The sequence below is a fragment of the Gouania willdenowi genome, chromosome 11 (assembly GCF_900634775.1).
Source record: "Gouania willdenowi chromosome 11, fGouWil2.1, whole genome shotgun sequence".
Classification (NCBI taxonomy): Eukaryota; Metazoa; Chordata; class Actinopteri; order Blenniiformes; family Gobiesocidae; genus Gouania; species Gouania willdenowi.
In genome coordinates, this window is record NC_041054.1 from 3,582,466 (window position 1) to 3,701,530 (window position 119,065).

At 36.8% G+C, this 119,065-nt stretch overlaps 5 protein-coding genes across 14 annotated transcripts in view; 2 read left to right on the plus strand and 3 right to left on the minus strand.

The window, feature by feature from the left end:
• The window catches only part of LOC114472402 (major histocompatibility complex class I-related gene protein-like), a 7,049-nt gene extending 1,564 nt beyond the window's left edge, over nt 1-5,485 (minus strand). Inside the window, exons 1-6 of the mRNA XM_028461650.1 lie at nt 5,351-5,485; nt 3,691-3,951; nt 2,774-3,052; nt 1,450-1,767; nt 1,273-1,365; nt 1,141-1,158 (exon numbers count right to left, since the gene is read on the minus strand). Of these exons, the coding sequence (XP_028317451.1) occupies nt 1,141-1,158; nt 1,273-1,365; nt 1,450-1,767; nt 2,774-3,052; nt 3,691-3,951; nt 5,351-5,402 (1,021 nt within the window). The 5' untranslated portion in view covers nt 5,403-5,485. The remainder of the gene's footprint in view (nt 1-1,140; nt 1,159-1,272; nt 1,366-1,449; nt 1,768-2,773; nt 3,053-3,690; nt 3,952-5,350) is intronic.
• Nucleotides 5,486-10,947: 5,462 nt separating this feature from the next.
• Nucleotides 10,948-32,813, minus strand: LOC114472399 (major histocompatibility complex class I-related gene protein-like). Of its 3 annotated transcripts, none has more exons than XM_028461645.1 (9): nt 32,679-32,813; nt 30,974-31,234; nt 15,075-15,353; nt 13,771-14,088; nt 13,568-13,666; nt 13,423-13,440; nt 11,614-11,679; nt 11,521-11,549; nt 10,948-11,345 (listed from the first exon to the last, which is right to left on the minus strand). In XM_028461645.1, the coding sequence occupies exons 1-9, from the start codon at nt 32,728-32,730 to the stop codon at nt 11,298-11,300; spliced, it is 1,170 nt and encodes a 389-aa protein (XP_028317446.1). In that variant the 5' UTR covers nt 32,731-32,813; the 3' UTR covers nt 10,948-11,297. The 3 variants fall into 3 exon arrangements, with proteins under 3 accessions (XP_028317446.1, XP_028317447.1, XP_028317445.1); XM_028461646.1 differs by lacking the exons at nt 30,974-31,234; nt 32,679-32,813 and adding exons at nt 15,992-16,252; nt 18,981-19,115; XM_028461644.1 differs by lacking the exons at nt 10,948-11,345; nt 11,521-11,549; nt 11,614-11,679; ... (2 more) ...; nt 13,771-14,088; nt 15,075-15,353 and adding exons at nt 24,377-24,864; nt 24,970-25,068; nt 25,133-25,198; ... (1 more) ...; nt 28,603-29,109; nt 30,057-30,335.
• Nucleotides 32,814-37,673: 4,860 nt separating this feature from the next.
• On the minus strand, nt 37,674-49,331 carry LOC114472400 (major histocompatibility complex class I-related gene protein-like). 4 transcript variants are annotated; one of them, XR_003675092.1, is made up of 9 exons: nt 49,193-49,331; nt 47,516-47,776; nt 46,599-46,877; nt 40,534-40,851; nt 40,342-40,437; nt 40,197-40,214; nt 38,337-38,377; nt 38,055-38,161; nt 37,674-38,016 (listed from the first exon to the last, which is right to left on the minus strand). XR_003675092.1 is itself a non-coding variant. In XM_028461648.1 (8 exons), exons 1-8 carry the CDS (start codon nt 49,242-49,244, stop codon nt 38,114-38,116), a joined length of 1,113 nt encoding a protein of 370 aa, XP_028317449.1. In that variant the 5' UTR covers nt 49,245-49,331; the 3' UTR covers nt 37,674-38,113. The 4 variants fall into 4 exon arrangements, 3 of the variants coding, with proteins under 3 accessions (XP_028317449.1, XP_028317448.1, XP_028317450.1); XM_028461648.1 differs by having other exon boundaries at nt 37,674-38,161; XM_028461647.1 differs by having other exon boundaries at nt 37,674-38,161; nt 38,267-38,377.
• Nucleotides 49,332-49,776: 445 nt separating this feature from the next.
• On the plus strand, nt 49,777-54,731 carry rbm43 (RNA binding motif protein 43). The gene is made up of 2 exons (XM_028461463.1): nt 49,777-49,845; nt 52,128-54,731. The coding sequence occupies exon 2, from the start codon at nt 52,128-52,130 to the stop codon at nt 53,229-53,231; it is 1,104 nt and encodes a 367-aa protein (XP_028317264.1). The 5' UTR covers nt 49,777-49,845; the 3' UTR covers nt 53,232-54,731.
• A 4,488-nt stretch (nt 54,732-59,219) lies between these two features.
• On the plus strand, nt 59,220-107,397 carry myo1g (myosin IG). Of its 5 annotated transcripts, XM_028461807.1 has the most exons (23): nt 59,220-59,472; nt 61,734-61,847; nt 66,294-66,502; nt 68,026-68,119; nt 68,197-68,362; nt 69,403-69,456; nt 69,620-69,715; nt 70,483-70,599; nt 71,857-72,063; nt 72,141-72,286; nt 72,361-72,475; nt 73,138-73,308; nt 74,671-74,741; nt 78,946-79,020; nt 79,115-79,247; nt 81,573-81,739; nt 83,458-83,665; nt 83,750-83,973; nt 84,709-84,853; nt 87,788-87,892; nt 88,363-88,476; nt 93,089-93,246; nt 106,579-107,397. In XM_028461807.1, exons 2-23 carry the CDS (start codon nt 61,753-61,755, stop codon nt 106,739-106,741), a joined length of 3,033 nt encoding a protein of 1,010 aa, XP_028317608.1. In that variant the 5' UTR covers nt 59,220-59,472; nt 61,734-61,752; the 3' UTR covers nt 106,742-107,397. The 5 variants fall into 5 exon arrangements, 4 of the variants coding, with proteins under 4 accessions (XP_028317608.1, XP_028317609.1, XP_028317610.1 ...); XM_028461808.1 differs by lacking the exon at nt 106,579-107,397 and having other exon boundaries at nt 88,371-88,476; nt 93,089-93,244; XM_028461809.1 differs by lacking the exons at nt 81,573-81,739; nt 83,750-83,973; nt 84,709-84,853; ... (2 more) ...; nt 93,089-93,246; nt 106,579-107,397 and having other exon boundaries at nt 83,458-83,513.
• The last annotated feature ends 11,668 nt before the right edge of the window (nt 107,398-119,065 follow it).

Consider the following 119,065-nt stretch of genomic DNA (forward strand, 5'->3'; position numbering starts at 1 on the left):
ACGTGTCCAAATATCATTAAAGGCTTTATAGTGCCTTTATTAGTTTATATTCTCACTGTAATCCTCAGATGTCATGATGTGATCCAGGTTTAAAGAGGACTTCAGAATGAAAAGTCAACACTTCTAAAAAACAAAACATAAAAAAGCTCCAAATCCTGACATTTCTCCACTTTTCCTGTTTCTAACACATCAAACTTTGATTTAAAATTATTAAACTTATTCTGCAAGATAACAGGAAATCAATCCCTTTAAGTTCATGTTGTGTTCTTTTTGAATAATATATTAATGTTTCTTTTATTCAGACAACTTTCTTTCAGAAAATTGACTTTGGTCTACTGAAAAGTTCTGAATGCTAACTGCCAGTCTTCCTCAGAGGCGTCTGCTGAGACCGTGCTACTAGAGACCATCGGACGATAAGGGGTGTGGCCAGCCTGAGAAAACTGCCAAGTTGGCCACGCCCATAAGGAACTTATTTGGACACATTAAAGCAATCAGCACAAGCCTCTGAGGAAGACTGGCAGTTGGCAGCCGAAACCTGTCAGGAGATCAAAGTAAATTTCCTGAAAAAAAAACAGTTAACAGAATAAAATCCTCGTCTTGCTGTGAACTTTGTCCCAGTTTTTCACTTCCCCTAAAGTAACGTTTAGTAAAACACATTTTTATGATCATTGCAGTAACTCAAGAGTTCCATGTTTTAAAAGACAAAGTCATGACAAACACATAAATATCAAACACATGCACTTCAGATGTTTATTCAGACCTTTATGATTAAAAATACTAAAAAACACATGTTAACAAACTCTGATTATGTTTAAAGTTACATTGATTTAAAAAGATGAATTTGTACTTTCATATTTTATTAACAGCAAAGTTTAAAAAGCAAAAGATAAAAACTGGTTTATTAAACCATTGTTTTTATCATCTAAGAGTGATGAGCATCTCCACCCATCATGTCCATCTAGTGGACAAGAGGAAATACTGATTCTTTTCAACACTGAACATATTATAGGAAATGAATCAGTAAAGTTCACTTCAGATGGAAACAAAAGACCAAAGGATTCATAAAAAAATCATTCATATTTACATTAAAAGTCAATCATAAACACACAGAGTAAACATGTAAATATCAGAAGGACTCACTGTTCGTACGTTTGAACCCTGAATGAAACAAAAAAGAGAAAAAGGAAAATTATTGATTAGAATGAGAAGAAAGTTTAAATAAATTGAGATAAAAGTGTTTTAAGATCCATAAAAACAGTTTTCATTTATTACCTGCAGAGCGTTTCCTCCACAGGAAGAATCCAGCGATGGACAACAGCAGAAGAAGAAGAAGAAGACCTCCAACAACAGCACCAGCAACAACACCTAAACAACAACAACAACAACAACAACAGTGTGATGCTGCTTTGTGTGAGTCAGCTCTGAGTGTGAAGTCAGTGAGTCTCTCACCTCCATCAGACTTTCTCCAGTTGCTTAAAATCACACTTTTGTCCAGAGTGACTGTGAGATCTTCCTCCACACCTTTAAGCTGAAACACACAGTCGTACCTGCTCCAGTCTTCAGCTCTGATCAGAGAAATGTTCAGGTCAACGCTCATCTGGAAGCTCCCATCATGGTTGGGGAGCATCTCTCCGTGGTCCACGCCCTCAAACACCTCCTCCTGGTCTTTCCTCCAGAACATCACAGCATAGCGGGGGTAGAAACCTGTAGCGTGGCAGGTGACTGGAGAGGAGGGAGTCCTCTGGAGGAGCTTGATGGAGGGAAGATCTGCAGAGGAAAGAGAAGGAGCACACAGTGAGCTTTAATGATGAAGAGCAGGAGAAGGAAGGAAGGAGGAAGAGTTGATCTGAGAACATCTCAGCCTGAATGTGGTGAAGGAAAGAGTCACTGTGAGCTTTGAACAGCAGCTCATTGAAAGGATGTTCAGTGTGTTACTGCTGCTGTTTGTGCTTTACAGCAAATATCTATGGGACGCCCATTGGAAAGTTGATCATGATGAAATAAACACAAACTTTTAGCAACATTTAGCAACAAACCACATTTAAAAAACATATGAATAATTTATGTTACTTTTGACCAGATTTACAGCAATATTTGTGAAATTTGTGATATTTACTTTTCTTGTAAAAATATAATGTCAATGTTTAATCTAAATGTTAAATATTAAATCTAAATAAATATTAAATCTAAACAATAAATTTAAATGTTAAATTGAAGGCTTGAATCTAAATGTTAAATCTTCAATGCTAAATCTTAAATCTAAATGTTAAAAAAATCTTAAATGTTAAATGTTGAATCTAAATGTTAAATGTTGAATCTAAATTTTGAATATAACTCTAAATGTTAAATTTAAATCAAATTGTTTAATCTTAATGTCATATGTTAATTTTCTCTTACTTTTGACCAAATTTGCAGCAATATTTGTGAAGTTTGTGATATTTACTTTTCTCGTGAAAATATACCGTCAATGGTAAATCTAAGTATTAAATTGTAAATCTAAATGTAAAATATTAAATCTAAATGTCACGGGTGAAACCAAAAGTACCAAAATAAAAGCTCAATCAAAGGACAAACAAAGACCAGAGTTTAAAGTGAAATCAGTGAAATGTGTGAGAGAGAAAGAGAGAAATCAAAGTGTGTTGTTGTGTAGAGAGAGATACAGATACAGGTGATTTACACTCACTGTGATCACACTTTTCATTCTAACAGATAAAGACAGAGGAACATTGTTGTGTTCATGTGTCTGCAGCAAAGGAAGCTCAGGGGAGTTTACCTGTTCTCATCAGGGAGCTCCGCCCAGCGTTCACGTACTTCTTCAGCCACTCAGGACAAAGCTGAGTATGGTAGTATTTAATGTATGACAGCTCAGCTTTGTTACTGTCCCATTTGAGTTTAGTGATGAAAGCCTGTTGTCTGGCAGCGATCCATGTCTCTGACTTCAGGTCCAGAACGATGAAGTCTTCTCCATCATAACCATACTGTCTGTAACCATCAACATCTCCAGTCTCATCATCCCATTCACAGCCATACATATACTGGACAATATGAACACCTGAGAGAGACAGACAGAGAGCACATTAAAGACAAAGTGAGTCACAGACAGTCTGTCATCAACACACACACATTATTGAACATGAATCCACAAATAGATGAAGATTGTTCTAAAAATGTGTCTGATCTGATTGTAAATGTGTTTCTATTGATCATCTGTTTGATTCTTTACCAAATCCTTTCAGCACTGCAGGCCTCCATTCTGACATGGAGCCACTTTAAAGACTTTTGAAGCCTGAATGTGAACAAAGATCTAAAAGTTGGATCCAGTTTTAGGAGCAACACAAAACACAGCTGCATTACTTTATCTCACCAACAGGAGGCGCTACTACATGTGACTGTGGAAACAGAAGAGCTTCAAGTCTCTCACTGACACCTTTAAGGTCATCACATCCACAATACACAACAATGGAGAATCTAGTGACTCTGAGGGACGACAGAGGAAGTGCTGACATCAGCATTTTTCCAGCTTTGGGAATGGTTCCTGCAGCATTCACTTAGTGATGCTGTGCTTTCTATTCAGGGTTTGAAGGAGACGTTTTCAGTGTGTGTCCACACGTCTGTTTACAGCTACACAACAAGCATTAACACACACTGTCACACATCAGCATTAGAAAGAACAAGAGAACTTTAACAAACCTCCAGTTTGGTTGAAACGCTGCTTTGCAATTTCAATGTTGACTTTGAACTGTTGCTGATGATTCATTAAGTTACCAGTCTGTCTCTCCCAGAACTGTTGATCTGTTATGTCTTTCATCCAGTCCTGTTTGGGCACTGCTGTCCTGCTGTTACTGTCGTAGTGAATAATCTGAACATCATCAACATAACCAACAGCCACAAACTCTGGGAAGTTTGGTACGTCAGAGGAAGCCGTGTAGAAGTTTCTCAGAGTGTGCAGCACTGTAAGAAAAAGTCAGAGTCATTAATTCAGACGCACAACTTCATCACACACTGAACAACAACATGAACGTATCCACACAATCACACACATCACAGTGATCTCTGCTGTTACAAACACTAACTGTACCACACATTTTACTATTGTTGGACATGATTCAAAGACTAAAATAACATTATTTCATGCTTTAACTAAACACTGTGTTTTAGATGCTCAGACTATATAAATGATTTATTATTTAGTATTTCTGAATCAGGATTCTAGACATATGTTTATTTAAAACAACAAATGTTCAGAATTTAAATGTATTTTCATCAAACTCAGCAAAATGTGATTGACTTTATAAACTGTGTGTGTGACAGTTTTCTCAGGATTGTTCTGAGTCATTAACAATGTTATTGTAACAATGCAGGAAGCTGATTGGCTTCGTTTGGTGTCAATATCAAAGAGGACAGCGTCACCATAGTAACACTAAAAAGTCATAACTACTGTTTTATTTAATGGAGGAGAAAATTAATAAAATATTCTCTCGTCAAACCTTAGAGAATAAACGTTTTACCACAAACTGAATGATTTTAAGTTTTTATTCATATTTTGTTGGTACAGTTTTGTTTTTGAATATTGGAAATAAAAATATGAATAAAACTGTATTAAACTATTTTTAATTTAAATTTTCTCGTGATTTATTCATTGTTATGACTCAACAAAGATTTTAAAACCAGATGTAAGTCAAATCTATTGTATTTTTTAATGATAACTAGTTTATTATCAGTTCATGAGGTTGAATGATGTTCAGTGACGCACATCGTGTTATAGTTTGATCATGAAAATGAAAGTATTTTTTATTGAAGAGAAACTGACTCTTTAAACAACAATATTCAACAAAAAAGTTAATTCTGCTGCAAATATAAACTTTTAAAAGTTTGATTAAATGAGTTTACATATTAAAAACTAAACATTTTTTTTATGGATTCATAAAAACGTCTAAATCCATAAGTAAATGTTAAATTCTCCTTTTCCTCTAATCTTGGTATTTCTGTGTTTCGGAGTGTGCATTAAACTAAACTTTATTCTCAGTGAATGTGGTTGAATGACGTCACGAGGCGCGCACCTTTGTTGCGCAGGTTAAAAATGAAAAAGTGAAAATGAAAGTGTTCGTCACGGACTCGTTAATAAACGTGTTTGAAAGCGTTTTAATGATAAAATAATAATAAAAATAATAATAAATGATGTGAAAGTGTTGAAAGAGAGCAGATGATAGTGTTGTAGGTGTAAAGTTGTCCCAGTGTGAATAAGTGAGTCTAACTCCAGGCTGTAAAGTGACGTCAGAGAGCGTCAAACAAAGCTTTCCATTCCTCCTCACATAAAGACAGTAAAGTGTGAAAATGAATGTGGACTGACCTGCTGTCACGCCGGGTGTTCCCAGGAGAAACACAAAGATGAAGGTGTTCATGGTGGAGGTGAGCACTGACTTCTTTCCTGTGGATCAACACTGTGCGCTCCCAAAACACACAGAGGCGTCACGTGACCATCAGCCTCCTGTCCAGCCAATGGAGAGGCGTCACGTGACCATCAGCCTCCTGTTCAGCCAATGGGATTTTTTTCCTCACTGTTACTGGGTAGAAGTCACAAACTCAGGTTCTCCAGCACAGCCATTATTAAAAAACTGCTTCATTTGCTCTTGACGCTGATTGTAAAGTTGTACATGATAAAATAAACAACATTTAGCAACAAACCACGTTTAAAAAAATGTATCACTTTGGACCAGATTTACAGCAATATTTGTTAAATTTGTGATATTTATTTTTCTTCTAAAAATATAACATCAATGTTAAATCTAAATGTTAAATCTAAATGTTAAATGTAAATAATAAATGTTAGATCTTAATGTTCAATGTAAATTTAAATGTTTTATCTAAATAATAAATGTTAAATCTAAATGTTCAATGTAAATCAAAATATTAAATGTAAATCATAAATGTGAAATGTAAAAACTAAATCTAAATCCCACAAGTGAAACTAAATATTTAGCTCATATGCAAATTCACAAGTTTTTCCTCACTGTTACTGGGTAAAAGTCACACACTCAGGTTTTCCATCACAGCCATTATTTAAAAAACTGCTCCAACATGCTTGTGATCACTCTGTAAAAATAAAGTTAAATATAGTGAATAATTTATCCTTTACTTAAACTTTCTCAAATATAAATCTAGTTGAAATAAAATGCAGTATAAAATATCTAAGGTGTCACTTTATCACTAATCCTGGCTACTCTGTATCTGTAACACACTTTAATAAACATGATCAAAAGCTAATTGTAGAAAAAAAACATGTCTCTGGGGTCGCTGGACATTTGTGATATTAAAATGGGGTCACGACCCAAAAAAGGTTGAGAACTTCTGGGTTAATGTGAAGAAAAAAAGAAAGATTATCTAATAATGCAAGAATACTAGTATAGTTTCCAGGTGGAAAAAAAATGTACATAACTTACAGTAGGAGCCCAACAAGATGGTTTGTACCCAGGGCCCCAAAATGTGGTGCTACACCCCTGCTTTTAATGTGGCATACACATACATTTTTGTTTAATTATGGTTTTCTTTTTTATTAATATTTTTTTTTATTTCCTCACAGGAGTTGAAAACTAATATTTTCTGGAAAAAAATGTGTGAAATATCTATACATAAAAAATAGAATTAAAAAAATGAACTTTTTAAAATATTTTTGTTTTTTTTATTCGGCCGTACTTATAAACTGCTGTGAAGAAAGACAATTTCTTTTTTTTTTCACAAATATGTTTATTGAAATTTTCAATTTAACGACAACACAATAAAACACACAAATACAAAAAAAAACATGAAAATGAAATAAAATCCCTCCCCCACCCTAAAACCCACCCTTCACTCTATTACAACAAAGTTATTTTCTACAAATCAAAGTGTTTTACAAGGTGTAAAAAGAACAACCAAATGTCTTTAAAGTCCTCTAGTTTTCCTTTGACTAGATATGTCAGTTTCTCCAAATTACTGGACATTAGTTTAATCCACTGTTTCACCCCAGGTCTTTCTGTGTCCTTCCATTTCAAAGCTAGAACATATTTTTCCTGCACCAGGCAACAATTGACAAGTTTCCTGTTCTTTGGATTGTATTTGAAGCTGTTTGGAAAAATGTGCAGTAAACAGAGTTTTACCATCAACGGGCATTTTACACTCAATCAAATCCAAAATGGACGCAACAAATTTGCTTCCAAAAGATTTGAAGTTCCTCACACTGCCACATACAATGATAAAGTGTCTCCTTTTCTTTACCACATGTGATACAGTCATCAGGGATATTAGGGTTGAAATGATGGAGTTTCACTGGTGTGATATAGGTTCTAAACAACCACTTGTACTGTACTAATCACAATCTGGTGTTGATAGTTTGTCTTTGTGCGAGGAGTAACAGGAGTTATTCCACTCCTCTTCTGAAATGTCTGTTTCCATATCATATCTCCAGGCTTGTAAATATGAAAGACGACTTTCTTTTGAGGCTGCAATTAAAATATTGTAAAATTAGGAAAGCAAGCCCCTACTTTGATGATGGTTAACAGCTATATTCTCTATAGTGGACAATGGGGGCTGCACCGTCGACTTCAATAAATTAGTAACAAAACTCCTGACCTGAAGATACTTAAAAAAATGTTTCTTGGACAAATCATATTTGTTTGTCAACTGTTCAGAGGACATTAGAACTCCATGATTGTACAAATCCCCTATTTTACACACTCCTTTATTTATCCACATTTTAAAGCCCATATCAGCGCGTGCAGGTTTAAATGTACCATTGCCCCAAATGGGTGACAGAGTTGAAAGCTTAGACTCCTCCTTCAAAGCTACATGTGCCTGGTGCCAGATAGAAACACTATTTCTGACAATTGGGTTTTTTTGGGTTTTTTAGCAATTGTTTAGTTTCAGCTGAGTAAATATAGGATTGTAATGGCAGTTCTATTGTGTTATTTTCAATTTGTATCCAAGACAGAATATCCTTAGGGGAAAAATAAGAAGTAGCAGCACATAATTGAGCTGCCCAGTAGTACAGCTTCATGTTAGGCATTCCAAGCCCCCCTCGGTCGAAAGGTAAATACAGCAGAGAAAGGCGTAACCTGGGTCGTTTATTATTCCATATAAATTTGGTAAAGTTTTTATGTAATGTTGAGAACAAAGAGGCAGGAATATGTAGGGGAAGAGATTGAAAAAGATAAAGAAACTTTGGAAGAATGGACATTTTTATAATATTAATGTGACCTATCATGGAGATTGGCATCACATCCCATCTTTCTAATGATTCTAAAGACAATTTCAAACAAAATTCATCAGTTGGTTTATTTATTTCATGCCACAGATGTTCTAACTGTTTTGTACTGTTTATTTTCCACTTCTCTGGAATGTTCTGTACTAAGTGCTGTTTTTTTATTTTAATTTTAAAAAGTTTTCCAAAAAATCCAGAAAAACCATGAATTTAACTTTCTTAAAATTCAGATTGTACTTTGTGAACAATGCAATCATAATAATCTTTATTCATATTACACATTATGTTAGCACTCAGTGATGAAAATATTCAACAATTTTGTTGTTTAAACTCATTTATTGTTTTTATTGATTAAGTCATTTACCAAATCTATTTAAATTAGAAAAACGATGTTTCTCGTGTCAAATATTGTTATAGATTAATTAATTACAAAGTCTCTATTTAATTAGATTATTTTATAATTGAGTCTCACCTCTAGTAAAAACACTTCTATGCATCTGTTTTCAGGACTCAACATCCCACAATGCAATGCATGAAATTGTCAACCATGGAGTGTTTAGGGTGGAGATAAAAACACACTTTCAGGTTTAATTTCCACCTTTTCCTCTTTTTGTAGTAAATGATAATGGATTCATTGATCTATGAGGCGTACACTATGATTCTTTTTTTTTTTTTGGACAAATTCACCACAAACAAACAGTACTATTGTTCAATAAAATACTACAATATTGTTGATTTAATGTTTTTACTGCTGATTTTTCTGTTCTTATTGATTTTGAAGCTGTTGAATGTTTTCTGTTGAACTTGTTGATCATATAAAACATATTGAATTTCCTTGTGTATGAAATGCACGAAACAGATAAATTTACGTTGTCTTGTATTTTCTTGTAATTTATTAAAAACATTATTATTTTATGCTGTAGAGGCCATTTATCTGGCCCTTTGGATCATGCAATCCAAAGGGCCAGATTTGGCCCCCGAACCTTGAGTTTGACACACAAACTATTTTTAGAGACCAGTCTGTGTAGTGCATTATTTTAATTTGTTTTCATAAAGCTTCACAACTGAAGATATTTTATTTATTTATAAGTAGTTTTGATGAATTTATGTCATGTTTTAGTCTCAGTTTTTCTGTCTTGGTTGTTTCTAGATCCTGAATGTGATCAAGTCCTTTTAGAACCATCTGCTCTTCCTGGTTAGAAACTCTGATTCTCCCCAAAACTCCTCCCACTCTCCAACACCAAACCAACATGTAAGAAACATTCGTGGGCAGTGCCCCCCCAGCTGACCTACTGTGCCCCCCCCCAACACACACACACACACACTCTTCCCGGCCACTACAGGGGAGCTTTTTATTAATCAAAGATATCTGATTGGCTATCAATTGAATATGTTGTTACGGCAAAATTTGCGGTTGACCTCATTTGAAGACATGATTTATTGCTCTGGTTGAGTGATGGAGTCCAGGTGAAGCATTGATGATTTTATAAAAAAGGTTTATTATAAAACTAAGTAAAAAAAAGTACAAAGATGGACAAAATTAGTGACCGCCCGGGCGGACGTCCAATGATCAAGAGCCGCTCTGTCTAACAGTTTCACAGCTTAAGCTTTTATACAGATAACATAAGTTCCACCCTGAGGTAAGGAGAAGGGGGGAGTCAGCTGTTCAACAGTGGAAACATTTGAGGATGATGAAGACGTGTATATTATGAGGAAGATTGGGCGCCACTCTTATCTATCCTTGATAGTGTGTGCGTTCGTGTATATCTGCATGTGAGTTTGAGTTTTGGCAGAGACTCTGTGTTGCACTGAGTACAATACGATCTGTACTGATTAATTTAACATGATTCAGCTGTTCAAAAGTGCAAAGAGTAATGGAGTCATCGTGTATTAAAACATGACAAATTGTACACATGAACATACATTTGACGATATGATGATGAATATAAAAATTGCCATAACAGTGTCCATTCACTGCCAGCGGACGGGAGTCTGCTCCATAGATATAATATACTGTGGTGTATATTGAACGTACCCTAGAGCTGTTGTAATGTGTATATGTCTATGGCCTGCTCTGTTGATTCACGTGACGTCACTCACATTGCTAGAGCGCTAAATTCAGATGGAGGACAGGAAGCTTGAGAATCGTCCGTCTGAAATCATCAAAATGTCCATATTTTGTGTAGTTTACGGCTGCTCCAATCGTTCTAACCGAGAAAAGGAAAAGAGATTTTATAAAGTACCAAAGATTGTCATTCACAAGGGTGAGAAATGTAAAAAGCTCACAGAACAACGCCGTAAAAAGTAGATTTTAAACCTACGTCTGTGGTCGGGAGGAGCAGAGTCTGCTGATGCTGTAGCGACCACTTCATAACGTATGTTAGCTTAGCGAGCTAACTTTGTATTTGTGGCTGTGTTTATATAGCATTAGGAATCCGTGTACGCTTCATTCTTTGGTTATTCCGTTTTATAACCAAATGAAAATAATAAATAAACAGTTTGGTTATTTTTGTTTTTCAGATTCAAAACCAAAACAGAAATACAGAAAAAACAAAAAACAGATAAACAGTTTTTTTTTTAACTTGTTCTGTTTGTGTGATATTTATGGAGAAATTAGAGCGAGAACTGAAGTCTGCTGCACCTGGTTTCCCTCCCCATGTCCTGGACCAGGTCTCCTCACACAATAGGACTGTTTAGGATTTATTTCAGCAGTTTTCTGGTCCTGCTCATGTTTTCATTCAGTCTGTAGATGTTTTAGCTCATAAAAAGCAGCTCACGCTGTAGTTTTGTTTCGCGGTGTTACGATCCAAATCGTATCTAAATAAACTGGTGACTGGCTATTAACTGGGGAGATGCTACTCGGAACGGAGTGTTTTTGTGCCCCCGCAGTTTTCTTAATGCCCCCCAGTTAATGCTGCCTGGTGCCGACTCTGGACAGGACAGAGCTTTGGAAACACCAACATCCTGAAGTGAGTGAACACAACATCTGGAGGATCAACATCTGCACTTGTGACAGGTTGGACTTGAAGTCAAGTACAAAGTGATGTTTGTTGTGGTGCGTTCAGGAGCTGGGTGGTGTTATCATCCCTCTCTGCTCCTCACTGGTCCCCTGAAGGAGCAAACAGAGAGACACATTATTACACAGCTTTATTATCACATCAATCAGCTTTCTGATCATCAAACATCAATGTCATGTTTAGAACCACACTAACACCTCAGCTCCATCTAAAATCTGGGTTGGAAGACATCATGTGATCACTTTGTCCATTTGATGATGTACTCACAGTTCTCATCTCTGACGCTGAGGAAGACGAAGTGTCAGAGGCTGAAAAACACATCAAATCTAAGTTTAAAGTCAGTTGGACATTTACACATATCAGCCACAACATTATGAGCAGCTGCAGGAAAGGAGACCTTTTTCTGCTCCTGAAACAGCTCTGGCCCTTTAAGACAAGGGTGTCAAACTCATTTTAGTTCAGGGGCCAAATACGGAGCAGTTTGATCTCAAGAGGGCCACAGATTTTATGTTGGAAAACGAGTAATTTCAACATTATTGTGTCCTAGTTTACACTTGTACTTATACATAAAATACATTATATGTAAGAAACAGACAATATCCAAACATTAAGTGATAGATATCAGTCCCAACAGGGTCCTCACTTTAAATTTCATAGATTTGTGACCAATTTCTATCAAATTAAAAAAAGTGTCATGTAATAATTTGAGGAAAATTAGATTAACACTTTAACATTAAAAATGACTGTCATCATGTGATATAAGCACCAGAAAAACTATTCCCTGTAAATATTGAGTTTCATTTACACAATGATTGATGTTTTCTCTGTCATTTTTATTTTCTCCTGTGGGCCAAACTGGATGCTCCAAAGGGCCATATTTGGCCCCCGGACCATGTGTTTGACACACGTGCTTTAAGATCACCTGATATATGAGCCATTATTGATTACATGAAACAGCTGGAAATTCATCTGTCTGTCAACCTGAAATCTATCAATACCTAAGAAGTTTATACGTGTCCAAATATCATTAAAGGCTTTATAGTGCCTTTATTAGTTTATATTCTCACTGTAATCCTCAGATGTCATGATGTGATCCAGGTTTAAAGAGGACTTCAGAATGAAAAGTCAACACTTCTAAAAAACAAAACAAAAAAAAGCTCCAAATCCTGACATTTCTCCACTTTTCCTGTTTCTAACACATCAAACTTTGATTTAAAATTATTAAACTTACTCTGCAAGATAACAGGAAATCAATCCCTTTAAGTTCATGTTGTGTTCTTTTTGAATAATATATTAATGTTTCTTTTATTCAGACAACTTTTTTTCAGAAAATTGACTTTGGTCTACTGAAAAGTTCCGAATGCCAACTGCCAGTCTTCCTCAGAGGCGTCTGCTGAGACCGTGCTTCTAGAGACCATCGGACGATAAGGGGCGTGGCCAACTTGGCAGTTTTCTCAGGCTGAGAAAACTGCCAAGTTGGCCACGCCCAGGAGGAACTCATACAGACACATCAAAGTGATCAGCAGACGCCTCAGAGGAAGACTGGCAGTTGGCAGCCGAAACATGTCAGGAGATCAAAGTAAATTTCCTGAAAAAAAAAACAGTTAACAGAATAAAATCCTCGTCTTGCTGTGAACTTTGTCCCAGTTTTTCACTTCCCCTAAAGTAACGTTTAGTAAAACACATTTTTATGATCATTGCAGTAACTCAAGAGTTCCATGTTTTAAAAGACAAAGTCATGACAAACACATAAATATCAAACACATGCACTTCAGATGTTTGTTCAGACCTTTATGATTAAAAATACTAAAAAACACATGTTAACAAACTCTGATTATGTTTAAAGTTACATTGATTAAAAAAGATGAATTTGTACTTTCATATTTTATTAACAGCAAAGTTTAAAAAGCAAAAGATAAAAACTGGTTTATTAAACCATTGTTTTTATCATCTAAGAGTGATGAGCATCTCCACCCATCATGTCCATCTAGTGGACAAGAGGAAATACTGATTCTTTTCAACACTGAACATATTATAGGAAATGAATCAGTAAAGTTCACTTCAGATGGAAACAAAAGACCAAAGGATTCATAAAAAAATCATTCATATTTACATTAAAAGTCAATCATAAACACACAGAGTAAACATGTAAATATCAGAAGGACTCACTGTTCGTACGTTTGAACCCTGAATGAAACAAAAAAGAGAAAAAGGAAAATTATTGATTAGATTGAGAAGAAAGTTCAAATAAATTCAACAACAAAAGTGAAATAAAAGTGTTTAAAGATCCATAAAAACAGTTTTCATTTATTACCTGCAGAGCGTTTCCTCCACAGGAAGAATCCAGCGATGGACAACAGCAGAAGAAGAAGAAGAAGAAGAAGACCTCCAACAACAGCAGCAGCAACAACACCTACACACAACAACAACAACAACAACAACAACAACAACAACAACAACAGTGTGATGCTGCTTTGTGTGAGTCAGCTCTGAGTGTGAAGTCAGTGAGTCTCTCACCTCCATCAGACTTTCTCCAGTTGCTTAAAATCACACTTTTGTCCAGAGTGACTGTGAGATCTTCCTCCACACCTTTAAGCTGAAACACACAGTCGTACCTGCTCCAGTCTTCAGCTCTGATCAGAGAAATGTTCAGGTCAACGCTCATCTGGAAGCTCCCATCATGGTTGGGGAGCATCTCTCCGTGGTCGACGCCCTCAAACACCTCCTCCTGGTCTTTCCTCCAGAACATCACAGCATAGCGGGGGTAGAAACCTGTAGCGTGGCAGGTGACTGGAGAGGAGGGAGTCCTCTGGAGGAGCTTGATGGAGGGAAGATCTGCAGAGGAAAGAGAAGGAGCACACAGTGAGCTTTAATGATGAAGAGCAGGAGAAGGAAGGAAGGAGGAAGAGTTGATCTGAGAACATCTCAGCCTGAATGTGGTGAAGGAAAGAGTCACTGTGAGCTTTGAACAGCAGCTCATTGAAAGGATGTTCAGTGTGTTACTGCTGCTGTTTGTGCTTTACAGCAAATATCTATGGGACGCCCATTGGAAAGTTGATCATGATGAAATAAACACAAACTTTTAGCAACATTTAGCAACAAACCAGGTTTAAAAAACATGTGAATTTTTTATGTTACTTTTGACCAGATTTGCAGCAATATTTGTGAAATTTGTGATATTTACTTTTCTTGTAAAAATATAATGTCAATGTTTAATCTAAATGTTAAATATTAAATCTAAATAAATATTAATTCTAAACGATAAATTTAAATGTTAAATTGAAGGCTTGAATCTAAATGTTAAGTTTTCAATGCTAAATCTTAAATCTAAATGTTAAAAAAATCTTAAATGTTAAATGTTGAATCTAAATTTTGAATCTAACCCTAAATGTTAAATTTAAATCAAATTGTTTAATGTTAATGTCATATGTTAATTTTCTCTTACTTTTGACCAAATTTGCAGCAATATTTGTGAAGTTTGTGATATTTACTTTTCTCGTGAAAATATACCGTCAATGGTAAATCTAAGTATTAAATTGTAAATCTAAATGTAAAATATTAAATCTAAATGTCACAGGTGAAACCAAAAGTACCAAAATAAAAGCTCAATCAAAGGACAAACAAAGACAAGAGTTTAAAGTGAAATCAGTGAAATGTGTGAGAGAGAAAGAGAGAAATCAAAGTGTGTTGTTGTGTAGAGAGAGATACAGATACAGGTGATTTACACTCACTGTGATCACACTTTTCATTCTAACAGATAAAGACAGACGAACATTGTTGTGTTCATGTGTCTGCAGCAAAGGAAGCTCAGGGGAGTTTACCTGTTCTCATCAGGGAGCTCCGCCCAGCGTTCACGTACTTCTTCAGCCACTCAGGACAATTCTGAGTATGGTAGTGTTTATAGTATGACATTTGAGCTTTGTTACTGTTCCACTTGAGTTTAGTGATGAAAGCCTGTTGTTTGGCAGCAATCCATGTCTCTGACTTCAGGTCCAGAACGAGGAAGTCTTCTCCATCATGACCAAACTGATGAAAACCATCAACATCTCCAGTCTCATCATCCCATTTACAGCCAGACATCACCTGGTAAATATGAACACCTGAGAGAGACAGACAGAGAGCACATTAAAGACAAAGTGAGTCACAGACAGTCTGTCATCAACACACACACATTATTGATCATGAATCCACAAATAGATGAAGATTGTTCTAAAAATGTGTCTGATCTGATTGTAAATGTGTTTCTATTGATCATCTCTTTGATTCTTTACCAAATCCTTTCAGCACTGCAGGCCTCCATTCTGACATGGAGCCACTTTAAAGACTTTTGAATCCTGAATGTGAACAAAGATCTAAAAGTTGGATCCAGTTTTAGGAGCAACACAAAACACAGCTGCATTACTTTATCTCACCAACAGGAGGCGCTACTACATGTGACTGTGGAAACAGAAGAGCTTCAAGTCTCTCACTGACACCTTTAAGGTCATCACATCCACAATACACAACAATGGAGAATCTAGTGACTCTGAGGGACGACAGAGGAAGTGCTGACATCAGCATTTTTCCAGCTTTGGGAATGGTTCCTGCAGCATTCACTTAGTGATGCTGTGCTTTCTATTCAGGGTTTGAAGGAGACGTTTTCAGTGTGTGTCCACACGTCTGTTTACAGCTACACAACAAGCATTAACACACACTGACACACATCAGCATTAGAAAGAACAAGAGAACTTTAACAAACCTCCAGTTTGGTTGAAACGCTGCTTTGCAATTTCAATGTTGACTTTGAACAGCTGCTGATTACCCATTAATTTACTAGTCTGTCTCTCCCAGTACTGTTGATCTGTTATGTCTTTCATCCAGTCCTGTTTGGGCACTGCTGTCCTGCTGTTACTGTCGTAGTGAATAATCTGAACATCATCAACATAACCAACAGAAACAAACTCTGGGAAGTTTGGTACGTCAGAGGAACCCGTGTAGAAATATCTCAGAGTGTGCAGCACTGTAAGAAAAAGTCAGAGTCATTAATTCAGACGCACAACTTCATCACACACTGAACAACAACATGAACGTATCCACACAATCACACACATCACAGTGATCTCTGCTGTTACAAACACTAACTGTACCACACATTTTACTATTGTTGGACATGATTCAAAGACTAAAATAACATTATTTCAATCAATCAATCAATCAATCTTTATTTGTATAGCGCCAAATCATAACCAATGGTATCTCAAGACACTTTACAGTAGAGCAGTCTTTAGGACGGACTCTTCATTTTATGGATACACATATATGCATATATACGTATATACACATACATATGTATCACACACCCAACATGAATTCATCATGGCGGCAAGGAAAACCTTCTGTTAAGCAGCAGGAACCTTGTGTGGATCCCATTCCTATGATGAACAGCCATCCACGTTATGCTGTGTTGGGTGTGTGCAGAGGAAAGGGTGGAGACAGAGTTGCTGAGTCTCTGTAACTCCACACTGAGGATCCCACGGACCTGCAAGACAAAAGCCAGAAGGAGTACAGGAGCAAACACACAAGGGAAGAAGCAGACATAGAGGGAGTGTTTGAAAGAGGAATGGGACCCTCTCCGGTCCCTCTCTAACCTAAATGACCTCTCTCTTAACGCCCTCTCCAACCTCTCTCCAACCGAGCATGCCAGACCCCCCCCCCCCGGCAGTCTATGCCTATTGCATCTTAACTATGAGCTATGAGCTGGTTCCTAACTAAAAGCTTTATCAAAGAGGAATGTTTTGAGCCTAACCTTAAAGGTAGAGAGGGTGTCTGCCCCCCGAACCGTGGTTGGTAGATGGTTCCAGAGAAGTGGGGCCTGATAACTGAAAGCTCTTCCTCCTATACTACTTTTAGAGATGAATGGAACAACGAGTAGTCCAGCATTTTGAGAGCGTAGTGTTCTGGGGGGATTGTATGGCACTACAAGCTCCTTGAGATAGACTGGTGCCTGTCCATTTAGGGCTTTATAAGTGAGAAGAAGAATCTTGAATTCTATTCTATATTTTATGGGAAGCCAATGCAGAGAGGCTAATACAGGAGTAATGTGATCTCTTCTCCTAGTTTAAGTCAGTACACGTGCTGCAGCATTTTGAACCAGCTGAATCGTCTTAAGCGACTTGCTCGGGCAGCCTGCTAAAAGAGAGTTACAATAATCCAGTCTAGAGGTCACAAAAGCATGGACTAGTTTTTCGGCGTCGCCCTGAGACAGGATAGATCTGATTTTAGCAATGTTACGGAGATGAAAGAAGGCAGTTCTTGAAGTTTGTTTTATGTGAGAGTTGAAGGATAAGTCCTGATCAAATAGAACCCCAAGGTTTCTAACAATTGTGCTTTGTGCCAGAGTAATGCCATCTAGGGCAGTTAGGCTAGCATAGGTTTCTCTAAGGTGTCGCGGGCCCAGTACAATGACCTCAGTCTTGTCTGAGCTTTAACTAAACACTGTGTTTTAGATGCTCAGACTATATAAATGATTTATTATTTAGTATTTCTGAATCAGGATTCTAGACATATGTTTATTTAAAACAACAAATGTTCAGAATTTAAATGTATTTTCATCAAACTCAGCAAAATGTGATTGACTTTATAAACTGTGTGTGTGACAGTTTTCTCAGGATTGTTCTGAGTCATTAACAGTGTTATTGTAACAATGCAGGAAGCTGATTGGCTTCGTTTGGTGTCAATATCAAAGAGGACAGCGTCACCATAGTAACACTAAAAAGTCATAACTACTGTTTTATTTAATGGAGGAGAAAATTAATAAATTATTCTCTCGTCAAACCTTAGAGAATAAACTTTTTTACCCCAAACTGAATGATTTTAAGTTTTTAATTCATATTTTGTTGGTTCAGTTTTGTTTTTCTTTGTTTTTGTTTGAATATTGGAAATAAAAATATGAATAAAACTGTATTAAACTATTTTTAATTTAAATTTTCTCGTGATTTATTAATTGTTATGACTCAACAAAGATTTTAAAACCAGATGTAAGTCAAATCTATGGTATTTTTTAATGATAACTAGTTTATTATCAGTTCATGAGGTTGAATGATGTTCAGTGACGCACATCGTGTTATAGTTTGATCATGAAAATGAAAGTATTTTTTATTGAAGAGAAACTGACTCTTTAAACAACAATATTCAACAAAAAAGTTAATTCTGCTGCAAATATAAACTTTTAAAAGTTTGATTAAATGAGTTTACATATTAAAAACTAAACATTAACATGAAAAAAACAATTTTCTTTGTTTAAACATTTTTTTTATGGATTCATAAAAACGTCTAAATCCATAAGTAAATGTTAAATTCTCCTTTTCCTCTAATCTTGGTATTTCTGTGTTTCGGAGTGTGCATTAAACTAAACTTTATTCTCAGTGAATGTGGTTGAATGACGTCACGAGGCGCGCACCTTTGTTGCGCAGGTTAAAAATGAAAAAGTGAAAATGAAAGTGTTCGTCACGGACTCGTTAATAAACGTGTGTTTGAAAGCGTTTTAATAATAAAATAATAATAATAATAATAAATGATGTGAAAGTGTTGAAAGAGAGCAGATGATAGTGTTGTAGGTGTAAAGTTGTCCCAGTGTGAATAAGTGAGTCTAACTCCAGGCTGTAAAGTGACGTCAGAGAGCGTCAAACAAAGCTTTCCATTCCTCCTCACATAAAGACAGTAAAGTGTGAAAATGAATGTGGACTGACCTGCTGTCACGCCGGGTGTTCCCAGGAGAAACACAAAGATGAAGGTGTTCATGGTGGAGGTGAGCACTGACTTCTTTCCTGTGGATCAACACTGTGCGCTCCCAAAACACACAGAGGCGTCACGTGACCATCAGCCTCCTGTTCAGCCAATGGGATTTTTTTCCTCACTGTTACTGGGTAGAAGTCACAAACTCAGGTTCTCCAGCACAGCCATTATTAAAAAACTGCTTAATTTGCTCTTGACGCTGATTGTAAAGTTGTACATGATAAAATAAACAACATTTAGCAACAAACCACGTTTAAAAAAATGTATCACTTTGGACCAGATTTACAGCAATATTTGTTAAATTTGTGATATTTATTTTTCTTCTAAAAATATAACATCAATGTTAAATCTAAATGTTCAATGTAAATCAAAATATTAAATGTAAATCATAAATGTGAAATGTAAAAACTAAATCTAAATGTTAAATCTAAATCCCACAAGTGAAACTAAATATTTAGCTCATATGCAAATTCACAAGTTTTTCCTCACTGTTACTGGGTAAAAGTCACACACTCAGGTTTTCCATCACAGCCATTATTTAAAAAACTGCTCCAACATGCTTGTGATCACTCTGTAAAAATAAAGTTAAATATAGTGAATAATTTATCCTTTACTTAAACTTTCTCAAATATAAATCTAGTTGAAATAAAATGCAGTATAAAATATCTAAGGTGTCACTTTATCACTAATCCTGGCTACTCTGTATCTGTAACACACTTTAATAAACATGATCAAAAACTAATTGTAGAAAAAAAACATGTCTCTGGGGTCGCTGGACATTTGTGATATTAAAATGGGGTCACGACCCAAAAAAGGTTGAGAACTTCTGGGTTAATGTGAAGAAAAAAAGAAAGATTATCTAATAATGCAAGAATACTAGTATAGTTTCCAGGTGGAAAAAAAAATGTACATAACTTACAGTAGGAGCCCAACAAGATGGTTTGTACCCAGGGCCCCAAAATGTGGTGCTACACCCCTGCTTTTAATGTGGCATACACATACATTTTTGTTTAATTATGGTTTTCTTTTTTATTAATATTTTTTTTTATTTCCTCACAGGAGTTGAAAATTAATATTTTCTGAAAAAAAATGTGTGAAATATCTATACATAAAAAATAGAATTAAAAAAATGAACTTTTTAAAATAATCTTTTTTTTATTATTCGGCCGTACTTATAAACTGCTGTGAAGAAAGACAATTTCTTTTTTTTTTTTTTCACAAATATGTTTATTGAAATGATCAATTTAAAGACAACACAATAAAACACACAAATACAAAAAAAACATGAAAATGAAATAAAATCCCTCCCCCACCCTAAAACCCACCCTTCACTCTATTACAACAAAGTTATTTTCTACAAATCAAAGTGTTTTACAAGGTGTAAAAAGAATAACCAAATGTCTTTAAAGTCTCTAGTTTTCCTTTGACTAGATATGTCAGTTTCTCCAAATTACTGGACATTAGTTTAATCCACTGTTTCACCCCAGGTCTTTCTGTGTCCTTCCATTTCAAAGCTAGAACATATTTTTCCTGCACCAGGCAACAATTGACAAGTTTCCTGTTCTTTGGATTGTATTTGAAGCTGTTTGGAAAAATGTGCAGTAAACAGAGTTTTACCATCAACGGGCATTTTACACTCAATCAAATCCAAAATGGACGCAACAAATTTGCTTCCAAAAGATTTGAAGTTCCTCACACTGCCACATACAATGATAAAGTGTCTCCTTTTCTTTACCACATGTGATACAGTCATCAGGGATATTAGGGTTGAAATGATGGAGTTTCACTGGTGTGATATAGGTTCTAAACAACCACTTGTACTGTACTAATCACAATCTGGTGTTGATAGTTTGTTTTTGTGCGAGGAGTAACAGGAGTTATTCCACTCCTCTTCTGAAATGTCTGTTTCCATATCATATCTCCAGGCTTGTAAATATGAAAGACGACTTTCTTTTGAGGCTGCAATTCAAATATTGTAAAATTAGGAAAGCAAGCCCCTACTTTGATGATGGTTAACAGCCATATTCTCTATAGTGGACAATGGGGGCTGCACCGTCGACTTCAATAAATTAGTAACAAAACTCCTGACCTGAAGATACTTAAAAAAATGTTTCTTGGACAAATCATATTTGTTTGTCAACTGTTCAGAGGACATTAGAACTCCATGATTGTACAAATCCCCTATTTTACACACTCCTTTATTTATCCACATTTTAAAGCCCATATCAGCGCGTGCAGGTTTAAATGTACCATTGCCCCAAATGGGTGACAGAGTTGAAAGCTTAGACTCCTCCTTCAAAGCTACATGTGCCTGGTGCCAGATAGAAACACTATTTCTGACAATTGGGTTTTTTAGCAATTGTTTAGTTTCAGCTGAGTAAATATAGGATTGTAATGGCAGTTCTATTGTGTTATTTTCAATTTGTATCCAAGACAGAATATCCTTAGGGGAAAAATAAGAAGTAGCAGCACATAATTGAGCTGCCCAGTAGTACAGCTTCATGTTAGGCATTCCAAGCCCCCCTCGGTCGAAAGGTAAATACAGCAGAGAAAGGCGTAACCTGGGTCATTTATTATTCCATATAAATTTGGTAAAGTTTTTATGTAATGTTGAGAACAAAGAGGCAGGAATATGTAGGGGAAGAGATTGAAAAAGATAAAGAAACTTTGGACGAATGGACATTTTTATAATATTAATGTGACCTATCATGGAGATTGGCATCACATCCCATCTTTCTAATGATTATAAAGACAATTTCAAACAAAATTCATCAGTTGGTTTATTTATTTCATGCCACAGATGTTCTAACTGTTTTGTACTGTTTATTTTCCACTTCTCTGGAATGTTCTGTACTAAGTGCTGTTTTTTTATTTTAATTTTAAAAAGTTTTCCAAAAAATCCAGAAAAACCATGAATATAACTTTCTTAAAATTCAGATTGTACTTTGTGAACAATGCAATCATAATAATCTTTATTCATATTACACATTATGTTAGCACTCAGTGATGAAAATATTCAACAATTTTGTTGTTTAAACTCATTTATTGTTTTTATTGATTCAGTCATTTACCAAATCTATTTAAATTAGAAAAACGATGTTTCTCGTGTCAAATATTGTTATAGATTAATTAATTACAAAGTCTCTATTTAATTAGATTATTTTATAATTGAGTCTCACCTCTAGTAAAAACACTTCTATGCATCTGTTTTCAGGACTCAACATCCCACAATGCAATGCATGAAAATGTCAACCATGGAGTGTTTATGGTGGAGATAAAAACACACTTTTAGGTTTAATATCCACCTTTTTCCTCTTTTTGTAGTAAATGATAATGGATTCATTGATCTATGAGGCGTACACTATGATTCTTTTTTTTTTTTTGGACAAATTCACCACAAACAAACAGTACTATTGTTCAATAAAATACTACAATATTGTTGATTTAATGTTTTTACTGCTGATTTTTCTGTTCTTATTGATTTTGAAGCTGTTGAATGTTTTCTGTTGAACTTGTTGATCATATAAAACATATTGAATTTCCTTGTGTATGAAATGCACGAAACAGATAAATTTACGTTGTTTTGTATTTTCTTGTAATTTATTAAAAACATTATTATTTGATGCTGTAGAGGCCATTTATCTGGCCCTTTGGATTGCATGATCCAAAGGGCCAGATTTGGCCCCCGAACCTTGAGTTTGACACAGAAACTATTTTTAGAGACCAGTCTGTGTAGTGCATTATTTTAATTTGTTTTCATAAAGCTTCACAATTGAAGATATTTTATTTATTTATAAGTAGTTTTGATTAATTTATGTCATGTTTTAGTCTCAGTTTTTCTGTCTTGGTTGTTTCTAGATCCTGAATGTGATCAAGTCCTTTTAGAACCATCTGCTCTTCCTGGTTAGAAACTCTGATTCCCCCCAAAACTCCTCCCACTCTCCAACACCAAACCAACATGTAAGAAACATTCGTGGGCAGTGCCCCCCCAGCTGACCTACTGTGCCCCCCCCCAACACACACACACACACACACACTCTTCCCGGCCACTACAGGGGAGCTTTTTATTAATCAAAGATATCTGACTGGCTATCAATTGAATGTGTTGTTACGGCAAAATTTGCGGTTGACCTCATTTGAAGACATGATTTATTGCTCTGGTTGAGTGATGGAGTCCAGGCGAAGCATTGATGATTTTATAAAAAAGGTTTATTATAAAACTAAGTAAAAAAAGTACAAAGATGGACAAAATTAGTGACCGCCCGGGCGGACGTCCGATGATCAAGAGCCGCTCTGTCGAACAGTTTCACAGCTTAAGCTTTTATACAGATAACATAAGTTCCACCCTGAGGTAAGGAGAAGGGGGAGTCAGCTGTTCAACAGTGGAAACATTTGAGGATGATGAAGACGTGTATATTATGAGGAAGATTGGGCGCCACTCTTATCTATCCTTGATAGTGTGTGCGTTCGTGTATATCTGCATGTGAGTTTGAGTTTTGGCAGAGACTCTGTGTTGCACTGAGTACAATACGATCTGTACTGATTAATCTAACATGATTCAGCTGTTCAAAAGTGCAAAGAGTAATGGAGTCATCATGTATTAAAACATGACAAATTGTACACATGAACATACATTTGACGATATGATGATGAATATAAAAATTGCCATAACAGTGTCCATTCACTGCCAGTGGACGGGAGTCTGCTCCATAGATATAATATACTGTGGTGTAATTGTTGAACATTTGTGCTATTGAACGTACCCTAGAGCTGTTGTAATGTGTATATGTCTATGGCCTGCTCTGTTGATTCACGTGATGTCACTCACATTGCTAGAGCGCTAAATTCAGATGGAGGACAGGAAGCTTGAGAATCGTCCGTCTGAAATCATCAAAATGTCCATATTTTGTGTAGTTTACGGCTGCTCCAATCGTTCTAACCGAGAAAAGGAAAAGAGATTTTATAAAGTACCAAAGATTGTCGTTCACAAGGGTGAGAAATGTAAAAAGCTCACAGAACAACGACGTAAAAAGTAGATTTTAAACCTACGTCTGTGGTCGGGAGGAGCAGAGTCTGCTGATGCTGTAGCGACCACTTCATAAGGTATGTTAGCTTAGCGAGCTAACTTTGTATTTGTGGCTGTGTTTATATAGCATTAGGAATCCATGTACGCTTCGTTCTTTGGTTATTCCGTTTTATAACCAAATGAAAATAATAAATAAACAGTTTGGTTATTTTTGTTTTTCAGATTCAAAACCAAAACAGAAATACAGAAAAAACAAAAAACAGAGAAACAGATTTTTTTTTTAACTTGTTCTGTTTGTGTGATATTTATGGAGAAATTAGAGCGAGAACTGAAGTCTGCTGCACCTGGTTTCCCTCCCCATGTCCTGGACCAGGTCTCCTCACACAATAGGACTGTTTAGGATTTATTTCAGCAGTTTTCTGGTCCTGCTCATGTTTTCATTCAGTCTGTAGATGTTTTAGCTCATAATAAGCAGCTCACACTGTAGTTTTGTTTCGCGGTGTTACGATCCAAATCGTATCTAAATAAACTGGTGACTGGCTATTAACTGGGGAGATGCTACTCGGAACGGAGTGTTTTTGTGCCCCCGCAGTTTTCTTAATGCCCCCCAGTTAATGCTGCCTGGTGCCGACTCTGGACAGGACAGAGCTTTGGAAACACCAACATCCTGAAGTGAGTGAACACAACATCTGGAGGATCAACATCTGCACTTGTGACAGGTTGGACTTGAAGTCAAGTACAAAGTGATGTTTGTTGTGGTGCGTTCAGGAGCTGGGTGGTGTTATCATCCCTCTCTGCTCCTCACTGGTCCCCTGAAGGAGCAAACAGAGAGACACATTATTACACAGCTTTATTATCACATCAATCAGCTTTCTGATCATCAAACATCAATGTCATGTTTAGAACCACACTAACACCTCAGCTCCATCTAAAATCTGGGTTGGAAGACATCATGTGATCACTTTGTCCATTTGATGATGTACTCACAGTTCTCATCTCTGACGCTGAGGAAGACGAAGTGTCAGAGGCTGAAAAACACATCAAATCTAAGTTTAAAGTCAGTTGGACATTTACACATATCAGCCACAACATTATGAGCAGCTGCAGGAAAGGAGACCTTTTTCTGCTCCTGAAACAGCTCTGGCCCTTTAAGACAAGGGTGTCAAACTCATTTTAGTTCAGGGGCCAAATACGGAGCAGTTTGATCTCAAGAGGGCCACAGATTTTATGTTGGAAAACCAGTAATTTCAACATTATTGTGTCTTAGTTTACACTTGTAATTATACATAAAATACAAAATATGTAATAAACAGACAATAACCAAACAATAAGTGATAGATATCAGTCCCAACAGGGTCCTCACTTTAAATTTCATAGATTTGTGACCAATTTCTATCAAATTAAGGAAAGTGTTATGTAATAATTTAAAATTAAAAGATTTTGTCAAAATGTTCTAACACTTTAACATTAAAACTGACTGTCATAAGTAAGTAAGTAAGTAAAGTTTATTTATATAGCGCTTTTTTCAGACCAGGGTCACAAAGTGCTTCACAATTTACAGTTTAAAAAAGGCACAATGCATATAAAAGTCCACTACAATGATGCTACAATGTATAAAAGAGTCCATTCACAAACAGGAGTGTGTCAAGAAAGCCTCCATAAAAAAGTGAGTCTTTAGATGACTTTTAAAAACATCCACAGAGTCCAGCATCCGCAGAGTGTGTGGAAGAGCATTCCAGAGACGAGGAGCTACCGCCTTAAAAGAGTGATCACCTCGTGTTTTAAAGCGGGTGCGAGGGACCATCAGCAGGTTTTGAGAAGAAGACCTCAAGCTCCTGTTTGAAACATAGGGCTGAATCAGACCCTCAATGTATTCAGGCGCCTGGCCATGAAGGGCCCTGAAAGTCAGCACAAGGATTTTAAAATTCATCCTGTAGATGACAGGGAGCCAATGTAGAGTTTTTAAAATAGGAGTGATATGGGCTCTCCTACAGGTACGGGTCAGGAGGCGTGCGGCAGAGTTCTGGACCACTTGAAGACGAGCCAGATCCTTTTTGCTAAGGCATGTAAACAGACTGTTACAATAGTCCAACCGTGAGGAAACAAACGCGTGGATGACCATCTCAAGCTCAGGACCAGAGACTATGTGTCTCAGCTTTGAGATGTTTCTCAGGTGGAAGAAACAGTTCCTGATGAGCTGCTTAGAGTGACGTTCTAGGGACATCCCTTCATCAAAAGTTACTCCAAGGTTCCTTATAGAACTTTTAACAGTGCTACTTAGGGCGCCAAGGTGCTGTTTGATAAGAGGAGCAATAATGTCCGGGGCAACGACTAGGGTTTCCGTTTTACTGGAGTTCAGTTGGAGGCTATTTTCATTCAGCCATTGTTTTACCTTTACCAGACAGTTTGTGAGGGAAAGCACGTTTTGGGGTTCGGAGGGCTTAAAACTGCAGTACAGCTGGAGATCATCTGCGTATAGGTGATAGGAGACATCAGGGCACTGCTGGATCAGCTCACCGAGAGGGAGTAAATAAATCAGGAACAAAAGCGGCCCAAGGACCGAGCCCTGAGGTACACCCCACTTTAAATCCGCAGTTTCTGACATTTCGTTGTTGTAGTACACAGAGAATGTTCTACCGGTCAGGTACGATCTGAACCACTCCAACACAGGGCCCGACAAGCCAACCACATCCCGCAGTCTGCCAACCAGGATATGATGATCCACCGTGTCAAAGGCAGAAGACAGGTCCAACAGGACCAGGACGGAACATTTTTCAGAGTCTGCAGCCATCATGATGTCACTTGACACTTTCAGCAGTGCTGTCTCAGTGGAGTGAAACTTTCTGAAGCCGGACTGGAAAGTATCAAATGTGTTGTTGCTCTCCAAGAATGATGTCAGTTGTTTACAGGCTAGCGTTTCTAGAACTTTAGCCAGGAACGGGATCTTGGAAATTGGCCTGAAATTCTGAAGTTCTGATGGGTCCAAGCTGGGTTTTTTCAGTTGGGGTTCCACCACAGCATGTGATATAAGCACCAGAAAAAATATTCCCTGTAAATATTGAGTTTCATTTACACAATGATTGATGTTTTCTCTGTTATTTTTATTTTCTCCTGTGGGCCAAACTGGATGCTTCAAAGGGCCAGATTTGGCCCCCGGACCACGAGTTTGACACAGATGCTTTAAGATCACCTGATATATGAGCCATTATTGACTACATGAAACAGCTGGAAATTCATCTGTCTGTCAACCTGAAATCTATCAATACCTAAGAAGTTTATACGTGTCCAAATATCATTAAAGGCTTTATAGTGCCTTTATTAGTTTATATTCTCACTGTAATCCTCAGATGTCATGATGTGATCCAGGTTTAAAGAGGACTTCAGAATGAAAAGTCAACACTTCTAAAAAACAAAACATAAAAAAGCTCCAAATCCTGACATTTCTCCACTTTTCCTGTTTCTAACACATCAAACTTTGATTTAAAATTATTAAACTTATTCTGCAAGATAACAGGAAATCAATCCCTTTAAGTTCATGTTGTGTTCTTTTTTAATAATATATTAATGTTTCTTTTATTCAGACAACTTTTTTTCAGAAAATTGACTTTGGTCTACTGAAAAGTTCCGAATGCCAACTGCCAGTCTTCCTCAGAGGCGTCTGCTGAGACCGTGCTTCTAGAGACCATCGGACGATAAGGGGCGTGGCCAGCCTGAGAAAACTGCCAAGTTGGCCACGCCCAGGAGGAACTCATACAGACACATCAAAGTGATCAGCAGACGCCTCAGAGGAAGACTGGCAGTTGGCAGCCGAAACATGTCAGGAGATCAAAGTAAATTTCCTGAAAAAAAAACAGTTAACAGAATAAAATCCTCGTCTTGCTGTGAACTTTGTCCCAGTTTTTCACTTCCCCTAAAGTAACGTTTAGTAAAACACATTTTTATGATCATTGCAGTAACTCAAGAGTTCCATGTTTTAAAAGACAAAGTCATGACAAACACATAAATATCAAACACATGCACTTCAGATGTTTGTTCAGACCTTTATGATTAAAAATACTAAAAAACACATGTTAACAAACTATGATTATGTTTAAAGTTACATTGATTAAAAAAGATGAATTTGTACTTTCATATTTTATTAACAGCAAAGTTTAAAAAGCAAAAGATAAAAACTGGTTTATTAAACCATTGTTTTTATCATCTAAGAGTGATGAGCATCTCCACCCATCATGTCCATCTAGTGGACAAGAGGAAATACTGATTCTTTTCAACACTGAACATATTATAGGAAATGAATCAGTAAAGTTCACTTCAGATGGAAACAAAAGACCAAAGGATTCATGAAAAAATCATTCATATTTACATTAAAGTCAATCATAAACACACAGAGTAAACATGTAAATATCAGAAGGACTCACTGTTCGTACGTTTGAACCCTGAATGAAACAAAAAAGAGAAAAAGGAAAATTATTGATTAGATTGAGAAGAAAGTTTAAATAAAGTGAAATAAAAGTGTTTTAAGATCCATAAAAACAGTTTTCATTTATTACCTGCAGAGCGTTTCCTCCACAGGAAGAATCCAACGATGGACAACAGCAAAAGAAGAAGAAGAAGAAGACCTCCAACAACAGCAGCAGCAACAAGACCTACACAACAACAACAACAACAACAACAACAACAGTGTGATGCTGCTTTGTGTGAGTCAGCTCTGAGTGTGAAGTCAGTGAGTCTCTCACCTCCATCAGACTTTCTCCAGTTGCTTAAAATCACACTTTTGTCCAGAGTGACTGTGAGATCTTCCTCCACACCTTTAAGCTGAAACACACAGTCGTACCTGCTCCAGTCTTCAGCTCTGATCAGAGAAATGTTCAGGTCAACGCTCATCTGGAAGCTCCCATCATGGTTGGGGAGCATCTCTCCGTGGTCCACGCCCTCAAACACCTCCTCCTCCTGGTCTTTCCTCCAGAACATCACAGCATAGCGGGGGTAGAAACCTGTAGCGTGGCAGGTGACTGGAGAGGAGGGAGTCCTCTGGAGGAGCTTGATGGAGGGAAGATCTGCAGAGGAAAGAGAAGGAGCACACAGTGAGCTTTAATGATGAAGAGCAGGAGAAGGAAGGAAGGAGGAAGAGTTGATCTGAGAACATCTCAGCCTGAATGTGGTGAAGGAAAGAGTCACTGTGAGCTTTGAACAGCAGCTCATTGAAAGGATGTTCAGTGTGTTACTGCTGCTGTTTGTGCTTTACAGCAAATATCTATGGGACGCCCATTGGAAAGTTGATCATGATGAAATAAACACAAACTTTTAGCAACATTTAGCAACAAACTACGTTTAAAAAACATGTGAATTTTTTATGTTATTTTTGACAAGATTTACAGCAATATTTGTGAAATTTGTGATATTTACTTTTCTTGTAAAAATATAATGTCAATGTTTAATCTAAATGTTAAATATTAAATCTAAATAAATATTAAATCTAAACGATAAATTTAAATGTTAAATTGAAGGCTTGAATCTAAATGTTAAATCTTCAATGCTAAATCTTAAATCTAATTTTGAATCTAACTCTAAATGTTAAATTTAAATCAAATTGTTTAATCTTAATGTCATATGTTAATTTTCTCTTACTTTTGACCAAATTTGCAGCAATATTTGTGAAGTTTGTGATATTTACTTTTCTCGTGAAAATATACCGTCAATGTTAAATCTAAGTATTAAATTGTAAATCTAAATGTAAAATATTAAATCTAAATATCACGGGTGAAACCAAAAGTACCAAAATAAAAGCTCAATCAAAGGACAAACAAAGACAAGAGTTTAAAGTGAAATCAGTGAAATGTGTGAGAGAGAAAGAGAGAAATCAAAGTGTGTTGTTGTGTAGAGAGAGATACAGATACAGGTGATTTACACTCACTGTGATCACACTTTTCATTCTAACAGATAAAGACAGAGGAACATTGTTGTGTTCATGTGTCTGCAGCAAAGGAAGCTCAGGGGAGTTTACCTGTTCTCATCAGGGAGCTCCGCCCAGCGTTCACGTACTTCTTCAGCCACTCAGGACAAAGCTGAGTATAGTAGTGTTTATCGTATGACAGCTCAGCTTTGTCACTGTCCCTTTTGAGTTTAGTGATGAAAGCCTGTTGTTTGGCAGCGATCCATGTCTCTGACTTCAGGTTCAGACTGAGGAAGTCTTCTCCATCATAACCATACTGATAATAACCATCAACATCTCCAGTCTCATCATCCCATTCACAGCCAGACATACTCTGGACAATATGAACACCTGAGAGAGACAGACAGAGAGCACATTAAAGACAAAGTGAGTCACAGACAGTCTGTCATCAACACACACACATTATTGATCATGAATCCACAAATAGATGAAGATTGTTCTAAAAATGTGTCTGATCTGATTGTAAATGTGTTTCTATTGATCATCTGTTTGATTCTTTACCAAATCCTTTCAGCACTGCAGGCCTCCATTCTGACATGGAGCCACTTTAAAGACTTTTGAAGCCTGAATGTGAACAAAGATCTAAAAGTTGGATCCAGTTTTAGGAGCAACACAAAACACAGCTGCATTACTTTATCTCACCAACAGGAGGCGCTACTACATGTGACTGTGGAAACAGAAGAGCTTCAAGTCTCTCACTGACACCTTTAAGGTCATCACATCCACAATACACAACAATGGAGAATCTAGTGACTCTGAGGGACGACAGAGGAAGTGCTGACATCAGCATTTTTCCAGCTTTGGGAATGGTTCCTGCAGCATTCACTTAGTGATGCTGTGCTTTCTATTCAGGGTTTGAAGGAGACGTTTTCAGTGTGTGTCCACACGTCTGTTTACAGCTACACAACAAGCATTAACACACACTGACACACATCAGCATTAGAAAGAACAAGAGAACTTTAACAAACCTCCAGTTTGGTTGAAACTCTGCTTTAAGGTTTCAATGTTGACTTTGGACGCCTGCTGAGCACCCATGAATTTACCAGTCTCTTCCTCCCAGAACTGTTGATCTGTTGTGTCTTTCATCCAGTCCTGTTTGGGCACTGCTGTCCTGCTGTTACTGTCGTAGTGAATAATCTGAACATCATCAACATAACCAACAGAAACAAACTCTGGGAAGTTTGGTACGTCAGAGGAACTCGTGTAGAAATATCTCAGAGTGTGCAGCACTGTAAGAAAAAGTCAGAGTCATTAATTCAGACGCACAACTTCATCACACACTGAACAACAAAATGAACGTATCCACACAATCACACACATCACAGTGATCTCTGCTGTTACAAACACTAACTGTACCACACATTTTACTATTGTTGGACATGATTCAAAGACTAAAATAACATTATTTCATGCTTTAACTAAACACTGTGTTTTAGATGCTCAGACTATATCAATGATTTATTATTTAGTATTTCTGAATCAGGATTCTAGACATATGTTTATTTAAAACAACAAATGTTCAGAATTTAAATGTATTTTCATCAAACTCAGCAAAATGTGATTGACTTTATAAACTGTGTGTGTGACAGTTTTCTCAGGATTGTTCTGAGTCATTAACAATGTTATTGTAACAATGCAGGAAGCTGATTGGCTTCGTTTGGTGTCAATATCAAAGAGGACAGCGTCACCATAGTAACACTAAAAAGTCATAACTACTGTTTTATTTAATGGAGGAGAAAATTAATAAATTATTCTCTCGTCAAACCTTAGAGAATAAACGTTTTACCACAAACTGAATGATTTTAAGTTTTTATTCATATTTTGTTGGTTCAGTTTTGTTTTGAATTGTTTTTGTTTGAATATTGGAAATAAAAATATGAATAAAACTGTATTAAACTATTTTTAATTTAAATTTTCTCATGATTTATTAATTATGACTCAACAAAGATTTTAAAACCAGATGTAAGTCAAATCTATGGTATTTTTTAATGATAACTAGTTTATTATCAGTTCATGAGGTTGAATGATGTTCAGTGACGCACATCGTGTCATAGTTTGATCATGAAAATGAAAGTATTTTTTATTGAAGAGAAACTGACTCTTTAAACAACAATATTCAACAAAAAAGTTAATTCTGCTGCAAATATAAACTTTTAAAAGTTTGATTAAATGAGTTTACATATTAAAAACTAAACATTAACATGAAAAAAACAATTTTCTTTGTTTAAACATTTTTTTTATGGATTCATAAAAACGTCTAAATCCATAAGTAAATGTTAAATTCTCCTTTTCCTCTAATCTTGGTATTTCTGTGTTTCGGAGTGTGCATTAAACTAAACTTTATTCTCAGTGAATGTGGTTGAATGACGTCACGAGGCGCGCACCTTTGTTGCGCAGGTTAAAAATGAAAAAGTGAAAATGAAAGTGTTCGTCACGGACTCGTTAATAAACGTGTGTTTGAAAGCGTTTTAATAATAAAATAATAATAATAATAATAAATGATGTGAAAGTGTTGAAAGAGAGCAGATGATAGTGTTGTAGGTGTAAAGTTGTCCCAGTGTGAATAAGTGAGTCTAACTCCAGGCTGTAAAGTGACGTCAGAGAGCGTCAAACAAAGCTTTCCATTCCTCCTCACATAAAGACAGTAAAGTGTGAAAATGAATGTGGACTGACCTGCTGTCACGCCGGGTGTTCCCAGGAGAAACACAAAGATGAAGGTGTTCATGGTGGAGGTGAGCACTGACTTCTTTCCTGTGGATCAACACTGTGCGCTCCCAAAACACACAGAGGCGTCACGTGACCATCAGCCTCCTGTTCAGCCAATGGGATTTTTTTCCTCACTGTTACTGGGTAGAAGTCACAAACTCAGGTTCTCCAGCACAGCCATTATTAAAAAACTGCTTCATTTGCTCTTGACGCTGATTGTAAAGTTGTACATGATAAAATAAACAATATTTAGCAACAAACCACGTTTAAAAAAATGTATCACTTTGGACCAGATTTACAGCAATATTTGTTAAATTTGTGATATTTATTTTTCTTCTAAAAATATAACATCAATGTTAAATTTAAATGTTCAATGTAAATTTAAATGTTTTATCTAAATAATATATATTAAAACTAAATGTTCAATGTAAATCAAAATATTAAATGTAAATCATAAATGTGAAATGTAAAACAAAATCTAAATGTTAAATCTAAATGTTCATTGTAAATTTAAATGTTTTATCTAAATAATAATGTTAAATCTAAATGTTCAATGTAAATCAAAATATTAAATGTAAATCATAAATGTGAAATGTAAAAATTAAATCTAAATGTTAAATCTAAATCCCACAAGTGAAACTAAATATTTAGCTCATATGCAAATTCACAAGTTTTTCCTCACTGTTACTGGGTAAAAGTCACACACTCAGGTTTTCCATCACAGCCATTATTTAAAAAACTGCTCCAACATGCTTGTGATCACTCTGTAAAAATAAAGTTAAATATAGTGAATAATTTATCCTTTACTTAAACTTTCTCAAATATAAATCTAGTTGAAATAAAATGCAGTATAAAATATCTAAGGTGTCACTTTATCACTAATCCTGGCTACTCTGTATCTGTAACACACTTTAATAAACATGATCAAAAGCTAATTGTAGAAAAAAAACATGTCTCTGGGGTCGCTGGACATTTGTGATATTAAAATGGGGTCACGACCCAAAAAAGGTTGAGAACTTCTGGGTTAATGTGAAGAAAAAAAGAAAGATTATCTAATAATGCAAGAATACTAGTATAGTTTCCAGGTGGAAAAAAAATGTACATAACTTACAGTAGGAGCCCAGCAAGATGGTTTGTACCCAGGGCCCCAAAATGTGGTGCTACACCCCTGCTTTTAATGTGGCATACACATACATTTTTGTTTAATTGTGGTTTTCTTTTTTATTAATATTTTTTTTTTATTTCCTCACAGGAGTTGAAAACTAATATTTTATGAAAAAAATGTGTGAAATATCTATACATAAAAAATAAAATAAAAAAAATGAACTTTTTAAAATATTTTTTTTTTTTTTAATTCGGCCGTACTTATAAACTGCTGTGAAGAAAGACAATTTCTTTTTTTTTTTTCACAAATATGTTTATTGAAATTTTCAATTTAAAGACAACACAATAAAACACACACAAATACAAAAAAAACATAAAAATGAAATAAAATCCCTCCCCCACCCTAAAACCCACCCTTCACTCTATTACAACAAAGTTATTTTCTACAAATCAAAGTGTTTTACAAGGTGTAAAAAGAACAACCAAATGTCTTTAAAGTCCTCTAGTTTTCCTTTGACTAGATATGTCAGTTTCTCCAAATTACTGGACATTAGTTTAATCCACTGTTTCACCCCAGGTCTTTCTGTGTCCTTCCATTTCAAAGCTAGAACATATTTTTCCTGCACCAGGCAACAATTGACAAGTTTCCTGTTCTTTGGATTGTATTTGAAGCTGTTTGGAAAAATGTGCAGTAAACAGAGTTTTACCATCAACGGGCATTTTACACTCAATCAAATCCAAAATGGACGCAACAAATTTGCTTCCAAAAGATTTGAAGTTCCTCACACTGCCACATACAATGATAAAGTGTCTCCTTTTCTTTACCACATGTGATACAGTCATCAGGGATATTAGGGTTGAAATGATGGAGTTTCACTGGTGTGATATAGGTTCTAAACAACCACTTGTACTGTACTAATCACAATCTGGTGTTGATAGTTTGTTTTTGTGCGAGGAGTAACAGGAGTTATTCCACTCCTCTTCTGAAATGTCTGTTTCCATATCATATCTCCAGGCTTGTAAATATGAAAGACGACTTTCTTTTGAGGCTGCAATTAAAATATTGTAAAATTAGGAAAGCAAGCCCCTACTTTGATGATGGTTAACAGCTATATTCTCTATAGTGGACAATGGGGGCTGCACCGTCGACTTCAATAAATTAGTAACAAAACTCCTGACCTGAAGATACTTAAAAAAATGTTTCTTGGACAAATCATATTTGTTTGTCAACTGTTCAGAGGACATTAGAACTCCATGATTGTACAAATCCCCTATTTTACACACTCCTTTATTTATCCACATTTTAAAGCCCATATCAGCGCGTGCAGGTTTAAATGTACCATTGCCCCAAATGGGTGACAGAGTTGAAAGCTTAGACTCCTCCTTCAAAGCTACATGTGCCTGGTGCCAGATAGAAACACTATTTCTGACAACTGGGTTATTTTTTGTGTTTTTTAGCAATTGTTTAGTTTCAGCTGAGTAAATATAGGATTGTAATGGCAGTTCTATTGTGTTATTTTCAATTTGTATCCAAGACAGAATATCCTTAGGGGAAAAATAAGAAGTAGCAGCACATAATTGAGCTGCCCAGTAGTACAGCTTCATGTTAGGCATTCCAAGCCCCCCTCGGTCGAAAGGTAAATACAGCAGAGAAAGGCGTAACCTGGGTCGTTTATTATTCCATATAAATTTGGTAAAGTTTTTATGTAATGTTGAGAACAAAGAGGCAGGAATATGTAGGGGAAGAGATTGAAAAAGATAAAGAATCTTTGGAAGAATGGACATTTTTATAATATTAATGTGACCTATCATGGAGATTGGCATCACATCCCATCTTTCTAATGATTCTAAAGACAATTTCAAACAAAATTCATCAGTTGGTTTATTTATTTCATGCCACAGATGTTCTAACTGTTTTGTACTGTTTATTTTCCACTTCTCTGGAATGTTCTGTACTAAGTGCTGTTTTTTTATTTTAATTTTAAAAAAAATTCCAAAAAATCCAGAAAAAACATGAATATAACTTTCTTAAAATTCAGATTGTACTTTGTGAACAATGCGATCATAATAATCTTTATTCATATTACACATTATGTTAGCACTCAGTGATGAAAATATTCAACAATTTTGTTGTTTAAACTCATTTATTGTTTTTATTGATTCAGTCATTTACCAAATCTATTTAAATTAGAAAAACCATGTTTCTCGTGTCAAATATTGTTATAGATGAATTAATTACAAAGTCTCTATTTAATTAGATTATTTTATAATTGAGTCTCACCTCTAGTAAAAACACTTCTATGCATCTGTTTTCAGGACTCAACATCCCACAATGCAATGCATGAAAATGTCAACCATGGAGTGTTTATTGTGGAGATAAAAACACACTTTTAGGTTTAATTTCCACCTTTTTCCTCTTTTTGTAGTAAATGATAATGGATTCATTGATCTATGAGGCGTACACTATGATTCTTTTTTTTTTTTTGGACAAATTCACCACAAACAAACATTACTATTGTTCAATAAAATACTACAATATTGTTGATTTAATGTTTTTACTGCTGATTTTTCTGTTCTTATTGATTTTGAAGCTGTTGAATGTTTTCTGTTGAACTTGTTGATCATATAAAACATATTGAATTTCCTTGTGTATGAAATGCACGAAACAGATACATTTACGTTGTCTTGTATTTTCTTGTAATTTATTAAAAACATTATTATTTTATGCTGTAGAAGCCATTTATCTGGCCCTTTGGATTGCATGATCCAAAGGGCCAGATTTGGCCCCCGAACCTTGAGTTTGACACACAAACTATTTTTAGAGACCAGTCTGTGTAGTGCATTATTTTAATTTGTTTTCATAAAGCTTCACAATTGAAGATATTTTATTTATTTATAAGTAGTTTTGATGAATTTATGTCATGTTTTAGTCTCAGTTTTTCTGTCTTGGTTGTTTCTAGATCCTGAATGTGATCAAGTCCTTTTAGAACCATCTGCTCTTCCTGGTTAGAAACTCTGATTCCCCCCAAAACTCCTCCCACTCTCCAACACCAAACCAACATGTAAGAAACATTCGTGGGCGGTGCCCCCCCCAACACACACACACACACACACACTCTTCCCGGCCACTACAGGGGAGCTTTTTATTAATCAAAGATATCTGATTGGCTATCAATTGAATGTGTCCATTCACTGCCAGAGGACGGGAGTCTGCTCCATAGATATAATATACTGTGGTGTAATTGTTGAACATTTGTGCTATTGAACGTACCCTAAAGCTGTTGTAATGTGTATATGTCTATGGCCTGCTCTGTTGATTCACGTGATGTCACTCACATTGCTAGAGCGCTAAATTCAGATGGAGGACAGGAAGCTTGAGAATCGTCCGTCTGAAATCATCAAAATGTCCATATTTTGTGTAGTTTACGGCTGCTCCAATCGTTCTAATCGAGAAAAGGAAAAGAGATTTTATAAAGTACCAAAGATTGTCGTTCACAAGGGTGAGAAATGTAAAAAGCTCACAGAACAACGCCGTAAAAAGTAGATTTTAAACCTAAGTCTGTGGTCGGGAGGAGCAGAGTCTGCTGATGCTGTAGCGACCACTTCATAAGGTATGTTAGCTTAGCGAGCTAACTTTGTATTTGTGGCTGTGTTTATATAGCATTAGGAATCCGTGTACGCTTCATTCTTTGGTTATTCCGTTTTATAACCAAATGAAAATAATAAATAAACAGTTTGGTTATTTTTGTTTTTCAGATTCAAAACCAAAACAGAAATACAGAAAAAACAAAAAACAGATAAACAGATTTTTTTTTTAACTTGTTCTGTTTGTGTGATATTTATGGAGAAATTAGAGCGAGAACTGAAGTCTGCTGCACCTGGTTTCCCTCCCCATGTCCTGGACCAGGTCTCCTCACACAATAGGACTGTTTAGGATTTATTTCAGCAGTTTTCTGGTCCTGCTCATGTTTTCATTCAGTCTGTAGATGTTTTAGCTCATAATAAGCAGCTCACGCTGTAGTTTTGTTTCGCGGTGTTACGATCCAAATCGTATCTAAATAAACTGGTGACTGGCTATTAACTGGGGAGATGCTACTCGGAACGGAGTGTTTTTGTGCCCCCGCAGTTTTCTTAATGCCCCCCAGTTAATGCTGCCTGGTGCCGACTCTGGACAGGACAGAGCTTTGGAAACACCAACATCCTGAAGTGAGTGAACACAACATCTGGAGGATCAACATCTGCACTTGTGACAGGTTGGACTTGAAGTCAAGTACAAAGTGATGTTTGTTGTGGTGCGTTCAGGAGCTGGGTGGTGTTATCATCCCTCTCTGCTCCTCACTGGTCCCCTGAAGGAGCAAACAGAGAGACACATTATTACACAGCTTTATAATCACATCAATCAGTTTTCTGATCATGAAACATCAATGTCATGTTTAGAACCACACTAACACCTCAGCTCCATCTAAAATCTGGGTTGGAAGACATCATGTGATCACTTTGTCCATTTGATGATGTACTCACAGTTCTCATCTCTGACGCTGAGGAAGACGAAGTGTCAGAGGCTGAAAAACACATCAAATCTAAGTTTAAAGTCAGTTGGACATTTACACATATCAGCCACAACATTATGAGCAGCTGCAGGAAAGGAGACCATTTTCTGCTCCTGAAACAGCTCTGGCCCTTTAAGACAAGGGTGTCAAACTCATTTTAGTTCAGGGGCCAAATACGGAGCAGTTTGATCTCAAGAGGGCCACAGATTTTATGTTGGAAAACCAGTAATTTCAACATAATTGTGTCCTGGTTTACACTTGTACTTATACATAAAATACAAAATATGTAATAAACAGACAATATCCAAACAATAAGTGATAGATATCAGTCCCAACAGGGTCCTCACTTTAAATTTCATAGATTTGTGGCCAATTTCTATCAAATTAAAAAAAGCGTGATGTAATAATTTGAGGAAAATTAGATCAACACTTTAACATTAAAAATGACTGTCATCATGTGATATAAGCACCAGAAAAACTATTCCCTGTAAATATTGAGTTTCATTTACACAATGATTGATGTTTTCTCTGTTATTTTTATTTTCTCCTGTGGGCCAAACTGGATGCTTCAAAGAGCCAGATTTGGCCCCCGGACCATGAGTTTGACACATGTGATTTAAGATCACCTGATATATGAGCCATTATTGACTACATGAAACAGCTGGAAATTCATCTGTCTGTCAACCTGAAATCTAACAATACCTAAGAAGTTTATACGTGTCCAAATATCATTAAAGGCTTTATAGTGCCTTTATTAGTTTATATTCTCACTGTAATCCTCAGATGTCATGATGTGATCCAGGTTTAAAGAGGACTTCAGAATGAAAAGTCAACACTTCTAAAAAACAAAACATAAAAAAGCTCCAAATCCTGACATTTCTCCACTTTTCCTGTTTCTAACACATCAAACTTTGAATAAAAAACATGTTCTGTGAATTAATCCCAGCAAATTCATTTTGAATAATATGTGAAAGTTTCTATTATTCAGACAACCTTTTTTCAGGGAATTGACTTTGATCTACTGACATGTTTCGACTGCCAACTGCCAGTCTTCCTCAGAGGCGTCTGCATATCGTCTCTTCTCCTAGAGACCATCGGACGATAAGGGGTGTGGTCAGCCTGAGAGAACTGCCAAGTTGGCCACGCCCATAAGGAACTTATTTGGACACATTAAAGCAATCAGCACAAGCCTCTGAGGAAGACTGGCAGTTGGCAGCCGAAACATGTCAGGAGATCAAAGTAAATTTCCTGTAAAAAAAAAAACAGTTAACAGAATAAAATCCTCGTCTTGCTGTGAACTTTGTCCCAGTTTTTCACTTCCCCTAAAGTAACGTTTAGTAAAACACATTTTTATGATCATTGCAGTAACTCAAGAGTTCCATGTTTTAAAAGACAAAGTCATGACAAACACATAAATATCAAACACATGCACTTCAGACGTTTGTTCAGACCTTTATGATTAAAAATACTAAAAAACACATGTTAACAAACTCTGATTATGTTTAAAGTTACATTGATTAATAAAGATGAATTTGTACTTTCATATTTTATTAACAGCAAAGTTTAAAAAGCAAAAGATAAAAACTGGTTTATTAAACCATTGTTTTTATCATCTAAGAGTGATGAGCATCTCCACCCATCATGTCCATCTAGTGGACAAGAGGAAATACTGATTCTTTTCAACACTGAACATATTATAGGAAATGAATCAGTAAAGTTCACTTCAGATGGAAACAAAAGACCAAAGGATTCATAAAAAAATCATTCATATTTACATTAAAAGTCAATCATAAACACACAGAGTAAACATGTAAATATCAGAAGGACTCACTGTTCGTACGTTTGAACCCTGAATGAAACAAAAAAGAGAAAAAGGAAAATTATTGATTAGATTGAGAAGAAAGTTCAAATAAATTCAACAACAAAAGTGAAATAAAAGTGTTTTAAGATCCATAAAAACAGTTTTCATTTATTACCTGCAGAGCGTTTCCTCCACAGGAAGAATCCAGTGATGGACAACAGCAGAAGAAGAAGAAGAAGAAGACCTCCAACAACAGCAGCAGCAACAACACCTAAACAACAACAACAACAACAACAACAACAACAACAACAGTGTGATGCTGCTTTGTGTGAGTCAGCTCTGAGTGTGAAGTCAGTGAGTCTCTCACCTCCATCAGACTTTCTCCAGTTGCTTAAAATCACACTTTTGTCCAGAGTGACTGTGAGATCTTCCTCCACACCTTTAAGCTGAAACACACAGTCGTACCTGCTCCAGTCTTCAGCTCTGATCAGAGAAATGTTCAGGTCAACGCTCATCTGGAAGCTCCCATCATGGTTGGGGAGCATCTCTCCGTGGTCCACGCCCTCCAACACCTTCTCCTGGTCTTTCCTCCAGAACATCACAGCATAGCGGGGGTAGAAACCTGTAGCGTGGCAGGTGACTGGAGAGGAGGGAGTCCTCTGGAGGAGCTTGATGGAGGGAAGATCTGCAGAGGAAAGAGAAGGAGCACACAGTGAGCTTTAATGATGAAGAGCAGGAGAAGGAAGGAAGGAGGAAGAGTTGATCTGAGAACATCTCAGCCTGAATGTGGTGAAGGAAAGAGTCACTGTGAGCTTTGAACAGCAGCTCATTGAAAGGATGTTCAGTGTGTTACTGCTGCTGTTTGTGCTTTACAGCAAATATCTATGGGACGCCCATTGGAAAGTTGATCATGATGAAATAAACACAAACTTTGAGCAACAATTAGCAACAAACCAGGTTTAAAAAACATGTGAATTTTTTATGTTACTTTTGACCAGATTTACAGCAATATTTGTGAAATTTGTGATATTTACTTTTCTTGTAAAAATATAATGTCAATGTTTAATCTAAATGTTAAATATTAAATCTAAATAAATATTAAATCTAAACGATAAATTTAAATGTTAAATTGAAGGCTTGAATCTAAATGTTAAATCTTCATTGCTGAATCTTAAATCTAAATGTTAAAAAAATCTTAAATGTTAAATGTTGAATCTAAATGTTAAATGTTGAATCTAACTCTAAATGTTAAATTTAAATAAAATTGTTTATTGTTTTATGTTAATTTTCTCTTACTTTTGACCAAATTTGCAGCAATATTTGTGAAGTTTGTGATATTTACTTTTCTCGTGAAAATATCAGAATCAGAATCAGAATCAGAATCAGAAATGTTTTATTTGCCATGTACAGTTTTAAGGACAGTACAAGGAATTTGACTTGGTGGTTGGTGCACAAAACAAGCAACAAAAAGAAATAAAAGAAATAAAAACAAAACAACAAAGAACAACCCAGCAACAATAATAATAATAATAATGATAAATATAAAGGATGAGGGATAAATAAAGGATAGATAGAGAATAAAGGATAAATAGGATAAATATAAATATATATATACAGTGCAGCAGATATCAAGCTGGTGGAGGTGGTGATCGGGTGGGGGGGGGGGGGGGGGTTCAGTGGGTGACTTGGGGTGTGTTCATGTGGATGGTGGCAGAGGGAAAGAAGCTGTTTTTGTGTCTGGAGGTTCTGGTCCTGATGGACCGAAACCTCCTACCAGAAGGGAGAGATTGAAACAGTTTATGACCGGGGTGGGAGGGGTCGGCCACAATCTTTCCTGCACGCCTCAAAATCCTGGAGGCGTACAGGTCCTGGAGGGAGGGCAGATTGCAGCCGATGACCTTCTCTGCAGAGTGGATGATACGCTGCAGTCTGGCCTTGTCCTTGGCCGTAGCTGCAGCGTACCAAATGGTGATGGAGGAGCAGAGGATGGACTGGATGATGGAGCTGTAGAAGTTCACCATCATCTTTGTTGGCAGACTGAACTTCTTCAGCTGCCGCAGAAAGTACATCCTCTGCTGTGCTTTTTTGATAAGGGAGCTGATGTTCAGCTCCCACATGAGGTCCTGAGTGATGATGGTCCCCAGGAAGCAGAAGTACTCTACAGAGCTCACTGTAGAGTCTCCCAGGGTGAGGGGGGTGAGGGGGGCTGGGTTCTTCCTGAAGTCTGCTATCATCTCCACTGTCTTTAACACTAGAAGTCCCAGGGATTTCTATATCCCCCCAGAAGTCCCAGAGCAGGGTCAAATGAACTCTAGGACCAAACTGACGACTCTGATGGCTACAATTTGCATCTATTCATTTGTAAATGAATCAGCTGAGAAATCAGCAGGGGGGAGAGCCTGACTCTAACAATGGAAGTCTGGAATGTTAGGGGGAAGTGCCCTGGAAGCTAAAGTCACAATGCCCCGTTTATTAACTCGTTCTGCTTGATGCTGGGGGAGAACAAACACAGACTACAAACATTGAAAGAAACAGAGTCACCTCTTCCAACACACCTGATTCAAATGATTATCAGGCTTCTGCAGAGCTGGATGATCATTTGAATAAGGTGTGCTGATTAGTGGCCCTCGAGGACCGGAATTGGACACCCCTGGAATACCCTGTTGTCATGCAGCCTTTTGTGCTGTGGGGAATAAATAGCTGGCTGCTTCCACCTGCTGACACTCCACACTTATTCTACTCAAAATGCAGAGAAGATTTACCACTCAAGAAGCGTTGGAATTGATCCTGAACAATGCAAACCCTTGTGACTCAGATGGGGAGGACATAAACCTTCAGCCAAATTCGGATTCGGACTCTGAGCTGTCTTCAGGTTAGATTTCCCAAACATCCTATTTTCATTTCCTGACTTTATTTTTATTTAAAACCGAAGAAAAGAATAATTTGAATTTGTTCACATTGCAGATGACGAGACTGCTCCTCATCTGGAAAAGAGAGCTCGGTTGGAGAGTGAGCCCACAGAGACGGCGAAAGAGGGCACAGTGTGGCATGAAGAACATGTGGGTACAATTCTCCGTTTCACTCCAATGGAACCGTACGCTGCAGATGGAGAGCCAACAGCAAAGGCCAGAAGAAGAATCAGGAGTCGCCTTCAGAGCTTCCTCTGTTGGCATGCTCCGTCCCATTCAAGAATGGACTATTCAGCATGCACGGCAAATGGAGCAGACGGACTGGTTCATGATCCTCCATGAACTAATGGCATTTATTTCTGTTATTATTTTGAGGGGGGTGACCAAGGTTCCATCTCTGCGTGACAGCTGGTCAGCATGCCTGGGAAACCCACTTATCACTGGAATTATGTCACGAAACCGTTTCCAAGACATCATGCGTCACCTACGATTTGATGACATGTTTACGCGCAGTGAGCGAGTGCAGACAGATAAGTTTGCTGCAATTTCGGATGTGTGGGGATCGTTTGTTACCAACTGCATCACATGCTACAACCCTGGTCGACACATCACAATTGATGAACAGCTTTTCCCATCGAAGACTCGCTGCTGTTTCCTGCAGTACATTGCAACAAAACCCGACAAATTTGGCATAAAGTTTTGGGTGGCTTGTGATTTGAAAACAAAGTACATCTGCAATGTCCTCCCATATCTTGGAAAGGACCCCAGTCGTCCCAGTGAGGAGAGACTTTCTGAGAGTGTGGTGATGAAGCTGATGGAACCATTTATGGACAAAGGCAGGACGGTCACCACGGACAATTTCTTTACATCACTGACACTTGCACGACGACTGCTCAGCCGGAAAACCACCATCCTCGGGACAGTCAACAAGATTCGCCGGGAAATTCCTCAGTCAACTAGAAAGATGGACCGCAAGGAATTCACCACTCAGGTATGTTGTTGGTCTTTTTTATTCCATCAACACCTCTGAGTGTGTCATTGTGTTTAAAACCGCTATAATAACAACAATTTCTTCTTTTTTAGGTGTTTTCCACCACTGGTGCCACGCTGACGGTGTATGCGCCCAAACGAAAAAAGACCGTCTACATTCTCAGCAGCATGCACAGCATGGTTGAGACTGAGGAAACCATCAAAAGGAAGCCAAACACCATCACCCAATACAACACCACAAAGTGCGGAGTGGATGTGATGGACCAGATGGTGCGGGAGTACAGTGTGCGCACAGGAACACAGCGATGGCCAGTCGCCGTGTTCTACAACATGATCGACATGGCGGCACTCAATGCACATCTGCTTTATCAAGCATGCACCGGGGTGCAGGAGAGACGGGTGGACTTCCTGGTTCAGCTAGCAAGAGAGTTGGCTAACTCTCATGTGAGTGAAAAGAAGGCACTCAAAGAGCAACTGCGCCAACAACAACCGCCTACACCTGGCCCTGGGAAAAGGGCTAAGTGTCAGATCAACCATTGCTGCAAGAGCAATCGCGCAACTGTGCGATGTGTTCATTGCCACAAATACACATGTGGCAAATGTAGGAGAGAGATACCGTGGCAGTGCCAAGTATGTCACGAGTCTCAATAAGAGGATGAAGGAGATTCTTCTAAATATGTGCACAGTTGCTTTGTTATTATCGTTATTTTTATTTATTTTGTTTGTTTTTTTTTTTTACACAAATAAAAACCATTGAAAACAAATCACAGTTGTTCTTTTGCACATTTCTCACACCACACTGTCATTAAAAATAAATAATTTTTGTGTTCTCTTTGGGTCAAATGACACCTCTCTGGGTTTTATAGGTTAAAAAGTTCATTTGACACCTCTGTGGGACTTCTAGTGTTAAAGCATTGAGCTCCAGGTTGTTCTGGCTGCACCAGGACACCAGCCGGTCTGTCTCCCACCTGTAGTCAGACTCGTCTCCATCAGCGATGAGACCGATGATGGTCGTGTCGTCTGCAAACTTCAGGAGTTTGACCGACTGGTGTGAGGAGGAGCAGCTGTTGGTGTACAGGGAGAAGAGCAGAGGAGAAAGAACACAGCCCTGAGGAGATCCAGTGCTGATGGTCCGGGGAGCAGAGATGGATTTTCCCAGCTTCACGTGCTGCTTCCTGTCAGACAGGAAGTCTGTGATCCACCTGCAGGTGGAGTCTGGCACGTTCAGCTGGGAAAGCTTGTCCTGAAGGAGAGCTGGGATTATTGTATTAAAAGCAGAGCTGAAGTCCACAAACAGGATCCTGGCGTAGGAGCCTGGGGAGTCCAGGTGCTGGAGGATGAAGTGGAGAGCCAGGTTTACAGCATCGTCTACGGACCTGTTTGATCTATAGGCAAACTGCAGGGGGTCCAGGTGGGGGTCGGTGATGTCCTTGATGTGGGAGAGCATGAGGCGTTCAAAGGACTTCATGACCACAGATGTCAGAGCGATGGGTCTGTAGTCATTAAGTCCTGTGATCCTCAGCTTTTTAGGGACAGGAACGATGGTGGAGGCCTTAAAACAGGCTGGTACGGTGCATGTCTCCAGTGAGGTGTTAAAAATGTCTGTGAACACTGGAGACAGCTGATCAGCACAGTGCTTTAAGGTAGAAGGAGAGACAGAGTCCGGTCCACAAGCCTTACGGGGGTTTTGTCTCCTGAAAAGTCTATTCACATCTCTCTCTTTGATGGAGAAAGGTGTCTCTGTAGGAGGGGGGGAGGAGGGGGGGGAAGATAGGGGAGAGAGCCTCTGTAGGCAGCTGGGGTGAAACTGTAGCTTTGATGTGGGGGGTGAAGGTGTTGGAGTGAGGCTGGTCAGAGGTGTGAGGGGGGTTGGAGTCAGGTCTGTCCCATTGTCTGTCAAATCTACAATAGAAGTTATTCAGACTGTTGGCCAAGCAGAGGTCGTTAGCAGCAGCAGGGGCTCTGGGCTTGTAGTTTGTAATTTGCCTGAGCCCTCTCCAGACAGAAGCCGAGTCATTTGCAGATAACTGATGTTGTAACTTCTCTGAGTACGAACGTTTGGCTTTTCTCACCTCCTTTTCAAACGTGTACTTCGACTCTCTGTACCTGGCTCTGTCTCCACTCCTGAAAGCGACCTCTTTGTCTGCCCTCAGCCCTCTGAGCTTAGCTGTGAACCAGGGTTTGTCATTGTTATAACTCACCCTGGTCTTTGATGGATATACCGTCAATGTTAAATCTAAGTATTAAATTGTAAATCTAAATGTAAAATATTAAATCTAAATGTCACGGGTGAAACCAAAAGTACCAAAATAAAAGCTCAATCAAAGGACAAACAAAGACAAGAGTTTAAAGTGAAATCAGTGAAATGTGTGAGAGAGAAAGAGAGAAATCAAAGTGTGCTGTTGTGTAGAGAGAGATACAGATACAGGTGATTTACACTCACTGTGATCACACTTTTCATTCTAACAGATAAAGACAGAGGAACATTGTTGTGTTCATGTGTCTGCAGCAAAGGAAGCTCAGGGGAGTTTACCTGTTCTCATCAGGGAGCTCCGCCCAGCGTTCACGTACTTCTTCAGCCACTCAGGACAAAGCTGAGTATGGTAGTATTTATAGAATGATATCATAGCTTTGTTACTGTCCCACTTGAGTTTAGTGATGAAAGCCTGTTGTTTGGCAGCGACGTATGTCTCTGACTTCAGGTCCAGAACGAGGAAGTCTTCTCCATCATAACCATACTGTCTGTAACCATCAACATCTCCAGTCTCATCATCCCATTCACAACCAGACATAAACTGGACAATATGAACACCTGAGAGAGACAGACAGAGAGCACATTAAAGACAAAGTGAGTCACAGACAGTCTGTCATCAACACACACACATTATTGAACATGAATCCACAAATAGATGAAGATTGTTCTAAAAATGTGTCTGATCTGATTGTAAATGTGTTTCTATTGATCATCTGTTTGATTCTTTACCAAATCCTTTCAGCACTGCAGGCCTCCATTCTGACATGGAGCCACTTTAAAGACTTTTGAAGCCTGAATGTGAACAAAGATCTAAAAGTTGGATCCAGTTTTAGGAGCAACACAAAACACAGCTGCATTACTTTATCTCACCAACAGGAGGCGCTACTACATGTGACTGTGGAAACAGAAGAGCTTCAAGTCTCTCACTGACACCTTTAAGGTCATCACATCCACAATACACAACAATGGAGAATCTAGTGACTCTGAGGGACGACAGAGGAAGTGCTGACATCAGCATTTTTCCAGCTTTGGGAATGGTTCCTGCAGCATTCACTTAGTGATGCTGTGCTTTCTATTCAGGGTTTGAAGGAGACGTTTTCAGTGTGTGTCCACACGTCTGTTTACAGCTACACAACAAGCATTAACACACATTGACACACATCAGCATTAGAAAGAACAAGAGAACTTTAACAAACCTCCAGTTTGGTTGAAACGCTGCTTTGCAGTTTCAATGTTGACTTTGAACGCCTGCTGATCACCCATTAAGTTACTAGTCTGTCCCTCCCAGTACTGTTGATCTGTTATGTCTTTCATCCAGTCCTGTTTGGGCACTGCTGTCCTGCTGTTACTGTCGTAGTGAATAATCTGAACATCATCAACATAACCAACAGCCACAAACTCTGGGAAGTTTGGTACGTCAGAGGAACCCGTGTAGAAATATCTCAGAGTGTGCAGCACTGTAAGAAAAAGTCAGAGTCATTAGTTCAGACGCACAACTTCATCACACACTGAACAACAACATGAACGTATCCACACAATCACACACATCACAGTGATCTCTGCTGTTACAAACACTAACTGTACCACACATTTTACTATTGTTGGACATGATTCAAAGACTAAAATAACATTATTTCATGCTTTAACTAAACACTGTGTTTTAGATGCTCAGACTATATAAATGATTTATTATTTAGTATTTCTGAATCAGGATTCTAGACATATGTTTATTTAAAACAACAAATGTTCAGAATTTAAATGTATTTTCATCAAACTCAGCAAAATGTGATTGACTTTATAAACTGTGTGTGTGACAGTTTTCTCAGGATTGTTCTGAGTCATTAACAATGTTATTGTAACAATGCAGGAAGCTGATTGGCTTCGTTTGGTGTCAATATCAAAGAGGACAGCGTCACCATAGTAACACTAAATAGTCATAACTACTGTTTTATTTAATGGAGGAGAAAATTAATAAATTATTCTCTCGTCAAACCTTAGAGAATAAACTTTTTACCACAAACTGAATGATTTTAAGTTTTTATTCATATTTTGTTGGTTCAGTTTTGTTTTGAATTGTTTTTGTTTGAATGTTGTAAATAAAAATATGAATCAAACTGTATTAAACTATTTTTAATTTAAATTTTCTCGTTATTTATTAATTGTTATGACTCAATAAAGATTTTAAAACCAGATGTAAGTCAAATCTATCATATTTTTTAATGATAACTAGTTTATTATCAGTTCATGAGGTTGAATGATGTTCAGTGACGCACATCGTGTTATAGTTTGATCATAAAAATGAAAGTATTTTTTAATTGAAGAAAAACTGACTCTTTAAACAACAATATTCAACAAAAAAAGTTAATTCTGCTGCAAATATAAACTTTTAAAAGTTTAATTAAATGAGTTTACATATTAAAAACTAAACATTATCATGAAAAAACAATTTTCTTTGTTTAAACATTTTTTTTATGGATTCATAAAAACGTCTAAATCCATAAGTAAATGTTAAATTCTCCTTTTCCTCTAATCTTGGTATTTCTGTGTTTCGGAGTGTGCATTAAACTAAACTTTATTCTCAGTGAATGTGGTTGAATGACGTCACGAGGCGCGCACCTTTGTTGCGCAGGTTAAAATCGTTAATAAACGTGTGTTTGAAAGCGTTTTAATAATAAAATAATAATAATAATAATAATAAATGATGTGAAAGTGTTGAAAGAGAGCAGATGATAGTGTTGTAGGTGTAAAGTTGTCCCAGTGTGAATAAGTGAGTCTAACTCCAGGCTGTAAAGTGACGTCAGAGAGCGTCAAACAAAGCTTTCCATTCCTCCTCACATAAAGACAGTAAAGTGTGAAAATGAATGTGGACTGACCTGCTGTCACGCCGGGTGTTCCCAGGAGAAACACAAAGATGAAGGTGTTCATGGTGGAGGTGAGCACTGACTTCTTTCCTGTGGATCAACACTGTGCGCTCCCAAAACACACAGAGGCGTCACGTGACCATCAGCCTCCTTTTCAGCCAATGGGATTAATGAATTTACAATTAGAATATGATTAAAATGACTTTCATTCAGGAGTTTATAACAAATCGCTAGAAATATTTTTCTAAAGTCGTCACTTTACTTAATTAAAAATCAATAACACTCAAAAAATATAGAACACATGTTATTACTATTCATTATTTATTCAATGTAGTTCATTTCTTTTAGATTGTGACAGTGTTTTTCTCCCCCATAGTGAACAAATGAAGTTAATGAACTCTTTTATTCATTAAATATTGTGGAGTTTCATTAAAATTGTGAACCTCAGATGTCTACAACTGAATTATTTGGTAATTTCTCATTAATATTTTCTCATTTTCTATCTTGTGTGGTCATAAAATATAAAAGTTGAGTGTAATAAACACAGTAGTGAGACTGTTTAAGGTATTTTATTCTGAAATCATTTCTAGCGCTCGAGCAGACGTCACGTGAGCACTGGTAGTTTCACTTTCGCCTCGCGCTGAAGAGTTTAAACGTCTTAAAAGGTGAGTTTTAATCTATTAAACTTGTTTTTGCTACCGAGCTGTACAAAGTTACTATATTTTAAAGTTCACAGTTTCCTTCTGTCGAGTTTATGAGATATTTATTAACAGTTCTCACCAAAAAAAAAAAACAGGTTTTAATCTGAGGAGATCAACACTTTAGACGCTCACAATGACAAACTTAATATTACTATAAATTAATACAGAATAAAATAGACTTGGATTAACATAATTGTCACACTGTAGCCTATACTTTCACTTTCAGGTAGATATTTCTTAATCTTTCAGATAAACTGGCGTTTTGAATAATAAAAAAAGAAGTATTTTAAGGATATATTGTACAATATATGGAGTTAAAGCAGCAAATCACAAAAACAATTGTTGAGTTTGTTTTACACAATAATATTGTCTGATATTATGACTTGTTGATGGGGTGCATCTTTTAATTTTGTCTTGTTTACTTGTGCTTCTCATTGATATTTATTTTTATTTACTGTATCCTTTTTTTAATTTTTTTTAATTAAGATCATATTTAATCTTTCATTTTTCAATATTTTATTTTATTTTATTATTTTTTATTGACAAATACGTACCAGAATTAACAAACATGGCATTTTCCAATCGACAACAAAACACCAAAACTCAATTCATTCACTCAAGAACAAACAGCACCATGATAAACAACCATAGAAAACTAAATAAAAAAAAACAAAAACAGGGAATATTGTCCGTGCATATCTTTAAAAACACACACACACACACACACATTAAAAGTGAAACAACAGTAAGCAAATGTCAATCAAGATATCATTCATTCAGAACAAATAGAAGAGACAAAAAAAAAAAAAAATATATAAAAATACAAAAAATAAATAACAACAGTAATAAAAAAATAAAGTTCAAGACAACCCTGACACAAGGGGAAGTTCAAGTCAATTCTGGCTATCTAGTTCAGATTAGAGTATTATATATATTTGTGCGTTTACATCTTTTAGAGTTTTTAAAGACTTCATTTACAAGTTAAATATGTCCGGTAGTTTTGTTGTCTATTTTTGGGATTTTGGAGGCGTATGGTGTATTTTTAAGTAATTTGATGTCTTTGTTTTGGGGGCCGCACAAAATGAGGCCAAAGCCTGCAACGTGTTTTAGGAGCCACTGCTTTCTTATTATGCGTGTAAACATATGTAATACACCTATACATGTATGGATGCTGTTTTATGAAGTCTTACAACATACAAACCCTATTGTCTTGCACACACAGAATACACACTCTCTTTCCAGGCTGCTTTTATCCTCCGTTTATTCCTTGACAATAAAAGACGAGACTAAGCACTGACTCCCATCATTACTGCTGGTTCTGCTGTCATGACTTCACCCAAAGTAATAATGATTAGGGCTGTTGCTTTTAACACGTTAATTGCGATTAATTAATTCTAGGAAAAACAAAACGCTCTAAAATAATAATGCTGTTAATCGCTTTTTTTTTTTTTTAGCACTCCAAACAGCGTGGAACCTTTCCTTTTTTCCAAGAGTTCCCGGTATACCCATAATAATGATGCATAGGCTACAGTACAAGACGGGAGACTACCCTGGGACTACTGAGCTTCTCAACTTTGTTTGCGTTAATTGTGGCGTATAAAAACACCAGATGTAAAACACAAGCCTAGTTGTGTGCAAATTGAGCTAGAAAGAGTTTGTCAACAACCGGAGCTTTGCAGCCTCTGCTACCACCACAATGCTAAACATGTAGCAGCTAGCTCGGACAGCTAGTGCAGACACTCGGACAGTGTTAACTGCTACATGCTCCGAGCACGCCGTGTTACCAAAATTGGACAAGATGACAGAGTTCAGAGCCAAAATTTATGTTCCATAATATATATATATATATCATATCAATATATCATTTGGAGATTGACTAAAGTACACATCAATATGACACGTAGCCCTTGTCACTAGAAAATACAGTGCAGTGTAAATGTTTATGCCTGCATCTGTTCAAGTCTGTTAAAAACAATAAATTACTTTATAAAGACACTTTGTTATATACCAATCTTTTGATCTGCCACAATAATGTGATTTAAATGAAAATACCTCAAGTTGAGGGCGTTTCTCTGCCATTTTTGGGTGCTATTAAAAAAGAGATTAATTAGATTAATTAATCACAGAGCATAATTAAATAATTGCACCTTTTTTCACTCTCAACAGCAGTAATGATGATGTCAATGTGATCAGTCTTGGGAGGCTGATATCTGGCTGATTTCTCTCTCTTTCTCTCTGTTCCTCAGATGGAAGTGCAAGCAGAGGCCACTCTGCATCTGAACAGTTTCCAGGATGAAAAGAAAGCACGAGAAATCGTCAAATCATCGGGTTTAACCCTGACTGAGCTAGGCGGAGGCCGTGTGCAGGTGCGGGGTTATTATTCGCGGCTCAAAACTGCTAGCGCTCGTTTGAAGGAGCTTCTGGAGGCACCAACAAAGCCAACGCAGCACTTTTCTTGGTCGGATGAAAAAGCTTCATCGCCCTCTGATTCCAGACGTCCAGGACCTCTTTATCGGTCAAAGTCATTACCGAAACAAAAGTCTCCACGTTCGCCGCTTTCACGCACTGTCTTCTCGCAATCTTGGGATCGTCAGACTTCTTTGCAGAACTCTTTTAGGCCGGGAAGTGAGTCTTTTCACATTGACGCAGATCTGTTTAAATACGCGGACCGGCTGAAGAATGAAGAGATCCAAAACATCCTGCGCACATACAGTGTTCAGCTCTATCCAAAGGAATATAGCGACAGCTTTATCCTTACTTTAAAGGGAGCCGACTCCAATAAAGCTGCATTTAACTTGAAGCAATTTTTCATCAATCTCAACGATTCACTGCGCACCCAAGATGTTCCAATGAAGGAAATGGGTCACGATGGAACCGCTCTTTGGAAGCAGATTAAAAAAAGTGGAAATATTTACAACTCAGTGCTGGTGTGTAAGAACAAGGACTCGCTTCACCTGGTTGGCCCTTCAGAGGAAAGCTACATGTTAAAGCAGAAGCTGCTCAATGGTCAGACTCCCCTCACAAAACGCGGAAGCTTCAGATGGAAGAAGCTCACAATACACTCAAAAAACTCCAAGCGCAAAGTCAAAGAAGGCGCGGTCGATTACGACGACCCACCAGTTGGCGGCGCTGTTGGAGGAGATCCGGTCAGAACACACGATCTGTCCAGGCAACAAGGTTCAGGTGGTTTCTTTCAGTTAGGAAGCAAGCGTAAAAAAGAAAATCCTGACAGAACGCACAGGCACCAGAAGGAGACAGAAACCCCTCCCTCAAAATCATCCATCTCTAAATTCCTCTCATGGTTTTCGAAGAAGAGCAACAAGCCAAAGAACAAGAAGGAAGAGAAATAGAGAGTGATTTTTACACGGCTGATGCTGCCATTTACTACAAAGTCACTGTGTTACCTGCTAATGTGCAGGGCTGGCATTGCTGGAACTCTGCAGGGAAAACACGCAGAGATGAAATGATCGAGCACTAATCTGAAAAACTGTTGTAAGAAACATATTTACAGGAAAGTCTTGCATGTTTGTTAAAGTTTGGCTGCAGCGGACACATGCAAACAGCTCATGAGGCCGGTTTAGTGGAACCAGTCGATTTTAAGGCTTTCCATGATTGTTTTGTCCAAAGAGCCTGATTTATGAAGATCTCAAATGTAGAAGTAAAGCAAATAGAATGCACTGTCTGTGAGAAAGTGTTGGGAAAACAAGAAAAACAACAGCTGAACTAAAAAAAAAAGATGGACCGATAGAAAAAGAAGAACAAATCAACCAATAGCTCATAAGAAATGTTTCAAATATTTTTTATTCATTTAGTCCTGAAATGTTGACATTCTCTCCTCCTCCTACAATAACTGCCACCATCTGTGAGTAAAGCTGTGACAGTTAAAATAAATAGATAAACAGCCCTCACAATCAGCTCCAGCTTTGCTATCATTAAAGCTGCTATCTGGAGTTTCTGAGAGGACATCTTGATGTCCCGCCCTCAACAGCTTCACTTCCTCCCCCTGCCTCTGCAATCTACCAGAAGCCACGCCTCTACTTTTCTGCATTGACATAGGTCTGTAGGGTCAGGTTAGAGCCAAAATAAAAGGCGCGGCCTTGTTTTCGTGCACAGTTCCACATTCAGTTTGATTGACAGTCTCAAAAACAGGAAGTCGAAGTCTATTGGCCTGTGCGCACTCGGTGATCGTTTCCATTTGTATAGGGGTCTATAGGACGAAGGAGGGACTTACATACATTAATGTATATGAATGGCCACCGGCAGTAGACCATAGTAAAATACTAGTTAGGTATTTTTTCGCATTTCAAAAGAATCATATATGAAGATAGATTTCTGAGAAACTCCGGATATCAGCTTTAAGGAGAGGTAGAAAATGTGCATTATAAAAAACTGTTAGCATGCTAACTGTAGGTTTTAAAGGAATGTGGGGTTTATTTGTTGTAGATCAATTAAAGTTGTCAACTTATTTGGTTGAACTATTTTTGGGGAGTTTGAATGAATGCTTTTAGCTAAATGACACTATTAACACTACAATCCACACTATAGCAAAGCATTCTGCACTAAAGCTCTTTCATACCTACAGTATGATAATGTGTGCACCTCAATATTTGTAATGTTTGAAATCTAACGTCTGTATTAAGCCGTTGATGTTTGGAGTTGATAACGGTGATTTAGTTTATTCTCTCTTTTACTTTTACTGTAATTCTTTTTTTTTTTTTGAACTGATATTTTTTGCAGTCGAATATACACATTATGTTTGTTTCTGTCTATGGATAGTTTGCACACTTTTGTTCACTCTTTGCACTGTTTCTTAATGTCCATGCGATGACTACTGCTGGGAAACTAAATATTGAACAACGCTAAGTGCCTTTTAAAGCTTTAAATAAGGTTTCTAATGAATGTTGGGGATGTGAAGAATGTGATTGAGTGTGTATAAAAACCTGTACCCTTAAAGTGTCTGTGATATCTGTGGGTCATTAGAATACAGTGAAGTTACTGGTTACTCTGGTTGTTCAAACCATTCAGAGAGACAGAATCAGAGGTTTTGTTTTGCTTGAATCAATCAATCATTTTATTAACAGATTTTATATTAACAAAAATAAATCATCGATAATATCAAGTGAATAAGAAAACAGGCACTCATCTAATACACAGCTGAGGTCTGGAGTAGACCCCCCCACTATGAATGCCAAGATATTTGTCTGAACCAACAGTCCCAGGGTCGGCTGTCTCCACTACCAAATGTAGTTTTTCTCATCATTTTATTTCATTTTTAAAATTTGGCACAGTTTAAAATACAACAAAATATATTAATATCAACCATGGACGGACATTAACATAAATCAATACACTTTAAAGGAATGCCAGGGAAACCTCCCCCCCCCCAAAAAAAACCCTCCAGGGGCTTGGGGAAGAGGGCTCCTGATATAACATTTAACCTTTAACTGAAGAGAAATAAATAAATAATATTATAATAAAGGAACGTCAACGCAGCAAAACTTTGAAACGAAGCCGAAAACAGGAAAAAGAAAAACAACAAAATCAAGCAAAACAACAAAAAACAGCCAATGTTTGATTATTTATTAAGGAGTACGTTTTTAATAGAGTTTTAATAAGCTGTTTGTGTAGGGTATTTATGTATTTCACTGTTGGCTGTAAAATAATTGTTAAAAAATGGTGGGAGTTTTTTATTTAATGAACCATGTATGAATTGAGCAATTTGAAGTTATTTAAACAATTTATCCAGTTGTTGTTTAGCGTCCCTCCTCCCTTTGGCATGGCCCATGGTTTCAGTCATGTGTTTTGTTTTGTTATGTTACGGAAGACATTTCTGATTGTCAGAGTCAAAACTTTAGCTGTCGCACATAAAGACATACACATATTAAAAAGGGATTCAAAAGTTTATATCGAACATTAGTCTTTATAAGATTTTTGACATTTATAAACCAGTTATTGCAATTAATTAAAGGTTATATTTCCTGCTAATTTAAAGCAATCCAGATTACATACAAGATTATTGATTGATCAGTTATTATTTATCATTTAGGAGTCTAAGGTGTATGTTTTTTAAATTTATTTGGTATGTGAGTTGTTTAATGTGTTTAAGTTTAATATTTAAGTTTAGTATTTAAAAAAGAAAGCAGACTTTTTATTTGTTAATTTTTTTATCTTTACTTGGTCTCAAACTGTCTTTAAACGTACTGTACCTGAGGTTGTTTATATCTGACTTGTCTCATCGCTTACATAAAGCTTGTGTTGTTAGATTTAGATTTAGTTCAGATGTTTTTGATGAAACTTTTTGTCCTTCTTCCAAAAAATAGGCCTAGAAAAATACAATATATTTTATTAAAAGAATTATTTAAGACTATGTAATATAAGGACATTTAGTCGAAGGATATATAAATGAATAATATTTCATATCAGCAGGGATCAAATGGGTTAATGTCACACAGACACCAAACATGATTTGAACTCCAGTTGTTTAACAAAATGAGAATTAAGCTGTGACTCATGACAGTAGGTGTAGATTTTGCTTGAGAGGGAAGATGCTGGAGAAGCTTTTTTTAATTCTAAAGAAAGATGTTACAATAAAATACAAAGACGACTCTTTGTTTATCATCAACCAACCAGTTTAACTGGACAGACTTCATTCACCTCAGCTCCTACTTAACGTTAAGCAACAGTAGTAAATATTTCTGGGTTTTACATGTTCTCACAGAGCATTTGTTGGTTTCACCCTCTTAAGTTTTCCTCCGATTGTCTTAAAACCATCATTCAGGAGCCCCTAAAGCACGTGTCAAACTCAAGGACCGGGGGCCAAATCCGGCCCTTTAAAGCATCCAATTCAGCCTGCAGGAGGCAAGGCAAGGCAAATTTATTTGTATAGCACATTTTATACACAAGGCAACTCAATATGCTTTACATGATAAAACATTCAACTGTTTAAAATCAATAAGAACATTTAAAATCATCAACAAACAACAACATCAACAACATGACCAAAAATCTCTCTCTCAATCATATGCAGTAGAGAAAAAAAGTGCCTTTAACTTTGATTTAAAAATGTTCACATGTGATGCTGACTTCAGCTCTGCTGGCAGTTTGTTCCACTTCTTTGCAGCATAACAACTAAAAGCAGCATCACCATGTTTACTGTGAGCTCTGGGCTCCACTATCTGACCTGTGTCCATAGATCTGAGAGACCTGCTGGGTTCATACCTGACTATCATGTCACTGATGTATTCTGGACCAAACCCATTCACAGATTTATAACCAGCAGCAGAACTTTAAAGTCTATTCTGATGCTGACTGGGAGCCAGTGTAAAGACTTTAAAACTGGACTAATGTGCTCTGACCTCTTTGTTCTGGTTAAGACCCGAGCCGAGGAGACAGAAAAAACATGAAAAATTGTGTAAATTCCCAAATAATTCAGTTGTAGATTACTTAAATTAACCAATTTAATGAAACTTTACTGTATTTTTAGGGGCTTGTATTTTTCCTTTGTTTATATCACATGAATGCACTAATTTTTAATTGCAAATGTTGAAAAGAACTCTCAATTTTGCCATAAATCTTGCAATGTCTCCTAAACAATTCCACAAATTTACTCTTAATAACACAAAAAATTGGTAACAAAATCAATCTTTTTTTAAGTTAATTGAACTGATATTGAAAACTATGGAACAATGATGTTAAAATTGTTCTTTTTCTTCCCCTGCATAAAGTCTGCGGCCCATTTGAGATCAAACTGGTCGGTATTTGGCCCCTGAACTAAAATGAGTTTGACTACTCTGCCCTAAAGGCATCACATTACTGTAGGAGTGAATAGGAGTGTGCAGGGGTACATTTTTCAGGCTGTCTTACCAGATGTTTTTAGGACTGTGTCATCCATGATGAGAAGAGGAAACGCCTTGATCTTTACATAATAAAGTCCACATAATGTCTTCAGCAGAAACCTTTAAACATCATTAGACCAAAAAACATGCAACTAAACTGTGTGCAAGCCCATTCAATGCAATTAGAAACTATTAATATAAACAAACAAACAATACAAATGTGAAATATTAAAACAAAACATTTGTAGCAGTGTTAATTTTGAAAAAAAAAATGCAACTTTAGTTTTGCCTTTTTTTTAAAACTGCATTTAATTTAGTAAAAAAGGTTTAAATGCTTAAAATTATGCCGGACACTTATTACATTTGAGCTCAAATGTTACTAAATTACTTCTGTAATCTATTCTGTTATTCAAAGTGTCAAAATATCATTTGGTGCCACTGTCTGTCCATGACTGAAAAACAATCTTTGATATTTTTCTAAATCTATTGACATTTATTTTCTGCCCTATTTTAGTTACATTATAATCATGTGTAACATTTCAAAGTATTTCTATATTTATTTCCATCATAATATGACCACAACATGACCACTAGATGGTGCTACAATCCACAGATTTCCTGTAGAAGGAGCAGAATGTTCTAAATTTCATCTAAAAGTGACTTGCTCCAGGGGTCTTATGTGCACATTTTTTAAATTTTTTTTAATTTAAAATGGACAAAAAAACAAAGGAAGTTTATTCTGTATTTTTTTTTTTTTTTTGTCAATATAAGACAGAAATTACTGCACTTCGTTTACATATGTCCAGTAAATGATCTGTTCTGGAGGAGTATGCAACCCTTTCTGATTAATAATTTGAAAGTTACAGTAAGTCTGACAGCGATATATATATTTATTTTTTATACGAAAACAAAAACAAAAAACAAATAATTTGACAATTTTAATTCCAGAAAACTAACCCCCACTTCACCGCATTCAGCATTGAGTGTAAATATTACAAAAAAATCTATCAAGTTAATCGATAATTTAAAAAAAAAGTCTATCCACACATTCAATTTGATAAATGATTTATTTAAAGATTATAATTCTGACTGCTTTGTAACCTCTTTAACCTGGACTGATTTACCTTATACAAAGCCACTTTATTTTTATTTTTTCCTTTTTATTTTGCTGTTGATCATGATTTCATGTTAAATGCACTTATTTCTGTACTGTTACTGAGAAACACGAATGTACTGTATGCATAACATTTAATAATATATTTTTTTTAAATCAGCACGTAGCTGACGCTGTCACATTTTAATTTACGGTTGTCAGATTGTTTAGTTTTGCGATCAATTATAAAACGTCTGCATTCTTACTGTCATTTTAATGTCAATGCATTATTTTATTTATTTTATTCGTGATATTCGTCCTGTTATTAAAGTTTTTTTTTAGAGTGACGTAATTGTGCGACCGGAAAATTTACCGGAAATGACTCAAACATTTACGCTAACAGTCTATGGTTTCAGCACAGAAAATATACACAGCCGCTGTCCTATTTTGTTCCATTTCGTGAACACGGTGCTTCTTCTCAACAGAAGATAACTTAAATACAGGCTGTCTTCTTCTGTCAGACGGAGCCTTCCTCCAGGGGGCGTCGGAGCGACCCTGCCGCACCTGGTGTGGGTAAAGCGGGGCTGTGCAATGACAACGTGCCGTAAGCGACGCCATCTTGGTACAGATGGTGAAGGCGGTGGACCATAGACATCTGTGGAGGTAAGAGATGCACAACAACCTCAGAGTAGAATTATTCACTGAACTTACAAACGGGTTCGTTAAAGAAACAAACAAACAAAAAAAAAAAACAACCTCCACACATGGTGTAGCTATGTCTCGTTTTTTTGGCCATATTTGGTGTATGTATTTAATACGTCTCCGTATTGTGTATTAAACTTAAGGTGATGGATGACAATTCTTTATCTCAGTTCTATTTCTTTGTGGCTAATTTTCTTGCATTTTTAAGATTTACGAAAGATGGTATTCTAATATTATTTCATATATTTAAAATGAGGGCACACAGTGGCTTAATGGTTAGCACAGGGGTGTCAAACTTATTTTAGTTCAAGGGCCAGAACAGAAAAACCTTGTTTTTGTGAAGGAAAAAAAGCACTAATTTAAACTAAATTTAAAGTTAATCAACTGGTGAAAATTACTTGACTTTGCAACAAACGCTGACTCCACACAACAGCTGATCACTAGTGATTTTCTTTTGCTATCCACACACTCTTGTTATTGTTTTCAGCCAAAAAAACTGTACATTACAGTAAAACACATGGATATTTAAACGGCTATTGTGATTGTGAGTCAGACAAACACTGTTTCAGTATGTGTGTGCGCCGTGCAGCAGCGGAGTCAATCAGCTGAGTCAGCTGCTTCAAACACTCACCGGAGCTGCTACGTCACTTTCTTGTCATCCTCTCCACTATTTATTACAGGAATAGTCCATTCAAGCTGATAGTCCACCATTTTGTCCAACTGCTGCATCGCATTGGCTCAAAACATCAGATCATCTCATAGGTGATACAAGGTGATGTAACGGGTGCTAAAAATGGAACTGCTCCAGGTGCTACACCGTTGCTGCCCACTGCTCCTCAGGGAGGGGTTAAATGCAGAGAACACATTTTGTGTATGTAGCTTTATGTATCTGACAATAACGTATAATTTATATTCTATATTAAACCACAGCGTTTGTTTTACCTGTGAGGTAGTTTGAGAGGGAGGAGCTCACGTTCTTACAGGGTAGGAGGAGCCAGGATTGTCAGGAGGAGGAGTTTCCGCTAGAGGTTGACCGATATGGGATTTTCAAAAGCCGATGCAGATACCGTTTTTTTTTTTTTTTTTTTTTATTCAGCCGATGGCCGATATCTAAAGCCGATTTTTGAGGCCGATATACTTTTTTTTAAAGCACATTGTTTATGAAAGACAATTGAAACACTCATATGATATAAATGTATACATTAGAAATTAAATACACCAATAGAACTCTTATTATTTATTGAACTTTAAATATACCCACACACAACATAGTAAAACAAAAATCCTTATCATATTAAAGACATTATACGATAATGATATTTGATCAGGCACTATTATATTATATCCTTATCCTATTATATCAGCTTTTTATTTGTAGGCCTCTTGGCTTCTACCTCTCCCATGCACATGCTATTATTATTATTATTATTCAAATTTTTGTTGTTGTTGTATATTCATACATCCAAATGGATGTTTTTTTTAATGTTCTTTTTTTTTTTTTTCTTTTAATGGCTAAAGTGCTAAAAAAAATAAAATAATTACTGTATATTCGATATTGAAAAAAGTTCATATATCAGTCGACCTCTAGTTTCCGCTACGTGACGTAGCGAGAAAAATACAACTCGCCCGTTTGGAGCTGACTTTTTACAAAGTGTGGAATAACAAGGGAGGGAGGAAACAGAACATTTTCAACTTTGACCCTCTGAATAAAGCTTATGAATGTATATCACTAGCAAAACCATTATAAAGTGATCTCTTCATAAATTTGCTGTAAAATGTAACCCTGAAAAAGGAGCTAAACATCATTTTTTTCAGCTTTTAGAGCAAACATTTTAACTGCTTCAGTGTGGCTTTCAGTAGATGTGGGTTCCTGTTTTTGGCAAACAACGAAAACCACCTAAAGACAAACCATGTGAGGTCAGAGGACTGGAGCCTTCTTTCACTGAGGGTTTAGAAAGAAAGAAAGAAAAGAAAGAAAGCAGCAGCACTTGTGGCAGGAAGAGAAAGGAGCAGGATGCAGAAGTGCAGTGAGCTTTTAAAGATAGACTCCTACTATTTATACAGATCAGCACGGCTGAGTGACAGCGTGTGACGTGCTGCAGCATGTAGACCGCAACTCTGTGTGTGACTCCACCAAAGATCACACCACGCCCTCACACCACACACGCTGCCTCTATATAACTTCTGCTTCTGAGCCGCTCTCTTCTTCTTCTCTGTGTCAGTGTTTGAGAGCGGGCAGGAATGGCGGAGCTGGAGGGTCTGGAGTTTGGCAAGTCAGACTTTGTTCTTCTGGATGAGGTGACGATGGAGCAGTTTATGGAGAATCTGAAGCTGAGGTGAGACCTGAAATACTGCCACAAAGGAGGAAGGGAGGGCGCGAAGCTGGGAGCTACAAATCATTCATATTAGTGCTGGGCGATATGGACCAAAACTTATATCTCAATATTTTTTCTCAAAATGCCGATATACGAATCCTTTTAACCTTCGTTTTTTTACTTATTCCTTTTTAAAACCAAATCAAAATAAGAAATAAATGGTGTGGTTATTTTGTTTTAGTGACTTAAAACCAAAACTGAAATACAGAAACATCAAACCAGATACATTTAAATTTTCTGTTTGTGTGATAATTGGATATTTAAGGGAAACTATGGAGGAGAACTTCATGTTTTAAGGTCATCACACAGAGGGGTTGTCTGGTTCTAGATTTTTCTGTATTTCTGATTTGGTTTTAAGTCAGTAAAACAAAATAACCACACTGCTTATTTGTTATTTTGATTTGTATTTGATTTGTACACAGATTTATACAATATAATCTCGATAATTTAAACTTAAGTCTTACTAGAAAGACAATTGTGGATTAAATGTGCTGATGCAAAATGCCACACAGTCACATTTAATAACAAACAGCTGCACAATATGAGTTGCTTTTGTCTTTTTCTCCCGTAAGGGACAGCACGTGTGAGTGAGTTGTGTAGTGTGGCTTGTTTAAGTAGTGAAAGCAGCCACTCCTAACACAAGTATTTTAATGCAAAATAAGCTATAAAAATATATAGGAAATATTGTAATTTTCTATATCGCTGAAGTAGAAAACTCGATATATCAAATATGTCAAAAACAAGCTGTGAATTGCTCTTAATTTTCTTAATTTGACCAATCCTTTGAATTCTTAGGACTGTTTAAAATGTAAGATAAGGGTGTGAGCTATCATGACTATCAGTTTATATCAATATCACTCCTAAAAATACTGCTAGGCTGACCAAGAAGGGCTTTGTTGAGGGTTGAAAAAGTCAAATAAGTAAAAAGACAATAATATAAGTTTTCAGTTGACTTTCATACTTTCCCTTTCCTATTATAGAGTGTCAGATTTGTCTAATTCATTCTCACTTCCTCTGTGTCTGACAGCATCTCCTTAAATAGGAGACGGCAAAGAAAACTTGGAATGTCCCGATACAACTTTTTCATTTCCGATATTACAGCCTTGCATATCGGCCGATATTGATCCGGTATCAAAATGAATCATACATACTTTTATTTTATTTTAGTTTTCCTTAAAAAAAAAATAGTAATTACTAATTTTGTAGTGTGGAATGTTAAAAAAAAGGCTTTGATCAAGTGATGTCACTCAAACAGAGAACAGTAGTCAGCAACATGAGGAAAACTGACCCATTTATTATTAACCAATTGATTACATACATTTTAACCTAACATAATATCTACAGTAGTCTACAAATGAATGAAATAAATTAAAAAAATGAATTGGGAAGAGAAAAAAAAAAGGCTGATATCGCACCGATATCCGATATTTGATTGGGACACCCCTAAAGAAAACGTCAGATAGATAAACCCAGGAGTGACTGCTTTAGTAGAATAATCCTACTCTCTCAGAGGAAGGTTGCACAGCCGATAAATGAATGAATGAACATTTTTCTCATACTCGTTATAAACCGGGTGCTATATATTTAATAAAAGGGGAATTTCATCTTAACTTGATATAACCTGCCTGCTGGAAACGCAATAACAAGAATCAGAATCAGAATCAACTTTATTGACCAAGTAATGTATTGAATACACACGAGGAATTTGTCTTGGTGAACTGTGTTCTCTCTGATAGTGTAAACATTAAATAATAACAATCAACTAGAATAAATAAAAATAAATAAAAAAAAGAAGTATAAACATAAATATAAAGAGTAGTTAGACTAATATGTGCAAACTAAATGAAATAACAAGATAATAATAATAGTAATAATAATAATAATGAAATGAAATAAAAATACAATAATAATAATAATAAGATAATAGTGCAGTAGTGCATTGATGAGTAGTGCAGGTGAACATTTAAATGAAAATATTATGTACATGAACATTCTCAGTGACAGGTTGATCCAGGGTTATGTTTAGTTCCATAGTTATTTCACAGTAACAGAAACAGGTCTGACACATTTGGTGTGGGCCATTGTCTCTGTGTGGTCCTCCGTCTTATTTTGTGTGCCCCCAAAACAGATACACAAAGTGATTTCAGAAGCACACAAAATTACACAAAATGACTCCAGACATAAAAAACAACAACAAAAATGTGCAAAGTAATTCCATAAACAGGCAAAATGACAGCAAAATACACACAAGGACTCCAAAAACACAAATATGGCTCTAAAAAAATACACAAAATGGCTACACAAATGTACAAAATTACTCTAAAACCACGCAGGAAAAAAACCCAGCAAATGATAATACTGGTAAGTACACAAAAAAATGCCAAAACTTACAAACACAAAGTTATGCCACAAACATATAAAACAACATCAAAGACATTTGTTATCTCCTGTATTAATGTTCAGACTGATCATTATTCTAAATGCTAATATTCAGTCTAAAAATGTGGCTCTTGGACCAAGTATGAACACACTTTTGTGGCTTCAGCTGTGATAAAAAAAGATGTCCATCTCCGGCCTATTTAACTCCTGTGATGTGCGACTTTGTTGAGCTGCACAAACACACTAAAGGTTACAAAAGGCTCTGACGCCCTTTGAGACAGTTTTCATTTCCTGTCAGTGAACACACACACAGACACTGGTGTCACTTCCTGTTAGCTGTTTAAAAAAAACCCTCAGATTGAGGATTTGAAAATCTTTAAAGTTACCACCACCACCATGTGAACTTTATTCCATGTTGTGTAAGGAATACTTTGTGTTCCAACTAGATAAAGCTGGGTGATATATTCAAGATATATTGAGTTTTCTATTTTGGCAATATAGAAAATTACAATATCGCCTATATCAATATATATATATATATATATATATATATATATATATATTTTATCGCTTACTTTGTTTTAAAATACTTGTTTCACTACTTCTCAGAACAGCATGAAAAAGCAGTTTCACTCTCTCGCGCTGTCCTTTTTAGGAAAAAAAGCAAAAAGTGGCACATTTTGTAAAATTGTTTGTTATTAAATGTGCCTGTGTGGCATTTTGCGTCAGCAAATTTAACCCTGAATCGTCTTTTTTGTCAGACTTCATTTGAATTAAAATGATCACGATTTATATCGTATATCAGTGTTTCTCAAATGGGGGTAAGTGTACCCCTAGGGGATACTTGAGAGAGAGAGAAAGGAAAATTAACAAATAAAGGGTCAGGAGGCACTAAATCAGTGTTTTTCAACCTTGGGGTCGGCACCATATATGGTGTCGCCCGGATTTTAAATAGGGTCGCCTGAAATTTCGGAAAAATTCAAATCGATTTTCGAAATTTTGTAATTATTATGATGTTTTTTAATTTAAAAAACACAATCTTAAACTACTGTATTTCTGTACTTTCACTTAAAAAAGCATATGTTTATAAATCAAGTTCAACTAAGATTTAGTAGTGAAATGTTTCTGGGGTCACCAGAAATTCTTGTTATCAAAATGGGGTCACGATCCAAAAAAGTTTGGGAACCACTGCATCAGATATTGTTTCATTCCACTTATTTACAAAATGAGATTTTTTAAAATGTGTGTTATCACTCGTTCATTCCATCAATTTGCTCTATAGTTGTTTTTAAATAGTTTTCTAAGCAAAATGTAGTCATACAAAGGGGGTACATGAATTCAGAAATAAGAGGAAGGGGTACTTGATCCAAAAAAAGTTTGAGAATCCCTGCTTTATAGGAGTAAAAAGCCAAAAGTAGGGATGTCCCGATACAGTTTTATTCACTTCCGATACGATACCGATATTGCACCCATGATTATTGGTCGATACCGCTATCGATACGATATCAGCCCAAATCATACATACTTTTATTATTTATTTTGTTGTGTGGAATATTAGAAAAGGTTTGATCATGTGATGTTACTCAAACATAGAACAATAGTCAACAACCGTAGGGATGAGAAAAACTGACCCATTTATTATTAACCAATTGGTTACATACATTTTAACCTTCAACATAATATCTACAGTATTGTACAATTAAATAAATATTATATAATATATAGCTGAGATTTTAGATGCAGTTCGATAAAATCCGATATTCGTTTTCTGGTTGATATCGGACCGATACCCGATATCAATATCGGATCGGGACACCCTAGCCAAAAGTGGCACATTTTGTTTTTAATTGTAAATGACGCCATGTTAATAAATGTTTGATGTCTGGTCAGACTTCATTTGAATTAAAATGATCAAGATTTCTATCGTATATATAGCCATTTTGAGAAAAAACATCGAGATATGAGCACTGGTCCATATATCGTCCAGCCCTAGTCCTAATAACATGTGCCTGGCTTCTGTGTGGACAGGTTTGGGAAGGGTCGTATCTACACCTACATTGGGGAGGTGGTGGTGTCTGTTAACCCCTACAGACAGATGGACATTTACGGCAAAGACAGCATTGAAGCGTACCGAGGACGGGAGCTTCACGAGAACCCTCCTCATCTGTACGCCGTGTCCGACGCCGCCTACAAGGATATGAAGAGACGAGCCAAAGACACATGCATTGTCATATCAGGTGTGACTCACACACACTGCTCTGATCTTTAGGACTTCAGGACTTTAAACAGGTCATGTGATCAAATCGCCTACACTCCACACATTTGACCCTCAGTAGAAACTTCTGATGAAACTTTATAGTATTTCTCTCATGTTGATGGTTTTAATGATTCTTTGACATGATGTAACTTTAAAGCTTTTTATAGTGGATGGACCTAAAAAACCTTTTGTTCATCTACTATGTAGGATCATATGAGATAAAACAAGATCACACAAGATTATCTAAAATTAGATAAAATGAGACAAAATAAGATTAGATAAGATGCAATACAATTAGATAAGAGATAACTTGAGATTAGATTAAACAAGATGAGATTTAACAAGATAATCATAAACTTAGGGCTGGGCAGAAAATCTATTTAATCGATTTATCAAATTGGTAGATAAAAATGATTTTTATTTTGCAAATTCAAGTTTAAAAAGAACTAAAAATTAAATTTTTGTTTAATTTAATTTTTTTTAATTAGTTTTTTCTGACTTTTTTGCTTTCCGTCCTTGTGGGTTACCGTAGCACAATGTGAGCCAGCCCCCTCTTTGTTTACATTTATTTACCCTTTGACTAGGCTATATGTGTGCCACAGACATGTTTCATTTTTTATTCACACTATGCTGAGATGCTATGGGAAGAGTTTATTATTTTTTTAATTGTAATGTTATTTAATATCTAGTTATCTGATTCAGTTTTCTGCAGTTCAGGTGTTGAAAAACCTGAACTGCAGAAAAGGAACGCTGCTGAATTTTAATACTAAATGACATAAACAAGGTAATATTAGATAAAACAAAATAAGAAACAGCGTGAACAGCTGTAACACAAGGTAAGATAAGATGAAATATAAGTTAAGTTTAGACAAGATTAGCCAAAAGTTAGATAATACAAGATCAAATAGGATTAAATAAAAAATAACAAACATGGTCAAATAAAAAAATGAAGATTAGATATAAGAGATAAGATTAAACAAGGTAAGATAATATAAAGTATAACAAAGTACGATAAAATAATATAATCCAAGATAAAATAAGTTTAGATATGATAAAATATAACTTGGTAAGATTAGATAAGATAAAACAGAATTAGATAAGACAATATAAGATTAGATAATGTAAAACAAAACAAGATAATATAAGATTAAACAAGGTAGAATAAGATAAGCCAAGACAGGATAAAATATAAGGTAGGATTAGCTAAAATAAAACAAAGTGAGATTGAATAATATAAGATAAAATAAAATTAGATAAGATAAAATAGATTAGATTAGATTTCTTTAGATTATCATGTGTTGCATGCACTTTAATTTGAAAATCCTTGGGCAACATGAATTAAATTTATAGTTTTCCTGTATACATAGACAAACTGACTGTCTATAGAAATACTTCACAGCACCTTGTTCTAAAATGCAGTTTAATTCTAATAAATCCCCTTTAGATTGTGTTTAAGTGTTTAATAAATACTGTACGGCTGCAGTAAATGTTTCTGTGTTCCAGGTGAAAGTGGAGCAGGAAAAACCGAGGCCAGTAAATACATCATGCAGTACATCGCAGCCATCACGGACCCCAGCCAGAGGACAGAGGTGGAGAGGTGAGACACACACACTCCCTCCAACGTGTTCCAATCGAAACGCTGTGATTTCATCTCACGCCGTGTTTCCACCACAGCGTGAAGAACGTGCTGCTGAAGTCCAACTGTGTGCTGGAGGCCTTCGGGAACGCCAAGACCAATCGCAACGACAACTCCAGCCGCTTCGGCAAATACATGGACATCAACTTTAACTTCAACGGAGACCCGACAGGAGGACACATCAACAACTACCTGCTGGAGAAGGTGAGGGTAAAAAAAACTTTCTAAAAAAGGATTAAAGCACGGTTTTATTTAAAATGATCTTTGGGTTATATTCAAATGAACTTGTTTTATCATAGGACTTTAAATTTATTCTTCATTTAAAATAAATATCATTAAAACTAAACACACAAATAAAGTAATAATGAGAAACCTAAAAATGTAGCAGAAATTAAAAGAACATTCAATTATTAGTCTGCATTAGATGGGGAATAAAATGTAACAATGAATAAAAGTGCAAAAATAATGATTTACGTTGGCGTGCTTCACATCGAGTGGAACATTAAACAAACTTTCAATATCTGACTTAAAATAACTATTTTCTTTTTTGTTTTTTTAAGCTTTTTCGCACAGATTGCAAACAATGTATTGTTATTCCCTGTATTTTTGACTACTGCACTTTTACTTTAGTTTTTTTATCCAGGTGATTTGTTTCATTTTTGGTGTACTATGAAATATGATATTCACAGTGGGGAATACCCAAAAAAGTTTGAGAACCACTGGTTTCGTAAGTGGGACGTTTTTTTTTTATATCAGACGTTTCAAGGCTCTCTTTTGAAGGTAAAAAAACTACCACTACTCTGATTTTTATACTTATTTTTCTATGATTAGTCCTTTGTTTTACTATAAAAACCCATTGAATTTGAGAAGAAGACTTAGATCATCCCAGGTTAAATGCAGCACGATGAAAAGTTGTTGACTTTGTTTACTTTAAACATTTTTATCTTATTTTACCTACAAACCTGGGTTTATAATCTCAGTGGAATTGTTGTCACTTATTTTTATTCATTTTTAGGCTTTAACTGTAGACATGTAGACGTGTGTCTGTCAACAATGTTGCCACAGTTGGGACAATCATCAACTTGAACATGGACTTTAAAAGCAGAACAATAATGACAACATTAACAAACACAACAGACACACAACACAACAGAAAGGCTGTTCACATACAGTATGTCGATAAGTTTAAACAGATGTGCTAACCTTGTGGGTCAATATTTGGTTTAATCCGTTTCTCATTAAAGTCCAGAGTTGTCCAACATCATCAGGGAGAGAGGAACTTCCACTCATTTTACCAGGTAAACCCCAAACATGAACACCAATGTTTATTACACAGAAATAAAAAAACACACACACACGTCTAAGTAGAAATTGTGTTGATAAGTGTGTGTGTGTGTGTGTGTGTGTGTGTGTGTGTGTGTGTGTGTGTGTGTGTGTGTGTGTGTGTGTGTTTATTTCCAGTTACTGTACGGAGGCTCAAATGTGATGCTGGAGTCACTTCACCTGCAGAATAATCCTGCTCTTTATGTTTACACCAGAGAGGGTGCGGCAGCATCGGTAAATCTCTTACTTACACATTTAAGCTCTTTGGTCACAATGTTTTGGGGAAATCATTGTGTAAATTATATTATACTGTATATATGTATATATATATATATATGCTACATTCTGTGAACAAAAGGAGATACTAAGACTAAAAGAATAAAAAAATATTATTTAAACTAGTAATAAAATGAAATGTATATGAATATTTTTTTTTTAAAGTAACAGTATATTTACAATAAGTGAAGCTCTTCAAAAACAATGAAAGTGTTGAGAAATATCTATAATTATTATATATAATTAATATTTTTTGTTTTTGAATCTTATCAAATAAATGCTGTAGCATTAAATATTTACATGTACGTATTACATATATTCCTTTTATAACTTATAACAATCATATTCAAGATACATTCTACCTTTTTATCAATGTTTAATTTCTGGAAATATGCAAGATTTGGAGAATTTGTGTCTTGAGCCTTTGAAATAAAATATTCCAAAAAGTATTTACCAGAGAATATTCAGAATCTTAACCAACTTTAATAGCCATGTAATGTATGTTATACAGATGAGGAACTTAATTTAGTTTGATTTTATATATTAATAATAAGGTAATATAACAATCAGTAAATGGAACAACTAAAGTGCTTTAAAAGTGTTACAGATGTCTGCAGGGAGGGGGCAGCAACACATAACCACTAACCAGGGGTCCCTGAAGGAACAGAGGTCTGCAGATGTTTTAATGTAAATAACTTTACTTGTGCTCTCTCCGCCTCTTCCAGACATCCTACAAAGATCGATCGAACCACAAAGCAGTGATGAGCGCGCTGGAAGTGATCGGCTTCTCAACGGAGGAGATCAACTCAGTCTATCAGGTCTTGGCGTCCATTTTACTTCTGGTAAGCTAATAATCATAAATCACAACTGAAGTTACAGTAATTGTTTTGGATCAGAAACACAAAGAACTGAAACAGAAACTATTCCAAATGATTCATTCACCTACAGTCCTACTGGTGGAGGGGAGCTACATCTGCAGCCATGTGTTTTTTGTCTTTCCTCCTAACGGTGACTGGGTCCTAATGGAAGTGTAACAATGGTATACATGTTACCTTCTTGTGCTTAAGGAGTTTTATTACCATAACAGCAATGTTTTTCAGGTTAATGTTAATTTTGAGAGAGATGGTGAGATTATTAGTGAAAACACAGAAACACACGACAAATTTATGACAATTAATGAAATGTGAGACAAAAACCTCCCCAAAAAAAGATAGAAACTAAAGAAACTCAATAAAAAAAATAATAAAAAAAATACATAATACACAGAAAATACTGCATAAAACACAGAATAATAGGCACAACATATGACAGAACTTCAAGCACTAAATCAGATATTTTCAACCTCGGGGTTGTGGACCTGGAATTAAAATGGGGTTGCTTGGAATGTCTAGTAATTGATTAAAAAAATTACTGATTCAAAATATATTTTTAAACTTAAACTAATATCCATCCATCCATTCATTTTCAGACCCGCTTGTTCCTGATTTTCAGGGTCGTGGGGCTTTTCAGTTACTATTCTTTTTCAAATTAAGATACCACACACAATCACAAACAACTGTATTATATACTATTACTTTCTCAAATCTAAATCTATAATAAATAAATAGCAATCTAGTCCAAATAAAATGCAGTATAAAAATATTTTTTGTCACTGTGTGCAACACAGTATGACAAACGTTATCAAAAGCTAATTTGAGAGAAAAATACTCTCTGGGGTAGCCAGAAATTTATGATATAAAAAAATGGGGTCACAACCCCAAAAAGGTTGGCAACCATTGCTTTAAATAAAAACATTTAAAGAACTGTTTGTGAAAGTTAAAAAAGATTAATCTTGTGATATAAGAACATGAGGAAACTCTAAAAAAGCAGTGAAAACATGAAAACAATTAGTCCAAAAAAACAGGAAAACACATATTAATAAATGAGAAATCAAAAACAGAAAGACATTATAATAAAAAATGAATGAATAAACACAAGTAAGGAATGCACATGTTGATGCTCAGCCCTTCTACAATGTGTCCCAAATGATTTCTCTACACATTAATGACTTTAAAACCTGCCTTGAAACAAACTGTCACTTGTTTTCTTTAATTTGTCAGGGTAACATTGAGTTTGAGAGAAACGGTGAGAGCGTTCAGATCATTGGACTGGAAGCTGTGACTCATATCGCTGAGCTGACGGCCACTGATCCTGAAAGCATCTGTAAGAGCCTTCTGTACCGCACTGTGGCCACCGGTGGCGGTGATGTCATCAAGAAGGGACACACAAAGGAGGACGCCTGGTTTGGACGGGACGCCTTCGCCAAGGTTTGTAAAATAAAAGATAAAATGCAAACTTTGTGCCTTTCTTTGATCTATTTTTTAATCCTCCCCCTCCATCGCAGGCTCTCTATGAGAGACTCTTTGGCTGGATCGTGAGTCGCATCAACAGCATCATTGAAGTGAAAGACTACAACCCACTGCTCCATGGGAAAAACACAGTCATAGGTGTACTGGACATCTACGGCTTTGAGATCTTTGACAATAACAGGTTTGTGTTACTTTTTTCCCTTTTAAAAAAATTTAACCGTTCTGGTGAACATTTCCTTCTGTGTGTCCGCGCAGCTTCGAGCAGTTCTGCATCAACTACTGCAACGAGAAGCTGCAGCAGCTTTTCATCGAGCTAATTCTGTTGCAGGAACAAAGAGAGTACCAGAGGGAAGGAATTACCTGGCAGCACGTGAGGAAACAGAAACACGAGAGAAAACGTAGAATAAAATCTATGAAAAATGAGATAAAACTTACACTATGAAAAAGCACAAGAGAACACAGAAAACAGAAAACTTAGAAAACACAAAAAGAAACTAAAAAAACTGAAGAAAACTAGAGAAAATGCAGGTTCCAAGGTGTAACCATGGTTCTCTGAGTGAAGATACTATCTCTCCAGGCCCCATACATATGAAATATGTAGTGGAGAGATACGATACGATAGAGAACACAGAAAACGTAAAATAAAAATGAGAAAACACAAGAGAAAATGCAGAAAATGCAAAACAAAATTTGAAAAAACAGGAGAAAACACAAAATAAAACAAAAAAACTGAAGAAAACACAGAAAACTTAAAAGAAAACTAGAGAAAACACAAAGGAAAAACAAGAGAAAACTCAGAAAACACAGAAAATATAAAAGAAAACACAAGAGAAAACACAGAAAATGTAAACAAAAACATAAAAGAAAACTGAGAAAAACAAAAGAAAACAATAGAGAAAACTCAGAAAACACAGAAAATGTAAAATAAAACTTTGACAAACGAGAAAACTCTAAAGAAAACAAAATAAAACTCAGAAAACACAAAAATAAAGACAGAAAACCAATAGAAGCTGTGTGTGCACTTTGCTGCAGATTGATTACTTCAACAATAACATCATCGTGGATTTGATGGAGCAGCCACACAAAGGCATCATCTCCATCCTGGACGAGGCGTGTCTGACCGTGGGGAGGGTCACGGACACCGTGTGTCTGGAGAGCATGAACACCAAACTGTCCCAACATCCCCACTACACGTCCCGTAAGGTGAGAGCCAATCACAGAGCTTCAGTTTCTCATCATGGTGGGTTGGATTTCTGCCTTACGATATGAAGGTTGTGAGTATCGATCCGATACGATATCAGCACCAATCATACATACTTTTATTACTTATTTTGTAGTGTGGAATGTTAGAAAAGGGTTGATCAAGTGATGTCACTCAAACAGAGAACAATAGTCAATAATTCAAGTCCATCATTGCTTCATTTTCCAGTTCAATTTGCTATCAAATAAGGGTTCTATGTTAAAACGTAACTTGACTTGTTCCGATGTTTTTGAGTGAAATAGCTTTTGATTTCAGTAAATATGACCTAATGCTGCAAATTCAGCAAATGACCATTTTCAGTTCTTTACAACCTATAAAATGTTTTGTTTGCTCTGTTGTGCATAATAATTTTAAACAGTACATTTAAGTTGTTTGTTTTTGGAAAAATGTGAGATTTGTTCAAATTATACTCTAGCAGTTAATGACTTGAAAATTATGCTGACTATCAGTTGCTTTGACTATTTAGAAAATTTGAGAAAAATATAATTTGCATAATAATTTGTAACACGGTGTAGTTAGTTAGTTATTATTAACTTTATTAAGTCATCTTTTTATTATCATGGTGGGTTGCTGTAAGTTTAAATATGGGTTATTCTGGTTTGCATGTTCTCTGAGCTTTTGTGTTTTTTTTAAATCAAATTTTTACTTTTTATTTCACTGCACAAAAACATGTTTGTTGGTTTTATAGTTTTCGTCTAAGGCAGAGGAGCCCAAGTACGGTCCTGGAGAGTCCCTGTCCTGCATGTTTTAGACGCTATCCTGGTCCAGCATAGGCACCTGATTGTAACGCATAGCTCATTATTAACACACACATGATGACACCATTGTTATATTATATTGTGTTAAAGCAGACAGACATCTAAAACAGGCAGGACAGGAGCTCTCCAGGACCAGACTTGATCCTGGTTTGATATTGTATATTTGAATAGAGGAAAATGCAATTTCTTATTATTTTATACATTTATTTATTATCACATTTGTTCAATTCAAATTGATATCACTTTGAACAATATGTGAAAAAAAAAATGTACTTTTAAGTGAAAGTTATTTTGGAAAATTCTAACCAATCACTTTCTTTTTGATTATTCAGCAACAGATGTAGTTTTAGGTTTGGTCGCTAGAGGGCAGAGTTTATCCAACATTTCCGTCATCTGTATTTCTACAGACATGAAGAAAATATTGATTTCAGCACAAAGCTATCAAACCTGATTAGATAAAATACTGTGTTACTGAATATTAACAACTGTACTTGTAATTTTGACATATTCTTTTGTATTAATAATCAGATATTTTGCTCTTTCCAGCTCAATCCTACTGACAAATCCATGGATTTTCAGAAACACTTTCGTGTTCGTCACTACGCAGGAGACGTCACGTGAGTTTCTCATTCACATTTACATTGTCTGTTTCGTGGTTAAAAGGAAGAAAAAAATGGACCCTGTTTAGGATTATTTATCTATTAGGTTACACACAATAATGAAAAAATAATAATAATAATAATTGAAAATAAAATATAGCTTATAATAATACTAATAAAAGCTTAAAAATGTAATAACTAAAAAGTTTATAATGCTTAAAAACAATTTAGTATTCTTGAAGCTTTAAGGATAAAATGCTTATTTTTAAAATTTGAAAAATAAATGAATAATAAAATAATTTGGGGAAATATTCATCAACATTTTCAGATGTCAAACCTTTTGTGGTCTTAATTGATACTCCTTAAATACATTTGCATGCTATTTAGAAGCTGATGCACTAACATCAAATGGCTTGGGGGCCAATTCCGGCCCTTTAGAGCATTCAATTCGGCCCGCAGGAGAAAGTAAAAATGACAGAGAAAACATGAATTATTGTGTAAATCACCCAATAATCCAGTTGTAGATATTTCAAATTCACCAATTTAATGAATCAATGAAACAATATTTTTAGTGGTTTGCATATTTCCTTTGTTTATATCACGTGAACGCAGTCAATTTTAATTGCAAACTGTGGAAAGAACCCTCAATTTTCTCACAAATTTTGCCATTTCTCACTAACAGTTAAACAAATTTATTCTAAATTAAATAAAACGTGGTAGTAAAATCAATAATTTCTGAAATAAATTGAACAGATATTGAAAACTAGCGCACAAGGGAATCTGCGGCCCAGTTGAGATCAAACTCGTCCATATTTGGCTCCTGAACTAAAATGAGTTTGACACTCCTGCACTATACGGTAGCTTGAACACACACAGCTGTATTTAAACAACTTACAATCTGAAAGAGGAAGTGTGTTTAAAAAAAGCCTCATTAGTCATTGAGGTCACTGAGACGTGGTAGCTGTGAGCTTAATTTTAACCATCTGTGGATGAATTGCAGCCCAAACTATGACCTTTCCATCGCTGCTCTACTTCCTCAATGAGCTCCAGTGGATTTAGGCTCCACGCTGGCCAAACTGGGCTCCCAGCCAACGGTCATCTGCTGTGGCTTTGATTTCCCAAAGAGCCCCACAGCTCACGTGTTCACTCTCAATCTCGGGAGGCGAGCGGCGTTAATATGTCAAGGGAACATGCGGGCGGGGGGGGAGCCAGCTGATGGGACAGTTTCCTCTCTGTGAGAGACGAATCAGGAGCAGTAATCAACTGTTTACTGTTGGAAATCCAGTCTGACTGCAATTACGCACAAAAACACACACGGCAATTTCACGCAGCTCAGTGGCTGTCATGGATTCGTGTGTTGTTTGCTTCTTTTATAAGAAATCGATAGGATGAATCATCCGAAAGATCAAAAAAGGCAAACGTGGGATTAAGTTGTTCAATGGCAGCGTCGCGTCCATCATTGCTTCATTTTCTGGTTCAATTTGGATCATTTTGTCTGTGATGGTTTACACCAGAAATGTCAAACTCATTTAGTTTAGGGTCAGATGAGAGAGAGAAAAGGAAAAATCCTGGAATTGCAGCATTATTCTTCTGTTTTTTGTTTTGGTTTCTTCTGTTGTTTTAAACGGTCCAGTATTATGCTATTTCTCACCCATCTCCACAACAACTTAGTATTTGAGGTTTATTTTCCTAAACTTGCCTGTTTTACAGAGTTTTAGCCTCTGAAAAGTGACTTTCTGAGCAGTTCTGAAAACGGTCTGTTTTGGGGGCTACTTATGCATATTCATGAGTGTGCGTGTCTGTAGACGCTGACTCCACACAACAACTGATCACTAGCGATTTTCTTCTGCTATTTACACAGTCTTGTTATTGTTTTCGGCCAAAAAACTGCACATTGCAATAAAACACATGGATATTTAAGGGGCTATTGTGATTGTGAATCAGACAAGCAATGTTTGCAATGGAGTAAATCAGCTGTTTTAGCTGCTTCGAACACTCACCAGAGCTGCTACCTCACTTACTTGTCATCCTCGCCAATACTTATTACAGGAATAATTTAAGGGAATAGTCCACTGTTTTGTTCAACCGCTGTCTCGCATTGGGTCACAAAACGTCACATCATCTGAAAGGTGATACGAGTTGATGTAACGGGTACTAAAAATGGAACTGCCCCTCAGGGAGGTGTAAAATGCAGAGAATACATTTCGTGTATGTAGCTTTACATAAATGACAATAAAGTATAACGTATGTTCTATATTAAACCACAGTGTTTGTTTTCCCTCTGAGATAGTCTGAGAGGGAGGAGCTCACATTCTTATAGAGTAGGAGGAGCCTGGAATGTCAGGAGGAGGAGTTTCCGCTATGTGATGTCAAGTAGCGAGAAAAATCCAACTCGCCCGTTTAGAACTGACTTTTTACAAAATGCGGAATAACAAGGGAGAGAGGAAACAGAACTTTTTCAACTTTGACCCTCTGAATAAGGCTAAAGAGATGTATATCACTCTAGAAAAACCATTATTAAGTGATTTTTTTCATAACACTGCCCCTTTAAATGTAATTTCTGTTGTACACAACATCAACCTGCTGGGGACTACAGATGGAAACTAGCCTGTGGCTACAATCTGGCACATTTGTATGTTCATGTCCATTAATGAACATTGTCCCTTGTCATTAATGCATAAACAACCCTGTCAAACCGTTTGTGGGCAGAGAAATTGAAATGCAGTAGTTGGCAACTATGAATAAAAAATGCTATAAAACTTGCCGTTATTAGACAATAATTGATCCAACGCAGATTAAAACTGTGTTCATGGACTTGCCCGTAGGTGGCGCTGTTGGTAGCTGCACCCCTCAGGTTTCCTGTACCTTCCTGAATGTGACTCCCTGCCAGCTCCCCCCTCCCGTCTTTGTCAATACTCTAAATATACCTTCGCCCTCTCGCTGCGCCTCCTTTCCAACCTCCTCCATCACTTGCTTTGACCTACTTCGCCCCCTCCTCCTGTTTCCTCTCTGCTCTGCTCTGCCTCTGTCACCTGCAGTGCTCTGAGCTGTGTGAGTTCTAAACACGCAGCACATTAAAGAGCAGACGTTGACCACTCCTTTGCTCCACTCGCACACTGAATATCCTCTACCTCTCATGCTGCTGCTTCTTTCTGTCTGTATGTTACCCCACTGCAGATCTCCTGCTCGCTCACTTTCCCTGTCACTTTGGTTCTCCGCTCGGCTGGTTTCCCAGAATCCACTCAGGTGATTCTCAGCCTCTGGAGGCAAAGGGACACATCTGTCACGGCCCATTTCTGCACCTCCTGATGTCACAGAAGGAGATGAGACACTGTGTGGCGCTATGGGTTGTTCTTAGGATAACAAGATCGACAAAAAACAAGAGCTATGTACGGATGGATGAATGGATAAATTGATTGATTGCTTGATTGGTGGATAGAGTGATTGATAGATACAGTAGATAGATAGACAGATGGATAGATAGATAGATAGATAGATAGATAGATAGATAGATAGATAGATAGATAAATATAGATAGATGGATGAATATATAGAGAAAAATAGATGGCTAGATAGACAGATGGACGGATAGATAAATGGATGGATGGATAGATAGAAAAATAGATCCATAGATAGATAGACAGATGGACTGATAGATAAATGGATGGATGGATAGATAGAAAAATAGATCCATAGATAGATAGACAGATGGACTGATAGATACATGGATGGATGGATAGAGAGAAATATAGATGATAGGGAGAAAAATAGATAGAAAGATAGGCAGATGGACAGATAGATACATAGATGGATGGATGGATAGAGAGAATTAGATAGATAGGTAGGTAGATAGATAGATATATATTGATAGAAGGATGGATGGATGGATTGATATAATGATAGATGGAGAGATAGATGGATGGATGGAGAGAAAAATAGATGGATAGGTAAGATGTATAGACGGATGGATGCTCGATAGATAGATAGTCTATTTATCTTAGATAGATAGATAGATAGATAGATAGATAGATAGATAGATAGATAGAGCAGCCTGTGACCCACTGTGACCTTGTGATAAACTTTCTGTTGAAACTCTGACTTGTTTTTTTTCTGGCTGCTTCTTCTTTGTTGGTGCTAAACCTGAAGCCTCCTTGAGGTCTGCCTCCTTCTGTCTTTTGAACTACTTAAATCCTCTCATCCTCTGTCTCCTCATCTCTTGCAGATATTCTGTTGAAGGGTTTTTGGACAAAAACAAAGACCTGCTTTTCCAGGATTTCAAGCGTCTGATGTACAACAGGTGCCCAAACTACTCCTGACTCCTCTCACTTTCACAGCCGCTCATCACTGATGACCCAGTTAAAGTGAGTGCTCTTTGCTCTTTCCTGCCACAGTGCCAACCCGGTCTTGAAGGACATGTGGCCAGATGGTAAGCTGAGCATCACGGAGGTCACCAAGCGACCTCTGACCGCCGCCTCGCTCTTCAAGAACTCCATTGTGGCTCTGGTCGATAAACTGGGCTGTAAGGTCAGTAAAGTCTGCAGTGAGAGCGCTGACACAGAACAACAGCACCGCGTCCTCAACCCTGTGAGAACGGCAGTGTTTACAGCCTGAGAGGAGCTTTAAGCGTCCGACGCAATGAAGCAGAGAGAAAAAATAGTTCTCAATCTGACTTTCATGTCTTTATTTTAAAGCTATGGAGACGATTCTGCAGCTCTTTGTGAACGTGGATGATCACAGAGTTTTATGATCAGTCAGGTTCTTCAGGACATAATAAGCATTTTCTTATTCAGTGTTTCAGAATAGTTTAACCAGTATTAAATTAGTACGTAATTTCCCTCTGTCTTTCTCTCATCGTGTGACGATTATGTCAAAGCAAAGTGGCATCTTTAATGATTCCGTCACTTGTGATTAAAATTGCCGTAATGACATCATACTGGCTGTACAGCAGCTCGTCCTCATCCTGTCTGAGTGGACGATGAGTTTGTGAACAGTGTGGAGGAGGAGAGCACAAATTGGGCCGCTCACCCCTCCTGGCCCTCCCGGTCTGACTGAAGTCTGACATTTCCCGTTGTTATTTCGGGACCGCGTGCTGTCAGGCTGTGGCAGCATCTTGTCGTGTCGTGGCCGAGGTGAAATGAAAGGAAGTTCCTCTGGCAAAAGTCATTTTTTTTTCCTGCTGGGGTCACATTGAAAGAGCAGACGAGTTTCTTGGGGCAGATGCGTGACACACCTGCGTCCATTTTCACCTCCTCATTTATTTGCTCTCAGAGTGGGAGAGGAAAGCTACATCCCTTATACAGTATGATGGATGACAGCAGGGGAAGCTCGGATCCACAAATGTTTACAAAAATGTTATTATGCACATACACACAAGTCCTTTGACAGTAGTCTCCCTCCATATCAAGCAACCACAGAAATGTACAAAATGACTCCAAGACACACAAAACAACAATAAAAACACATTACAATGACAAAATACACCAAACTACTCCAAAAACCCAAAAAATACAACAAAACTACACAAAATAAACTAAATGACCACAACAATTCACCAAATGACTCCAAAAACACACAAAAATGCAACAAAACTACACACAATGAACAAACTAAAAACAACAAAAATTTACCAAATGACTCAGAAAACGCAGAATTATTTCTCAATTGTGACGTAAGTTGCTCTCTAGTTCCTCTATGACTGTGATTGGTCTGACACTGTAATCTCCTCCTCTTTCACAGGAGCGTGCACGTATTCAATCTGAAATCACTTGGGTTAACCCAGTGAGTTGTAATCTAGATTCGTAGGACAGCTTCTGTCTGATGGAGAATGCTTGGTTAGGTGAAGCCCGCTAACGGAGATAAATCCAGGATAAAGTTATGTAGCTTTGTAGTAGAGTTCCAAAAAGATTTGTTCTCTCCTGTATTAATGCTCAGATTGATCACCATTTGTAATTCTGACATGAATGTTGAATCAAAGTTGCCCATCTCTGGTCTCCAGTTCTCAATCAACTGAAACTTTAGTTGTATACTATTTTTCATGCATGTCATACAACAAAACAACAACAAAAACACAGATGACGGTGAAAAGTACACCATATTACTCCAAAGATACAACAAAACTATGCAACATAAATATATTGACCACAAAAATACACAAAATGACTCCAAAAACATACAACAAAAACACACAAAATGATTTCACAAGATAATGTTTTGCTTATGAAGCGGAGTTAATTGCTCTATGTATGCATGAACTCTGCTTACAAACCACACAGTGCAGTGTGTACGTCTGAGATTTAGGGTTTTAAAAAGCTGTTTTAGGTGTGTATTGATGTTAAACTACATAAGTTATGTTCTTATCTACGAGTTGAGACGTTGTTTTTGGTGGGGGGGAAAGCATTTGACTTTATCCCAAACGGGCTTGACGAGAAGTTTTTTACCTCGTAGTCTGGACCTGCTGGATCGTTGGGTGCAGATATTAACTAATGTGTAACAGCAGTCAGAATCACCTCTGTAGGTCCTTCCTTTTCCTTGGCTTCATATGAGTTTTCCGCTGCAGTGTCCTTGTGCATGTGCTGGAGGTGTTTCTGAGCCTCAGCTGCTCACTGCAGATATTCTCCACGTCTGATTAAGGTCACTGAACTCGCTCTGTTGGTTTCACAGCTTGGCTGCGACTCAGTGACAGTTTTCAGGCTGGGTTCAGTTTATTTGCTGCAACTGTAATGAGCACAACACAACACACACACACACACAGTGAGAAAATCCCAAATCTGCTTCCATTACTGAGACGCTGCATTAGCAGAGTTACTGCGGTTATTACTGAGCCTATCTAACTCCTTGGGTGTTTTCCAGGAGCCGTATTACGTGCGATGCATAAAACCCAACGAGATGAAGTCGTCGGTGCTGTTTGACGACGCTCGCTGCCAGCATCAGGTGGCCTACCTCGGCCTGCTGGAGAACGTGATGGTGCGCAGGGCAGGTTTCGCCTACAGACAGCCCTATGCACGATTCCTGCAGCGGTGAGAGATGAGAGAAAGAGCCGACTGTGCTGTTTGTGCCAAAATAACAATAAGAGCAGCATCTCTATTAAGTGTGTTAAGGATTTAAAAGGCATCCTTAACTTAAAGCTGCTGGGCAGGATCATTTTATATCAGATAAAGACATGGTGTAGACATCATAAATCAATAAATCAAAGATCATTTGCTTGAAAAAAGACGTATATGGTTGAAATTGCGACTCAAAAATGTGTTTTCACCTCCTCTATAAACACTCGTATTGCTTTTTGTGATGTGGAGTCCCTTAGATGGTTGCATAAAAGTGTTTTTACTTCATTCTTACTTTGAATCCTTGTGTTTGTCCCCCAAAATTCTGCCAAAGTGACTTTTCAACACGTTTCTGGTGTTTCCACTGAAAATTACACCGAAAAAATAACGGATGCTTATTTTGAATCCGGACTAAGTTGTGAATTCCAAATCCGGAAGATATTGAATCTCTGGCAAAGTGAGGTGATATACCTGGAATAAACTAGAACAAAAATTACGTCAACCCAATCACTGTCCTCCTTGTCTGGAGAAGAAACACAAGAAAGAAAAAGAATCCAGTAAGAATGAAGTAAAAATGCTTCTATGCTTCCGTCTACAGGACTCAACACGCATAACTTATATCTTGTTTTTTTCAGCAAATGATCTTAGATTTTTTTATATTTGAGACCTACACTGTGTTTCTAAAATTACTGTCTCCAGTGACTTTAAAAGTTACAAGTGTGATTTCTTCCCTTTCACACCCAGATCTAGTCCACTTCTAACATAAAATATTCAAAGCCATAGGGATGTATATTATTAACCAATAAACTGTAAACTGACTGTAAACTGCTTTGTCTCTCCTCACCCGAGGAGAGAAGCAAAGGGCATCTACAGTATCCTACACCTCCAATAATACAACAAAGTTCTCAATTTTAACAATATCTGCTGCATCATTGAACTTGTTTTTTTAATCATTTGTCAGCACAGGCCATGTGCACAGAAAAATTGTACACCAATGTACAATAAACTACAGCCTAATTGTGCTCCCTACTGCCACCTACTGGCATGGAGGAGCATTTAATCATTCTGCCAGCAAATGTTGAAGACCCTGACTGCATGCTATGATAAAAACAAACTGATTATGATTAGACAAATTTACATTACACTTCCGCAGATTGTAACACTCTGCTTGTCTCTGAGTGGCTACATTACTAATAGTGCAGCAGCATAGCAGCTTATTTAAAGATCAATTGTTTTTCGTATTTGTATAAAATCACCAAAATTGGTACACATGTAGAATAGTGTATTCTGAGCAATTTTAGATAGGGACCCCCTCGAGATTTTGCCTTGGTCACTTCTTTTGGTTGGCATTTAAAAAAAAATTACAATTTTTCCCCAATACAGTGGTTGAAAATATAATGAAACAACACAAATTACATTTGTATAAACACATCCCATTGAGTATTTATCACCTCTGAGAAACCTACAAAGGCAAAAACAACCCATGTTGTTAAAGTAAAATGGCAGCTCAAAGGTGACCAAATCTTGAGGGGTTCCCTATCCAGAATTGTTCAGAATACATTAGTCAACATGTGGACCAATTTTGGTGCTTTTATAAAAAGTTGAACAATTGGTTGGTTGCTACAGTATGCTGCAGTACTATAAGCAGTTGATGGTGTTAAAACTAGAGTTAATCTCTGTTTTTGCTGATGCAGGTATAAAATGACATGCGAGTACACGTGGCCCAATCACCTCATGGCGTCGGACCGGGATGCCGTGGAGGCCATCGTCAACCAGCACGGTTTCCAGGACGACGTGGCGTATGGCCTCACCAAGCTTTTTGTGCGGGCGCCGCAGTGTCTTTTCACACTGGAGCAGGAGAGAGCAGATCTGATCCCCATCCTGGTTCTGTTTCTGCAGAAGGTGAGCTGCCCGGGACAAGAAACATCTGACTTTTCCTTCATTATAAGTTCCTGACATGTCCGCTGTTCTCTCCTCCCCCAACAGGTGTGGCGTGGAGCTCTGGCACGCAGGAGGTGTCGGCGGATGAGAGCCGCCTTCGCCATCATGGGCTTCTACAAACTCTACAAGGTTAAGTCTCACTTCTGGGCGGTGGCGGCGTCCTTCGCTAACGTCAGAACAATGGCCGACTACGGGAGGAACGTGGAGTGGCCGAGGCCGCCCGCCGTATTGTTCCGGTTTCACCACATCACCAAGACGCTGCATCGCAGGTCAAAGACGGCAAGAAACATCATGAGTTTGATCACATGATTTTATGATATGATTGGGTTTAAAGAACCAATCACAGGGCTGGAGCAGGAGAGGATGGAAGATAAGGAAGAGAAAGAAAATTGAAATACTGCTTTTCTTAAAATGTATTTAAAAAAAACGTCTGACATGTTAGCTTCATTATATTTTTGTTAAGACTCTTCTCTTTGAGTGTTTTTTAGTTTACTTTCTCATGTTACTCGCATGTGTTTGCTATAAAGCATTCATTCATTTGTTAATAGTCTTTAATAATCAATCACTAAATTGCATGGATTATACAAGCTAATACTGTAAATGAATAGAATAAATAAATGGAATAATAATTTAATTGCAATAATAAAACAAAATTTACAAAAATTGCACTACATGTATAATGTTGACCTTCAACAACATGTGCAGCCAAGGCAAAAAATAAATAAATAAAATAAAATACTGGAAATGAATGAATAAATGAACATCAATTTCTATTGCATCGATAGTTTAGAAAAAAATAAAAATGTTAAAAAAATTATAAAAAAGAAACCTAATAATAAAATTAATCAAATTTAAGTTAGCCCTATTTTTAAAATGAAAATGGACACTCAAATTATTTGGCTCATTAGTCCAGGGGCCACATTTGGCTCTTAAATATAGTTTTTTTTTTTTTTTTTTTTGCTTTGACACATTTTGTCTTTAACACGTTTGCGCCGTCCGTTCAGGTGGTGGGCGAGGCAGGTGGTGAAGAACATCCCTCCGTCCGACATGCTGGAGGTTCGAGCCAAAGTAGCGGCTCTGACGGTTCTGATCGGAAAGAGGAAAGACTGGGGGCCGAGCCGAGCCTGGGAGAGAGACTATCTGTCAAACGTAAGACTGAAAAAAAATGAAAATACTATCTATAAATTCTTATAAAGTAATTAATGGCTAAAATAAATAATAATAATAATAATAATAATAATAATAATAATAGTAGGTTGGATTTAAATAGCGTTTTTTTCCCAATGTGACTCAAAACAAAACCCCAAATAAAGATAAACTGAAAATGAGTCTGAAACAATAGTAAAATAAAATTAAATATCTGTCACTTTTTTGCCACAACTTTCATTGATAAACAACTAAAAATGTGTAAGGAAGTGGAGTTTTTTGGGTCAAACATTAAGTAATGAAGTAAAAACATTTCTGTTTATCCATTTATGGGACTCCACGTCCCACAATGCAATGGGTGGTGAAGATTTTCTGACAATGGCAATAAACAGTGTTTATTATGACATTTGAATGGCAATTTCAACATTTTACATCATGGAATTATTGATCTATGAGGCCTATGCCATGTCTTTATCTGGTAAAAATGTTTGTCTCCAGCAGTTTCTATACTGCTCTAAACTGAACCACTGACCTGTTTCTACCTTCCTAAATCAGTTCAGTGTGTCAGCTTCTCTAAATGTCTTTCATTAGTTCACTGCCAGCAGAGGTTTCCACTTAGTAAGGGAGAACCGTGATGACCAGCGATGTGCAATGTGACTGCAAAGGGCCTGTTGTTGTGACTGTATGGTGCATGTGACCATCCCTCAGGCTGTGGAGCCCATGCACAGAGGAGGAAAGCTACAGGCGGCTCATTCACCAGCTAATCTGAGGCTGTTTGAAAGGAACGTGAGCATGAGTCCAGAGTCCTTCGCCTCCTTCCTTCTCATGGGCCCGTGACTAACCAATGTTCATGTGACTGCGTTTAAAGACCTATAGATGAGTGTGTGTAATGCGACATGCAAACAGCATGGATGGTGACTTGAATGCGGCTGAAGTCGCGAATACCCGAGCAGCTAGCATCATCAAAGAGAGATAAGGACAGCTTGGCCTTGTGGTTAATCTGTTTTTTCAGAAACCTTCAACAACATCACAAGATGCAACAAGTTTACTTTGTCACCTTTTCCCAGTTTTTTTTTTTTGCTCCTGACAAAACCACAGCTTAGGATTCCCATGACCTGGAAGTGAACATTATCACTGTGTGCAGGTTGAGGAATTAGTGATTTAATTACTTCACTGACGTCATGTTCTCCTTTTTGTGTTAAGATCTGTCTTAACCCGTGAAGGGTGTTGCAGAGGGATTTTAGATCAGTACAAAGTTAATTTGGTAACTCTTTACTTGAGGTTTTATACATAAGGCTGAAATTACGCTGTCATTATTATGATAGGACACCTGTCATTAGCATGAATAAGGTGTCATGAAGGCTGTCATTAAGTGTAGTTCGTTACCCTAACCACTAACCCTTCGTTATTCTAACCCCTAACCCCAAACTCTGCCCTTAAACCTAACCTTAACCTCTAATGCCACTAGATCCCTCCACCTAACCCCAAAACGGCCAACATAGCTCCAAAGGTGTCATAATTTAGTGAACAACACTTAACGACAGTCTTCATGACACTTTATTCATGCTAATGACTGCGTAATGTCAGCCTTCGTATAAAACTTAAAGTAAAGTGTTACCGTTAATTTGCCCTTATTAAAAATTTAAACCAAGTGTGTCAAACTCGAGCTGCAGAATAATTTTTCACATCACATTGATCACTAAAGGGTACCTGTTGTGGAAACGTGTATGACAAAAAGTGTGTTTAATTTATTACCAATAAACAAAATATGTGCACCTTTTTTAAAAAAAAAACTAAAAAAGAAAAACATTAAAAGGACTTATTGGAACAATATTTATACCTTGGGGCATAAACTATGGAGAGCTGCCATTTTGTTCAGGATATGACGCACTTTCATTGATTCCTGTTAGCTGTTGCTAGGCAATAGTGTTCCATTAATCTATAGTTTCTGAACAATGATGGAGTGTAAAGCTAATGGTTGCTATAACAACAAGCAGAAACATTTATTTTGCGTCTCTAAGCCACATAACGACACTAAGTCAGAGTTATCCAGACATTGGCTCCATTATATCGGTACGGGATACACACGTACATGTTTCCATTCGGACAAAATCCAAGCTGCTATGAGAGTGATCTGTGGGCTAAGCTAATGGGCTAAGCTAATGGGCACCAAGAATTCCTTTACAGCATACTTGTTCAGAGCACTATTACGTTTCTGCTGGCAGAGAACCATTCTTATTTCCTTGTGGCTAAATGATAAATTCTGTGAGGACAAATTATCTGTTCGTTAGGGCGCCGTCAGGTGTTGATCCTCAGAGGTTGTCGTGCGTCATCCCATCAATGAACAGATATCCTCTCAAGCAGCTTTTATTGCAGTTGCTCGCCATATTTTTGCATTTCCAACACCTAACTACTACTCAGCCATGGCTCCTTTCTGCTGGTATTAACAGCTCTGTACTGAGTGGGTGCAGGAACTTCAGGAAGGCACACAAGAAGTAGGTTGCCGAGAAAGGTGATATTTAATCCTCTCGTAAATCGTAACATACAACATGGATGCTGCACTTTATCACTAAGGGAGATGTTACACACGGCTGCTTCACTCAGAGCCCGAACAGAAAAACTACACTTTCCACAATGCAACCAGACTTGTTACGCCTCTACCTCCCACAATGCACCATTTTTTTAAAGTGACAGATCATGCCGATCAACGAAAGTCTGTCATATTCTATTGAAAAATACGCCTCTCCACAGTTTACGCACACTTAATTTGTTATATACATTTACACTACAGGTACACTTTAAGAGAGACAACTATTTGGATATTTTTTCTTATTTAATATTTCACCTTTCATTGATTAGGAATATAATTTTTGAAGTGCATTCTGTTATTCTGCGCTGGTAACTCTTAATAACACACGACTCTTATGCTGTCTACAGGTCCGAGATTATCCTGAGAGCAGCTCCAGCTTCATCCGAATGTCCAAAGATCTGAAGAACAAAGACGAGTACAGTCAGGTCCTGTTCTCGTGTCTCTGTAGGAAGGTACAGTGCAGGATTCACCTTTCTGCTCTCATTGTTCCCTTTTTTTTTTTTTTTTTTTATCCAACAGGAGATTAAATCCATCCTGAAGTGTCATTATACCTTAAGGTTTCACACTGTTTAAAGTGGCGGAGGTTTTAATCTTACCTCCCACTGAACTCTATTATCACCTCGCTGTGGACAAAGGGAGAATTTCTCTTATCAGGGACTGTACAGAGGAAGCTTTCACTGAATAACGTAGGCTTTATTTATCCCTCTTAACACATTTTTTTCTTTTCTTCCTTTGTAGCTGAAACTTCACGATAGAAAACTTGTTTTCAGGATTTTATGCTTTATACATGAATTATTTTCACAGAGGATACTTTTTAGTGGTCTGTAATGTAAACTTTTAGCATAAAAACCTACTTTTGAATAACATAAAGCCTCAATCTTTCTGTTTCTGTGTTTATTCCCCCTTTCTTACTTACCGTTAGGTGAACAGATTCAACAAAAGCACAGATCGAGGCCTGCTGGTCACAGACAAGTACGTCTACAAGTTGGAGCCAAAGAAACAGTACAAGGTCCTGAAGAGGTTTCCCTTAGACTCTGTGAGTTCAACATTTCTCAAACAAATCAACATTTTTCAGAACATAATATTATTATTAATAATAGTGTATAGTTTTATGTTGAATTGAAATGTTTTATTAAAGTTTTAATACATTTACATTTGATTTTACAATATTACAATTTTATGCAGAATACTGTATACTCTCTCACCATTCAGACACATTTCTGCCTTATTTACATTTTTTTTTTTTTTTTGCATCCAAAACTCTTCATTAGGGTATTTGGAATAATCAGGAGATCTATTGTCCTCTTAAGATTGTTGCCAAGGCAAAAACCAAAATTGCTTTTCTACTCTTACTTTTTTCCTGAAAATTGAAAACAAAAGACAAGAACAACAAGAAATTATAAGTATTATTAGAAAAAGGTTAAGACTTATGGAAGCCTATTGCATTGACTTAAAAAAAATATCTAATAAAAAAAAAATCAGGTTTTTTGGAGTAATTTATTTATTTTTCTGTTTTTTGGGCTAATTTTTTTTCTGTTTTTCAGAATAATTATTTTCTATTTTTCAAACATATTTTTTTTTTTGGTTTTTCAGAATATTTTTTTTGTTTAATTTTAAAAAAAAAAAAGTGAATTCAACACGCTTCCGTAAAGACTTTAACCAAATCTTTGTCAGAAAATATTGAGATTATCCTCATTTTTTTTTTTTTTAATAATTTGGTAAATGTAAGTAAACGCACACCTTACTTATTATATAATACTATAATTTCAAACAGGAACAACAATAAGCTTTGACTTTATTGAATTTATAAAACGGAAATGTTGATGCAGTGTCAGGGTGATTGTTATTCTGTCCTCAGGGTGACATAAGAAGGAACATATCTTGAACAGCATTAAGTAGCTCATGTGAATGTGGGTCAAAGCTGCTTCATCCTGGTTATTCTTTGTATTACTACACACACACACACACACACACACACACACACACACACACACACACACACACACACACACACACACACACACACACACACACGCACACACAATTCCATCATGCTCGACCTGGGCCCCTGCCATCAATAAATGACTATTAGGTGCACTCAGGCTGAGGAAACACAGTCTTCTGTAACGTTTGTTGCTCTGGGATCATTCTTTTATGTCTGCTCACTGACTGATGGGGTCCTCGGTTTCTCCCATCACTGCTCATTTAATGGCACGATGGGAGAAAGTGGATCAAAGCCCTCAGAGGACCTCTCCACAGAGAAACAGAGGAACAAAGTCAGATCATTAATTTGTGAGGATGATTTAAGACTTAAACAACAGATGAGCAAAGAGCAGTCGTATCCAGGATGTTTTTGGTCAATCACACAAGCGCATGTGCAGGAACATGGGCTCAGTCAACCAAACGTTGTCCTTTGTGATTGACTCAAAGACTAAAGCTAGTATTTTTAAACCCTGTCTTCACTCTTTCTAGATCATTTGTTGTAGTTTTGGTTCACTCAAAGTCATCTGACTGTGTCACAGATGCTAGTAGACATTGCAGAGTGACAGGCTTTGCAACCAGAGTACGTCACAGTTACGTGCGCAACACTGTGCACGTTCATTAAAGACCATTACCACAGCTGAGTGTCCAACAGTGGATTAAAAACCATCATTATGGATCTAAACATAGCTGATGCTGCTCAGATTGATGAGTGGTTTTCTTAGTGTTGCTACAGTTAGAGTTTGTTTAGCTCACATTTAGCTGGATATTAATGTATCAATTAGCCTGTTGGTATTTTTCAGTCATATACTCCGACATCACTGTTAACCTTTAAACTGAACATGCAAATCACACACAAACCTAACCAATCGTCTCACCAACCATCATTTGTGTAATAATTAAAAAAAAAAATAAAATAAAAAAAAAATATATATATATATATATATATATATATATATATATATATATATATACATGCTTTGAGGTTTAGAAGATGACTTAATAATGGTTTTAAGGTCTGCCAAGGACAAATATAGAAAATTTTAATTTGTACGAATTTAATTCGATTAAATTTAAATCCTGCTAATTGTATTTTTTTAGGTGAGACATTCACCGTTCAGGATGAATAAAGATATTCATTCTGTTTGTGACTATTTCCACTTTATAAAATGAATGTAAACATTAGCATGACTTAGCATTATGACAAATTTAAGTCATATTAAGTAGCACGTCTTTGTGAGTTGAAGTTGCTTCTGTATATTTGCTTGTAAAGTGGTGATGGATCATCCTCAGTTTGAACCACAGTTCTCACAAGTGTCTGCAAAAAGTCAATAACAATTACGTTCTCAATTACTAAAGTTAAATTACAATTAATCCCAATTTTTGAGCCTGAAATAAATAACTTCATAAAAGTTAACCATTTCTCTTGTGTTAGCTTTCTGTTAGCATCTCTTATGATAACGGTTCCTAAATCAGCTGTAAAATACACTATCTATTGGCTTCCTAATCAATAAAAATATGGTATTAATATATTTGGTATGGGTGTCAGTATACCCCTAGAATAATTTTTTTTAAATGGTAAAATGATACGAAATATGATTGATTATAAATGATATGAAACATATTTTAATAATTAACTACATGTATAGAACTGTACATAGAACTGTAACATGGTTTCCCAGGTTAGTGTTAAATTATAATTGACATTTTTTTAAATATAATTCTCATGACATTTACAAAGTCGCATATCTAAACTCAATTAGAATGTAATTACAATTAAGACAGCAACAGATTTTTTAAATTCCAATTGTAATTAAACCATAATTGTATTGAATTATCAATTACGCGATTACAGTTATAATTGACTCCAACCCTGGTCCCAGTAGTCCAATATTCAACCTAAAACAATGTCAAACCTCCTCTGAGTCCCATTCTCCTCCTCACGCTTTCATTTGCACCCACCGACCCTGGTCCTGCCCAGTGTCTGTAAATCTATACATTTATTTCAAACTGTGTCACAGCTCATGCCCCCCCCCCCCCCCCCAATCGCTGCACCTCCACACGTGCACCGCCGCTGAATTCCTTGCAACCTACTTACTCAGAGCAGAAATAATCCTGGTGGCTGCATTGCTGGAGTGATTATTTTATATCCTGGATATACCGTGTCTCACAGGTATTATGTGTTGATGTGATAATCTCTGACACTTTAATACCAATGAGTTTCCATGGCTGTAATCTGTGGCAGTAAATATATCAGGTGTTGTTATGGACAGCACAGTAAATATTATTGTACAACTGCCGGAGCCTGGAATAAATGACTCGTATGCAGACGTGGAGCAGTGAGAATGAGCAGGCGTAAGGAATAATGAGGTTTTTAAAAGGTTCAATAGACGAAGGCAGCAGCAGAATCACACGGATGAAAAACTGACAACAATAAAAAATTGTCTGTGACTTATTGAGGCAAAGCAAGTCAGGGAGTCACTGATTTGTTTTGCCTTCTCTTGTTAACTCTTCTGTTTTTAGTAAAAAACCATGTCAACACTGTCAAATTTCAGCTATTTTTCATTATTTTGGGATTTTTGTAAAGTGCAGTCTGAATACAAACCAAGACATATCAATATTTAAATATTATCAGTCTTTTAATCTGCCCATTAGAGCCAAACCCTGGATTATCCTGGTCTGAAAGTAGCTTTATTTTGAAAGAGGAAGAATTCTCATCAATCTCATTTTTGGCCACCTGTGTTAATTTCGTCGACTAAAAAGTCATAGTTTTCATCGACCACATTTTTTACATAACAATAACTAGACCATGACTAATTAAAAAAATATTATACATATTAACTCAAATTATATTAATTTTTTGTGAAATAATAAAAACTGAACTATATAATTTCATCACATGGGACAAAATCCATGCAGTTGAATCTTTAAAAAATGCATAAACTCTCATTATTTATATTTTAGTCGACTATTTCAGTAACAGATTTGGTCAACTAAAATCTTTGATCATTTATGGGAGTTAACTAAAACTAGACTATAACTGAAATGTTCCTAAAGAATACATTTTGACTAAAACTAAGCTGCAGTTTAGCCCTTTAGATCAGCAATTCTCAACTGGTGGGTCAGGACTCAAAAGTGGGTCACGGACCTGTACTGGATGGGTCGCGGACAGCTGGTCAAAAATAAATAAATACTTAGTTTCTCTCATGTTGGACTTGTCTTTTATTTTGAAAGAAACTTTTATTTTGACAGGCATGCTGTGAAATGCATGTTGCACAGGAAAATACATAGATTATAAGTGTGTGAGTTTAACAGCTATTTCTGAAAAATTCAATTTGGTTGGTTGAATTCTAAAAAAAAAAGTGGGTCACAGATGAATGAAGAAAAAAAAAATGTGGGTCCCAGGATAAGACTAGTTGAGAAGTCCTGCTTTAAATGCAGGCCTTCCTGATTTTGGTAACGATAAAAACAGGAGTTGCCTGTTAAGGTTTAAGAAAAGGTCTAGAATAATGTGCTTTGAAATATTTCTCTGACACGACAAATACAAAAAAACAGGATCTCTCAAATCGTTTGAATCTTTGATTTATCTGAATATCTAAACTTTATTTATGGAATTTTATTATAAATGTTTTTATGGCATTTTTAAAATCTCACTATTTTCTTTACAGATTACGGGGATAAGCGTGACTGCGGGGACTGACCAGATGGTGGCGCTGCACGTGTCCTCTCAGGACGACATCCTGCTGCACCTCCATCGAGGCGAACTGTTTCCTGATCAGGACCGAGTGGGCGAACTGTTGGGAGTCATGGTGGATCACTTCACACGGTCAGTTTAAAAACTGCTCATTATGACATCATGATGACATCACTGCCCGTCACCCACAGTTTGACACCACGGTAGAAAAATGCTATCGATCCTAAAACTGAGACTTTGGTTTTCAAAAATGCAAGATCGCACATTATTATTGGGTTTATTCCTCAGTTGGTTTTTCCTTTGCTTTTGTTCTTGTGATGATTTAAATCCCTGCTTCCACTCAGGTGTGCCTGATCTCCTGATTGCGCTCCCTTCGCTATAGAAAGGCTTTCAGTGCTTGTCGTTTCACACCAGTTGCATTGATTTGTTGGTCCTTAGTGTGTGAATTGTCATTGGTTGTATTAAAAACCCTGGACGCTCAAGAAGGTGTGATGGATAACTAGCCTAGCTTAGCTAATTAGCCTAGCTTGGCTATTTTCCCGACACCGTCCTGTGTTATTTAGCATGTTGAGCATTTTGTGACGTTCACATTTTGTGCCATGAGTTGTCAGCCAGGAGGAAAATGCCATTTTTATTATTAATTTATCATTTTAAATGTATTTATTTTGTAAAATAATTAATGTAGTTTTATTGTTTTGTCTATATAGATTTTTTGGGACTTTTTTTGTTTCGCTATTTATTTATTGAATTATTTTTTTACATTTATTTTTTCTTTTTGATACATGTCAAAGTAATTTTTTTAATTCTGAAACATCATAATCAGAATTTCTGTCATAATCCTATTGCTGCTGCTCCAAGTAAGAAATTATAATAAAAGATACATACATACATATGATACATTTCATAATTAAAGTAAACATAAAGACCAAACTAAATTATTATATTAACATAGGAATAAGAATAAGGATTAAATACAAATATGGATTAAATATGTGTGCAAATATGGATGAAAATATTACACAAATGTACAATAACTAAACCTAGTTAATGTTAAAGTATTCACATATTTATTTTGATATTAACACATTTGGAAATATCTCAGCGAGCCCAAGTATTACCATTATAATTGCGAGCAGGAGGAGAACCTCGTTTCGTCCTGTGAGCCTTTTATTTTCTACGTACATGTTTGTCTGGTGCTCATTTGTCATTGGCTGCTCAGTCCAGCTCCAGACTGATTGTCTGACGACCTCCAGCCGATGCCAAGTCCATTATCATAGCATTACATTTACGCAAATCATATTCTTGGCATTTATCACTGTCATAGTTGTCGGGGCGTGTGTCCACGTCTAAATAAGCTCCCGTGAAATGAATCAGTCGCGCTGACATTTATCACATTTATCACTCCCATCCTGAACCGTCAGCGCCGTTTATAAAACCTGATTCACATCCGCCCACTTTCGTCCCCCGCCACTCGGCTTCAATAGAGCAACGTGCATGTGTTCACAGCCGCAGACTGGTTGAGTTGGGAATGGATCCATTTGTGCTGGATGTGACATTGGTACAGTTTATACTGGGGCAGCATTTAGCATTAGCTCCCAATTTTTTTGCTGTATTCCTGCTTTTTTAGTGCTTTACTCCACAGTTTCTGTATTATTTAGTTACTATGGACAACACAAAGATGTGTGTCGGAGTTACTTTTGACTCGCTGAAGGCTGTGCTACATATTATAGTAATTCAGAGGAGGAATATTCTACTGGAGATGTTAGCGACGAAAAAAAACCCATAAAATCGCTGTTGTGTCACTAGCTCCAGTTTCCAAAGAGTTAAAAGCTGCTGAAAGCTGTGAATTATGGTCAATAAAGATCGAATAAAAACCAACAAAGACAAACACGAGTTATGACATTGTGTCCCCCTGGTTAGCCTTTACGGAGGGCTGAAATCAAACCTCTGAACACTCATTCATTCCATCATTATGCTCTATAGTTGTTTTTAAATAGTTTTAAAATGTTTCTTAATTCTCTTTCAGGAGTTTCAGTTTTTTTTTATTTTATCAGTTTGCCCCAATTTGCCTTAATTTTAATGTAATTACTAGTAAACTAACCAAATCATGCCAAGAATCCTTGATAAGGATTAATTAAGTGAAATTTTGGACTTGGTTTTCTTTGTTGATGCTTCAGAAGTTGAAACAGTACTCTCATATATCACATTATCTCACTACATTGTGTGTAACTAAGATTGCATATATATATATATATTTGATATTTATATATTAATCAGTCTGTTTATGTCTTACAAACAATTTCCAGGCACCTAACAACCTGTTTTTTTTTTGTTTTTTTTAAAAGGGGGGAAAGACGTAATATTCATGAATTCATAACATTAAACGACGTGCTGACTCAAATTTTTGTAGTCAACATTATCAATTATGTTTCTCATCATTTTTTTTGCATTATTGTATACAGTATGTTACACACATTGTGGTTGTTGGGAATCCCGAGACTTTCTATATATTTAATTCTATTTTTTATTTTAACCCCACTTGCAAAATTTTACACCTATGGTAATATTCTCCCTCACATGAAGGTGAGGTTTTTGTATTTTTATTTGAGCTTTATTTGAACTTTATTTGACATTGTGAAAATGTTTTAGAATCAGTTCTCATTTTCAAACATGACCTGGCAAAGAGGCACCAGCAGGAACACATACACATGTAAAAAAACAGACGTGAAAAAATGGCATAAAACAAAGTAAACAAGTAAAAGCATGGGGAAAAAATGCAAGTGAGTGAATGTTAATGAGGTTTTTCGTGTTAATAAAGTCCGAAGTGATCAGCGGGAGCAACAGTCAACTACAATCATATTACATTTGGCTTTTTTGCGTTTCAGGAAGTGAATTCTGTGACTTGCGACCGTTTTCTGTGATCAAGTAGAATTGGAGGCTCTACCTGTTGGTTTTAACCTTTGTTGCGTTTGTAAAGAATGTGAGTAAGTGGAGGAATTGTCTTCATTTTGTGGACTTTTTTACTTTTTAATGCACGGCTCAGATTTATGTGTGTGTGTGTTGTCCTGTTTTTTGAGGCCTCGTGTGTATTTGTGTGTTTGTCTCCCACCTCCCTGGTGAGGTTTTTGTGGGTTTTTACGAGCGTTTGACTTCTGTTAGGGATCTGTGGTGGATTTATCTAGGGGAGGGTTGTGGGTCGTGGTGTCTGTCCTCGGGGTCCGGCTGCAGCGTGTGTCTCAGAGGAGAGTCAACCATCAGGGAGTCGCTCTCTGCTCCACGCCTCTTATTGTGCCACCATCTGCAGTGAATGGAGGAGGTCGAGTCATCAAAAGAAGACTTAGGGGACAAAGTCAGACTGAACCCTGAAAGTGTGTGCGTGGAGGGGGGAGGACGACTACACACACACACACACACTCCTTTTGCTTCCTCCTGTCAGAAAATTAGACGGCGAGTTTTGGAGGAGTTTGAACTTAGTCTGAAAGTCGAGCTGCTGAGGAAAGTCTCTGTTTCCTTCTTCGCAGTGAGAGACGTGACACACTGGGTCTTACTAAAGTGGGTCAGCAAACACAGCATCAGCATCACAGCCTCTAATGAGACTTCAAACCCACTAACTGCTTCATATTCCTCTCCAATTTCCTCCTTAACGAAGCCTCATTTTCCTCTGTTTGGGTGCTCCTGCTCTCTTATATATCTGTGTGTGTGTTGGTATGTGTGTTGACAGGGAGGCTGTGTGTGTATGTGTGTGTGTTTTTGGGGGGTCAAACCATCTGCTGCGACAGCTGGGGGTGAAGGAATGGGCTAAAAGCAGGATTTAAGGTATGATCTGCTCCGTTCTTTGAAGGATTTATTACTTAAAGGCCAATTCAGGGATTTGTCATCACACAGAGATCCTTTCAAAATAAAACTGTTCCTCATCGTCTAAAGATAATGAGTGAGTTCAAAAGATGATGCTGTGAAATTCATGCTTCTATGTAATCTCTCTCATTTGGTGAACCACAATTTAGGACTTTTGAATGCTTTATTTAGTTTTCTTGGACCAGTTCATGTCAAAAGCTGTAGATTTTCTAGACTGTTTTATATTATTTACATCAGTGTTTCTCAAATCTGGGTCCATGTACCCCTAGGAATACACAATTTCACTACAAGGGGTACTTGAGAGAGTGGAAAATGAAGAAATAAAGTGTCAGTCTTGGTCCCACCCCAGGCATGAGATGACCAGAAATGATAACAACTATAGAAATAAATCTATTCAGGAACCACCATATCAGTGTTTTTCAACCTAGGGTCAGGACCCCATGTGGGGTTGCCTGGAGTTTAAAAGGGGTCACCTGAAATTTCTGAAAAATCTGAATAGATTTTTGACATTTTTTTATTTATTTATTTATTTTTTTTTTTTTTAATTATTATTATTAAAACACACAATCTTAAACAACTGTATTATTATACCTTCACTTTGTGAAATATAAATTTAGTTAAACTAAAATGCAGTAAAAAAAAAAGAAGATCTGAGCTCAAACATGATCCAAAACTAATTCCCGAAATAAAAAGTTTTTTGGGGTCACCAGAAATACTTAAAATCCAAAACAGGTTCAGAACCACTGCACTAAATACTGTTTATTTCCATGTATTTACAAAATGAGATTATGTGTGTTATCACTCATTCATTCCATCATTACGCTCTATTGTTGTTTTTAAATCGTTTTCTAAGCAAAATGTGCTTGGATTCAGAAATAAGAGAACTTGAGCCTAAAACGCTAGAGAACCACCAAAGTTGACTAAAGACAAAAGGTAAAGACTGAAAAGTGTTAGATTCGTCCTTTAGATTAGCAGTACTTTGACTCTGGTGTAGCGGTTTACCTGGTTGACGTGTTATTTGGTGATTAGTTTCTGACTGAAACTCTGGCTACAAGAACCAATGATTAAACTGAAATTTTCTCATTATTTGGTGTTTTTTTTTCCCCGCACTGGTTTGTTTGTAGTATTAAATTTAGATGAAGTCACTGTTGGAGGTCAAAACAACAACACCAAATGTTCTTCCTCCTGCCATTGTGTTGTTGTTACTGTTAAAGTTTTGCTTAGTTTTAGAACTAACTTTAGTTGCTCTTCTTCCTTTTTCTCCTCTCCACATCAGCACTTTTAGTTCACGAGTATAGAATGACCTGATTACTGAATTAACTGCAGTCTTCTGGGTCATATCTTTGCTCTGAGCGTCACAAACAGGATAAAAATATGTGTGATTTCATTAACCCGCAGCCGAAGAAGCTGAGAAGTCCTGTGATGTGATTAAAGAGACAAATGCTTTGATCGCCGCTGACACTGACGACTTGTTGACTTTCATGTTTGCCCTGATGGACGTCACAGAGAGGTTTAAAGTCCTTCATGTGAGGGTCAAATTAGACGTATCGCTTCTAAATCCATTTTGTAGGTCAGAAAAGGCGTCATCGTGGTCTCCAGTGTCTTTGACTCCCTCGGTGGTCGTCCTCAATGTTTTTCGTCTCAGGTTATACTTCATGTGTCTGTGCGAGTCTCCTTTAAGGCTTTCCTGTTTGTAGGTTTACCCACGTCAATCAGGGCACTGAACAGTCATAACTTTATGACTTGGGATCCTCTGAGCAGTGACTTTAGATTGTCAATGAGCAACATTTCTCGTCTCTCAGCCATCTATAGCAAATGTTGATTTGAAAAGATGTGGGAAAGTTTCATGAGTTGCCAACTTATTGGAAGCACAAGAAAAAAAACCTGTGCTTTTACTCACTGAAGCGTCTCATTCAACAAATTAGTTGCGTTAGCTGTTTTTTAAAAAAAACAATATCACATTTTAAAAATGATGTAAATCATGAGTTTCAAACTCATCTTAGTTCGTGGGCCATGAGTCCCAGTTTGATCTCACGTGGGCCAATTGTGCTGTCCCAGTTTGTACTTTCACATAGTTCAGTTCAGTTTGTCAGTTTATTTTTGAATAAGGCAACATTACAATAATTGCATTAATTACAGAGGCACAATGGTGTTTTTTCAGTTTTAATTCCAAATAAATATTAAGTCACTGACAATATCCTGAATGTTAAGCCATTGGTCAAAATTCCTTAGTTTTGCAACAAATTTTTTAGAAAATTGTAATGTTTTCACAGATATCGACTGATTTATGATCGGTTGCTAATCAATCTGAGCATTTTTATTTACAGAGGTGTAAAAAGCACTGATTATTTCCTACTCAAGTAGAACTACTGTTACTTGATTGAAATTGTACTCAAGTACAAGTACAAGTAAGTCATGCATAAAATACTCAAGTACAAGTAAAACGTGGCTCAATTAAATAGTACTCAAAGTAAAAGTTACTAGTTACTTTCACCCCCCACGTTTATTTTTGGTAATAAATTTATCTACGGTTCTCTTGCGTACAGTAAACATCTCATTTATAAACTTAAAAAGGAAGAAACCAAATCTTACACAAATGGAACTGAATTTATTTTCCACAAATGCATCTGCATAAAATAAAAGGTTTGTCAAAGTGTGCAATTCTTTTTAAAATAGAATAACACCAATAAATTACATTTCGAATAAAAACAATTATAGCTACATTTATAAACTCTAAAACTGAGAAAATAGCCAGCATTCAGTGATAACGCTTCATCTGATTGGTCGACTATGATGTGATGCATTTGATTGTTGTCTGGTCTTCTCATTTTTTTGTAGTTTCACAATGTCCGTTGATCATTTTAAAATAAAATATAATAATTTACTCAGGAACGGTTGGGTGTAGAAACATAATGAATTACTTTACTTCTTTTAAAATATATATACAAGCATAATTACTGATTTAGAAACATACGCAAAAAAGTGCAAGTACCCATAAAATGCAACTCAATTACATTAACGTGAGTAGTAGTAATCTGTTAATTTCACCTTATTTATGATCCCTGAGTGAGGAACACTGATTCCTTAACTGGTCCTATAAGGAAAATGAGGCTCAATAATAGTCAGAAAACTTTGGTCAGACTTTCTTAAATGGGAAAGAAATGAGCGCAAGTTGGTTCTGATTGATTGAAAAGTTGCTGAATACACAATAAATCCCACTATATCCTGTTTAATTCCAAAGAGTTCCTGTAAAGTGTAATGCAGTGTTCATAATTGCATGGCTTCTCAGTGTAAAGTGGCAGCACCTCGTACAGTAACTCCCAGAGGTTTGTATTAAGACTGACCCACTTCCTTTTCCTCTCCCAGAGCACTGGGAGCGACCTCCAGGTGCATCCATGATGTTTGTAGTCACAGTGGATCTGTGTCACAGTGCTGTGTGAATAACTCACAGCTCATCACGCCCGGAGGAGGCGTCACGCTTGGTGATTTTTTTCAAAGAGCTGGCATCGATTAGATATCAGGCTTTAAATTAGATGTTGTGGGTGGGAGCTGTCGGGGCTCCACTTTTCCTGCCCGTTAATGAGATTCAGGTCAATCTGATAAAGGAAGCATCTGTTAAACAGGAGACGTGGATTTGTGTTCACAATGAATGAAAATGCACGGATACGGTTTGGCCTTTTTTCACACAATCAGTGAAAAATGATTTCTGATTCAACTTGAGTTTCTGTGTTTTTTTTTGTCATTTACAGTTACAGTTACAGTGTATATGACCATTGTTCATGTTGATGCTAAATTCAACAACACAACCTTAATAGTTATTCCACACAATGTTTACATTTTTGCATTTTCTGTTGCTTTTCATGTTTTTTCGTACTTACCAATAACAAACTCTCTGCCATTAGGAAAAAAACTAGGGAAAGTAGCAACTTTTAAAACTCGTATTTAAGAAGAAAACTTGCTTTAAGCCTAATTGATAAAAACAATATTGTCTTCTATATCAGGTATGGTAAAATATCGAAATATCTTACATTTTGAAACGATGCCCAGCTCTAGCCAATACTGTTTAAAACATTATTTCTGATTCTAATATCAATAGACACTGATATAAGCAGATTTTTCCTCCCAAAAAACATCTCCTGGCAATGTTTTACTCTTTTTTTCACTATCCTTTAAAATTGAAATATTGATGTGTCTTGATATGACATATCATGCTAATATAGGTCCAATATGATCTATTTAACACCTTTCACCTCCTTGGTTTACTCAGTTTGCATGGTTTTTATTGATAAACTAGCTAATATTCTAACTTTTTAAAAATATTTTCTGTGTCTAAAGCATGTGAAAGTGATTTCTCTGACATCTGACTGTTTCCTTTAAATCCTTGGCTGACAAACATGTGACTCAAGAGTACGATAAGAGATTCTGTTCATTGGTCTAACCTCATGTTTTATTCTAAGTGCTCCACTTTGCATCATAAATGCTCACTTTCCCCCATTAATTTCAACCACTTTATAAGCATCAGCTCCGCTGTTGTTGCAGCATGACTCACCTTTTTTTCCCAGAATCCCTTCTGGCCAATTTCTATTTACTTGGAGCTGCTGCTGGTCGAGATGACGGGGATGGTAATTATAAAGGGTGACTTCAACGGCGCGGTGATGCAAAAGCGAACCCTGCTGATTAGCGGCCTCTCACCGAGGGACCGGACTCTGTGTGTCTCACAGAGGAGGCAACAGATGCTGTTGTTGCCGCAGCGACAGTTGCCAAGGCAGCTGAGGAAGTGCTAATTAAGATGGCCAAAGGGAAAGATGGCTGTTGAACTTCAACAAATGGAGAAACTATCAACCAACAAACAAGTGGAGCATTTATTACACCCGTCCAGTCTCAACATAATAGCTTCACACCAAAGATCAACTCTAGCTGTGTTTCCATTACCCTTGGAAACACACACAATCTAATTAGCGTAATAAAAACTAGTAATGGAAACTAAAAAAAACACTCAAATATTCCTAAAAAGTTTTTACGCTTTCATGAGGAGGAATTTCAGACGTTTCGATGTTGAAATGTGTCGTAAGTGCGCGATGGAAACACTTTTTCCACAAATACACGTCACAGAACGTGACGTACCTGGTCACATGACCATTTCTCTAGAAAACATGACGTAGTATGTCTGGACAGAAGAGGAGACCGAGACATTTCTTAGCATTATACTTAAAAATGACTAGTGCCACATTAGACGTGAAACAACAAAGGAATACAGAGTTTTATAAGGAGTGTTTAAGCATCCATCTTCCTGTTGCGATGTAGGGTTAGGATGAGATTTTATGGGAGTTACGAGGCCCCTGCCCAAAACAACCATCACTGAAAACACGTTCAAAGTGCAATTATAGTTTGTCAACATTTAGAAATGCCGCTTTTTTTTTTGTTAAAATCTGTAATGGAAACACAGCTAATGACTTCCTGGCTCACTTCTGCTTTGTGAGTCCCAGAGCTTAAAGTACCGGTACGTGTGTGTGCGTTCCCTGAGCTGGTAAAGCTATAGTCAGTTTCCACCCTCAGTTTAAACACATTAAAACATCCACACACGCCTCTACCACCATGAAACACACATTTTGGATTTGAATTAAAAGGAAAAATATTTCTATAAATCTTGTTCAAAGTGCTTTTCACAGGAAAAAAAAGACAAGTTTAACACTTTTCTTGATTTCACACATCAGACAGGATCAACACACAAGCATTCACTCAAAGGGCCGCTTTAGATACTCCAATGAAACTAAAATACTTGTTTATGGACTGTGTGGAGAACAAGGAGAAAAACTTAGCAAGGGAGAACATGCAAACCAAGGAGACTTCGCGTTCATCATATGTGACCAAAAATGTTTTGACATCCATACAAACTGCTAATCATCCTTGAATTACTGTTGAGTTATGCTCTGAATGCTGATTCAGCATCATGTGGGGGAAGGGTTTAGTTCTGCTGCATATGACGTCGGCTAACTTAGCACGTCTATGAGTGAACGTGTATTGTGCTAATGCTAGCACCGAATTAGCTCCTGTTGTATCGTGGATGTTCACTAGAAAGCAGCTCAGCGGTGCCCCCGCAGGCCTCTGCAGCTCACAGAGTTTCCTTTCAGGAGCTGCTATGACGAGATCAGCTTCCACAGACAAATCCAACCGTGCGGAGGTCAGAGGGTTTGTCTGTGTGTGTGTGTGTGTGCGTGTTTGTCACTCCGACAGCTGGTTTTCGGGGGTTTCCTGGTGGGCTGATAAAATCAACAGCCAGGCTACACCTGTTGGAGCTATATCAACACAGCTCATGCAGTGAGAATGAGTTCATGTTAATTTTGCACTACAGAGAGCAGCAGGAAGCGATAAGGAGACATGAGGTTGTTTTTTTTTAGCAAGTGTGACAAAAAATATAAATTTCCGGTATCTTGCAATTTTATATGTATTTGTTTTATTTACAACTTGATATCGATTCTTGAGACTTTATTTTCTTTTTGCGTATGTGCTTGAGAGTCAAGATATATCGAGGTTTGGAAATATTGAAAATTACAATATTGCCTATATCGATATATCTACTTTATAGCTTGTTATTTTTTATACTCGTTTTAGGAGTTGTTGTTGTTGCTACTTCTCAGAACAGCACGAAAAGCCCAGTAAATGGATTTCTGAGTGTGTCCTGACCTTGGCGTTACCCCTAGACAAGCTACACTACAGAACTCACTCACACGTGCTGTCCCTTAGAGGACAAAAACCCAAAAGTGACACATATTTTGCAGCTGCTTGTTAATAAATGTGCCTGCGTGGCATTTTCTGCAAATTTAACCTTAAAGTGTTTCTTTCTGGTAAGACTTTAGTGAGTTAAAAATATTGAGATTTATATTGTCATTTTGAGAAGAAATATCCAGATATGAAATTTTGTCCATATCGCCCAGCTCTAGTGCCTATACGTATATACACTTTCTCATACCGGTGAAATAAACCTATTGACTGACCACTGATGCTTATAGTTTTTTTTAAAAACCATGGCTTTTTTTGTTTCTAGAAATGCATGATTTAACTTTTGTTTTTTGGATAAGAAAAATAAAATAAAATCACAATAATTGATACTATCGAACTGCAAGTACTTAGATCAAATCAGCAAACAGGTATATAATTGTATCGGGACAAAAGCATATTGGTCCAGCTCTAACTTGTAGGTTAAACTAATGGGCTGCTCTTTTAAAAACATCTGATGTTGGTAGACTGAATTATATCTTTGCCTGTTTTCCACTGGGATGAAAGTAACATTAAGCATGTTTTAACCATCCTGTATATAACACAATGTAAGTCTGAAACTCAAAAGAAATGAATGGCAACATTTGAATTAATCAAGAATGATTAAACTTAAAAAGATACCAAAACATAACTTAAATCTTCTAAACAACTCATTTTTATTTTTGCTTGTTTTCATGTTTCCACGTGCAGCAGCACAGAACAACACACGTGCCTTTTCCTGAACATTATACCTTTTAATGCGGCTCATCGCTCTGATTTCAGGTGTTCCACTTGGTGGTTTTTCCTTTGATGCTTTTATCTATTAAAGCTGATTGCCAGAGTTGTTGCATAACAGATACATTATGTAATCTGCATAGATTAAATTATCTTCTGAAAGTGGGAAGTTATCATCCAGAGCCAAGACAGCAGCTTTTTGAAATGACACACTGTTGTCAGGGTTTGATCATCATCATGAACACATCCGAAAATAACCATTTAGTCCAATGCAGTGATTGTCAACTGATGCTGTTTCTGGACCCACTATCAGCACTTTGTTACGAGCCACAGCCCAAATTATAGAAACAATGGATAGCAACTTACAAACAAACCTAAAAGAAATATTTATTTTAAAATCGCAGCCTTGAATAATAATAATAATAATGATGATAATACATGTTATTTGGAAACCAGCGCCCTTCAGTTCACCCATGGTCACTTTACAATGTGTAGTGTAAAAACCACAATAAAAGTTAAGATAAAACAGTATAAACACCACAATAAAAGTTAAGATAAAACACAGAGACAAGACAGTGGTGGTCAGGTGGGAAATGCTATTGTATTGTAAATAGGTGTGTTTTGAGTCTGGCTTTAAATTGGGAAAATTAGTCCATATTTCTGAGATCCAGAGGTAGTGAAATCCAGAGCCGAGACCATGAATATTTATTTATGTTCATAAAAACCCTAAAAAAAGCTTTAAAAAAAGGGATTCTTCCCCTAAAGAAAGTATTGACAAACTTCCCATACTGTAGAAGTAAAATTGCTGTAAACAAACACATCTTTTTGAAAATAAAACCACAGAACACATTTTCACCTTATGTTCAGCGGTCTGCAAACAACCTGCTGAAACAACCAACCCTTCCATATGAAGCTGTCCCAATGGTTTCCGACCACTCAGAGACAAAGAGGAATGTGTTTGTGATCAGTTATGACGTCGTTACGTTACACAGCTGAGGCTGTTTCTCGTGCACAGGCCGAGTCATGTGACGTTAGCTGTAGCAGCGAGGTCGATGCGGACGAGGTCGAGGCTACAGAATCCCTCGAGGGCCGAAGCGGCGGCTTCACACCGGATCATCTTCAGCTGACGGTGCAGAGGCACACCTCCACATCCCAGCTGTCAGCAGAGAGCAGTGACTGGGCACAGCATGAGGCTGGTTCCAGTCCCTCTATTTAATGGGTTATAGATGAATTAATGACCTGCTTTAGGAGCTCGTCTGTAGGTTTAGGCTGGAGGTGTGAAGACTCAGTCAAAGCAGCTCACTATCACCATGTTTAGTTCCTACATACAACAGTACCCAGTAAACATTGTTTGTCATGTTAAGCTTCTGCCTCATATTTATTTATGCTAATGTCCAGCCCACAAGAGCTGAGTTTGAAAAAAAAAAAAATTATTATCCTCAGGCGCACCAAAGCCTGTCTTATTCAAGTTAATTTAAATAATGGTTGGTTGTTGGTTGGTTGTAAATAACCTGGGTGGTTGTAGGTCAGGTGGTTTAGTTAATTGGTTTGTAAGTAAAGTGGTAAAGTAGGTAGTTGGTTTCTTGCTCATTTGGTTAGTCCATTAGTTGGTTGCTTGCTTGGTTGGTCGGTTGCTTAGTTGGTTGCTTAGTTGGTTGAAAAGCAACTTGGTTTGTTGGTTGCTTGATTTCTTGCTTTTTTTTTACTAAGTAGCCTGTTAGTTGTTGGTTGGTTGGTTGGTTGGTAAGTAACCTGGGTGGTTGTGGGTCGGTTGGTTTAGTTAATTGGTTTGTAAGTAAAGTGGTAAAGTAGTTAGTTGGTTTCTTGCCTGCTTGATTAGTTCATTAGTTGGTTGGTTGGTTGGTTGCTTGGTCTGTTGGTAATTAAGTTGGTTGATTGGTTGGTTTCTTAGTTAGATGCTTGGTTAGTCGGTTGGTAAGTAAGTTGGTTGGTTGCTTGGTTTGTCGGTTGATAAGTAAGTTGGTTGATTTTTTGGGGAACTTTTGCCTTTTTAAGATATGAATAATACATGTCATGTTCAGGAAATGTGGGATTTTTGAGCGTCGTTGAGTAAACTTTACTTGTAGTGACAGAAATTCTGTTTCTTTGTCGTTCCAGCGTCATAAATGTCCCGTTTACAGCCAAGGTTTGCCGCAAGGCTCTGAAGATCAACATGCGAGGAAAACCCAGGAGCGTTACCGTGGAAACCAAACAGGGACAGATAAACGCCGACTTCAAAAAGAGCCGAGATGGGTTCATCCTTCTAATGCCTGCTAACTAACACGCGCACACACACACACACACACAGCCAGTGAAGGCCTCAGTCTTTGATAGTCGTAGCCAAATGGCCGCCTCAGGGTCTGTTTTATTTGATGTCGTATTATTTATAGTCTTTCGTTAAACAGTGTTAATACATCACAGCAGAGGTGATGAAGAATGAAGAATCTGCTCTGTTAAAAATATTAGCAAAGAGATTCACTGCATAGCTTTATAAAGATATTCCTCTAGTTTTTAATTGTCTTTATTTGCTTTATATTTATATACAATAATAATATGTAATAACAAAACAAACTGGCATTTTTTGTGTTCGTATTCATATGTGAGTGATTGAGTCGTATTCAAACAATCATTAAGAGTAACTAAACCTCAAAACTACTTTTTTATAGTATAGACTGAGCATGCCTTAACTGCTCCAGCCTTTCCATGTTTGACGCATGTCTGTCAAAACCTCTGAGTTTAGTTACTGTTTAAAGTGAATGAATTAGACTTGAAAAGTTTCACATCAAAATGTGCCTTAAGGAGTCAGAGGACGATCGAACACATGAATAAATAATGAAAAGAAAATTCTTGCTCCGCTTCTTGAATGTACTGTCTATTTAAAACATGCACATGTTCACTGACTGATGAAGGAAACAAGCTTTTTTTATTGTGGAATACAGGGTGGATTAAATAAAACTCATCCAAACATGGTTCTGGGTGTGTTTCGACTTCGTTTTTCACGTGTTTCAGTTTAATTGTTGGTGATTTCATTGTTGTTGTCTTTGGTTATTTCTCAGTTGGACTCTTATTTGCCTTAGTAAAGTTAGTCTGATTTAGTGCTGCAAAAGGGCCGAACATTTCTGTTTTTTTTCCACTGAAGCTTAAGCTCTGACATTTTGGAATATTTGAAAATATAAACTTTTCATGGAAAATTATTTATCGGAATTAACCGTAAAGTGGGAGAAACTTTGAAAAAACTGATGCTGATATTTTAGATTTATTCATTTTACAACTATATATTTACATCCCTGTTAAAGCTGATATCCGGAGTTTATGAGAAACCTTTGTTTATGTATGATTGTTTTGAAATTCATAAAAATACCTAACTAGTCTTTTACTATGGTCTACTGCCGGTGGTCATTCATATACATTAATGTATATAAGTCCCTCCTTCGTCCTATAGACCCCTATACAAATGGAAACGATCGCCGAGTGCACCCAGCCAATAGGCTTCGACTTCCTGTTTTTGAGACTGTCAATCAAAGTGAATGCAGAACTGTGCACGGAAACAAGGCCGCGCGTCACAACAACAAACAGATAAATATGACTTTTGGCTCTTACCTGACCCTATAGACATATATCAATGTGACCTGATGGAGCCTTGTTATGTTCCGCGATCCACGTGCAGAAAAGTAGAGGCGTGGCTTCTCGTAGATTGGTGGAGGCAGTCGGAGGTTTAGGGCGGGACATCGAGATGTTTCTCAGAAACTCCAGATATCAGCTTTAAGGGCCAACCTTCAATTTTTAAATTTCCAGTTGAAATTCCCAGTAAATGTTTCCAACTTTGAAAATTCCCAGAACTTAGAAAACTTTGTTGATATTTTCTATATTTGTGTTATGTTTAATTAATGCCAATGTTTGGATATGATACAGTTATTAAAAAATTCTCACAATATTTCCAATGAAAAGTTTATATTTTTGAATATTCCTAAATTTACCAGAAAATTTCAGGAATTTTGCCACCCTAGTCTTGTTTTAGTATTTACTCATATTGTGCTAAGTTCAATTCAATTCAACTTTATTTGTATAGCGCAATATACAACAAAGTCATCTCAATGCGCTTATCAAAATATAAAATTCATAAGAAAGAAAAAAACCCAACAAGATCCACATGAACAAGCTTTTAGTGACAGTGGGAAGAAACAACTCCCTTTTAACAGGAAGAAATCTCCAGCAGAACCAGGTTCGGCGGTGGCAGCCATCTGCGTAGACTGGTTGGGGTTAGTGGACAGAAGGACCAACAGAACAGGGTAGAGAGATAGAACATCAGAGTGTCTCAGACTAGTTGAGCCGTGAACCACAGATCAGGAAGTGACATCATCAGCTTCACGACACCTGAAACAGAGCAAAGAGAGAAGGACGAGGAGAAGACACTGACTGGTATGTGTTACATTTTTTTCCTCTATCTGTGTCTGTGTGGGTCACAGTCCCTTGTTTATTGCACTTCCTGTCTTGTCAGCGTGTAGGTACTGAGAGGCTCTCTCTCACACAGGTGCAGCCCATCTCCTTGATTACCCTCACTACTAAAGGAGTGTTTAACCACTGAGAGGTTTTTTTGACTGTTTGCAGTTACCAGGAAAGGAGAAATGTAACTTTTGTGCAGCATTTGGATGCCACTTATCTATTTTTCTACCGATCCACACAGGCCTTCAGCTGAACAAGGAAGACACCTCGTAAAGGGTAAGTAGCTGAATTCTACACTGGTTATAATGAGCGTTATCTTTTAATTTAGGGTGTAACGATTCATCCATTACATGGATCAATTGATTTATATTCCTACGATCCAACTGCATCTATCTGTGTTTGTCAAGTTGGCCTTCCTGCTGACATTAAACAATCTAAAATAGTTTTATAAGGGAATCGATTGATTGTATCGATACAAGGACATAACGCATATAGCGTAGGTTTGTTAGCGTTAGCTCTGCAGAAAGCCTCATGATAACCGTTACATTAAAAAGAAAAGTATCAGGTTCAACCTAACACATCATTTTAAAATAATATTGTATTATTTTATTTTTATGTATAAAAACCAAACAGAAGAGTTAAGTAAACCTAATATGTATTTTTTATTGAAAATGAGAGCAGAAAAGTTAACATTATTTTGGTTGAACTTTATTCAAATAAAATGTGAATACATTTGCCATTAAATGTTTACTTTTCTGTTTATAACCATAATTAATTTATGGATGATTCCCTTACAAGCAGTGACGTGCCGTGAGCGCTAGGGTTGGGTAGACAGGGCGTTGCAAATCATGACCACCAATGTCAACACCAATGACAATTCCATATGTTTCTGCTGGCAATTATTATTTCAATTCAACTTTATTTGTATAGCGTAATTTACAGCAAAGTCATCTCAAATGAACAAGCATTTAGCCATCTAACAAAATCAACATCGTAAAACACCATTAAAGAAACATAAACAATTATTTAATATAGCCTCCACTCTCCCAACAAGATATGTCTCATGACACGGCAGCACATTCGTGGTTTGTGTTGGAAACACAGAAACACAAAGAAAAAGACAACAACAACAACTCGTAAGAGCAGAGTGAGACTGTGCAGCGTCTCTGCCGTACCAGGAAATAGTGATGTTTAGTCATTTGGTCTATGAAAAGCACAAAATACTGACACTTTCAAACTTATAGGTACTGTAGGCTATTGGAAATTGAAAAAAAAAAATCATTTATAATTATATTATAATTAAAACAAAATATCAATTCACCCTTGGGTAGGCACTGCCTACCCTGACTGCACGTCACTGCACTGCACTCTGTGAAATCTCACCTGCATGGAACATTACACTCCTACTTTTAATGCATACCAATGCTCATAACAGGCTCAGATCAGTCTTAATACCACCACCTGCCTGATACTTTGGTTAGTTATTTAGCTAGTTAGCTAGTTAGCTAGCTTTGGGTTAGTTCTCCACAGATGGTGAAAGACACTAGTTTTACTTGACTTCTAAAAAAAAAACAAGAATGAAACTCAACATATTTGAATAAAAACCTTCAGGTTAGCTTTACTTTTTGGTTTAGTTACTGACAGCTGCAGACAGCAGTATTTGTAGTCGTCACACTGTTCGTTCGGCTCCATTTGTCACACATTTGTCCTCAACATTAAATGTAAAGTGACAAACCTTGTTAAAATTGGGACGACATTCGCCTTTTTGCAAAGTTGATGCTCTAATAAGATTCTATGAGTCAGCCAAAAGAGGGAGAGTTTGTCGCTTTATCTTTACCTGTGTGTGTGTGCGTGTGCGTGTGCGTGTGCATGTGTGTGTGCGTGTGTGTGTGTGTACTGTTCACTGTGGATTCATGCTTTGTGTATAATTTACACACTGCTCAGCAGAATCTATGCACATAAATTTGGACCAACACTGAGAATCTGTTGGGCTCCTCCATTTATCACCAGTGTTTGAAACACTCTTTGTGTGTGTGTGTGTGTGGTGTGTGTGTGTTCAGGCTTTCTTATAGCTGTGAGGTGTCATATAAAAGGTTATTTCTGTAAATGTTGCTTGAAAAGTCTTTTTTTTTTTTTTTTTTTGTGCGTTAAAACCTCAGACTGGTTTTAGACAGTCTACCACCTTTTATTAATCTCCGTCACAGAGCTCCGTTTCCTCGTTTCTTCCATAATGAAGTCGTCCTGGCTTTTCTTCGCAGGTGTTTTGACGCCAATTCACACGTTCACAAACAACTCTCACGTCACTGGCGCCGCTTTAATGGCTGTGTGTGAACGAGCAGGAGCACGTTTTAACTCTTTCTCAGGAAACTGATTGAAGAGAGAAAATAACATGATCTAACTGTAACACGTGATTGTTATTATGCTGGAGTTTTTACCACTTTGATCTTTCTGACTTATTAAAACTTCATTTAGCTTTTATTCGTCAAATGAAGTGACAGTTTGACATATCATCGTTTTTACCATCGTTCACAGTGTTTTGCTGTTGTGGGAGGTCACATTAGTGAGAAGAAGAGAATAGATATTACACCCGTCAGTTTTCAGCCTCTTTGTGCAGTTCTAGAAATAAGGAGTTGGGATTTTATCTAATAGTGTTTTCTCATGGATTTCTACCACTGGGCTTGATTGTAGAAGCTAGTCTAACACGTAGCTCCTCCTTGACCGAGTTCACGTACTATAATTGAACTTTTTCTGTTTCCATTACCTTGTAAAAGTGATACCAAGAAATAAGAGCCACACGTTAACGGTGTGTGCAGACTATCAACATGTTAACCCAGAGGCAGCTTATGACCTGGAGTGTATTCATGCGTAATCCTTTAATCATTGATATTAAAGCCCTGATTTATCAATTAAGTGTGAAAGCAGCTCCGCAGCCTCTCCATCACTGATTAAAGAGTGCGTTCTTCAGGCATGGGTGCACATTTTTTACACAGATGAGTGGTTTAATCATCAGAGTGAGGCTTCTGGTTCACAGACACAGAAAAATTGTAGCGTTGGTGTAATTATCCCTTCAATTGTTCCTTCATAACACTCACAGCTGCTGTCTCTGCAGCCTTTTATTCTGAAAACAACTCCAATCATTTCCTCCTCTGACAGCTCCAATCTCGTCTCATCTCACTATAAATAGTGAGAATCGAGGTTGGGCTCAAATATATTGTATTTTTTAAAAATCTGTTGCTGTGATAATCAAAATTCAGTTGTAATTAAGTTCAGATAATTGTCTTTGTAATTGTAATTGTCATGGAAATTCTAGAAAAACAGTCAGTGCCAAGGTATGAAAATGGAAATAGTTTGGACTTTTTTTTTTTTTTTTAGATAAGGCTAGTAAGGTTAAAAATAGAAAAAATATGGATTTTTTTTAATAGATAAGGGCCAAATACTATTATAAGATGCTAAAAATGGGAAAAATGTGAATTTATTTTTCTGAGATAAGGCTATAGTAAGGCATAAGAATAGAAACATTTTGAACATTTATTTTAGGTCAGGCCATAGTAAGACATAAAAGTAGAAAAATGTAGGAATTCTTTTGAAATAAGGTATTGTTTAAAAAAAAAAAAAAAATCTAAGTAAGGCATAAAAATGTAAACATTTTTTTATTTTTTTAGATTAGGTTATTAGGGCATAAAAAATTATTTATAAAAAATTTCTGAGATAAGGCATAAAAATAGAAACATTTTGGATTTTTTTAGATACGGGCCAAAGACTATCATAAGATGCTAAAAACGGGAATTTTTTTTTTTCTGAGATAAGGCCATAATAAGGCATAAAAGTTGAAAAATGTAGGAATTCTTTTGAAATAAAGTTTTCATAAGACACAAAAATTGTATGTATTTTGTTAAAAAAAAAAAAAAAAAAAAAAATCTACATAACGCATAAAAATTGTAACATTTTTTGATTTTTTTCTTCTTTCTAGATTAGGTTCGTAATGCATAAAAATGTATTTCAAAAACATTCTGAGATAAGGCATAAAAATAGAAACATTTTGGATTTTTTTTTAGATATATATATATATATATATATATATATATATATATATAGTAAGAAAAAAATATAATAAAAAAAGAATTGGACATTTTTGGGAGATATGGCTATCATAAGAGGCTCAAATGGAAATAAAAATGTGGATGTGTTTTTAGATAAGGCATAAAAATCAGAAAAATGTGAAAATACCCAAATTTCGGTGGCAATGCAAAAAAAAAAATGTGCAAAAATGGGGTTATTTACGTTAGACTCAGTAATTGTGATTAATTGTAATAGAGCTTTAGTAATTGAGAACGTAATTTGTAATTTTATTTCAGGAGAAAAGTAATGATTGTAACTGGAAAAAATGCTGGTTACTGTAATCATAATTGAGTTGTAATTGAACATAGATAACTGAAGAAGTAATTGTAATTAAAAAAATGTAATTGACCCCAACCCTGGTAAGCACTCTTTGTTATTCTTGATGCCATTCCTTCACAAAGACACGAGCACCTGCTGGTGTTTCTCTGTGTGAGATTAGCAGACAGGATTGGATCATGATTTGGAGGATTTACCAGTGGGAATATAATATGAGTCCCAGAGCTGCTGCTACTGCTGCGTTGGCCTCCAAATCCTCCACTGCAGGGTTTCCAGCCTCCCCTCCGTCATCGGTCTGAGAGCAGGTCACATGCTGCAGATTACAGTAACATGAGGGGGGAGATTGGTTTTGACTTTGGCTCCATCAGCCTGAAGTGCTTACTAATCACAAAATGTTGGAGGAACTCAGTGTGTGTGTGTGTGTGTGTGTGTGTGTGTGTGTGTGTGTGTGTGTGTGTGTGTGCGTGTGCGCGTGTTTGTGTGTGTGTGTGTGTCATCAATGCAAAAGTCAGTTTATGTGAGGATTAGTCGTGAAACCTGCAATAAATTAATTTGATGATTTTTGCACGTTTGGTGTTTTAACTGTAAAGATTTATCCACAAAATCTTCGTGCAGGTCGACTCGTATGAAGGTAGATTTGTGTCTTTATTATTCAATCAATAAAAAAAAAAAAACATTTTCAAAGAAGAATTTATATTTTAGTTCTTTGATTGTAAATATTTATTTTTGATTGAAGTGATTGAAGACACATATCAACCTCCATAGAATCACGATTAATACTAAATAAAATCAGTTTGGTGTTCTTTATACGGACGGCATTTTCAATAGGGACACATTTTTAACATATTGTTTTCAGATGAAATTTTACCCACTGAAATATAAAGTGTGTATTGCTAAATAAAGCAGAAAAATCCTAGTATTCTAGTCCCACTAGTTAAGACCCAAGCACAACGTTGTGTAGGACCCTATTATAATGCACCTCTTTTTTATTATTATTATTCTTACAAAAAGTAAGAGCATTCTTTAGGGCCTAAACGCGCTCAAAAACTCATTAAATTTGAACGCATAAATTTAGGACTGACAAAAAATGTGATATTTTGGGGGAATTGGACATGTGAATGGCAAAATGACTCAATGGCGCCCCCTTGAAAATCGTATTTGCTCTCAGCTGGCACTGATGACATCATCACTGTGTGACTTTTGCAAAAATTCTGACATCGATACTCTCTACAGTGATGACATCATCAACACAGACAGACAGAGATGCCTATAGAGAGAGAGATGCATCCAACACTGCACTGTTAAAGTATTTCACACATTCATATTGTTACTTTAAACATACATGTTTATTTGATTGTGTTAGAAAACAATCTTGACAAAAAAGTTGAATTTTAATAGACTGAAATATTGCTCTTAGCAAAATTTCTGCCACACCCCGACATGCAACACACCTCTCACCTTTTTATACAAACAAACAATAAGTTCAAATGAAGACAAATATATAAATAACAGAAAAATTACAGCACAACAAATAAAATGCTCAATACACAGCAACACGTCTTCAAACACACTGCTGTTGAAGAAAATCCATTAATTGTTTCAATACAGATTCAAATCTCTCTGCTTTACCTCCAACACAATACAGGATTCCATTTCTTTCACCCATATTGGTGGTAAAATACATAAAGCGATCATCCTCCTGGCCTGCAGGAGTCCGAAGTTAATCATAGTCCATTTTTTGGAATTTATTCAACCCTATTTTAAACAAAAATAAGTCAGAATTCAGCACTTATGCTGCTCATACAGCAGCACAGCTAACATGGAACATTAAGTGAGCTACTGCAACCTTTACATTCCATGATTCTCAACATCCCAAATGTGTCTCTAATGAAAATTTCGCCCATGTAACCTTTGCTTCAGAATGAGCAACTTTTTACTTCAGGTGCTAAACTGCAGGTTTCTGTATCCGTGCAGTAGAATTCAGCGACTCGTGGACATTTCGTTTTTTATCCTCTGAGAAATCTCAGGCTTTATTAAACAGAAACTCTGTGATTGATGAGACGACTGATGTAAACAGTCCTTTGTGATGTGACTGGCATTAACACAGTTTAAAGCCTGTGGAAACCTTCTGTATAGGAAGCACTCCAGCTGCCTTCCTGGTGTCGTTGGATCCCAGAGGGCTGATAAAAGCCTGTGAGCGGCAGCCCAGGCTTTGTGGGGACTCTATAGTGTGTGACAGAGGACGGACGGCAGCTCCTGATTTGTGTCCTCAGAGGACGGCAGAAAGATGTGAAGCCATCTGCGGCTCCGCCTCTTTGTCTGTGCTTGTCTTTGGTAGCAGCGGCTTCACCTTCCTCAGGTCTAACAACCACCACCTTCGTTTAGTCATTTATCTTCTTTAGCCGCTACTTCCTGCTAGGTTTCTCTCCTAGCTCACATTTGATTCATTTTCATTATTCTTCTTGGAGTTGAAGAAAAAGGTAGAAAATTGACTTTTTTCATTTGACTTGATACCAATTAAACTAGACCCCGTTAAAGGATAAATATAAAATATAAAATCTGCTGATCAGAATGACTCTAACATGTTTTTATAAAGTGACTGCCAAACCTAGAAAAAGAGCTTTACAAGCCCATTAAACCCTTACGACTATGACATCATATTTTAATTTAAAGCTGATTTCAGACCAGGATAGTCTGTGACTCACTCTGAATGGGCAGAGCTTGTAATTGTATAACCTTGTTTGTTTCGGCTCATCATCACGTGATTATGAACATATTTTTGGAGTCCCTTCAAAGCCGATACCGATGATACTAGTATCGGGAAGGCCCCGATACGGCACTAAAAGTCTGACATCGGTATCGGAAAGTTCTAACTATGACATTTACAGCATCAAACGCAGCGCCTCGTGTTTTACTCTCTCACTGTTGCCCTGATCACAGAAACACGTATGTTACGTGTTCATTGCTTGTTCTATCGCTATTGGCCGGAGCAGCCACTCTGAAACGATCGTGGGGCCACGTTTACATGTTGCCAAAACAAACAAACAAACAAACAAACAAACAAACAAACAAACAAACGTCCCCACACACAAGAGAAAATGTTGGTGATTTCGAGGACCTGATTTCTTGTCTCCAAAAATCTCTGAAATGTCGGAATGAAATGTGTATACATGAGTTTTATGGATCAAATGAGCACATGTTGATATTCTACTTGGTCACTTTTTCACTTCAAATGTTTTCAGAACTTTCAAAAGTGGAGATATTTAGCCTCAGTGTGATTCAGGTTTTTGTCGTTGTAGGTTCCAAATGCATCTTGGGAAAATTGGAAGTATACTTCAGTGAGAACGGTCATCATGTTATAGTCTATAGTAGCAACTTTTATCACAGCAGGATCAGAAAAAAGGTGATTTTTCTGATCCGAGGGCCACATTAGGCAAAGCAAGGCAAATTTATTTGTATAGCGCATTTCATACTAAAGGCAACTCAATGTGCTTTACATGATAAAACATTCAATTGTTTAAAATCAATAAGAACATTTAAAATCATCAGTAAAATCAATTAAAATTATCAGTAAAATCAATTAAAATAATCAGTAAAATCAATTAAAATCATCATGACATCAACAACATGACCAAAATACTCTCTTTCAATCATATGCAGTAGAGAAAAAAAGTGCTTTTAACTTTGATTTAAAAATGTTCACATGTGATGCTGACTTCAGCTCTGCTGGCAGTTTGTTCCACTTCTTTGCAGCATAACAACTAAAAGCAGCATCACCATGTTTACTGTGAACTCTGGGCTCCACTATCTGACCTGTGTCCATAGATCTGAGAGACCTGCTGGGTTCATACCTGACTAACATGTCACTGATGTATTCTGGACCAAACCCATTCACAGATTTATACACCAGCAGCAGAACTTTAAAGTCTATTCTGAGGCTGACTGGGAGCCAGTGTAAAGACTTTAAAACTGGACTAATGTGTTCTGACCTCTTTGTTCTGGTTAAGACCCGAGCTGCAGCGTTCTGAACCAGCTGTAGCTGTTTGATGAAGACCATTACAATAGTCCAGTCTGCTGGATATAAAAGCATGGACCAGTTTCTCCTGATCTTTCTGAGTCATTAAACCTTTCACTCTGGAGATGTTCTTTAGGTGGTAGAAGATGTTTTTGTGATAGATTTATTCTGATGCTGAATGTAAGATCTGAGTCAATCAACACCATTAGCAACATTCATATCAGCATTTAAGAATAATGACCAATCTGAGCATTAATACAGAGAAGAACAATACGTTTGTGTTGTCATTTCATGTGTTTTTGGTGTAATTTATTGTTTTGGTTTTTGTGTCATTTTTTTTCCTCATTTTCAGAATCAGAATCAGATCAGATACGCACACATTACAGTAGTAGAAAATAAAGTAGGATAGATAATACTAAAAATTATGATGATGATGATGATAATAATAATAATATACAAATTATACACAAATATGATACAGACATTTACAAAAATAATTCAAATATACAATATTTTGCACTTTCTGTTATTTTTTGTGTGTTTTTACTGATGTTTTATGTGCGTTTATTAAGTCATTTAGTGTATTTACCTCTCATTTTGTTTGTTTTTTGTTGTTTTGTGTGTTATGAGCCAATTTGTGTATTTTTTTGTGATTTTGGAGATATTTTTTGTGTATTCGTTTTCTGAGTTTTTGTTGTAGTTTTGTAATTTTTCTCTCATTTTGGTGTTGTTTGGTGTGCGTTTATGCTGTCTAGTGTATATTTCTGCAATTTTGTATGTTTTGTGCATTTACTTCAGGGGACGCTCAAAATCAGAGTGAGGGCCGCATGTGGCCCCTGGGCCACCAGTTGCAAATGTCTAGTATATACTCATTGAGTGTGTAGTATGATTTTGAACACAGCCTGTATGTGTTGCTGAGGCTGTGTTCCAACCTGTGGTCAGTGATTGACTGCAGTGACCGCCTCGGCCCCTCCTCAACCATCTGTGGCGTGGAAGCCATCGCCCCATGAGCTGAACATTAAAGCTCTTTTACCTCTGGCACAAATTTACAGCCCGTCTCAAACTGGGCGTAGAGTTTATGGTGCGTTCTGTCTGGCAGACAAAAGCAGTTTCGCTTAATGTCCTTTGAGGAAGAAATAACAATCTCTCCAGCGTTGCATTTCAGCTCAATACTTTATTAAATAATGAACATCGTAAACATCACTGTCATAAAAAATAAACAAAGTAAAGGAAATGTTCACATTTTGTTTGTCTTCAAGTTTTCTCCATCGTCAGTGCTTCTGAGTTCAGGGATTCGCTCTTTTGTTTTCCAAAGTCACTCGAGGCGCTGCTCGTGTCTGGAGCCACACTAGAGATGATGGCTGAGGGAGGTAACCACGGTAACGCAGAGGATGGGGAGTTAAGGACATATATTCATCTGTCTCCCTGTAGACGAGAGTTCTCGCTGTTTTACACACAAACTGCTTTTGTTGTTTCGAGCAGCTGCTGATCATCCAACGTCTGAGTCTAAAGTCGTAACAACATTGTCGTTTTATCCCGGTAACACTGCTAATGTTACATTTCCTACGGTAGGATAGAGATTTCAGTTCAATTAAAGAAAAAACTAAACTTTCTACAGACGTCACACACCCGGCTGCGTTACTCATAGGTCTGTGTCACACACACACACACATATTTACATTTACATCATCAGTCTGAAGGTGCGTACGACACTTCACACACACAATAACACAACTCACAGAGCTGTGAAGG

Bases quoted from the DNA above. Each gene is read 5' to 3' on its own strand.
- LOC114472399 (XM_028461644.1), bottom strand. From the start codon at position 32,730: ATGAACACCTTCATCTTTGTGTTTCTCCTGGGAACACCCGGCGTGACA. The intron at 31,235-32,678 runs GTCAGTCCACAT...TTTTTCTTACAG, and splicing joins AACACCCGGCGTGACAGCAG to TGCTGCACACTCTGAGATAT. The intron at 30,336-30,973 runs GTTTGTTAAAGT...TGTCTCTCTCAG, and splicing joins GAGTTTCAACCAAACTGGAG to GTGTTCATATTGTCCAGAGT.
- LOC114472400 (XM_028461647.1), bottom strand. From the start codon at position 49,244: ATGAACACCTTCATCTTTGTGTTTCTCCTGGGAACACCCGGCGTGACA. The intron at 47,777-49,192 runs GTCAGTCCACAT...TTTTTCTTACAG, and splicing joins AACACCCGGCGTGACAGCAG to TGCTGCACACTCTGAGATAT. The intron at 46,878-47,515 runs GTTTGTTAAAGT...TGTCTCTCTCAG, and splicing joins GCGTTTCAACCAAACTGGAG to GTGTTCATATTGTCCAGTTT.
- rbm43 (XM_028461463.1), top strand. From the start codon at position 52,128: ATGGAAGTGCAAGCAGAGGCCACTCTGCATCTGAACAGTTTCCAGGAT.
- myo1g (XM_028461807.1), top strand. From the start codon at position 61,753: ATGGCGGAGCTGGAGGGTCTGGAGTTTGGCAAGTCAGACTTTGTTCTT. The intron at 70,600-71,856 runs GTAAGCTAATAA...TTAATTTGTCAG, and splicing joins TGGCGTCCATTTTACTTCTG to GGTAACATTGAGTTTGAGAG. The intron at 83,974-84,708 runs GTCAAAGACGGC...CCGTCCGTTCAG, and splicing joins ACCAAGACGCTGCATCGCAG to GTGGTGGGCGAGGCAGGTGG.